Source organism: Barbus barbus (genome assembly GCF_936440315.1).
Source record: "Barbus barbus genome assembly, chromosome: 25".
NCBI classification, from domain to species: Eukaryota; Metazoa; Chordata; class Actinopteri; order Cypriniformes; family Cyprinidae; genus Barbus; species Barbus barbus.
Genome location: NC_136753.1, coordinates 1,350,498 through 1,474,021, shown reverse-complemented (window position 1 = coordinate 1,474,021; position 123,524 = coordinate 1,350,498). Strand labels below are relative to the sequence as shown.

Genomic DNA, 123,524 nt, shown 5'->3' with positions numbered 1-123,524 from the left:
ACTGTGTCTCGAGGCCATTTAGAAATCTGTCTAAAAACTTTCACCAAAAGAGGAGATAAATGTACCTTTTTTAGATGTTTAAGCCTTTATTTTGGGTAAGTGTCACTACTTACTGTAAAATGAAGAGATTAATATTCAGACTTTTGCATATTATAACCTGGAACATGGATGTGTGAAATAATTACATTAGATCCAAAACATAGTTTTAGCAACATAACGCAGATTCTCCAGAACACAGTTAGCTGACTAGCTGGATAAGATCGTATGCTACGCTAATATATTACTCCACAGACATTACTGGCTTGTACTTTTACATCCATAATATTATAAATATACAGTTTATTGCTGGTCTGTGGTTTTATACTGCTGTTATTTTGAAAGATTTCATATTATTGTAAGGTGAGCTTAAAGGGTGCACTACTATAAAAATCACAGCTTCAGTGTGACATCAATAAGAAAAAGTATCATTTCATACATATTGTTAATAATAGTTGTTCATATTAAAATATGTACAAACTTAATACATGACCTAGACTATTTATTTAAGCTCTTCTACATTGAACGTCTTTGTAAATACTTCAGAAACACACTTTAAATATTAACTGATGGTTGTCACTTTAAGTTCATCGAGTTTCTATGGATTCTGTCGACTCAGATCTGCAGACTGGCTCTGATCTTTGGTAACTAGCATCAGCTTCTCCAGCCTGTAAATCTGTGGAGAATCAGGACAGAAATCATGTATTCCAGTCTTAAGAGACTATAGAGAAGTGTACATCCATTTAATAAGAGGCTTCATAACGAGGCTAGTTTCTGTGTTCATCCCCATGAATTAAATGTGTTATTGGTTTGTTTTATCTGATTTGTGAATGTGTTACTTAGCTGAACGTGGACTAATATAGATGTTGATATGTGCTTAGATGACACTTCGGCTCCGTTCACAGTAGCTCCACAGAAACTGTTATCATTTACATGTGGAGCGTCTCAAACTCATCTCTGCATGTTGTTGTGAGTTTGGCTTTATTAACGTTCATCTGGGAACACAACATGCGCCATTTCATCAGATTTTCATCAGAAGGTAAATCATTTATAAATCTACACAAACAGGAGAATACATCACGATTCCCAAATAAAAGCTCAAACCCTCACTCTAAGTTTACACGTTTTGATGTCCACATATTCATTTAATTACATAATAAAGGGAGACGCTATTATAACATACACAAATCAATCACGGTGGAAACATTTAAAGGGAAGTGTAGAAAAGAGGAAGTGATTCTTGCAAAGTTAAGACTTGGACACACAGGGTTAAAGTCAACTTTGTATTTAATGACAAAATGCGTTTCTGATAAATATGACTTTTTATAAGAAATACAGGGTTAGATGAGAAAATATAGGCAGGCTATAATTCAAAAGGAAATGAAATAAAGAGGAAGAAAGGGAAAGCGAGAATGAAGGGAGGAAAAGGGGAAGATAGGGGAAAGTGAAAGAACAGAAATTAAGAATATATGTTATTTTTTTTATCTAAAGTATATAAAGCCCTGATGTGACACACTCCTGTACAGCAGGTGGCGGTATGCACCTGTAAATGCTGGTTTGCAATCCACCATTAAACTAAAAGAAGAAGAAGGTTCCCCCCCACAGTTTGTGTAGTTGGTTTGTTCCACCGATATACTGTAATGCATTCTAGTAAAGAAGCCCAGCACAAGAGTGTCTTTATGTTAACGAGCAGATGAACAAGAGAAACAACATGCTGTGTGAAACAACTTTCTGTAACATCATACAGAACCAGTTCAGTAACTTGCGTGGATGCGATCTGTGTGTCAGATGAAGGTTTTAGATTAACTTCAAAGTCCCAAATCCAGGGATGGAAAATTAGGAATAATTAACATTTTGTGTGATTTATGGTGTTTAAATCAGTTTTGCATTACATGTTTCCAGTAGATGAGAATCATGTCCAGAAGTGTCCAGTAGAGGCTGTATTCTCTCTCAGTGACTGCTGTTATCAGTGGAAAACGTTTCATGTATGCAATTTAATACTATAAATGAAAGCGAAGACCTACTAAAGACATATAATTATAAAGTGATCAGTATAAAAGTGTTTTGAATAGAATGGCAGTGTTTTTGTATTAAGTCTGAGTCACAGGTCTGTGTTTCACAGGGACGTGCAGAGAGTTCCTCAGCGGCAGCGGCTCAAATGTGGAAAAAGATGGGATACATTACTATTTTATATTTTTGCAAGAAGTCACTTATAGCCATCAAGCCGGCATTTATTTGATCAAATCACATTTTAATATACTTTATTAATTTACTTTGCATTTTATGCAATGTTGAATTATTAACAATGTTGAAAACCTGTGATAGTTTTTTCAGGATACTTCGATGAATAAAAAGTTAAATAAGAACTTTTACTTATTTAAAATATAACTTTTGTAACGATATACACTACCGTTCAAAAGCTTGGAGTCAGTATTTTTAATTTTTTTATTCAGCAAGGATTTGTTAAATTGATAGAAACGGTGATAGTAAAGATTGATATTGTTAGAAAACATCTCTACTTTGAATAAATGCTGTTCTTTTTAACTTTTTATTTATCAATGAACCCCAAAAAGTATCACAGGTTCCAATTTAAACATAAAATAAAAAATAAGCAGCACAACTGTTATTAATTGATAATAAATCAGTATATTAGAATGATTTCTGAAGGACCATGCATTGAAGACTGGAGCAATGATGCTGAAGAATCACATAAATAAATTATATTTTATTAAAATAGTATAAATGTATATTAAAATAGAAACACATTCTTTTAAATTGTAATATTTTCAATATTAGGCTACAGTTTTTTTCATCAAATAATGATGAGCATAAGACACTTTCATAATGCTGCATAATTATCAGAAATGGTAATATATGGCTCTAGAGCCTGTGGTTTCTGAAAACGCTCGCAACCATAGCAACGCCTCAGATTGACAGATATGGAAAAATAAACAGTTTTCTGAGTTTTGAGCGAGTCGTTACTGTTTTGTACAAATTGTCATGTTCATTAGAATTCAAATGCATTTTGTTTTATTGACCACAATATCATTGCTATTTGTTCGAGGGGCACTTTTGAATAATTTTGGAAAAGGACAGGGGCTCGAGCCCCAAAGCCCCCCCTTCTGCACGAGCCTGCTGTTTCATGTTTAATTAATCTACAATAAGACAGAATGTATTTATTGAACATCTTAATTCTGGGATCAATATACTGTATAAGGATCTTAATGAAATTAACTATAAATATTACATTTTCTCAAATGGACAAATAAAATCAGCAGTGAGTCCTAGGCTGGTTAGATAGACTAATTAAGGTATAAGTATAATAGTATTTCATGTGATGGGTTAACGAGTGCCAAGGCTTGCATTCATTAATAAAATTAAGATTGATTTACTTGTTTACTCTCAAGAATAAAAGGATTAGCATATTTACTGCTGATTTGAACACTCATAATAAACCCATGAATATCCTTTAAAACAGTAAATATGATCATTCTGGATTTCATGCTGATATTGAATTTAGCTGCAAGTCATATTACACCATCTGTGTTACAGACATACTTTCTCTTTAAACTTTTAAAGGGTTCAAATTTGTGAATAAAAGTAATTCTGTTCTGTTTTTATAGTAAAACGTACCTCATTGTGCCGTTGTGTTAACATGTGGCATGGTACTATGGTAAGATCATGTCTTTTGGACACTACTATGAGCATAATATCATGCTATTTTTATGTATCTTACAGTACTATGTACATACCGTTGTATATGAATATAGTAATCATACAGTTCTATGATACATATCAAGGTTTTGCCGTCTGATTTATTACAGTAATATCACAGAACATGAGAAAATGTAATTATAGCAGAAACAAACATTATAGAAATTGAAAAACAAATGATAAAAAATAGCAGCACAAAATGTTTTCAAAATTGTAATTATAAACATTTATTTTTATAAATCATTGATTATTTTAATACTATATTTCGTTTTAGGAGTATATTATTTATTATAATTGACAGGTGTGATGATCAGTGGGCTTGAGTTTTCACCTCCATCATTAGTGCATGGGCTAAAATATGGATAGAGTTTTTCAGTGAAAGACTGAGCAGTGAAAGAGTAGATATGAGAGCTGGACTCTGCATCATAAAAGCAGACCAGACCCTCCTCATAATCCACAAACACACCGACCCGCTGCGGCTTCACTCTCAGAGACAGAGAGATAGGAGGACCAGCGAGAGCCTTATATTCATCTCCATTCCTCAGCCACACGGTCCACTGACCATCACTGGGACTCGCTGTGATCTGTCCCTTCCTGTGAATGGATTCTCTGGCCACTCCTAAATCCCATTTAGTCTTTCCCTTCACCTGCACCTCAAAATAAAATCTCCCTGAGGAGAATCCCTCCTTTCCCAAGACACAGGCACAGTAATCAAATCTCTCTGGATTGTCTGGGAGTTTCTGTCTAATGTCTCCATGTCTCACTTGTTTTCCATCATCAGACAGAATGAGATGAGGATGAGCTGTATCAGGATCCAGAGTCACATCCACTGAGAAAACACAGAATATCAATCAAACTCACAATACACAGATTCTGTGATGATGATGTTTCTAATATTTAATCCAGCGTGATCTCATGATAATTCTTATGTATTGAGAAACAGACCCAAATCCAAGCCTTTATTCTGCGATCTTCATCTCATCCCGAGCAGCGAGTCCAGCGACCGGAAACAGAGAAGCCCGCGCTGACTGACGCGTCCGTTACGAATTCAGATGTTGCCGCTTCAAACGACAGGTTTTACGGCAGGATAATCGAACGCTCATTGGCTCTCACCTGCATTCGTCACAGATTGCGACATGCCGTGTTTCTGGTGAGGTGTGTGTTTGAATGATGCGAGCGCGCGCGCAGTGTTGCCAATTTAGCGACTTTTCAGACCCCCAGGGACGCATCATGAAGCAGAGGTGCCCTGGGCACGGACTGATTAAAGGCCCCCTCAGTTGAAATTGCGCTAATATTTTCTTAAATTCAAATTGTAATGGATTCTATCTACACTAAGTGAAAATAGCAGGATTTTCTGATATTTATACTACTTGTCGCAAAATAGTGGCAATTATCTGCACCTCAGTATTGCATTACATTATAAAACAGTATGCAATAATAACGTGTTGAGTGTACATTTTAAATAATTTTAATTCAAATTATTAAATGGAAGCCACCTTATTGGTACAATAAAGCCCTCCCGACACCTACCCTAACCCTCCCCGATACTTTATTATCAACTTTTTGGTTATTTCTTTCATTTGTATCGACAATAAATGCTTTTACGATGTGATATGAGATTTGAAAAGGGAGAAAAAAAGATTGGCAAAAGGCGGGATCGAACCCAGGTCAATCGCGTTAAAAATGTGCGTTTTGTGCTTGTAAATGTTAGGTATTAATATCTAGTATAATCATGAGAGCAGGCTGTTTAATCAGATTGTAGAGCAGTAATGAAGCTGTGAGTGTATGAATGTAAACTAGTGTAGTGCAGACAGCACACTGTACCTGCATACTGCTGCATCCACTTCAGCTCTGTAGAGACACATGACAAGAAAACATCAGCAGATCAGGTTATATATAAATAACAGAGTAAATCCTCTTGTTTCTATCTGATCAGTGTATGTATTGATGTACCAGTTTGTGTGAGTTTGTCATCTATAGTGTCCTTCAGTTGGTTCAGAGCTCTCCTCAGAGTCTCCAGACTCTCATGAGTCTTCATACTGATCTCAGGCCAGTTCCTGGTGTTTCTAGAGCTGCACAGGGATGAGTGAATCTACAGCAGGAGAGAGGAGCAATCCTTCAGCATGGGGAGTGTTATGGTGTCATATACTGCATTATCATTGATCAGAGAGATCATGTTGACTGACCTGTAGGAGGTGGAGGTGATCTTCAGTGTGTGAGAGCTGCTCCAGCTCAGTGTTTCTCATCTTTAGCTCAGTGATCTCCTGCTCCAGCTCTTCAATCAGCTCTTGCTCCTGTTTCTCTGCTGCTTTCTGCTGCTCCTCCATCATCTCCAGCAGTTCAGTGTAAAATCCCTGTTGCAAGAATCAGTGTTATTATTGCTCATACATCAGTGTTTTTAAGGGGATTTAAAATACCTCAACAGAACAAGAAACTTCATCCTGCACCAATTGCTCTGATTGATTCTCAAATCATGTGTTTAGTTGAGGAGAGTTGTTATATTACTGTACTATAAGGTGACCAGACGTGCCTCTTCCCGGGGACATGTTCTGCTCAGGATTTCTAAATTGCCTAAAATAAGCAGGTGTTGGTTTTTTGCACTAAACTGATCGATCTTTGTATGACATCAAAGTACTGTGAGAGCGATTCGAAAGCATGGAGCCGTCTGCTCTCTGTAGCTCTCGCAGTACTTTGATGTCAGACAAAACAAAGAAACCTTTTCCATCTCAAAATGTGCACCTCTGGATTGGTCAGTCCAGCAGGGTTAGGTGTAAGAGAGGGAGGTTAAAAGATCAAGATCAAGATCAAGTGTGCTTTATTGTCAATTCTTCCACATGTACGGCGCATACATACAGATAATTGAAATTGTGTTACTCTCAGACTCTTGGTGCATACAGTTAAAATTAAACACGTTCAAATACAGATAATACAGTTTAAACATATGTACATACAACTATACAGCTATACAAATGAGGACATTGTACAAAAATAAAGAAATAGATAAAGTGGCATAAGGCACAAGGCAGAATAGATAGAGTGCAAACCAGTTAAATAAAACAAAACTGTGCAGATATATGTGTAGTGCAAGAAGAGCTTGGCAGTAGGGAGAACAGTCCTTATATCAGACTATCCGAAGAGGTAGTTTGCAGTCAATGCTGGATGAGGTAGTGATCAGTCCAATGTTGCACAAGTGACAGGTGCTGGTCACAGTCTTTAAGTTGGTGAAGGGGGGGGGGGGGGGCTCAGAGTTCAGTGTTGCATGGGGTAAAAGAGGGGAGGGGGGGCAAGGACGGGAGGGAGTTCAGCTTCCTGACAGCCTGATGTATGAAGCTGTCCTTCAGTCTGCTGGTCCTCGCCTGGAGAGTCCGCAGTCTCCTCCCTGATGGCAGCAGACTGAAGAAGCTGTGTGTCGGGTGGGTGGGATCACCTGCAATGCGGAGGGCTTTGCGGGTGAGACGGGTGCTGTAAATGTCCTGGAGGGAGGAGAGAGAGACACCAACGATCTTCTCAGCTGCTCTCACTATGCGCTGAAGTGACTTGCGGCAGGATGCGTTGCAAGCGCCATACCACACAGTGATGCAGCTGGTTAGGATGCTCTCGATGGTGCCTCTGTAGTGGGAAGTCGTGGCCTAATGGTTAGAGAGTCGGACTTGTAATCCGAAGGTTGCGGGTTCGAGTCTCCGGCTGGCAGGAATTGTAGGTGGGGGGAGTGAATGTCCAGCGCTCTCTCCACCCTCAATACCACGACTGAGGTGCCCTTGAGCAAGGCACCGAACCCCCAACTGCTCCCCGGGCGCCGCAGCATAAATGGCTGCCCACTGCTCCGGGTGTGTGTTCACTGCTGTGTGTGTGTGTGTTCACTGCTGTGTGTGTGCACGTTTGTATGGGTTAAATGCAGAGCACGAATTCCGAGTATGGGTCACCGAGATGGGGGCAGGGGCTCTGGCTCTTCTCAGTTTGCAGAGGAAGTAGAGACGCTGCTGTGCTTTCTTGGCCAGTGCTACAGTGTTTTAGTCCAGGAGAGGTCCTCTGTGATGTGCACACCCAGGAACTTGGTGCTGCTCACTCTCTCCACAGTCGCACCGTTGATGGTCAGAGGGGGCATGCTGAGTGTGTCAACAACAATCTCCTTCGTCTTCTCCACATTCAGAGAGAGATTGTTGTCACTGCACCACCCGGCCAGGCGGCTCACCTCGCTGCTGTAGTTTGTCTCATCTCTGTTGCTAATGAGACCCACCACAGTCGTGTCATCCGCAAACTTAATGAACAGGTTGGAGTTGTGTGACGGTGTGCAGTCGTGGGTCAGCACAGTGAAGAGGAGGGGTCTCAGCACACATCCTTGGGGGGCCCCAGTGTTCAGTGTGATGGTGCTGGATGTGTTACTGCCAACCCGTACTGCTTGAGGTCTCCCGGTCAGGAAGTCCAACAGCCAGTTGCACAGAGAGGTGTTGAGCCCCAGCTGGACCAGTTTGTGAGTGAGCTGTTGAGGGATGATTGTGTTGAATGCTGAAATGAAGTCTATGAACAGCATCCTGACATATAAGTCTTTTTTGTCCAGATGTGTGAGGGCTGGGTGGAGGGCAGTGGCGATGGCATCATCGGTCGAGCGGTTGGACCTATATGCAAACTGGACTGGGGTCAAGGGAGGGGGGGGACAGACTTGATGTGGTGCATGACTAGCCGTTCGAAGCACTTCATGAGAATAGGAGTGAGTGCTATTGGACGGTAGTCATTGAAACAGGATGGAGATGACTTCTTCGGGACTGGAATGATGGTGGTAGCTTTGAAGCATGTGGGGACAACGGCCTGATTTAGCGAGATGTTGAAGATGTCTGTGAAGACATCAGTGAGTTCCACTGCACAGTCTCTCAGTACACGCCCAGGAATGTTGTCAGGACCCGGAGCTTTACGTGTGTTGATCCTGCTGAGGGATCTCCTCACACTGTCCGGGGACAGCGTCATCACCTGGTCGCCGGGAGGAGGTGGAGTCTTCTGTGCAGTGGTGCTGTTTTGTGCCTCAAAGCGAGCAAAGAAGGTATTCAGCTCGTTCAGCAGGGGGATGGTGCTGTCACAGGTCTGTGGTGGGGGCTTGTAGTCCGTGATGGTCTGTATCCCCTGCCACAGGCTCCGAGTGTCTCTGCTGTCGCTGAAACGATGGGCTATCCTCCTGGAGTACTGTCTCTTGGCCTCTCTGATGCCGCGGGAAAGGTTGGCCCTAGCTGTCTTCAGGCCCTCCTCATCTCCAGCTCTAAAGGCAACGTTCCGAGCCTTCAGAAGTATGTAAACCTCCCCTGTCATCCACGGCTTCTGGTTGGCCCTGACAATGATGGACTTTGTGACCGTTACATCATCAATGCACTTGGTGATGTAGGCAGTGACAGTCTCCGAGTACTCTTGGAGGTCTGTAGTGTTGTTGTGTGTTGCAGCCTGTTTAAACATATTCCAGTCAGTGGTGTCAAAACAGTCTTGAAGTGCCTCTGACGACCCTTCCGGCCACACTTGAATCTGTTTGTGTATTGGTTTGATGACTTTAACGAGCGGTCTGTATGCAGGCATTAGCATGACAGTGATGTGGTCTGAGGCTCCGAGGTGGGGGAGGGGGAGGGCCTTGTAGGCTCCTCTCTGGGTGGTGTAAACAAAGTCCAAAGTATTTTTTCCCCTTGTTGGAAAGTCTATGTGTTGATGTATTTTTGGGAACACACTCTTTAAGTCTGCGTGGTTGAAATCCCCAGCCAAGATGAGAAAAGAATCTGGATGGGTTGTCTGCTGCTCACTGGTGTGCTGGTACAGATCATTTAGTGCCTCACTCCTGTTGTTGTTGTTGGAGCTGGGAGGGATGTATACAGCAACGAGCAGTATAGCTGTATATTCTCTCGTTAGATAGAACGGCCGGCACATAATAATCTTAAACTCCACCAAGCGTGAGCAGTGTTTGCAGACCACAACAGCGTCGCGGCACCACCGCGGATCTTACCTCCCTCGACGAGAGCTCTGTCAGCTCGATAGCATGTTAGCTGGTCGAGCTGTATGGCGCAGTCCGGTACGCTGTTGTTAAGCCATGTTTCCGTAAACACAAACACACAACAGTCTCTTACAGTCCTCTGAAGTAGTCGGATGTAGTCCAGTTTATTGGTCCAGTAGTCCATTTATCTCTCTACCCAAACCCATCCCCATCCCATCCCAAACCCAAACCCATCACGGCTCAATACCTTTGAGACAGACGCTCTCCAAGATTCATTCCTTTCTCCTCTGTGCATCTGCGTTCGTCATGCACTTTCCCCCCCGGATCTTACGGTACACCTTTCGCTACGCCTGCGTCATACACTCGACCGCCTTGTTATGAACGCGGCTGCTTGAGAGACCGGAAGCTGCACATTTCAGTTTATACAGTTTCAATAATCTATATTTTTCTTAAACTAACGCATCGTTTCTCTTCAGAAGGTCTTTATTAACACCCCGCAGCCGTGTGGAGTAGTTTTGTGATGATGAATACGTTTTTTTCAGATTCAGAAACAGGGGCACTATTCACTGCAATTATACAGATTGGAACAGACAGGACAATGTGGAATATAACTCCGACTGTGTTCATCTGAAGAGGAATGGCAGACATGCCTAGGATGCCCTGAGGGTGAGTAAATCTTTGGTTAATTTTCATTTTTGGGTGAACTATCCCTTTAAATCTGTGGATATTTGGAAGAACCCGCTGAGATCTTCCAGCTCACTCCTAATGAACTCATGAAGAATCTTTATTCTCTACACGCATCTGGACTCTTGTTCAGCAACAAAGCCAGCGCAAGTAACCATTTATCAACTATTTAAATGTGTTTCTAATTTTTGACCCCTTTTATTAAGGTGATTTTGATTGGTTTTGATCGAATGGTTCACAGATTTTTAATACTGCCAGTTTTTTGTTCTCTCTCTTTTTTACTCCATTGTGTATGTTTGTGTTTTGCTTAGTTTAGTTATCATTTATTATAGTGTTTGCTGCTCACAGATCAGAGTCACTAAAACGCTGATCTTGCTACATTACTGCTAGTACTGTATACAGTAGGAAAGATATTCTTTCTTGGCCAGGAAGATGCTGCTGGTCTGTATATCAGGAGTCTTGGAGAGATGCAACTAAATGATGTATAACATATTTAACTTTAATTAAATTAACTCACTTTTCTGACTTCTGCTGAGTGTTTGATTTCTTGAATCTTCTTGATTCTGTTCTGGATCGTCTTCTGCACGTCTTTCTGTGTCTTCATCAGTTCAGTCTATAGAGAGAACAACACAGACACATTTATCATAACACAGATTTACTGTCGTCTGAGGAAACTTACAATTTTTATTTTTCACAATAAGAAATTAAAAATTTTAATCTTCATGATATAAGCTTTGTAAAAGCAGTTTAGTCAGTAACTTCTACCTTCTTCTGTTGACTCTCCTCTTCTATAGGAACAGTGTTGTGGTTCTTGTGTTCTTTAACGGTGCAGACTAAACACACACACGTCTGATCATCTCTACAGAACAGATCCAGAGGTCTCTCATGTTTCTGACATATATAGTCCTCCAGATTACTCACAGGATCCATCAGTTTGTGTTTCTTCAAACCTGCCACTCTCAAATGAGGCTCCAGATGAGTTTCACAGTAAGAGCTCTGACACACCAGACACGACTTCAGGGCTTTCAGCTTTCTTTCCTCACAGACGTCACACAGAACTTCAGTTGTTTTCTCAGGACTTTTCTTTTTACAGTGATCTACGAGCTCTCGGAGTGTGGTATTAATCTTGAGATCAGGTCTGTGCTTGAATGTTTCTTTACAGTATGGACAGCTGCAGGTCTGGCTGTTGTCCCAGCACTTATTCAGACAGGTCTTGCAGAAGTTGTGTCCACATGGAGTCGAGACTGGATCAGTGAACACCTCCAGACATATCGAGCACTGAATCTCCTCAGACAGTGAACTAATGGAGGATGACATTACTGGAAAGAGACATTAATTATTAGTGTGACCTCCTTCTGTACTGTTTATAAAGAATCACATGATGCACCTCATGAAGCTGGATGAATGTAAAGAGTGTCTAGAGACAAAGATTGGCGACTTTTAAGAAATCCATATATACAGTCAGCAGGTCATTATTGTAAGATGAACCCAAGCTGATCAGAACCTACATGTGAAGCTCATTACAGAACCACTTACCAAAATAAATAAATACATGTACAAGAATTATACTTGTTAAGCTGAAATTATTTGATCTGATTTACATTTCTTAACTGTACATATTCAATATTATAAAAGAAAAGTCAAAGTGTTTTTCTTGGTTATTAACTTACATGGAGGTAATCTCTCGATACTCCGTCTCCTGGTTTTTCTTGCTGTTTGTGAAGATTCTGCCATTATTCTTTCCCTCTTAAAGCCTTTTAAAGAAAAAATATAGTTTTCCTTTTTTAGACTCGACTAAATTGGACCATGACAGCTAAATCAAGATTTATATTAAATTGGTTAAAGTGTGAGAGTTGATAGTGATGGAAACACAATCATTCATTTGAAACAAAGCGAGTGACTCGTTAACTTACTGAACTATGACCTGCTGTTTAGATTAAAGACAGTACAAAGAACAAGTCATACATTTTCCAGCAAACATAAATATATATCTCTTTATAGAAAATTAGGCACATCTATCCACAAAATGGTCAAGAGTCATCCTCATCCTGTTTAATATTAAAGTGATTTTCAGCTGCAATGAAGCAGGTTTGAGTTCAGTTTGTCTGCAGGTCATTTACTTCCTGTTTCTTTAGTCTTTATGTAATGTGGCGAAATGACAGAAACACCAAACTTTGAATTACAACCAATCAAATTACGTACTTTTAATACAATTCTGACACAGTTTCAGTGCATTAATCAACTAAAGCAGCTGAGTATTTGACGCTTAAACCTGCTTCTGTTCAACTCATTCCAGTCTGATATAAACCCTACTAAACCAGACCCCTGCCATCAGAAACCTGTTCAGCACAATCTCTCTTATATTTCTATCACTTACCTCTGAGTAGCAGATGTGTTCACAAGGGTCTTTAAACAGATAAATATTCTGTTGTTTATAGAGTTTGATCTTTTCAGGCGTCCATATTGTTGCAGATTAAGTTTCTCTTTCTCTTTCTCCGAGTCTCTCACTGAACTACAGTGATGTCAGAGCTCCTCCTGTAGTTGTGTGTTGGTTCATGTGTGTCTGTTGGTCAGCTCATGAAGAAGATATTTAAGCAGAATTGATTATTTGGCAACATTTATGAAGAGTTTCCTCGTAAATCTAGCAAAAAATGTGTCTATTGTCAGCACTGAACCCAGCTCTGGTGGCGTTGCTGTGCATCACATGCTGAATAATACTCTTCTATATGAGTCTATGAAGAGGTTTGAGCACATGTATAAATCTTTTTCACATTATTTTATATCAGCTGTAGTTTATCTTCTGTAGTTCTTAATTTCATATTTGAATGGCAAGTGGTAGTCTGCTTAATTTGTCCTTTTACTCTCACAGAGCAAAGACATGGACACTGACAACATGCTTGTTATTGCCACAATCCTCTAGCCTGCTCTCCAGTGAGTATTGAATACATAAATCATACTATTTCACATCTACCATAAGTCAGAAGTCAAATAAAAGGTATTCTTTATTGGTGTTATGTGTGTTTTTTAGGATAATGCTTTGATGAAGGATGCCCTTGTGTTCCTGCATGAACACAGATCATTATCTGTTCTGTGTAAGATTTTACATGCTGTAGCTCATAAGAATAGAGTAATTATTAAACATTGTGGAGGGGTTGTTCTTTTATGCTGGTTTTACCCTGGCTTTACACTTTTTCTAAGCATTCTGCCAAGTCACCTGTGCCGATATACACTGAAGATCAGGAGCAGACTGATGCAATCCACTCTCACCTGACTTCAGTTCTGGACAGCACACCCACACTGACCAGATCAAATTCATCATGAATGGACTTTTTTCCAGAGGTTGGTCTCATCTGTCCATCCTGGAGGCTGAGGAGAAATTTCTGCGAGGACCTGTCATTTACATAAGGTACTGTAAGGATACTATAAAGGAAAATGTGGTCAAACATGACATCCTGCCATTATTCACAAATAACCATTTCTTTCTACAACTATCCAACTTTAGTTTTTTTTACCAGTGAGTGGAGCATTTTGACAGGAGGACTGAACAATAATTAAAGAGAGTCATCAACGGGAGTCATCCTAGTTCATGCTTTTAATAAATGTTGTTAATATATAAGATTGTTGTACACAAAAAAGTTGTCTTTTTCTTCTGAGATGGCTAGATGGCCCTTGGAATTTTAGAAAGGGGTGAATTGTGTTTGTCTTTATAAAACGCTTCGTAGGACACTGTTCTGTTGCTGTATGACAACCAATAGTGAAAACTAAAGCATAAATAAATATTACATATTTCATTGGTGCATATGATTACACTGTAAGTCTGATGGGCTGAATATGGTTAATATCTGAATGTAACTTTATATATAAATTCACAAAAACATATATATATATCACTCAATCTCCTGTATGAAAATCTGAATATATACAGTAGATCATGTACCATTACATTGAGTTCTTTTTCATATCAATGTCTTCATTCAATGAGCCACTTACGTTAAACTTTTCTTTATAATGGTTTTCTATGGGAGGAAAATGCATAATGTGAAAACTTTGAGGGTTGCTTTCATATTCTGGGCACATCTGCTTACTTGTATATCTAGTTGGAAACATTAATAAGGTGTATACTGAGTTTTGTCTTTTAATATTACCTTCTTAATTTATTAACCACGTTAATTATTTGTAAAACTCGTAAGGGTTCTTATGGTAACACTTATTTGGTTTTAATATGATTCAAATGAGAACAGATGCTCTGGAGAGACAACCATCAAAAGAGAATGGTTTTGCAGGTGATATGAGTCTCCATGTGTTCATTGTGTCTCGAGGCCATTTAGAAAGCTGTCTAAAAACTTTCACCAAAAGAGGAGACCCTTAAATGTACCTTTTTTAGATGTTTAAGCCTTTATTTTGGGTAAGTGTCACTACTTACTGTAAAATTAAGAGATTAATGTTTAGACTTTTGCATATTATAACCTGGAACATGGATGTGTGAAATAATTACATTAGATCCAAAACATAGTTTTAGCAACATAACGCAGATGCTACAGAACACAGTTAGCTGACTAGCTGGATAAGATCGTATGCTACGCTAATATATTACTCCACAGACATTACTGGCTTGTACGTTTACATCCATAATATTATAAATATACAGTTTATTGCTGGTCTGTGGTTTTATACCGCTGTTATTTTGAAAGATTTCATATTATTGTAAGGTGAGCTTAAAGGGTGCACTACTATAAAAATCACAGCTTCAGTGTGACATCAATAAGAAAAAGTATCATTTCATACATATTGTTAATAATAGTTGTTCATATTAAAATATGTACAAACTTAATACATGACCTAGACTATTTATTTAAGCTCTTCTACATTGAACGTCTTTGTAAATACTTCAGAAACACACTTTAAATATTAACTGATGGTTGTCACTTTAAGTTCATCGAGTTTCTATGGATTCTGTCGACTCAGATCTGCAGACTGGCTCTGATCTTTGGTAACTAGCATCAGCTTCTCCAGCCTGTAAATCTGTGGAGAATCAGGACAGAAATCATGTATTCCAGTCTTAAGAGACTATAGAGAAGTTTACATCCATTTAATAAGAGGCTTCATAACGAGGCTAGTTTCTGTGTTCATCCCCATGAATTAAATGTGTTATTGGTTTGTTTTATCTGATTTGTGAATGTGTTACTTAGCTGAACGTGGACTAATATAGATGTTGATATGTGCTTAGATGACACTTCGGCTCCGTTCACAGTAGCTCCACAGAAACTGTTATCATTTACATGTGGAGCGTCTCAAACTCATCTCTGCATGTTGTTGTGAGTTTGGCTTTATTAACGTTCATCTGGGAACACAACGTGCGCCATTTCATCAGATTTTCATCAGAAGGTAAATCATTTATAAATCTACACAAACAGGAGAATACATCACGATTCCCAAATAAAAGCTCAAACCCTCACTCTAAGTTTACACGTTTTGATGTCCACATATTCATTTAATTACATAATAAAGGGAGACGCTATTATAACATACACAAATCAATCACGGTGGAAACATTTAAAGGGAAGTGTAGAAAAGAGGAAGTGATTCTTGCAAAGTTAAGACTTGGACACACAGGGTTAAAGTCAACTTTGTATTTAATGACAAAATGCGTTTCTGATAAATATGACTTTTTATAAGAAACACAGGGTTAGATGAGAAAATATAGGTAGGTTATAATTCAAAAGGAAAGGAAATAAAGAGGAAGAAAAGGAAAGCGAGAATGAAGGGAGGAAAAGGGGAAGATAGGGGAAAGTGAAAGAACAGAAATTAAGAATATATGTTATTTTTTTTATCTAAAGTATATAAAGCCCTGATGTGACACACTCCTGTACAGCAGGTGGCGGTATGCACCCGTAAATGCTGGTTTGCAATTCACCATTAAACTAAAAGAAGAAGAAGAAGGTTCCCCCCAAAGTTTGTGTCGTTGGTTTGTTCCACCGATATACTGTAATGCATTCTAGTAAAGAAGCCCAGCACAAGAGTGTCTTTATGTTAACGAGCAGATGAACAAGAGAAACAACATGCTGTGTGAAACAACTTTCTGTAACATCATACAGAACCAGTTCAGTAACTTGCGTGGATGCGATCTGTGTGTCAGATGAAGGTTTTAGATTAACTTCAAAGTCCCAAATCCAGGGATGGAAAATTAGGAATAATTAACATTTTGTGTGATTTATGGTGTTTAAATCAGTTTTGCATTACATGTTTCCAGTAGATGAGAATCATGTCCAGAAGTGTCCAGTAGAGGCTGTATTCTCTCTCAGTGACTGCTGTTATCAGTGGAAAACGTTTCATGTATGCAATTTAATACTATAAATGAAAGCGAAGACCTACTAAAGACATATAATTATAAAGTGATCAGTATAAAAGTGTTTTGAATAGAATGGCAGTGTTTTTGTATTAAGTCTGAGTCACAGGTCTGTGTTTCACAGGGACGTGCAGAGAGTTCCTCAGCGGCAGCGGCTCAAATGTGGAAAAAGATGGGATACATTACTATTTTATATTTTTGCAAGAAGTCACTTATAGCCATCAAGCCTGCATTTATTTGATCAAATCACATTTTAATATACTTTATTAATTTACTTTGCATTTTATGCAATGTTGAATTATTAACAATGTTGAAAACCTGTGATAGTTTTTTCAGGATACTGCGATGAATAAAAAGTTAAATAAGAACTTTTACTTATTTAAAATATAACTTTTGTAACGATATACACTACCGTTCAAAAGCTTGGAGTCAGTATTTTTAATTTTTTTATTCAGCAAGGATTTGTTAAATTGATAGAAACGGTGATAGTAAAGATTGATATTGTTAGAAAACATCTCTACTTTGAATAAATGCTGTTCTTTTTAACTTTTTATTTATCAATGAGCCCCAAAAAGTATCACAGGTTCCAATTTAAACATAAAATAAAAAATAAGCAGCACAACTGTTATTAATTGATAATAAATCAGTATATTAGAATGATTTCTGAAGGACCATGCATTGAAGACTGGAGCAATGATGCTGAAGAATCACATAAATAAAGGATATTTTATTAAAATAGTATAAATGTATATTAAAATAGAAAAACATTCTTTTAAATTGTAATATTTTCAATATTAGGCTACAGTTTTTTTGATCAAATAATGATGAGCATAAGACACTTTCATAATGCTGCATAATTATCAGAAATGGTAATATATGGCTCTAGAGCCTGTGGTTTCTGAAAACGCTCGCAACCATAGCAACGCCTCAGATTGACAGATATGGAAAAATAAACAGTTTTCTGAGTTTTGAGCGAGTCGTTACTGTTTTGTACAAATTGTCATGTTCATTAGAATTCAAATGCATTTTGTTTTATTGACCACAATATCATTGCTATTTGTTCGAGGGGCACTTTTGAATAATTTTGGAAAAGGACAGGGGCTCGAGCCCCAAAGCCCCCCCTTCTGCACGAGCCTGCTGTTTCATGTTTAATTAATCTACAATAAGACAGAATGTATTTATTGAACATCTTAATTCTGGGATCAATATACTGTATAAGGATCTTAATGAAATTAACTATAAATATTACATTTTCTCAAATGGACAAATAAAATCAGCAGTGAGTCCTAGGCTGGTTAGATAGACTAATTAAGGTATAAGTATAATAGTATTTCATGTGATGGGTTAACGAGTGCCAAGGCTTGCATTCATTAATTAAGATTGATTTACTTGTTTACTCTCAAGAATAAAAGGATTAGCATATTTACTGCTGATTTGAACACTCATAATAAACCCATGAATATCCTTTAAAACAGTAAATATGATAATTCTGGATTTCATGCTGATATTGAATTTAGCTGCAAGTCATATTACACCATCTGTGTTACATACTTTCTCTTTAAACTTTTAAAGGGTTCAAATTTGTGAATAAAAGTAATTCTGTTCTATTTTTATAGTAAAATGTACCTCATTGTGCCGTTGTGTTAACATGTGGCATGGTACTATGGTAAGATCATGTCTTTTGGACACTACTATGAACATAATATCATGCTATTTTTATGTATCTTACAGTACTATGTACATACCGTTGTATATGAATATAGTAATCATACAGTTCTATGATACATATCAAGGTTTTGCCGTCTGATTTATTACAGTAATATCACAGAACATGAGAAAATGTAATTATAGCAGAAACATTATAGAAATAGAAAAACAAATGATAAAAAATAGCAGCACAAAATGTTTTCAAAATTGTAATTATAAACATTTATTTTTATAAATCATTAATTATTTTAATATTGTATTTCATTTTAGGAGTATATTATTTATTATAATTGACAGGTGTGATGATCAGTGGGCTTGAGTTTTCACCTCCATCATTAAGGCATGGGCTAAAATATGGATAGAGTTTTTCAGTGAAAGACTGAGCAGTGAAAGAGTAGATATGAGAGCTGGACTCTGCATCATAAAAGCAGACCAGACCCTCCTCATAATCCACAAACACACCGACCCGCTGCGGCTTCACTCTCAGAGACAGAGAGACAGAAGGACCAGCGAGAGCCTCATATTCATCTCCATTCCTCAGCCACACGGTCCACTGACCATCACTGGGACTCGCTGTGATCTTTCCCTTCCTGTGAATGGATTCTCTGGCCACTCCTAAACTCCATTCAGTCTTTCCCTTCACCTGCACCTCAAAATAAAATCTCCCTGAGGAGAATCCCTCCTTTCCCAAGACACAGCCACATGGATCAAATCTCTCTGGTTTGTCTGGGAGTTTCTGTCTAATGTCTCCAAGTCTCACTTGTTTTCCATCATCAGACAGAATGAGACGAGGATGAGCTGTATCAGGATCCAGAGTCACATCCACTGAGAAAACACAGAATATCAATCAAACTCACAATACACAGATTCTGTGATGATGATGTTTCTAATATTTAATCCAGCGTGATCTCATGATAATTCTTATGTATTGAGAAACAGACCCAAATCCAAGCCTTTATTCTGCGATCTTCATCTCATCCCGAGCAGCGAGTCCAGCGACCGGAAACAGAGAAGCCCGCGCTGACTGACGCGTCCGTTACGAATTCAGATGTTGCCGCTTCAAACGACAGGTTTTACGGCAGGATAATCGAACGCTCATTGGCTCTCGCCTGCATTCGTCACAGATTGCGACATGCCGTGTTTCTGGTGAGGTGTGTGTTTGAATGATGCGAGCGCGCGCAGTGTTGCCAATTTAGCGACTTTTCAGACCCCCAGGGACGCATCATGAAGCAGAGGTGCCCTGGGCACGGACTGATTAAAGGCCCCCTCAGTTGAAATTGCGCTAATATTTTCTTAAATTCAAATAGTAATGGATTCTATCTACACTAAGTGAAAATAGCAGGATTTTCTGATATTTATACTACTTGTCGCAAAATAGTGGCAATTATCTGCACCTCAGTATTGCATTACATTATAAAACAGTATGCAATAATAACGTATTGAGTGTACATTTTTAATAATTTTAATTCAAATTATTAAATGGAAGCCACCTTATTGGTACAATAAAGCCCTCCCGTCACCTACCCTAACCCGATACTTTATTATCAACTTTTTGGTTATTTCTTTCATTTGTATCGACAATAAATGCTTTTACGATGTGATATGAGATTTGAAAAGGGAGAAAAAAAGATTGGCAAAAGGCGGGATTGAACCCAGGTCAATCGCGTTAAAAATGTTTTGTGCTTGTAAATGTTAGGTATTAATATCTAGTATAATCATGAGAGCAGGCTGTTTAATCAGATTGTAGAGCAGTAATGAAGCTGTGAGTGTATGAATGTAAACTAGTGTAGTGCAGACAGCACACTGTACCTGCATACTGCTGCATCCACTTCAGCTCTGTAGAGACTAATGACAAGAAAACATCAGCAGATCAGGTTATATATAAATAACAGAGTAAATCCTCTTGTTTCTATCTGATCAGTGTATGTATTGATGTACCAGTTTGTGTGAGTTTGTCATCTATAGTGTCCTTCAGTTGGTTCAGAGCTCTCCTCAGAGTCTCCAGACTCTCATCAGTCTTCATACTGATCTCAGGCCAGTTCCTGGTGTTTCTAGAGCTGCACAGGGATGAGTGAATCTACAGCAGGAGAGAGGAGCAATCCTTCAGCATGGGGAGTGTTATGGTGTCATATACTGCATTATCATTGATCAGAGAGATCATGTTGACTGACCTGTAGGAGGTGGAGGTGATCTTCAGTGTGTGAGAGCTGCTCCAGCTCAGTGTTTCTCATCTTTAGCTCAGTGATCTCCTGCTCCAGCTCTTCAATCAGCTCTTGCTCCTGTTTCTCTGCTGCTTTCTGCTGCTCCTCCATCATCTCCAGCAGTTCAGTGTAAAATCCCTGTTGCAAGAATCAGTGTTATTATTGCTCATACATCGGTGTTTTTAAGGGGATTTAAAATACCTCAACAGAAGAAGAAACTTCATCCTGCACCGATTGCGCTGATTGATTCTCAAATCATGTGTTTAGTTGAGGAGAGTTGTTATATTACTGTACTATAAGGTGACCAGACGTGCCTCTTCCCGGGGACATGTTCTGCTCAGGATTTCTAAATTGCCTAAAATAAGCAGGTGTTGGTATTTTGCACTAAACTGATTGATCTTTGTATGACATCAAAGTACTGTGAGAGCGATTCGAAAGCATGGAGCCGTCTGCTCTCTGTAGCTCTCGCAGTACTTTGATGTCAAACAAAACAAAGAAACCTTTTCCATCTCAAAATGTGCACCTCTGGATTGGTCAGTCCAGCAGGGTTAGGTGTAAGAGAGGAAGGTTAAAAGATCTCTACCCAAACCCATCAGGACTCAATACCTTTGAGACAGACGCTCTCCAAGATTCATTCCTTTCTCCTCTGTGCATCTGCGTTCGTCATGCACTCTCTCTCCGGATCTTACGTTACACCTTTCGCTACGCCTGCGTCATACACTCGACCGCCTTGTTATGAACGCGGCTGCTTGAGAGACCGGAAGCTGCACATTTCAGTTTATACAGTTTCAAGAATCTATATTTTTCTTAAACTAACACATCGTTTGGGTAGTGATGGCGCAGTGGATAAGACACATGCCTTTGGTGTGAGAGACCTGGGTTCGAATCCACTGTGAGACACCAATGTGTCCCTGAGCAAGACACTTAACTCCTAGTTGCTCCAGAGGCGTGCGACCTCTGACATATTACATATAGCAATTGTAAGTCGCTTTGGATAAAAGCGTCAGCTAAATGAATAAATGTAAATGTTTCTCTTCAGAAGGTCTTTATTAACTCCCCGCCGTGTGGAGTAGTTTTGTGATGATGAATACGTTTTTTTCAGATTCAGAAACAGGGGCACTATTCACTGCAATTATACAGATTGGAACAGACAGGACAATGTGGAATATAACTCCGACTGTGTTCATCTGAAGAGGAATGGCAGACATGCCTAGGATGCCCTGAGGGTGAGTAAATCTTTGGTTAATTTTCATTTTTGGGTGAACTATCCCTTTAAATCTGTGGATATTTGGAAGAACCCGCTGAGATCTTCCAGCTCACTCCTAATGAACTCATGAAGAATCTTTATTCTCTACACGCATCTGGACTCTTGTTCAGCAACAAAGCCAGCGCAAGTAACCATTTATCAACTATTTAAATGTGTTTCTAATTTTTGACCCCTTTTATTAAGGTGATTTTGATTGGTTTTGATCGAATGGTTCACAGATTTTTAATACTGCCAGTTTTTTGTTCTCTCTCTTTTTTACTCCATTGTGTATGTATGTGTTTTGCTTAGTTTAGTTATCATTTATTATAGTGTTTGCTGCTCACAGATCAGAGTCACTAAAACGCTGATCTTGCTAGATTACTGCTAGTACTGTATACAGTAGGAAAGCTATTCTTTCTTGGCCAGGAAGATGCTGCTGGTCTCTATATCAGGAGTCTAACATATTTAACTTTAATTAAATTAACTCACTTTTCTGACTTCTGCTGAGTGTTTGATTTCTTGAATCTTCTTGATTCTGTTCTGGATCATCTGCTGCATGTCTTTCTGTGTCTTCATCAGTTCAGTCTATAGAGAGAACAACACAGACACATTTATCATAACACAGATTTACTGTCTTCTGAGGAAACTCAGGAAATTTGAATCTTCATGATATAAGCTTTGTAAAAGCAGTTTAGTCAGTAACTGCTACCTTCTTCTCTTGACTCTCCTCTTCTATAGGAACAGTGTTGTGGTTCTCGTGGTCTTTAATGGTACAAATCGAACACACACACGTCTGATCATCTCTACAGAACAGCTCCAGAGGTCTCTCGTGTTTCTGACATATATAGTCCTCCAGATTACTCACAGGATCCATCAGTTTGTGTTTCTTCAAACCTGCCACTCTCAAATGACGCTCCAGATGAGTTTCACAGTAAGAGCTCTGACACACCAGACACGACTTCAGGGCTTTCAGCTTTCTTTCCTCACAGACGTCACACAGAACTTCAGTTGTTTTCTCAGGAGTTTTCTTTTTACAGTGATCTACGAGCTCTCGGAGTGTGGTATTAATCTTGAGATCAGGTCTTTGCTTGAATGTTTCTTTACAGTATGGACAGCTGCAGGTCTGGCTGTTGTTCCAGCACTTATTCAGACAGGTCTTGCAGAAGTTGTGTCCACATGGAGTCGAGACTGGATCAGTGAACACCTCCAGACATATCGAGCACTGAAGCTCCTCAGACAGTGAACTAATGGAGGATGACATTGCTGGAAAGAGACATTAATTAGGATTAGTGTGAACTCCTTCAATACTGTTTATAAAGAATCACATGATGCACCTCATGAAGCTGGATGAATGTAAAGAGTGTCAAGAGACAAAGATTGGCGACTTTTAAGAAATTCATATATACAGTCAGCAGGTCATTATTGTAAGATGAACCCAAGCTGATCAGAACCTACATGTGAAGCTCATTACAGAACCACTTACCAAAATAAATAAATACATGTACAAGAATTATACTTGTTAAGCTGAAATTATTTGATCTGATTTACATTTCTTAACTGTACATATTCAATATTATAAAAGAAAAGTCAAAGTGTTTTTCTTGGTTATTAACTTACATGGAGGTAAACGCTCGATACTCTCTCTCCTGGTTTTTCTTGCTGTTTGTGAAGATTCTGCCATTATTCTTTCCCTCTTAAAGCCTTTTAAAGAAAAATAATAGTTTTTCTTTTTTAGACTCGACTAAATTGGACCATGACAGCTAAATCAATATTTATATTAAGTTGGTTAAAGTGTGAGAGTTGATAGTGATGGAAACACAATCATTCATTTGAAACAAAGCGAGTGACTCGTTAACTTACTGAACTATGACCTGCTGTTTAAAGTACAAAGAACAAGTCATATTTTCCAGCAAACATAAATATATATTTCTTTATAGAAAATTAGGCACATCTCTCCACAAAAGACATTATATGGTCAAGAGTCATCCTCATCCTGTTTAATGTTAAAGTGATTTTCAGCTGCAATGAAGCAGGTTTGAGTTCAGTTTGTCTGCAGGTCATTTACTTCCTGTTTCTTTAGTCTTTATGTAATGTGGCAAAATGACAAAAACACCAAACTTTGATTTACAACCAATCAAATTACGTACTTTTAATACAATAATGATAGCATTTCAGTGAATTAATCAACTAAAGCAGCTGAGTATTTGACGCTTAAACCTGCTTCTGTTCAACTCATTCCAGTCTGATATAAACCCTACTAAACCAGACCCCTGCCATCAGAAACCTGTTCAGCACAATCTCTCTTATATTTCTATCACTTACCTCTGAGTATCAGATGTGTTCACAAGGGTCTTTAAACAGATAAATATTCTGTTGTTTATAGTTTGATCTTTTCAGGCGTCCATATTGTTGCAGATTAAGTTTCACTTTCATTTTCTCCGAGTCTCTCACTGAACTACAGTGATGTCAGAGCTCCTCCTGTAGTTGTGTGTTGGTTCATGTGTGTCTGTTTGTCAGCTCACCAAGAAGATATTTAAGCAGAATTGATTATTTGGCAACATTTATGAAGAGTTTCCTCGTAAATCTAGTAAAAAATGTGTCTATTGTCAGCACTGAACCCAGCTCTGGTGGCGCTGCTGTGCATCACATGCTGAATAATACTCTTCTATACGAGTCTATGAAGAGGTTTGAGCACATGTATAAATCTTTTTCACATTATTTTATATCAGCTGTAGTTTATCTTCTGTAGTTCTTAATTTCATATTTGAATGGCAAGTGGTAGTCTGCTTAATTTGTCCTTTTACTCTCACAGAGCAAAGACATGGACACTGACAACATGCTTGTTATTGCCACAATCCTCTAGCCTGCTCTCCAGCGAGTATTGAATACATAAATCATACTATTTGACATCTACCATAAGTCAGAAGTCAAATAAAAGGTATCCTTTATTGGTGTTATGTGTGTTTTTTAGGATAATGCTTTGATGAAGGATGCCCTTGTGTTCCTGCATGAACACAGATCATTATCTGTTCTGTGTAAGATTTTACATGCTGTAGCTCATAAGAATAGAGTAATTATTAAACATTGTGGAGGGATTGTTCTTTTATGCTGGTTTTACGGAGGGTGATTTTACCCCAATATAATAAAGCAAAGATAATGCAAATGTGAAATGGATTGTCATAACACTTTTATATGCATCCCTATAGATACAGAAGCCACTCTGAAGAGAGATCCTCCTTCTAGTCTCCCTGTATAGTCATCAAAGCCTGGGTTTGGAGATGACCAGCACAGAGACATCTTTAGGTCCACAGCTAAGAGACGATTGCCATGTTCCTATGGCATATAACGCTGACAGTATGCCCTCTACCCCGGGCTGAACACTCCTGTCAATTTCCCTCAGGTGAGCTTTTCTATTTTCTTCATTAATTGCTAGAAAGCTGTTGTACTTTATTGCTGATCATTGAGTTCTAACAATAAGATCTGAATACTAATGCTGTAACATTTCAATTTCTGTTAGCTTGACATTCCTGCAATCAGAGTCTTATTGAGCAGTTTGAGACAGAGGGGTATGTGTACTGGTTTCTGAACATCTCAGTTTGTTGTTTCATCTTTGAAGTCTCTTCCTTGCCAATGGAAATAACTGACCAAACACAGCAACACAGCACAGATGAAACATGCAATAAATCATAAGGCATCAATCAATCATGCCTCGTCATTGTTTTCATAATCACCTTAGTAAAAATCCCACATGGCAATACTTACATTTCTATTCTTGATAACCAACATTAAAACTATTTAAATGAAATTTAAAAAAAATTAATTATGAATTAAGTAACCAGAGTTGTCGTATGGGGGGGGGGGGGGGGGGGGGGGGGGGGGGGGGAATATACACTGAAGATCAGGAGCAGACTGATGCAATCCACTCTCACCTGACTTCAGTTCTGGACAGCACACCCACACTGACCAGATCAAATTCATCATGAATGGACTTTTTTCCAGAGACTGGTCTCGTGTTAGCTGAGCTCTGCATTATGTCAGATTCACATTGTTTTAAATGTCAAATAGTTTATCCATAATGTGAGACCATTGCTCTAAAAACAATGTTTTTTGTGGTTATTATAGAAGAGACACTTTTTATTTTGTTGTAAGAAGCTAAACATGTGAAATGATACTTGGCTACTTGGGATGTGTGATCAATCTCAGTTCTTTCTCTGGTAGTCCATTATCTGTCCCTGGCTTTTGTGGAAAATCTGTCCATCCTGGAGGCTGAGGAGAAATTTCTGCCAGGACCTGTCGTCTACATAAGGTACTGTAAGGATTTACATTTATGCATTTAGCAGACACTTTTATCCAAAGCGACTTACATTGCATTCAAGTTACAGTTTCTACATTTAATCAGCTCTTGCTTTCCCTGGGAATCGAACCATGATCTTGGCGTTGCTAGCGCCATGCTCTACTATTTGAGCTACAGGAAAGCCTATAAGGATACTATAAAGGAAAATGTGGTCAAACATGACATCCTGCCATTATTCACAAATAACCATTTCTTTCTACAACTATCCAACTTTAGTTTTTTTACCAGTGAGTGGAGCATTTTGACAGGAGGACTGAACAATAATTAAAGAGAGTCATCAACGGGACTCATCCTAGTTCATGCTTTTAATAAATGTTGTTAATAAATAAGATTGTTGTACACAAAAAAGTTGTCTTTTTCTTCTGAGATGGCTAGATGGCCCTTGGAATTTTAGAAAGGGGTGAATTGTGTTTGTCTTTATAAAACGCTTCGTAGGACACTGTTCTGTTGCTGTATGACAACCAATAGTGAATACTAAAGCATAAATAAATATTACATATTTCATTGGTGCATATGATTACTGTAAGTCTGATGGGCTGAATATGGTTAATATCTGAATGTAACTTTATTTATAAATTCACAAAAACATATATATATATCACTCAATCTCCTGTATGAAAATCTGAATATATACAGTAGATCATGTACCATTACATTGAGTTCTTTTTCATATCAATGTCTTCATTCAATGAGCCACTTACGTTAAACTTTTCTTTATAATGGTTTTCTATGGGAAGAAAATGCATAATGTGAAACTTTGAGGGTTGCTTTCATATTCTGGGCACATCTGCTTACTTGTATATCTAGTTGGAAACATTAATAAGGTGTATACTGAGTTTTGTCTTTTAATATTACCTTCTTAATTTATTAACCACGTTAATTATTTGTATAACTCGTAAGGGTTCTTATGGTAACACTTATTTGGTTTTAATATGATTCAAGTGAGAACAGATGCTCTGGAGAGACAACAGCAAGACAATCATCAAAAGAGAAAGGTTTTGCAGGTGATGTTATTATTATTATGATTATTATTTAGTCATTTAGCGACTTACAAATGAGGACAACAGAAGCAATCAATTGTAGTTTTAAAAAAACTAAAAACAGATCCAAAACTAAAAGGTAAAACTTTACAAATACTACCTATACACATAAATTAAGTAAAAATTACAAATGCATACAACAAATCTTTAACACTTATAATTTAAATTAAAAAAAGCTAAATTAAAAATATTAAAGAACAAACGGTATAATAAATTCAGACAGTATTTAACTAAAATTAAAATAGATAACAAATACAGATCAGGACAGTATAGTTTATCAGTAATCCTAAGAAATAACACTGAGCCAAACACACAACTTACTAACACATAGTGAGAAATGCTTATAAAAACTGAAACAGAAGAGAAACAAGTGCTGGCAGGAAAGAGGAGAAATAAAAAGCGATACTTATATCGTCTGCCGGTGTCCCTGCCCGGTGGAGTCGATGGCCTTCACACGACAACTGCCCGGTAAACTACGCTTTTTTATACCCATCTAACAAAATACTAATTGAATTTAGCTGGACACACTTTCCTTATTTTCCCACAACAAATGGCCAAGCAAGCGCCGACACTGACAAGATACGCGAGACAGAACGAGCCCAAACAGATATCAGCACATCTGATGGCCACAGATAATTGCTCTCTCCTTGTCTATCCTGACTGATTGGTCTCTAGTCTTGTGTTTTTAGGGTCCTGTTTTAATGTGTTTCTGTATTTTTCATCTTTATGATATTTTGGAAGCGCAGAATTCAATAATCTTGTGGATGGACCACAGCAAGTCCTTTTGCAGTTGTCTTCATCAAAATGCTATGCAGACATAATGGAAATGACTTTCAGATTGTAGAGCTCGGACAAAGTTGTAAGTAAACTTATTTACTTTATAAGTGCACATATTTATTGGAGTCTGTAAGCTTTAAGATTGTAAGGCATCCCTTTGTTTTTACCACAGGTTCTGAGCAGGAATTCATCAAAGGACATGACTGTTGGAATTAAACCGAGCATCATCAATCTGCAGCGACGTGGTCCAGGTAATAGAAGAAGAAATCTGGGATTGTGTACTGTGTTAGACCAGTTCTCAAACTTCTTATACCTCTTCAAGTACCACCATAATGACCAACATTAAAATACAGAGCGTAGTAGGCCTAACTATTCAGCTACAGCTCTGCACGGTTCAAAAACAAGGCAGTTTTATTCCTAAAAAAAACTAAATAATTATTAAATTAAAATGTGTTACGCCTAAAAGTTACATAAAAACTGTACCATACTCAAATGTAAAAAACAAAAAAAAACTTAAAAATGAAATTGAAATGTATTGTGTTTTAACATTAATTTATATTTAATTTAGTGATTCCTCTGCGTCCCGGGAATGTGTGTTTTATTTCGGCTCCCATGGTAATCATAGACTGTATAAAAAGATGGACGACGCGTCTCCGCTTCCTTCCTCTGGGTAAACGTACCTATTAAACACACTTCCATTTTTGAGCTCAGATTATAAAAAGAAAAAATAATTATCCTACTTGATGTCTTAACCGATGGATGTGTTTGTTAGTGTATACCTCCTGTAATTTCAAGTCAATCAGATCATCACACGCTGAGATATGAGTCTCCATGTGTTCATTGTGTCTCGAGGCCATTTAGAAATCTGTCTAAAAACTTTCACCAAAAGAGGAGATAAATGTACCTTTTTTAGATGTTTAAGCCTTTATTTTGGGTAAGTGTCACTACTTACTGTAAAATGAAGAGATTAATGTTCAGACTTTTGCATATTATAACCTGGAACATGGATGTGTGAAATAATTACATTAGATCCAAAACATATTTTTAGCAACATAACGCAGATGCTCCAGAACACAGTTAGCTGACTAGCTGGATAAGATCGTATGCTACGCTAATATATTACTCCACAGACATTACTGGCTTGTACTTTTACATCCATAATATTATAAATATACAGTTTATTGCTGGTCTGTGGTTTTATACTGCTGTTATTTTGAAAGATTTCATATTATTGTAAGGTGAGCTTAAAGGGTGCACTACTATAAAAATCACAGCTTCAGTGTGACATCAATAAGAAAAAGTATCATTTCATACATATTGTTAATAATAGTTGTTCATATTAAAATATGTACAAACTTAATACATGACCTAGACTATTTATTTAAGCTCTTCTACATTGAACGTCTTTGTAAATACTTCAGAAACACACTTTAAATATTAACTGATGGTTGTCACTTTAAGTTCATCGAGTTTCTATGGATTCTGTCGACTCAGATCTACAGACTGGCTCTGATCTTTGGTAACTAGCATCAGCTTCTCCAGCCTGTAAATCTGTGGAGAATCAGGACAGAAATCATGTATTCCAGTCTTAAGAGACTATAGAGAAGTTTACATCCATTTAATAAGAGGCTTCATAACGAGGCTAGTTTCTGTGTTCATCCCCATGAATTAAATGTGTTATTGGTTTGTTTTATCTGATTTGTGAATGTGTTACTTAGCTGAACGTGGACTAATATAGATGTTGATATGTGCTTAGATGACACTTCGGCTCCGTTCACAGTAGCTCCACAGAAACTGTTATCATTTACATGTGGAGCGTCTCAAACTCATCTCTGCATGTTGTTGTGAGTTTGGCTTTATTACCGTTCATCTGGGAACACAACGTGCGCCATTTCATCAGATTTTCATCAGAAGGTAAATCATTTATAAATCTACACAAACAGGAGAATACATCACGATTCCCAAATAAAAGCTCAAACCCTCACTCTAAGTTTACACGTTTTGATGTCCACATATTCATTTAATTACATAATAAAGGGAGACGCTATTATAACATACACAAATCAATCACGGTGGAAACATTTAAAGGGAAGTGTAGAAAAGAGGAAGTGATTCTTGCAAAGTTAAGACTTGGACACACAGGGTTAAAGTCAACTTTGTATTTAATGACAAAATGCGTTTCTGATAAATATGACTTTTTATAAGAAACACAGGATTAGATGAGAAAATATAGGCAGGCTATAATTCAAAAGGAAAGGAAATAAAGAGGAAGAAAAGGAAAGCGAGAATGAAGGGAGGAAAAGGGGAAGATAGGGGAAAGTGAAAGAACAGAAATTAAGAATATATGTTATTTTTTTTATCTAAAGTACATAAAGCCCTGATGTGACACACTCCTGTACAGCAGGTGGCGGTATGCACCTGTAAAAGCTGGTTTGCAATTCACCATTAAACTAAAAGAAGAAGAAGAAGGTTCCCCCCACAGTTTGTGTCGTTGGTTTGTTCCACCGATATACTGTAATGCATTCTAGTAAAGAAGCCCAGCACAAGAGTGTCTTTATGTTAACGAGCAGATGAACAAGAGAAACAACATGCTGTGTGAAACAACTTTCTGTAACATCATACAGAACGAGTTCAGTAACTTGCGTGGATGCGATCTGTGTGTCAGATGAAGGTTTTAGATTAACTTCAAAGTCCCAAATCCAGGGATGGAAAATTAGGAATAATTAACATTTTGTGTGATTTATGGTGTTTAAATCAGTTTTGCATTACATGTTTCCAGTAGATGAGAATCATGTCCAGAAGTGTCCAGTAGAGGCTGTATTCTCTCTCAGTGACTGCTGTTATCAGTGGAAAACGTTTCATGTGTTTATATGCAATTTAATACTATAAATGAAAGCGAAGACCTACTAAAGACATATAATTATAAAGTGATGAGTATAAAAGTGTTTTGAATAGAATGGCAGTGTTTTTGTATTAAGTCTGAGTCACAGGTCTGTGTTTCACAGGGACGTGCAGAGAGTTCCTCAGCGGCAGCGGCTCAAATGTGGAAAAAGATTGGATACATTACTATTTTATATTTTTGCAAGAAGTCACTTATAGCCATCAAGCCTGCATTTATTTGATCAAATCACATTTTAATATACTTTATTAATTTACTTTGCATTTTATGCAATGTTGAATTATTAACAATGTTGAAAACCTGTGATAGTTTTTTCAGGATACTTTGATGAATAAAAAGTTAAATAAGAACTTTTACTTATTTAAAATATAACTTTTGTAACGATATACACTACCGTTCAAAAGCTTGGAGTCAGTATTTTTAATTTTTTTATTCAGCAAGGATTTGTTAAATTGATAGAAACGGTGATAGTAAAGATTGATATTGTTAGAAAACATCTCTACTTTGAATAAATGCTGCTCTTTTTAACTTTTTATTTATCAATGAACCCCAAAAAGTATCACAGGTTCCAATTTAAACATAAAATAAAAAATAAGCAGCACAACTGTTATTAATTGATAATAAATCAGTATATTAGAATGATTTCTGAAGGACCATGCATTGAAGACTGGAGCAATGATGCTGAAGAATCACATAAATAAATTATATTTTATTAAAATAGTATAAATGTATATTAAAATAGAAAAACATTCTTTTAAATTGTAATATTTTCAATATTAGGCTACAGTTTTTTTCATCAAATAATGATGAGCATAAGACACTTTCATAATGCTGCATAATTATCAGAAATGGTAATATATGGCTCTAGAGCCTGTGGTTTCTGAAAACGCTCGCAACCATAGCAACGCCTCAGATTGACAGATATGGAAAAATAAACAGTTTTCTGAGTTTTGAGCGAGTCGTTACTGTTTTGTACAAATTGTCATGTTCATTAGAATTCAAATGCATTTTGTTTTATTGACCACAATATCATTGCTATTTGTTCGAGGGGCACTTTTGAATAATTTTGGAAAAGGACAGGGGCTCGAGTCCCAAAGCCCCCCCTTCTGCACGAGCCTGCTGTTTCATGTTTAATTAATCTACAATAAGACAGAATGTATTTATTGAACATCTTAATTCTGGGATCAATATACTGTATAAGGATCTTAATGAAATTATAAATATTACATTTTCTCAAATGGACAAATAAAATCAGCAGTGAGTCCTAGGCTGGTTAGATAGACTAATTAAGGTATAAGTATAATAGTATTTCATGTGATGGGTTAACGAGTGCCAAGGCTTGCATTCATTAATAAAATTAAGATTGATTTACTTGTTTACTCTCAAGAATAAAAGGATTAGCATATTTACTGCTGATTTGAACACTCATAATAAACCCATGAATATCCTTTAAAACAGTAAATATGATCATTCTGGATTTCATGCTGATATTGAATTTAGCTGCAAGTCATATTACACCATCTGTGTTACAGACATACTTTCTCTTTAAACTTTTAAAGGGTTCAAATTTGTGAATAAAAGTAATTCTGTTCTGTTTTTATAGTAAAACGTACCTCATTGTGCCGTTGTGTTAACATGTGGCATGGTACTATGGTAAGATCATGTCTTTTGGACACTACTATGAACATAATATCATGCTATTTTTATGTATCTTACAGTACTATGTACATACCGTTGTATATGAATATAGTAATCATACAGTTCTATGATACATATCAAGGTTTTGCCGTCTGATTTATTACAGTAATATCACAGAACATGAGAAAATGTAATTATAGCAGAAACAAACATTATAGAAATTGAAAAACAAATGATAAAAAATAGCAGCACAAAATGTTTTCAAAATTGTAATTATAAACATTTATTTTTATAAATCATTGATTATTTTAATACTATATTTCGTTTTAGGAGTATATTATTTATTATAATTGACAGGTGTGATGATCAGTGGGCTTGAGTTTTCACCTCCATCATTAGTGCATGGGCTAAAATATGGATAGAGTTTTTCAGTGAAAGACTGAGCAGTGAAAGAGTAGATATGAGAGCTGGACTCTGCATCATAAAAGCAGACCAGACCCTCCTCATAATCCACAAACACACCGACCCGCTGCGGCTTCACTCTCAGAGACAGAGAGACAGAAGGACCAGCGAGAGCCTCATATTCATCTCCATTCCTCAGCCACACGGTCCACTGACCATCACTGGGACTCGCTGTGATCTGTCCCTTCCTGTGAATGGATTCTCTGGCCACTCCTAAATCCCATTTAGTCTTTCCCTTCACCTGCACCTCAAAATAAAATCTCCCTGAGGAGAATCCCTCCTTTCCCAAGACACAGGCACAGTAATCAAATCTCTCTGGATTGTCTGGGAGTTTCTGTCTAATGTCTCCATGTCTCACTTGTTTTCCATCATCAGACAGAATGAGATGAGGATGAGCTGTATCAGGATCCAGAGTCACATCCACTGAGAAAACACAGAATATCAATCAAACTCACAATACACAGATTCTGTGATGATGATGTTTCTAATATTTAATCCAGCGTGATCTCATGATAATTCTTATGTATTGAGAAACAGACCCAAATCCAAGCCTTTATTCTGCGATCTTCATCTCATCCCGAGCAGCGAGTCCAGCGACCGGAAACAGAGAAGCCCGCGCTGACTGACGCGTCCGTTACGAATTCAGATGTTGCCGCTTCAAACGACAGGTTTTACGGCAGGATAATCGAACGCTCATTGGCTCTCACCTGCATTCGTCACAGATTGCGACATGCCGTGTTTCTGGTGAGGTGTGTGTTTGAATGATGCGAGCGCGCGCGCAGTGTTGCCAATTTAGCGACTTTTCAGACCCCCAGGGACGCATCATGAAGCAGAGGTGCCCTGGGCACGGACTGATTAAAGGCCCCCTCAGTTGAAATTGCGCTAATATTTTCTTAAATTCAAATTGTAATGGATTCTATCTACACTAAGTGAAAATAGCAGGATTTTCTGATATTTATACTACTTGTCGCAAAATAGTGGCAATTATCTGCACCTCAGTATTGCATTACATTATAAAACAGTATGCAATAATAACGTGTTGAGTGTACATTTTAAATAATTTTAATTCAAATTATTAAATGGAAGCCACCTTATTGGTACAATAAAGCCCTCCCGACACCTACCCTAACCCTCCCCGATACTTTATTATCAACTTTTTGGTTATTTCTTTCATTTGTATTGACAATAAATGCTTTTACGATGTGATATGAGATTTGAAAAGGGAGAAAAAAAAGATTGGCAAAAGGCGGGATCGAACCCAGGTCAATCGCGTCAAAAATGTATGTTTTGTGCTTGTAAATGTTAGGTATTAATATCTAGTATAATCATGAGAGCAGGCTGTTTAATCAGATTGTAGAGCAGTAATGAAGCTGTGAGTGTATGAATGTAAACTAGTGTAGTGCAGACAGCACACTGTACCTGCATACTGCTGCATCCACTTCAGCTCTGTAGAGACACATGACAAGAAAACATCAGCAGATCAGGTTAAGATTAAGGTTATATATAAATAACAGAGTAAATCCTCTTGTTTCTATCTGATCAGTGTATGTATTGATGTACCAGTTTGTGTGAGTTTGTCATCTATAGTGTCCTTCAGTTGGTTCAGAGCTCTCCTCAGAGTCTCCAGACTCTCATGAGTCTTCATACTGATCTCAGGCCAGTTCCTGGTGTTTCTAGAGCTGCACAGGGATGAGTGAATCTACAGCAGGAGAGAGGAGCAATCCTTCAGCACGGGGAGTGTTATGGTGTCATATACTGCATTATCATTGATCAGAGAGATCATGTTGACTGACCTGTAGGAGGTGGAGGTGATCTTCAGTGTGTGAGAGCTGCTCCAGCTCAGTGTTTCTCATCTTTAGCTCAGTGATCTCCTGCTCCAGCTCTTCAATCAGCTCTTGCTCCTGTTTCTCTGCTGCTTTCTGCTGCTCCTCCATCATCTCCAGCAGTTCAGTGTAAAATCCCTGTTGCAAGAATCAGTGTTATTATTGCTCATACATCAGTGTTTTTAAGGGGATTTAAAATACCTCAACAGAAGAAGAAACTTCATCCTGCACCGATTGCTCTGATTGATTCTCAAATCATGTGTTTAGTTGAGGAGAGTTGTTATATTACTGTACTATAAGGTGACCAGACGTGCCTCTTCTCGGGGACATGTTCTGCTCAGGATTTCTAAATTGCCTAAAATAAGCAGGTGCTGGTTCTTTGCACTAAACTGATCGATTTTTGTATGACATCAAAGTACTGTGAGAGCGATTCGAAAGCATGGAGCCGTCTGCTCTGCTCTCTGTAGCTCTCGCAGTACTTTGATGTCAAACAAAACAAAGAAACCTTTTCCATCTCAAAATGTGCACCTCTGGATTGGTCAGTCCAGCAGGGTTATGTGTAAGAGAGGGAGGTTAAAAGATCTCTACCCAAACCCATCAGGACTCAATACCTTTGAGACAGACGCTCTCCAAGATTCATTCCTTTCTCCTCTGTGCATCTGCGTTCGTCATGCACTCTCTCCCCGGATCTTACGTTACACCTTTCGCTACGCCTGCGTCATACACTCGACCGCCTTGTTATGAACGCGGCTGCTTGAGAGACCGGAAGCTGCACATTTCAGTTTATACAGTTTCAAGAATCTATATTTTTCTTAAACTAACGCATCGTTTGGGTAGTGATGGCGCAGTGGATAAGACACATGCCTTTGGTGTGAGAGACCCGGGTTCGAATCCACTGTGAGACACCAATGTGTCCCTGAGCAAGACACTTAACTCCTAGTTGCTCCAGAGGCGTGCGACCTCTGACATATTACATATAGCAATTGTAAGTCGCTTTGGATAAAAGCGTCAGCTAAATGAATAAATGTAAATGTTTCTCTTCAGAAGGTCTTTATTAACTCCCCGCCGTGTGGAGTAGTTTTGTGATGATGAATACGTTTTTTTCAGATTCAGAAACAGGGGCACTATTCACTGCAATTATACAGATTGGAACAGACAGGACAATGTGGAATATAACTCCGACTGTGTTCATCTGAAGAGGAATGGCAGACATGCCTAGGATGCCCTGAGGGTGAGTAAATCTTTGGTTAATTTTCATTTTTGGGTGAACTATCCCTTTAAATCTGTGGATATTTGGAAGAACCCGCTGAGATCTTCCAGCTCACTCCTAATGAACTCATGAAGAATCTTTATTCTCTACACGCATCTGGACTCTTGTTCAGCAACAAAGCCAGCGCAAGTAACCATTTATCAACTATTTAAATGTGTTTCTAATTTTTGACCCCTTTTATTAAGGTGATTTTGATTGGTTTTGATCGAATGGTTCACAGATTTTTAATACTGCCAGTTTTTTGTTCTCTCTCTTTTTTACTCCATTGTGTATGTATGTGTTTTGCTTAGTTTAGTTATCATTTATTATAGTGTTTGCTGCTCACAGATCAGAGTCACTAAAACGCTGATCTTGCTAGATTACTGCTAGTACTGTATACAGTAGGAAAGCTATTCTTTCTTGGCCAGGAAGATGCTGCTGGTCTCTATATCAGGAGTCTAACATATTTAACTTTAATTAAATTAACTCACTTTTCTGACTTCTGCTGAGTGTTTGATTTCTTGAATCTTCTTGATTCTGTTCTGGATCATCTGCTGCATGTCTTTCTGTGTCTTCATCAGTTCAGTCTATAGAGAGAACAACACAGACACATTTATCATAACACTGATTTACTGTCTTCTCAGGAAACTCAGGAAATTTGAATCTTCATGATATAAGCTTTGTAAAAGCAGTTTAGTCAGTAACTGCTACCTTCTTCTCTTGACTCTCCTCTTCTATAGGAACAGTGTTGTGGTTCTCGTGGTCTTTAATGGTACAAATCGAACACACACACGTCTGATCATCTCTACAGAACAGCTCCAGAGGTCTCTCGTGTTTCTGACATATATAGTCCTCCAGATTACTCACAGGATCCATCAGTTTGTGTTTCTTCAAACCTGCCACTCTCAAATGACGCTCCAGATGAGTTTCACAGTAAGAGCTCTGACACACCAGACACGACTTCAGGGCTTTCAGCTTTCTTTCCTCACAGACGTCACACAGAACTTCAGTTGTTTTCTCAGGAGTTTTCTTTTTACAGTGATCTACGAGCTCTCGGAGTGTGGTATTAATCTTGAGATCAGGTCTTTGCTTGAATGTTTCTTTACAGTATGGACAGCTGCAGGTCTGGCTGTTGTTCCAGCACTTATTCAGACAGGTCTTGCAGAAGTTGTGTCCACATGGAGTAGAGACTGGATCAGTGAACACCTCCAGACATATCGAGCACTGAAGCTCCTCAGACAGTGAACTAATGGAGGATGACATTGCTGGAAAGAGACATTAATTAGGATTAGTGTGAACTCCTTCAATACTGTTTATAAAGAATCACATGATGCACCTCATGAAGCTGGATGAATGTAAAGAGTGTCAAGAGACAAAGATTGGCGACTTTTAAGAAATTCATATATACAGTCAGCAGGTCATTATTGTAAGATGAACCCAAGCTGATCAGAACCTACATGTGAAGCTCATTACAGAACCACTTACCAAAATAAATAAATACATGTACAAGAATTATACTTGTTAAGCTGAAATTATTTGATCTGATTTACATTTCTTAACTGTACATATTCAATATTATAAAAGAAAAGTCAAAGTGTTTTTCTTGGTTATTAACTTACATGGAGGTAATCTCTCGATACTCCCTCTCCTGGTTTTTCTTGCTGTTTGTGAAGATTCTGCCATTATTCTTTCCCTCTTAAAGCCTTTTAAAGAAAAATAATAGTTTTTCTTTTTTAGACTCGACTAAATTGGACCATGACAGCTAAATCAATATTTATATTAAGTTGGTTAAAGTGTGAGAGTTGATAGTGATGGAAACACAATCATTCATTTGAAACAAAGCGAGTGACTCGTTAACTTACTGAACTATGACCTGCTGTTTAAAGTACAAAGAACAAGTCATATTTTCCAGCAAACATAAATATATATTTCTTTATAGAAAATTAGGCACATCTCTCCACAAAAGACATTATATGGTCAAGAGTCATCCTCATCCTGTTTAATGTTAAAGTGATTTTCAGCTGCAATGAAGCAGGTTTGAGTTCAGTTTGTCTGCAGGTCATTTACTTCCTGTTTCTTTAGTCTTTATGTAATGTGGCAAAATGACAAAAACACCAAACTTTGATTTACAACCAATCAAATTACGTACTTTTAATACAATAATGATAGCATTTCAGTGAATTAATCAACTAAAGCAGCTGAGTATTTGACGCTTAAACCTGCTTCTGTTCAACTCATTCCAGTCTGATATAAACCCTACTAAACCAGACCCCTGCCATCAGAAACCTGTTCAGCACAATCTCTCTTATATTTCTATCACTTACCTCTGAGTATCAGATGTGTTCACAAGGGTCTTTAAACAGATAAATATTCTGTTGTTTATAGTTTGATCTTTTCAGGCGTCCATATTGTTGCAGATTAAGTTTCACTTTCATTTTCTCCGAGTCTCTCACTGAACTACAGTGATGTCAGAGCTCCTCCTGTAGTTGTGTGTTGGTTCATGTGTGTCTGTTTGTCAGCTCACCAAGAAGATATTTAAGCAGAATTGATTATTTGGCAACATTTATGAAGAGTTTCCTCGTAAATCTAGTAAAAAATGTGTCTATTGTCAGCACTGAACCCAGCTCTGGTGGCGCTGCTGTGCATCACATGCTGAATAATACTCTTCTATACGAGTCTATGAAGAGGTTTGAGCACATGTATAAATCTTTTTCACATTATTTTATATCAGCTGTAGTTTATCTTCTGTAGTTCTTAATTTCATATTTGAATGGCAAGTGGTAGTCTGCTTAATTTGTCCTTTTACTCTCACAGAGCAAAGACATGGACACTGACAACATGCTTGTTATTGCCACAATCCTCTAGCCTGCTCTCCAGCGAGTATTGAATACATAAATCATACTATTTGACATCTACCATAAGTCAGAAGTCAAATAAAAGGTATCCTTTATTGGTGTTATGTGTGTTTTTTAGGATAATGCTTTGATGAAGGATGCCCTTGTGTTCCTGCATGAACACAGATCATTATCTGTTCTGTGTAAGATTTTACATGCTGTAGCTCATAAGAATAGAGTAATTATTAAACATTGTGGAGGGATTGTTCTTTTATGCTGGTTTTACGGAGGGTGATTTTACCCCAATATAATAAAGCAAAGATAATGCAAATGTGAAATGGATTGTCATAACACTTTTATATGCATCCCTATAGATACAGAAGCCACTCTGAAGAGAGATCCTCCTTCTAGTCTCCCTGTATAGTCATCAAAGCCTAGGTTTGGAGATGACCAGCACAGAGACATCTTTAGGTCCACAGCTAAGAGACGATTGCCATGTTCCTATGGCATATAACGCTGACAGTATGCCCTCTACCCCGGGCTGAACACTCCTGTCAATTTCCCTCAGGTGAGCTTTTCTATTTTCTTCATTAATTGCTAGAAAGCTGTTGTACTTTATTGCTGATCATTGAGTTCTAACAATAAGATCTGAATACTAATGCTGTAACATTTCAATTTCTGTTAGCTTGACATTCCTGCAATCAGAGTCTTATCGAGCAGTTTGAGACAGAGGGGTATGTGTACTGGTTTCTGAACATCTCAGTTTGTTGTTTCATCTTTGAAGTCTCTTCCTTGCCAATGGAAATAACTGACCAAACACAGCAACACAGCACAGATGAAACATGCAATAAATCATAAGGCATCAATCAATCATGCCTCGTCATTGTTTTCATAATCACCTTAGTAAAATTCCCACATGGCAATACTTACATTTCTATTCTTGATAACCAACATTAAAACTATTTAAATGAAATTTAAAAAAAAATAATTATGAATTAAGTAACCAGAGTTGTCGTATTGGGGGGGGGGGGGGGGGGGGGGATATACACTGAAGATCAGGAGCAGACTGATGCAATCCACTCTCACCTGACTTCAGTTCTGGACAGCACACCCACACTGACCAGATCAAATTCATCATGAATGGACTTTTTTCCAGAGACTGGTCTCGTGTTAGCTGAGCTCTGCATTATGTCAGATTCACATTGTATTAAATGTCAAATAGTTTATTCATAATGTGAGACCATTGCTCTAAAAACAATGTTTTTTGTGGTTATTATAGAAGAGACACTTTTTATTTTGTTGTAAGAAGCTAAACATGTGAAATGATACTTGGCTACTTGGGATGTGTGATCAATCTCAGTTCTTTCTCTGGTAGTCCATTATCTGTCCCTGGCTTTTGTGGAAAATCTGTCCATCCTGGAGGCTGAGGAGAAATTTCTGCCAGGACCTGTCGTCTACATAAGGTACTGTAAGGATTTACATTTATGCATTTAGCAGACACTTTTATCCAAAGCGACTTACATTGCATTCAAGTTACAGTTTCTACATTTAATCAGCTCTTGCTTTCCCTGGGAATCGAACCATGATCTTGGCGTTGCTAGCACCATGCTCTACTATTTGAGCTACAGGAAAGCCTATAAGGATACTATAAAGGAAAATGTGGTCAAACATGACATCCTGCCATTATTCACAAATAACCATTTCTTTCTACAACTATCCAACTTTAGTTTTTTTTACCAGTGAGTGGAGCATTTTGACAGGAGGACTGAACAACAATTAAAGAGAGTCATCAACGGGACTCATCCTAGTTCATGCTTTTAATAAATGTTGTTAATAAATAAGATTGTTGTACACAAAAAAGTTGTCTTTTTCTTCTGAGATGGCTAGATGGCCCTTGGAATTTTAGAAAGGGGTGAATTGTGTTTGTCTTTATAAAACGCTTCGTAGGACACTGTTCTGTTGCTGTATGACAACCAATAGTGAATACTAAAGCATAAATAAATATTACATATTTCATTGGTGCATATGATTACTGTAAGTCTGATGGGCTGAATATGGTTAATATCTGAATGTAACTTTATTTATAAATTCACAAAAACATATATATATATCACTCAATCTCCTGTATGAAAATCTGAATATATACAGTAGATCATGTACCATTACATTGAGTTCTTTTTCATATCAATGTCTTCATTCAATGAGCCACTTACGTTAAACTTTTCTTTATAATGGTTTTCTATGGGAAGAAAATGCATAATGTGAAACTTTGAGGGTTGCTTTCATATTCTGGGCACATCTGCTTACTTGTATATCTAGTTGGAAACATTAATAAGGTGTATACTGAGTTTTGTCTTTTAATATTACCTTCTTAATTTATTAACCACGTTAATTATTTGTATAACTCGTAAGGGTTCTTATGGTAACACTTATTTGGTTTTAATATGATTCAAGTGAGAACAGATGCTCTGGAGAGACAACAGCAAGACAATCATCAAAAGAGAAAGGTTTTGCAGGTGATGTTATTATTATTATGATTATTATTTAGTCATTTAGCGACTTACAAATGAGGACAACAGAAGCAATCAATTGTAGTTTTAAAAAAACTAAAAACAGATCCAAAACTAAAAGGTAAAACTTTACAAATACTACCTATACACATAAATTAAGTAAAAATTACAAATGCATACAACAAATCTTTAACACTTATAATTTAAATTAAAAAAAGCTAAATTAAAAATATTAAAGAACAAACGGTATAATAAATTCAGACAGTATTTAACTAAAATTAAAATAGATAACAAATACAGATCAGGACAGTATAGTTTATCAGTAATCCTAAGAAATAACACTGAGCCAAACACACAACTTACTAACACATAGTGAGAAATGCTTATAAAAACTGAAACAGAAGAGAAACAAGTGCTGGCAGGAAAGAGGAGAAATAAAAAGCGATACTTATATCGTCTGCCGGTGTCCCTGCCCGGTGGAGTCGATGGCCTTCACACGACAACTGCCCGGTAAACTACGCTTTTTTATACCCATCTAACAAAATACTAATTGAATTTAGCTGGACACACTTTCCTTATTTTCCCACAACAAATGGCCAAGCAAGCGCCGACACTGACAAGATACGCGAGACAGAACGAGCCCAAACAGATATCAGCACATCTGATGGCCACAGATAATTGCTCTCTCCTTGTCTATCCTGACTGATTGGTCTCTAGTCTTGTGTTTTTAGGGTCCTGTTTTAATGTGTTTCTGTATTTTTCATCTTTATGATATTTTGGAAGCGCAGAATTCAATAATCTTGTGGATGGACCACAGCAAGTCCTTTTGCAGTTGTCTTCATCAAAATGCTATGCAGACATAATGGAAATGACTTTCAGATTGTAGAGCTCGGACAAAGTTGTAAGTAAACTTATTTACTTTATAAGTGCACATATTTATTGGAGTCTGTAAGCTTTAAGATTGTAAGGCATCCCTTTGTTTTTACCACAGGTTCTGAGCAGGAATTCATCAAAGGACATGACTGTTGGAATTAAACCGAGCATCATCAATCTGCAGCGACGTGGTCCAGGTAATAGAAGAAGAAATCTGGGATTGTGTACTGTGTTAGACCAGTTCTCAAACTTCTTATACCTCTTCAAGTACCACCATAATGACCAACATTAAAATACAGAGCGTAGTAGGCCTAACTATTCAGCTACAGCTCTGCACGGTTCAAAAACAAGGCAGTTTTATTCCTAAAAAAAACTAAATAATTATTAAATTAAAATGTGTTACGCCTAAAAGTTACATAAAAACTGTACCATACTCAAATGTAAAAAACAAAAAAAAACTTAAAAATGAAATTGAAATGTATTGTGTTTTAACATTAATTTATATTTAATTTAGTGATTCCTCTGCGTCCCGGGAATGTGTGTTTTATTTCGGCTCCCATGGTAATCATAGACTGTATAAAAAGATGGACGACGCGTCTCCGCTTCCTTCCTCTGGGTAAACGTACCTATTAAACACACTTCCATTTTTGAGCTCAGATTATAAAAAGAAAAAATAATTATCCTACTTGATGTCTTAACCGATGGATGTGTTTGTTAGTGTATACCTCCTGTAATTTCAAGTCAATCAGATCATCACACGCTGAGATATGAGTCTCCATGTGTTCATTGTGTCTCGAGGCCATTTAGAAATCTGTCTAAAAACTTTCACCAAAAGAGGAGATAAATGTACCTTTTTTAGATGTTTAAGCCTTTATTTTGGGTAAGTGTCACTACTTACTGTAAAATGAAGAGATTAATGTTCAGACTTTTGCATATTATAACCTGGAACATGGATGTGTGAAATAATTACATTAGATCCAAAACATATTTTTAGCAACATAACGCAGATGCTCCAGAACACAGTTAGCTGACTAGCTGGATAAGATCGTATGCTACGCTAATATATTACTCCACAGACATTACTGGCTTGTACTTTTACATCCATAATATTATAAATATACAGTTTATTGCTGGTCTGTGGTTTTATACTGCTGTTATTTTGAAAGATTTCATATTATTGTAAGGTGAGCTTAAAGGGTGCACTACTATAAAAATCACAGCTTCAGTGTGACATCAATAAGAAAAAGTATCATTTCATACATATTGTTAATAATAGTTGTTCATATTAAAATATGTACAAACTTAATACATGACCTAGACTATTTATTTAAGCTCTTCTACATTGAACGTCTTTGTAAATACTTCAGAAACACACTTTAAATATTAACTGATGGTTGTCACTTTAAGTTCATCGAGTTTCTATGGATTCTGTCGACTCAGATCTACAGACTGGCTCTGATCTTTGGTAACTAGCATCAGCTTCTCCAGCCTGTAAATCTGTGGAGAATCAGGACAGAAATCATGTATTCCAGTCTTAAGAGACTATAGAGAAGTTTACATCCATTTAATAAGAGGCTTCATAACGAGGCTAGTTTCTGTGTTCATCCCCATGAATTAAATGTGTTATTGGTTTGTTTTATCTGATTTGTGAATGTGTTACTTAGCTGAACGTGGACTAATATAGATGTTGATATGTGCTTAGATGACACTTCGGCTCCGTTCACAGTAGCTCCACAGAAACTGTTATCATTTACATGTGGAGCGTCTCAAACTCATCTCTGCATGTTGTTGTGAGTTTGGCTTTATTACCGTTCATCTGGGAACACAACGTGCGCCATTTCATCAGATTTTCATCAGAAGGTAAATCATTTATAAATCTACACAAACAGGAGAATACATCACGATTCCCAAATAAAAGCTCAAACCCTCACTCTAAGTTTACACGTTTTGATGTCCACATATTCATTTAATTACATAATAAAGGGAGACGCTATTATAACATACACAAATCAATCACGGTGGAAACATTTAAAGGGAAGTGTAGAAAAGAGGAAGTGATTCTTGCAAAGTTAAGACTTGGACACACAGGGTTAAAGTCAACTTTGTATTTAATGACAAAATGCGTTTCTGATAAATATGACTTTTTATAAGAAACACAGGATTAGATGAGAAAATATAGGCAGGCTATAATTCAAAAGGAAAGGAAATAAAGAGGAAGAAAAGGAAAGCGAGAATGAAGGGAGGAAAAGGGGAAGATAGGGGAAAGTGAAAGAACAGAAATTAAGAATATATGTTATTTTTTTTATCTAAAGTACATAAAGCCCTGATGTGACACACTCCTGTACAGCAGGTGGCGGTATGCACCTGTAAAAGCTGGTTTGCAATTCACCATTAAACTAAAAGAAGAAGAAGAAGGTTCCCCCCACAGTTTGTGTCGTTGGTTTGTTCCACCGATATACTGTAATGCATTCTAGTAAAGAAGCCCAGCACAAGAGTGTCTTTATGTTAACGAGCAGATGAACAAGAGAAACAACATGCTGTGTGAAACAACTTTCTGTAACATCATACAGAACGAGTTCAGTAACTTGCGTGGATGCGATCTGTGTGTCAGATGAAGGTTTTAGATTAACTTCAAAGTCCCAAATCCAGGGATGGAAAATTAGGAATAATTAACATTTTGTGTGATTTATGGTGTTTAAATCAGTTTTGCATTACATGTTTCCAGTAGATGAGAATCATGTCCAGAAGTGTCCAGTAGAGGCTGTATTCTCTCTCAGTGACTGCTGTTATCAGTGGAAAACGTTTCATGTGTTTATATGCAATTTAATACTATAAATGAAAGCGAAGACCTACTAAAGACATATAATTATAAAGTGATCAGTATAAAAGTGTTTTGAATAGAATGGCAGTGTTTTTGTATTAAGTCTGAGTCACAGGTCTGTGTTTCACAGGGACGTGCAGAGAGTTCCTCAGCGGCAGCGGCTCAAATGTGGAAAAAGATTGGATACATTACTATTTTATATTTTTGCAAGAAGTCACTTATAGCCATCAAGCCTGCATTTATTTGATCAAATCACATTTTAATATACTTTATTAATTTACTTTGCATTTTATGCAATGTTGAATTATTAACAATGTTGAAAACCTGTGATAGTTTTTTCAGGATACTTTGATGAATAAAAAGTTAAATAAGAACTTTTACTTATTTAAAATATAACTTTTGTAACGATATACACTACCGTTCAAAAGCTTGGAGTCAGTATTTTTAATTTTTTTATTCAGCAAGGATTTGTTAAATTGATAGAAACGGTGATAGTAAAGATTGATATTGTTAGAAAACATCTCTACTTTGAATAAATGCTGCTCTTTTTAACTTTTTATTTATCAATGAACCCCAAAAAGTATCACAGGTTCCAATTTAAACATAAAATAAAAAATAAGCAGCACAACTGTTATTAATTGATAATAAATCAGTATATTAGAATGATTTCTGAAGGACCATGCATTGAAGACTGGAGCAATGATGCTGAAGAATCACATAAATAAATTATATTTTATTAAAATAGTATAAATGTATATTAAAATAGAAAAACATTCTTTTAAATTGTAATATTTTCAATATTAGGCTACAGTTTTTTTCATCAAATAATGATGAGCATAAGACACTTTCATAATGCTGCATAATTATCAGAAATGGTAATATATGGCTCTAGAGCCTGTGGTTTCTGAAAACGCTCGCAACCATAGCAACGCCTCAGATTGACAGATATGGAAAAATAAACAGTTTTCTGAGTTTTGAGCGAGTCGTTACTGTTTTGTACAAATTGTCATGTTCATTAGAATTCAAATGCATTTTGTTTTATTGACCACAATATCATTGCTATTTGTTCGAGGGGCACTTTTGAATAATTTTGGAAAAGGACAGGGGCTCGAGTCCCAAAGCCCCCCCTTCTGCACGAGCCTGCTGTTTCATGTTTAATTAATCTACAATAAGACAGAATGTATTTATTGAACATCTTAATTCTGGGATCAATATACTGTATAAGGATCTTAATGAAATTATAAATATTACATTTTCTCAAATGGACAAATAAAATCAGCAGTGAGTCCTAGGCTGGTTAGATAGACTAATTAAGGTATAAGTATAATAGTATTTCATGTGATGGGTTAACGAGTGCCAAGGCTTGCATTCATTAATAAAATTAAGATTGATTTACTTGTTTACTCTCAAGAATAAAAGGATTAGCATATTTACTGCTGATTTGAACACTCATAATAAACCCATGAATATCCTTTAAAACAGTAAATATGATCATTCTGGATTTCATGCTGATATTGAATTTAGCTGCAAGTCATATTACACCATCTGTGTTACAGACATACTTTCTCTTTAAACTTTTAAAGGGTTCAAATTTGTGAATAAAAGTAATTCTGTTCTGTTTTTATAGTAAAACGTACCTCATTGTGCCGTTGTGTTAACATGTGGCATGGTACTATGGTAAGATCATGTCTTTTGGACACTACTATGAACATAATATCATGCTATTTTTATGTATCTTACAGTACTATGTACATACCGTTGTATATGAATATAGTAATCATACAGTTCTATGATACATATCAAGGTTTTGCCGTCTGATTTATTACAGTAATATCACAGAACATGAGAAAATGTAATTATAGCAGAAACAAACATTATAGAAATTGAAAAACAAATGATAAAAAATAGCAGCACAAAATGTTTTCAAAATTGTAATTATAAACATTTATTTTTATAAATCATTGATTATTTTAATACTATATTTCGTTTTAGGAGTATATTATTTATTATAATTGACAGGTGTGATGATCAGTGGGCTTGAGTTTTCACCTCCATCATTAGTGCATGGGCTAAAATATGGATAGAGTTTTTCAGTGAAAGACTGAGCAGTGAAAGAGTAGATATGAGAGCTGGACTCTGCATCATAAAAGCAGACCAGACCCTCCTCATAATCCACAAACACACCGACCCGCTGCGGCTTCACTCTCAGAGACAGAGAGACAGAAGGACCAGCGAGAGCCTCATATTCATCTCCATTCCTCAGCCACACGGTCCACTGACCATCACTGGGACTCGCTGTGATCTGTCCCTTCCTGTGAATGGATTCTCTGGCCACTCCTAAATCCCATTTAGTCTTTCCCTTCACCTGCACCTCAAAATAAAATCTCCCTGAGGAGAATCCCTCCTTTCCCAAGACACAGGCACAGTAATCAAATCTCTCTGGATTGTCTGGGAGTTTCTGTCTAATGTCTCCATGTCTCACTTGTTTTCCATCATCAGACAGAATGAGATGAGGATGAGCTGTATCAGGATCCAGAGTCACATCCACTGAGAAAACACAGAATATCAATCAAACTCACAATACACAGATTCTGTGATGATGATGTTTCTAATATTTAATCCAGCGTGATCTCATGATAATTCTTATGTATTGAGAAACAGACCCAAATCCAAGCCTTTATTCTGCGATCTTCATCTCATCCCGAGCAGCGAGTCCAGCGACCGGAAACAGAGAAGCCCGCGCTGACTGACGCGTCCGTTACGAATTCAGATGTTGCCGCTTCAAACGACAGGTTTTACGGCAGGATAATCGAACGCTCATTGGCTCTCACCTGCATTCGTCACAGATTGCGACATGCCGTGTTTCTGGTGAGGTGTGTGTTTGAATGATGCGAGCGCGCGCAGTGTTGCCAATTTAGCGACTTTTCAGACCCCCAGGGACGCATCATGAAGCAGAGGTGCCCTGGGCACGGACTGATTAAAGGCCCCCTCAGTTGAAATTGCGCTAATATTTTCTTAAATTCAAATTGTAATGGATTCTATCTACACTAAGTGAAAATAGCAGGATTTTCTGATATTTATACTACTTGTCGCAAAATAGTGGCAATTATCTGCACCTCAGTATTGCATTACATTATAAAACAGTATGCAATAATAACGTGTTGAGTGTACATTTTAAATAATTTTAATTCAAATTATTAAATGGAAGCCACCTTATTGGTACAATAAAGCCCTCCCGACACCTACCCTAACCCTCCCCGATACTTTATTATCAACTTTTTGGTTATTTCTTTCATTTGTATTGACAATAAATGCTTTTACGATGTGATATGAGATTTGAAAAGGGAGAAAAAAAAGATTGGCAAAAGGCGGGATCGAACCCAGGTCAATCGCGTCAAAAATGTATGTTTTGTGCTTGTAAATGTTAGGTATTAATATCTAGTATAATCATGAGAGCAGGCTGTTTAATCAGATTGTAGAGCAGTAATGAAGCTGTGAGTGTATGAATGTAAACTAGTGTAGTGCAGACAGCACACTGTACCTGCATACTGCTGCATCCACTTCAGCTCTGTAGAGACACATGACAAGAAAACATCAGCAGATCAGGTTAAGATTAAGGTTATATATAAATAACAGAGTAAATCCTCTTGTTTCTATCTGATCAGTGTATGTATTGATGTACCAGTTTGTGTGAGTTTGTCATCTATAGTGTCCTTCAGTTGGTTCAGAGCTCTCCTCAGAGTCTCCAGACTCTCATGAGTCTTCATACTGATCTCAGGCCAGTTCCTGGTGTTTCTAGAGCTGCACAGGGATGAGTGAATCTACAGCAGGAGAGAGGAGCAATCCTTCAGCACGGGGAGTGTTATGGTGTCATATACTGCATTATCATTGATCAGAGAGATCATGTTGACTGACCTGTAGGAGGTGGAGGTGATCTTCAGTGTGTGAGAGCTGCTCCAGCTCAGTGTTTCTCATCTTTAGCTCAGTGATCTCCTGCTCCAGCTCTTCAATCAGCTCTTGCTCCTGTTTCTCTGCTGCTTTCTGCTGCTCCTCCATCATCTCCAGCAGTTCAGTGTAAAATCCCTGTTGCAAGAATCAGTGTTATTATTGCTCATACATCAGTGTTTTTAAGGGGATTTAAAATACCTCAACAGAAGAAGAAACTTCATCCTGCACCGATTGCTCTGATTGATTCTCAAATCATGTGTTTAGTTGAGGAGAGTTGTTATATTACTGTACTATAAGGTGACCAGACGTGCCTCTTCTCGGGGACATGTTCTGCTCAGGATTTCTAAATTGCCTAAAATAAGCAGGTGCTGGTTCTTTGCACTAAACTGATCGATTTTTGTATGACATCAAAGTACTGTGAGAGCGATTCGAAAGCATGGAGCCGTCTGCTCTGCTCTCTGTAGCTCTCGCAGTACTTTGATGTCAAACAAAACAAAGAAACCTTTTCCATCTCAAAATGTGCACCTCTGGATTGGTCAGTCCAGCAGGGTTATGTGTAAGAGAGGGAGGTTAAAAGATCTCTACCCAAACCCATCAGGACTCAATACCTTTGAGACAGACGCTCTCCAAGATTCATTCCTTTCTCCTCTGTGCATCTGCGTTCGTCATGCACTCTCTCCCCGGATCTTACGTTACACCTTTCGCTACGCCTGCGTCATACACTCGACCGCCTTGTTATGAACGCGGCTGCTTGAGAGACCGGAAGCTGCACATTTCAGTTTATACAGTTTCAAGAATCTATATTTTTCTTAAACTAACGCATCGTTTGGGTAGTGATGGCGCAGTGGATAAGACACATGCCTTTGGTGTGAGAGACCCGGGTTCGAATCCACTGTGAGACACCAATGTGTCCCTGAGCAAGACACTTAACTCCTAGTTGCTCCAGAGGCGTGCGACCTCTGACATATTACATATAGCAATTGTAAGTCGCTTTGGATAAAAGCGTCAGCTAAATGAATAAATGTAAATGTTTCTCTTCAGAAGGTCTTTATTAACTCCCCGCCGTGTGGAGTAGTTTTGTGATGATGAATACGTTTTTTTCAGATTCAGAAACAGGGGCACTATTCACTGCAATTATACAGATTGGAACAGACAGGACAATGTGGAATATAACTCCGACTGTGTTCATCTGAAGAGGAATGGCAGACATGCCTAGGATGCCCTGAGGGTGAGTAAATCTTTGGTTAATTTTCATTTTTGGGTGAACTATCCCTTTAAATCTGTGGATATTTGGAAGAACCCGCTGAGGTCTTCCAGCTCACTCCTAATGAACTCATGAAGAATCTTTATTCTCTACACGCATCTGGACTCTTGTTCAGCAACAAAGCCAGCGCAAGTAACCATTTATCAACTATTTAAATGTGTTTCTAATTTTTGACCCCTTTTATTAAGGTGATTTTGATTGGTTTTGATCGAATGGTTCACAGATTTTTAATACTGCCAGTTTTTTGTTCTCTCTCTTTTTTACTCCATTGTGTATGTATGTGTTTTGCTTAGTTTAGTTATCATTTATTATAGTGTTTGCTGCTCACAGATCAGAGTCACTAAAACGCTGATCTTGCTAGATTACTGCTAGTACTGTATACAGTAGGAAAGCTATTCTTTCTTGGCCAGGAAGATGCTGCTGGTCTCTATATCAGGAGTCTAACATATTTAACTTTAATTAAATTAACTCACTTTTCTGACTTCTGCTGAGTGTTTGATTTCTTGAATCTTCTTGATTCTGTTCTGGATCATCTGCTGCATGTCTTTCTGTGTCTTCATCAGTTCAGTCTATAGAGAGAACAACACAGACACATTTATCATAACACTGATTTACTGTCTTCTCAGGAAACTCAGGAAATTTGAATCTTCATGATATAAGCTTTGTAAAAGCAGTTTAGTCAGTAACTGCTACCTTCTTCTCTTGACTCTCCTCTTCTATAGGAACAGTGTTGTGGTTCTCGTGGTCTTTAATGGTACAAATCGAACACACACACGTCTGATCATCTCTACAGAACAGCTCCAGAGGTCTCTCGTGTTTCTGACATATATAGTCCTCCAGATTACTCACAGGATCCATCAGTTTGTGTTTCTTCAAACCTGCCACTCTCAAATGACGCTCCAGATGAGTTTCACAGTAAGAGCTCTGACACACCAGACACGACTTCAGGGCTTTCAGCTTTCTTTCCTCACAGACGTCACACAGAACTTCAGTTGTTTTCTCAGGAGTTTTCTTTTTACAGTGATCTACGAGCTCTCGGAGTGTGGTATTAATCTTGAGATCAGGTCTTTGCTTGAATGTTTCTTTACAGTATGGACAGCTGCAGGTCTGGCTGTTGTTCCAGCACTTATTCAGACAGGTCTTGCAGAAGTTGTGTCCACATGGAGTAGAGACTGGATCAGTGAACACCTCCAGACATATCGAGCACTGAAGCTCCTCAGACAGTGAACTAATGGAGGATGACATTGCTGGAAAGAGACATTAATTAGGATTAGTGTGAACTCCTTCAATACTGTTTATAAAGAATCACATGATGCACCTCATGAAGCTGGATGAATGTAAAGAGTGTCAAGAGACAAAGATTGGCGACTTTTAAGAAATTCATATATACAGTCAGCAGGTCATTATTGTAAGATGAACCCAAGCTGATCAGAACCTACATGTGAAGCTCATTACAGAACCACTTACCAAAATAAATAAATACATGTACAAGAATTATACTTGTTAAGCTGAAATTATTTGATCTGATTTACATTTCTTAACTGTACATATTCAATATTATAAAAGAAAAGTCAAAGTGTTTTTCTTGGTTATTAACTTACATGGAGGTAATCTCTCGATACTCCCTCTCCTGGTTTTTCTTGCTGTTTGTGAAGATTCTGCCATTATTCTTTCCCTCTTAAAGCCTTTTAAAGAAAAATAATAGTTTTTCTTTTTTAGACTCGACTAAATTGGACCATGACAGCTAAATCAATATTTATATTAAGTTGGTTAAAGTGTGAGAGTTGATAGTGATGGAAACACAATCATTCATTTGAAACAAAGCGAGTGACTCGTTAACTTACTGAACTATGACCTGCTGTTTAAAGTACAAAGAACAAGTCATATTTTCCAGCAAACATAAATATATATTTCTTTATAGAAAATTAGGCACATCTCTCCACAAAAGACATTATATGGTCAAGAGTCATCCTCATCCTGTTTAATGTTAAAGTGATTTTCAGCTGCAATGAAGCAGGTTTGAGTTCAGTTTGTCTGCAGGTCATTTACTTCCTGTTTCTTTAGTCTTTATGTAATGTGGCAAAATGACAAAAACACCAAACTTTGATTTACAACCAATCAAATTACGTACTTTTAATACAATAATGATAGCATTTCAGTGAATTAATCAACTAAAGCAGCTGAGTATTTGACGCTTAAACCTGCTTCTGTTCAACTCATTCCAGTCTGATATAAACCCTACTAAACCAGACCCCTGCCATCAGAAACCTGTTCAGCACAATCTCTCTTATATTTCTATCACTTACCTCTGAGTATCAGATGTGTTCACAAGGGTCTTTAAACAGATAAATATTCTGTTGTTTATAGTTTGATCTTTTCAGGCGTCCATATTGTTGCAGATTAAGTTTCACTTTCATTTTCTCTGAGTCTCTCACTGAACTACAGTGATGTCAGAGCTCCTCCTGTAGTTGTGTGTTGGTTCATGTGTGTCTGTTTGTCAGCTCACCAAGAAGATATTTAAGCAGAATTGATTATTTGGCAACATTTATGAAGAGTTTCCTCGTAAATCTAGTAAAAAATGTGTCTATTGTCAGCACTGAACCCAGCTCTGGTGGCGTTGCTGTGCATCACATGCTGAATAATACTCTTCTATACGAGTCTATGAAGAGGTTTGAGCACATGTATAAATCTTTTTCACATTATTTTATATCAGCTGTAGTTTATCTTCTGTAGTTCTTAATTTCATATTTGAATGGCAAGTGGTAGTCTGCTTAATTTGTCCTTTTACTCTCACAGAGCAAAGACATGGACACTGACAACATGCTTGTTATTGCCACAATCCTCTAGCCTGCTCTCCAGTGAGTATTGAATACATAAATCATACTATTTGACATCTACCATAAGTCAGAAGTCAAATAAAAGGTATCCTTTATTGGTGTTATGTGTGTTTTTTAGGATAATGCTTTGATGAAGGATGCCCTTGTGTTCCTACATGAACACAGATCATTATCTGTTCTGTGTAAGATTTTACATGCTGTAGCTCATAAGAATAGAGTAATTATTAAACATTGTGGAGGGATTGTTCTTTTATGCTGGTTTTACGGAGGGTGATTTTACCCCAATATAATAAAGCAAAGATAATGCAAATGTGAAATGGATTGTCATAACACTTTTATATGCATCCCTATAGATACAGAAGCCACTCTGAAGAGAGATCCTCCTTCTAGTCTCCCTGTATAGTCATCAAAGCCTAGGTTTGGAGATGACCAGCACAGAGACATCTTTAGGTCCACAGCTAAGAGACGATTGCCATGTTCCTATGGCATATAACGCTGACAGTATGCCCTCTACCCCGGGCTGAACACTCCTGTCAATTTCCCTCAGGTGAGCTTTTCTATTTTCTTCATTAATTGCTAGAAAGCTGTTGTACTTTATTGCTGATCATTGAGTTCTAACAATAAGATCTGAATACTAATGCTGTAACATTTCAATTTCTGTTAGCTTGACATTCCTGCAATCAGAGTCTTATCGAGCAGTTTGAGACAGAGGGGTATGTGTACTGGTTTCTGAACATCTCAGTTTGTTGTTTCATCTTTGAAGTCTCTTCCTTGCCAATGGAAATAACTGACCAAACACAGCAACACAGCACAGATGAAACATGCAATAAATCATAAGGCATCAATCAATCATGCCTCGTCATTGTTTTCATAATCACCTTAGTAAAATTCCCACATGGCAATACTTACATTTCTATTCTTGATAACCAACATTAAAACTATTTAAATGAAATTTAAAAAAAAATAATTATGAATTAAGTAACCAGAGTTGTCGTATTGGGGGGGGGGGGGGGGGGGGGGGGGGATATACACTGAAGATCAGGAGCAGACTGATGCAATCCACTCTCACCTGACTTCAGTTCTGGACAGCACACCCACACTGACCAGATCAAATTCATCATGAATGGACTTTTTTCCAGAGACTGGTCTCGTGTTAGCTGAGCTCTGCATTATGTCAGATTCACATTGTATTAAATGTCAAATAGTTTATTCATAATGTGAGACCATTGCTCTAAAAACAATGTTTTTTGTGGTTATTATAGAAGAGACACTTTTTATTTTGTTGTAAGAAGCTAAACATGTGAAATGATACTTGGCTACTTGGGATGTGTGATCAATCTCAGTTCTTTCTCTGGTAGTCCATTATCTGTCCCTGGCTTTTGTGGAAAATCTGTCCATCCTGGAGGCTGAGGAGAAATTTCTGCCAGGACCTGTCGTCTACATAAGGTACTGTAAGGATTTACATTTATGCATTTAGCAGACACTTTTATCCAAAGCGACTTACATTGCATTCAAGTTACAGTTTCTACATTTAATCAGCTCTTGCTTTCCCTGGGAATCGAACCATGATCTTGGCGTTGCTAGCACCATGCTCTACTATTTGAGCTACAGGAAAGCCTATAAGGATACTATAAAGGAAAATGTGGTCAAACATGACATCCTGCCATTATTCACAAATAACCATTTCTTTCTACAACTATCCAACTTTAGTTTTTTTTACCAGTGAGTGGAGCATTTTGACAGGAGGACTGAACAACAATTAAAGAGAGTCATCAACGGGACTCATCCTAGTTCATGCTTTTAATAAATGTTGTTAATATATAAGATTGTTGTACACAAAAAGTTGTCTTTTTCTTCTGAGATGGCTAGATGGCCCTTGGAATTTTAGAAAGGGGTGAATTGTGTTTGTCTTTATAAAACGCTTCGTAGGACACTGTTCTGTTGCTGTATGACAACCAATAGTGAATACTAAAGCATAAATAAATATTACATATTTCATTGGTGCATATGATTACTGTAAGTCTGATGGGCTGAATATGGTTAATATCTGAATGTAACTTTATATATAAATTCACAAAAACATATATATATATCACTCAATCTCCTGTATGAAAATCTGAATATATACAGTAGATCATGTACCATTACATTGTCCATTTGATCCAAATATGTATATAATTAAGTTTTTAATTCACTAATTAAATGTTTAATGATTATTTATTTAAATTTTTTTCAAAAACACTAATTCATTTGTCTCCTGTAGGCTATGTATGTAGACCAACATTGAATATTTGCAGATATTTTAATCTGTAGTGCAGATCATCTGTTATCTTAATGTCATTTTTATAAATTCACACAAAAACAACAAAACTCTCAATTAGTCAATGTTTATGGACGGGACGGTTATTAGTGAAATTTGGAGCGTCGTGGTTTAATAATGTTGCTGTATATCCTCCTCGCTATTGCGATTAGAGGAAATGAAATTCAGCGTGTTGCATTCATGTTCTGTGTTCATCTGCTGACCTGTACATACATAGTAGGCCGATATATTTTTATAAACTATACCGAATTTGGCCTTTTCATATCAGTTTTTTTTATTGCGATAATAATAAATAAATATTACAGTATGTATAAAACAAACAGAAAATACAGTACGTACATAACATACTAAAATCCTTTCAATAATAAACGAGTTATGGTTTAATAGTTCTTTTTCATATCAATGTCTTCATTCAATGAGCCACTTACGTTAAACTTTTCTTTATAATGGTTTTCTATGGGAGGAAAATGCATAATGTGAAACTTTGAGGGTTGCTTTCATATTCTGGGCACATCTGCTTACTTGTATATCTAGTTGGAAACATTAATAAGGTGTATACTGAGTTTTGTCTTTTAATATTACCTTCTTAATTTATTAACCACGTTAATTATTTTTATAACTCGTAAGGGTTCTTATGGTAACACTTATTTGGTTTTAATATGATTCAAATGAAAGTGAGAACAGATGCTCTGGAGAGACAACAGCAAGACAATCATCAAAAGAGAATGGTTTTGCAGGTGATGTTATTATTATTATGATTATTATTTAGTCATTTAGCGACTTACAAATGAGGACAACAGAAGCAATCAATTGTAGTTTTAAAAAAACTAAAAACAGATCCAAAACTAAAAGGTAAAACTTTACAAATACTACCTATACACATAAATTAAGTAAAAATTACAAATGCATACAACAAATCTTTAACACTTATAATTTAAATTAAAAAAAGCTAAATTAAAAATATTAAAGAACAAACGGTATAATAAATTCAGACAGTATTTAACTAAAATTAAAATAGATAACAAATACAGATCAGGACAGTATAGTTTATCAGTAATCCTAAGAAATAACACTGAGCCAAACACACAACTTACTAACACATCGTGAGAAATGCTTATAAAAACTGAAACAGAAGAGAAACAAGTGCTGGCAGGAAAGAGGAGAAATAAAACGCGATACTTATATCGTCTGCCGGTGTCCCTGCCCGGTGGAGTCGATGGCCTTCACACGACAACTGCCCGGTAAACTACGCTTTTTTATACCCATCTAACAAAATACTAATTGAATTTAGCTGGACACACTTTCCTTATTTTCCCACAACAAATGGCCAAGCAAGCGCCGACACTGACAAGATACGCGAGACAGAACGAGCCCAAACAGATATCAGCACATCTGATGGCCACAGATAATTGCTCTCTCCTTGTCTATCCTGACTGATTGGTCTCTAGTCTTGTGTTTTTAGGGTCCTGTTTTAATGTGTTTCTGTATTTTTCATCTTTATGATATTTTGGAAGCGCAGAATTCAATAATCTTGTGGATGGACCACAGCAAGTCCTTTTGCAGTTGTCTCCATCAAAATGCTATGCAGACATAATGGAAATGACTATAAGATTGTAGAGCTCGGACAAAGTTGTAAGTAAACTTATTTACTTTATAAGTGCACATATTTATTGGAGTCTGTAAGCTTTAAGATTGTAAGGCATCCCTTTGTTTTTACCACAGGTTCTGAGCAGGAATTCATCAAAGGACATGACTGTTGGAATTAAACCGAGCATCATCAATCTGCAGCGACGTGGTCCAGGTAATAGAAGAAGAAATCTGGGATTGTGTACTGTGTTAGACCAGTTCTCAAACTTCTTATACCTCTTCAAGTACCACCATAATGACCAACATTAAAATACAGAGCGTAGTAGGCCTAACTATTCAGCTACAGCTCTGCACGGTTCAAAAACAAGGCAGTTTTATTCCTAAAAAAAACTAAATAATTATTAAATTAAAATGTGTTATGCCTAAAAGTTACATAAAAACTGTACCATACTCAAATGTAAAAAACAAAAAAAACCTCAAAAATGAAATTGAAATGTATTGTGTTTTAACATTAATTTATATTTAATTTAGTGATTCCTCTGCGTACCGGGAATGTGTGTTTTATTTCGGCTCCCATGGTAATCATAGACTGTATAAAAAGATGGACGACGCGTCTCCGCTTCCTTCCTCTGGGTAAACGTACCTATTAAACACACTTCCATTTTTGAGCTCAGATTATAAAAAGAAAAAATAATTATCCTACTTGATGTCTTAACCGATGGATGTGTTTGTTAGTGTATACCTCCTGTAATTTCAAGTCAATCAGATCATCACACGCTGAGATATGAGTCTCCATGTGTTCACTGTGTCTCGAGGCCATTTAGAAATCTGTCTAAAAACTTTCACCAAAAGAGGAGATAAATGTACCTTTTTTAGATGTTTAAGCCTTTATTTTGGGTAAGTGTCACTACTTACTGTAAAATGAAGAGATTAATGTTCAGACTTTTGTATATTATAACCTGGAACATGGATGTGTGAAATAATTACATTAGATCCAAAACATAGTTTTAGCAACATAACGCAGATTCTCCAGAACACAGTTAGCTGACTAGCTGGATAAGATCGTATGCTACGCTAATATATTACTCCACAGACATAACTGGCTTGTACTTTTACATCCATAATATTATAAATATACAGTTTATTGCTGGTCTGTGGTTTTATACTGCTGTTATTTTGAAAGATTTCATATTATTGTAAGGTGAGCTTAAAGGGTGCACTACTATAAAAATCACAGCTTCAGTGTGACATCAATAAGAAAAAGTATCATTTCATACATATTATTAATAATAGTTCATATTAAAATATGTACAAACTTAATACATGACCTAGACTATTTATTTAAGCTCTTCTACATTGAACGTCTTTGTAAATACTTCAGAAACACACTTTAAATATTAACTGATGGTTGTCACTTTAAGTTCATCGAGTTTCTATGGATTCTGTCGACTCAGATCTGCAGACTGGCTCTGATCTTTGGTAACTAGCATCAGCTTCTCCAGCCTGTAAATCTGTGGAGAATCAGGACAGAAATCATGTATTCCAGTCTTAAGAGACTATAGAGAAGTTTACATCCATTTAATAAGAGGCTTCATAACGAGGCTAGTTTCTGTGTTCATCCCCATGAATTAAATGTGTTATTGGTTTGTTTTATCTGATTTGTGAATGTGTTACTTAGCTGAACGTGGACTAATATAGATGTTGATATGTGCTTAGATGACACTTCGGCTCCGTTCACAGTAGCTCCACAGAAACTGTTATCATTTACATGTGGAGCGTCTCAAACTCATCTCTGCATGTTGTTGTGAGTTTGGCTTTATTACCGTTCATCTGGGAACACAACGTGCGCCATTTCATCAGATTTTCATCAGAAGGTAAATCATTTATAAATCTACACAAACAGGAGAATACATCACGATTCCCAAATAAAAGCTCAAACCCTCACTCTAAGTTTACACGTTTTGATGTCCACATATTCATTTAATTACATAATAAAGGGAGACGCTATTATAACATACACAAATCAATCACGGTGGAAACATTTAAAGGGAAGTGTAGAAAAGAGGAAGTGATTCTTGCAAAGTTAAGACTTGGACACACAGGGTTAAAGTCAACTTTGTATTTAATGACAAAATGTGTTTCTGATAAATATGACTTTTTATAAGAAATACAGGGTTAGATGAGAAAATATAGGTAGGTTATAATTCAAAAGGAAAGTAAATAAAGAGGAAGAAAAGGAAAGCGAGAATGAAGGGAGGAAAAGGGGAAGATAGGGGAAAGTGAAAGAACAGAAATTAAGAATATATGTTATTTTTTTTATCTAAAGTACATAAAGCCCTGATGTGACACACTCCTGTACAGCAGGTGGCGGTATGCACCTGTAAAAGCTGGTTTGCAATCCACCATTAAACTAAAAGAAGAAGAAGAAGGTTCCCCCCACAGTTTGTGTCGTTGGTTTGTTCCACCGATATACTGTAATGCATTCTAGTAAAGAAGCCCAGCACAAGAGTGTCTTTATGTTAACGAGCAGATGAACAAGAGAAACAACATGCTGTGTGAAACAACTTTCTGTAACATCATACAGAACGAGTTCAGTAACTTGCGTGGATGCGATCTGTGTGTCAGATGAAGGTTTTAGATTAACTTCAAAGTCCCAAATCCAGGGATGGAAAATTAGGAATAATTAACATTTTGTGTGATTTATGGTGTTTAAATCAGTTTTGCATTACATGTTTCCAGTAGATGAGAATCATGTCCAGAAGTGTCCAGTAGAGGCTGTATTCTCTCTCAGTGACTGCTGTTATCAGTGGAAAACGTTTCATGTGTTTATATGCAATTTAATACTATAAATGAAAGCGAAGACCTACTAAAGACATATAATTATAAAGTGATCAGTATAAAAGTGTTTTGAATAGAATGGCAGTGTTTTTGTATTAAGTCTGAGTCACAGGTCTGTGTTTCACAGGGACGTGCAGAGAGCTCCTCAGCGGCAGCGGCTCAAATGTGGAAAAAGATGGGATACATTACTATTTTATATTTTTGCAAGAAGTCACTTATAGCCATAAAGCCTGCATTTATTTGATCAAATCACATTTTAATATACTTTATTAATTTACTTTGCATTTTATGCAATGTTGAATTATTAACAATGTTGAAAACCTGTGATAGTTTTTTCAGGATACTTTGATGAATAAAAAGTTAAATAAGAACTTTTACTTATTTAAAATATAACTTTTGTAACGATATACACTACCGTTCAAAAGCTTGGAGTCAGTATTTTTAATTTTTTTATTCAGCAAGGATTTGTTAAATTGATAGAAACGGTGATAGTAACGATTGATATTGTTAGAAAACATCTCTACTTTGAATAAATGCTGTTCTTTTTAACTTTTTATTTATCAATGAACCCCAAAAAGTATCACAGGTTCCAATTTAAACATAAAATAAAAAATAAGCAGCACAACTGTTATTAATTGATAATAAATCAGTATATTAGAATGATTTCTGAAGGACCATGGATTGAAGACTGGAGCAATGATGCTGAAGAATCACATAAATAAATTATATTTTATTAAAATAGTATAAATGTATATTAAAATAGAAAAACATTCTTTTAAATTGTAATATTTTCAATATTAGGCTACAGTTTTTTTATCAAATAATGATGAGCATAAGACACTTTCATAATGCTGCATAATTATCAGAAATGGTAATATATGGCTCTAGAGCCTGTGGTTTCTGAAAACGCTCGCAACCATAGCAACGCCTCAGATTGACAGATATGGAAAAATAAACAGTTTTCTGAGTTTTGAGCGAGTCGTTACTGTTTTGTACAAATTGTCATGTTCATTAGAATTCAAATGCATTTTGTTTTATTGACCACAATATCATAGCTATTTGTTCGAGGGGCACTTTTGAATAATTTTGGAAAAGGACAGGGGCTCGAGTCCCAAAGCCCCCCCTTCTGCACGAGCCTGCTGTTTAATTAATCTACAATAAGACAGAATGTATTTATTGAACATCTTAATTCTGGGATCAATATACTGTATAAGGATCTTAATGAAATTAACTATAAATATTACATTTTCTCAAATGGACAAATAAAATCAGCAGTGAGTCCTAGGCTGGTTAGATAGACTAATTAAGGTATAAGTATAATAGTATTTCATGTGATGGGTTAACGAGTGCCAAGGCTTGCATTCATTAATAAAATTAAGATTGATTTACTTGTTTACTCTCAAGAATAAAAGGATTAGCATATTTACTGCTGATTTGAACACTCATAATAAACCCATGAATATCCTTTAAAACAGTAAATATGATCATTCTGGATTTCATGCTGATATTGAATTTAGCTGCAAGTCATATTACACCATCTGTGTTACAGACATACTTTCTCTTTAAACTTTTAAAGGGTTCAAATTTGTGAATAAAAGTAATTCTGTTCTATTTTTATAGTAAAACGTACCTCATTGTGCCGTTGTGTTAACATGTGGCATGGTACTATGGTAAGATCATGTCTTTTGGACACTACTATGAACATAATATCATGCTATTTTTATGTATCTTACAGTACTATGTACATACCGTTGTATATGAATATAGTAATCATACAGTTCTATGATACATATCAAGGTTTTGCCGTCTGATTTATTACAGTAATATCACAGAACATGAGAAAATGTAATTATAGCAGAAACATTATAGAAATAGAAAAACAAATGATAAAAAATAGCAGCACAAAATGTTTTCAAAATTGTAATTATAAACATTTATTTTTATAAATCATTGATTATTTTAATATTGTATTTCATTTCAGGAGTATATTATTTATTATAATTGACAGGTGTGATGATCAGTGGGCTTGAGTTTTCACCTCCATCATTATTGCATGGGTTAAATAATGGATAGAGTTTTTCAGTGAAAGACTGAGCAGTGAAAGAGTAGATATGAGAGCTGGACTCTGCATCATAAAAGCAGACCAGACCCTCCTCATAATCCACAAACACACCGACCCGCTGCGGCTTCACTCTCAGAGACAGAGAGACAGGAGAATCAGCACAGGCTTTATATTTATCTCCATTCCTCAGAGCCACAGTCCAGCATCCATCACTGGGTCTCAAAGAGATCGGTCCCTTCCTGTGAATGGATTCTCTGGCCACTCCTAAATCCCATTTAGTCTTTCCCTTCACCTGCACCTCAAAATAAAATCTCCCTGAGGAGAATCCCTCCTTTCCCAAGACACAGGCACATGGATCAAATCTCTCTGGATTGTCTGGGAGTTTCTGTCTAATGTCTCCATCTCTCACTTGTTTTCCATCATCAGACAGAATGAGACGAGGTTGAGCTGTATCAGGATCCAGAGTCACATCCACTGAGAAAACACAGAATATCAATCAAACTCACAATACACAGATTCTGTGATGATGATGTTTCTAATATTTAATCCAGCGTGATCTCATGATAATTCTTATGTATTGAGAAACAGACCCAAATCCAAGCCTTTATTCTGCGATCTTCATCTCATCCCGAGCAGCGAGTCCAGCGACCGGAAACAGAGAAGCCCGCGCTGACTGACGCGTCCGTTACGAATTCAAATGTTGCCGCTTCAAACGACAGGTTTTACGGCAGGACAATCGAACGCTCATTGGCTCTCGCCTGCATTCGTCACAGATTGCGACATGCCGTGTTTCTGTTGAGGTGTGTGTTTGAATGATGCGAGCGCGCGCGCAATGTTGCCAATTTAGCGACTTTTCAGACCCCCAGGGACGCATCATGAAGCAGAGGTGCCCTGGGCACGGACTGATTAAAGGCCCCCTCAGTTGAAATTGCGCTAATATTTTCTTAAATTCAAATAGTAATGGATTCTATCTACACTAAGTGAAAATAGCAGGATTTTCTGATATTTATACTACTTGTCGCAAAATAGTGGCAATTATCTGCACCTCAGTATTGCATTACATTATAAAACAGTATGCAATAATAACGTATTGAGTGTACATTTTTTATCATTTTAATTCAAATTATTAAATGGAAGCCACCTTATTGGTACAATAAAGCCCTCCCGACACCTACCCTAACCCTCCCCGATACTTTATTATCAACTTTTTGGTTATTTCTTTCATTTGTATCGACAATAAATGCTTTTACGATGTGATACGAGATTTGAAAAGGGAGAAAAAAAGATTGGCAAAAGGCGGGATCGAACCCAGGTCAATCGCGTCAAAAATGTATGTTTTGTGCTTGTAAATGTTAGGTATTAATATCTAGTATAATCATGAGAGCAGGCTGTTTAATCAGATTGTAGAGCAGTAATGAAGCTGTGAGTGTATGAATGTAAACTAGTGTAGTGCAGACAGCACACTGTACCTGCATACTGCTGCATCCACTTCAGCTCTGTAGAGACACATGACAAGAAAACATCAGCAGATCAGGTTATATATAAATAACAGAGTAAATCATCATGTTTCTATCTGATCAGTGTATGTATTGATGTACCAGTTTGTGTGAGTTTGTCATCTATAGTGTCCTTCAGTTGGTTCAGAGCTCTCCTCAGAGTCTCCAGACTCTCATCAGTCTTCATACTGATCTCAGGCCAGTTCCTGGTGTTTCTAGAGCTGCACAGGGATGAGTGAATCTACAGCAGGAGAGAGGAGCAATCCTTCAGCATGGGGAGTGTTATGGTGTCATATACTGCATTATCATTGATCAGAGAGATCATGTTGACTGACCTGTAGGAGGTGGAGGTGATCTTCAGTGTGTGAGAGCTGCTCCAGCTCAGTGTTTCTCATCTTTAGCTCAGTGATCTCCTGCTCCAGCTCTTCAATCAGCTCTTGCTCCTGTTTCTCTGCTGCTTTCTGCTGCTCCTCCATCATCTCCAGCAGTTCAGTGTAAAATCCCTGTTGCAAGAATCAGTGTTATTATTGCTCATACATCAGTGTTTTTAAGGGGATTTAAAATACCTCAACAGAAGAATAAACTTCATCCTGTACCGTTTGCTCTGATTGATTCTCAAATCATGTGTTTAGTTGAGGAGAGTTGTGATATTACTGTACTATAAGGTGACCAGACGTGCCTCTTCCCGGGGACATGTTCTGCTCAGGATTTCTAAATTGCCTAAAATAAGCAGGTGTTGGTATTTTGCACTAAACTGATCGATCTTTGTATGACATCAAAGTACTGTGAGAGCGATTCGAAAGCATGGAGCCGTCTGCTCTCTGTAGCTCTCGCAGTACTTTGATGTCAAACAAAACAAAGAAACCTTTTCCATCTCAAAATGTGCACCTCTGGATTGGTCAGTCCAGCAGGGTTAGGTGTAAGAGAGGAAGGTTAAAAGATCTCTACCCAAACCCATCAGGACTCAATACCTTTGAGACAGACGCTCTCCAAGATTCATTCCTTTCTCCTCTGTGCATCTGCGTTCGTCATGCACTCTCTCCCCGGATCTTACGGTACACCTTTCGCTACGCCTGCGTCATACACTCGACCGCCTTGTTATGAACGCGGCTGCTTGAGAGACCGGAAGCTGCACATTTTGGTTTATAAAGTTTAAAGAATCTATATTTTTCTTAAACTAATGCATTGTTTTGCTTCAGAAGGCCTTTATTAACACCCCGGAGCCGTGTGGAGTAGTTTTGTGATGATGAATACGTTTTTTTCAGATTCAGAAACAGGGGCACTATTCACTGCAATTATACAGATTGGAACAGACAGGACAATGTGGAATATAACTCCGACTGTGTTCATCTGAAGAGGAATGGCAGACATGCCTAGGATGCCCTGAGGGTGAGTAAATCTTTGGTTAATTTTCATTTTTGGGTGAACTATCCCTTTAAATCTGTGGATATTTGGAAGAACCCGCTGAGATCTTCCAGCTCACTCCTAATGAACTCATGAAGAATCTTTATTCTCTACACGCATCTGGACTCTTGTTCAGCAACAAAGCCAGCGCAAGTAACCATTTATCAACTATTTAAATGTGTTTCTAATTTTTGACCCCTTTTATTAAGGTGATTTTGATTGATTTTGATCTAGTGGTTCACAGATTTTTAATACTGCCAGTTTTTTGTTCTCTCTCTTTTTTCCTCCATTGTGTATGTTTGTGTTTTGCTTAGTTTAGTTATCATTTATTATAGTGTTTGCTGCTCACAGATCAGAGTCACTAAAACACTGATCTTGCTACATTACTGCTAGTACTGTATACAGTAGGAAAGCTGTTCTTTCTTGGCCAGGAAGATGCTGCTGGTCTGTATATCAGGAGTCTAACATATTTAACTTTAATTAAATTAACTCACTTTTCTGACTTCTGCTGAGTGTTTGATTTCTTGAATCTTCTTGATTCTGTTCTGGATCATCTGCTGCATGTCTTTCTGTGTCTTCATCAGTTCAGTCTATAGAGAGAACAACACAGACACATTTATCATAACACAGATTTACTGTCTTCTCAGGAAACTCAGGAAATTTGAATCTTCATGATATAAGCTTTGTAAAAGCAGTTTAGTCAGTAACTGCTACCTTCTTCTCTTGACTCTCCTCTTCTATAGGAACAGTGTTGTGGTTCTTGTGGTCTTTAACGGTACAGAACGAACACACACACGTCTGATCATCTCTACAGAACAGCTCCAGAGGTCTCTCGTGTTTCTGACATATATAGTCCTCCAGATTACTCACAGGATCCATCAGTTTGTGTTTCTTCAAACCTGCCACTCTCAAATGAGGCTCCAGATGAGTTTCACAGTAAGAGCTCTGACACACCAGACACGACTTCAGGGCTTTCAGCTTTCTTTCCTCACAGACGTCACACAGAACTTCAGTTGTTTTCTCAGGACTTTTCTTTTTACAGTGATCTACGAGCTCTCGGAGTGTGGTATTAATCTTGAGATCAGGTCTTTGCTTGAATGTTTCTTTACAGTATGGACAGCTGCAGGTCTGGCTGTTGTTCCAGCACTTATTCAGACAGGTCTTGCAGAAGTTGTGTCCACATGGAGTCGAGACTGGATCAGTGAACACCTCCAGACATATCGAGCACTGAAGCTCCTCAGTCAGTGAACTAATGGAGGATGACATTACTGGAAAGAGACATTAATTATTAGTGTGACCTCCTTCAATACTGTTTATAAAGAATCCCATGATGCACCTCATGAAGCTGGATGAATGTAAAGAGTGTTTAGAGACAAAGAGTGCTGACTAAAGAAACTCAAATATAAAGAGATCATGTTCAGTCAGCTGGTTATTATTGTAAAATGAACCCTAATATTAATGTGAAGCTCATTTCATGACCACTTACCTAATAAATATATTGACAAGAAATACTGAGTTAAGCTGAACTTATTTAATTATCTGCTGTACATATTAAACATTATTTGAGAGTAAAAGTCATTCATACACTCGGTGTTTTCTGGGTTATGGACTTACATGGAGGATCATGTTCAATACTCCGTCTCCTGGTTTTTCTTGCTGTTGTTGATGTTGGTGAAGATTCTGCCATCGTTCTTTATCTCTTCAAACCTTTTCAAGAACAAATATTGTATTTTACAGCAAAAGTTATTTTCTCTTTTTTAGAATTAAAATCAAATTAGATCATGACAACTCAATCAATATTTATATTAAATAAGTTAAAGCTTGTTTATAAGTGATAGTGAGAGAAACACAATCATTCATTTGAAACACAGACTCATGAACTCACTGAACAATCTGAGCTGTTTAGATTAAAGAAAGTACAAAGAATATACAGGTCCTTTTCAAAAAATTAGCATATTGTGATAAAGTTCATTATTTTCTGTAATGTACTGATAAACATTAGACTTTCATATATTTTAGATTCATTACAACACAACTGAAGTAGTTCTTTTATTGTTTTAATATTGATGATTTTGGCATACAGCTCATGAAAACCTCAAAAAATTAGCATTTCATGAAAAGGTTCTCTAAACGAGCTATTAACCTAATCATCTGAATCAACTAATTAACTCTAAACACCTGCAAAAGATTCCTGAGGCTTTTAAAAACTCCCAGCCTGGTTCATTACTCAAAACCGCAATCATGGGTAAGACTGCCGACCTGACTGCTGTCCAGAAGGCCATCATTGACACCCTCAAGCAAGAGGGTAAGACACAGAAAGAAATTTCTGAACGAATAGGCTGTTCCCAGAGTGCTGTATCAAGGCACCTCAGTGGGAAGTCTGTGGGAAGGAAAAAGTGTGGCAGAAAACGCAGCACAACGAGAAGAGGTGACCGGACCCTGAGGAAGATTGTGGAGAAGGACCGATTCCAGACCTTGGGGGACCTGCGGAAGCAGTGGACTGAGTCTGGAGTAGAAACATCCAGAGCCACCGTGTACAGGCGTGTGCAGGAAATGGGCTACAGGTGCCGCATTCCCCAGGTCAAGCCACTTTTGAACCAGAAACAGCGGCAGAAGCGCCTGACCTGGGCTACAGAGAAGCAGCACTGGACTGTTGCTCAGTGGTCCAAAGTACTTTTTTCGGATGAAAGCAAATTTTGCATGTCATTCGGAAATCAAGGTGCCAGAGTCTGGAGGAAGACTGGGGAGAGGGAAATGCCAAAATGCCTGAAGTCCAGTGTCAAGTACCCACAGTCAGTGATGGTCTGGGGTGCCATGTCAGCTGCTGGTGTTGGTCCACTGTGTTTTATCAAGGGCAGGGTCAATGCAGCTAGCTATCAGGAGATTTTGGAGCACTTCATGCTTCCATCTGCTGAAAAGCTTTATGGAGATGATTTCATTTTTCAGCATGACCTGGCACCTGCTCACAGTGCCAAAACCACTGGTAAATGGTTTACTGACCATGGTATTACGGTGCTCAATTGGCCTGCCAACTCTCCTGACCTGAACCCCATAGAGAATCTGTGGGATATTGTGAAGAGAAAGTTGAGAGACGCAAGACCCAACACTCTGGATGAGCTTAAGGCCGCTATCGAAGCATCCTGGGCCTCCATAACACCTCAGCAGTGCCACAGGCTGATTGCCTCCATGCCACGCCGCATTGAAGCAGTCATTTCTGCAAAAGGATTCCCGACCAAGTATTGAGTGCATAACTGAACATAATTATTTGAAGGTTGACTTTTTTTGTATTAAAAACTTTTCTTTTATTGGTCGGATGAAATATGCTAATTTTTTGAGATAGGAATTTTGGGTTTTCATGAGCTGTATGCCAAAATCATCAATATTAAAACAATAAAAGGCTTGAACTACTTCAGTTGTGTTGTAATGAATCTAAAATATATGAAAGTCTAATGTTTATCAGTACATTACAGAAAATAATGAACTTTATCACAATATGCTAATTTTTTTAAAAGGACCTGTATAACTTCCAAAAAATGTGTAATTGTTAATAAGGGAAGGTGTGATTTAAAGTGGCAAACACTTTAATTTCAAAGAAAAGAAAACTGAAACACGACCCCCACTTAACAAAAATCACAAGATGAAGCGTCTAGATTGGGCCAAGAAATACATGAAGAGCAAGTTTTCAAAGGTTTTATGGACAGGTGAAATGAGAGTAACTCTTGATGGACACAGAGCAGCAGCTGGAGTCAGACGTCAGTAACGTGATGCTGGTGTAATGCTGTGAGCTGCTAATAGTGTCGATGAGCTATAGTTGGACCTTTTTGGGTTGCAGACGGACTGAAAATGCATTCCCAAAGCTATTGGAAATTTCTGGAAGACACTTTCTTCAAACAGCGATACAAGAAGTAGTCAGCATACTGGATACTTTGAAAGGACAGGAAGATATCATTACATTTTTGTATTTTGTTTTCTATTTTTTCTTGTTTACTAATTGTTTCACACTGAGATAAATGAAGAAACGTCCTTTATAATCGAATTGGCTAATAATTGTGCACAAAAATATTTGAGAAAGTTGTTGTAATTCCCTGAGAGAGACAAATCTAACTTTGTTTTAAACACGTCATTTAAAAAAAAAAAAAAAAAAGTTTAGGACTTACTCATAGCATTGTACTTATTCAAGCATAAAATGAATCATTAAAACACATATTGCATAATAGTTAATGCAGCAGGTTTGTTCAGTTTTTCAGCAGGTTATTTACTTCCTGTTTCTTTAGTCTTTATGTCATGAGGCAAAATGACAGAAACACCGAACTTTGTTCAATCAAATGACACACTGTTAATACAATTCTGACACAGTTTCAGTGAATTAATCAACTAAAGCAGCTGAGTATTTGACGCTTAAACCTGCTTCTGTTCAACTCATTCCAGTCTGATATAAACCCTACTAAACCAGACCCCTGCCATCAGAAACCTGTTCAGCACAATCTCTCTTATATTTCTATCACTTACCTCTGAGTAGCAGATGTGTTCACAAGGGTCTTTAATCGACTCAATATTCTGTTGTTTATAGTTTGATCTTTTCAGGCGTCCATATTATTGCAGATTAAGTTTCACTTTCATTTTCTCCGAGTCTCTCACTGAACTACAGTGATGTCAGAGCTCCTCCTGTAGTTGTGTGTTGGTTCATGTGTATCTGTTTGTCAGCTCATCAAGAAGATATTTTAGCAGACTTATTATTTGGCAACATTTATGAAGAGTTTCCACGTAAATAAGCAAAAAAAAAATCTCTCTATTGTCAGCACTGAACCCAGCTCTGGTGGCGCTGCTGTGCATCACATGCTGAATAATACACTTCTGCATGCCCTCTGACATCTTTTACTTTGTTACAGATGCTGTTCTTGCAGAGATTTACACACAAGTACATCTGATGTGTGAGCGGCCATCAGGCACAAGTGTAATAAAGAGCAATTCAGCAAAAAAGTGAAGTTTGTGTGTTGCTGCTGTTACAATTTATTATTTTTTAATGTTTGTTTTTTCAGTTTTTTTTTTTTTTTAACATGGTTGGTGCATTTCATGTTTTGCAATACTAAAGCCATTTGAGGTTTAACTAAACACTGTTTAAACTGTTAATAATGTGTCTCTGTCTGTCATTGAAGTCATGTTATTTACTGTAATGACCTTGAAAAGTGGATTCAGCATTGGGGAAAAAGGAGCAACTTTTTACTCAAAAATAATGTGTTTCAAAGACACTCATAATTAATTTGTAACATACTTGTGATACAAAAAAGTACACTTTAATATCACTAATCAAGCATATAATTAGGCATACACTTAAAGTGTATTAAGTATACTTGAAGTTGTTCCAATTTAGCATATACAAGTACACTAAATACATTTAAAGTTATACCTTAATTACACCTAAAATATACTTAGAACAAAAATAGTTGTTCCAAAATAGCACACTTCAAGTTAACTAATCATTAACACACTTGAAGTACACTAATAATAATAATAATATATTTTAACATCTCAAAGCGCTTTACATATAAATACAAATAAGAAGTAACAAAGATACATACAAGAGTACAAAAGAAAATTACAAGAATATTCATGAATTCAATGAAAATTCACATATATGCTAACCGGAAAAAAAAGTTTTGAGAGGATTTAAAAACACTAAAAGAAAGATTCAGCCTGTCTAATTTCAGAAAGGAGAGAATTCCAGAGTTTTGGCGCCACAGAAGAAAAAGCCCGGTCACCCATAGAGCGAGTTGGAGGAATCAGAAGAGCGGAGATTATGCCTTGGGGTGTAGACAGTCAAAAGTTCAGTCAGATATTCTGGTGCTAAACCATGCAGGGCCCTGTAGGCAAGCACGAGAATTTTTAAATCTATGCGAAACCTGACCTGAAGCCAGTGCAAGGACTCCAAGATTGGAGTGATGTGCTCACTTGTCCTGTACCTTGTCAGGATTCTGGAAGCTGCATTTTGAAGATACTACAATTTGTTTAAAGTTGATTTAGAGACCCCAGTGAGCAGAGCATTACAGTACTCGATTCGAGAAAAGACAAACGTATTGATCAATCTTTCGACCACAGAGAAAGATAACATGGGGCGCAATCTTGCAATGTTTCTGAGGTGAAAAAAGAGATACTTTAACTGTGTTCTGGACATGAGGAACAAATGTCAAGTTTGAATCAAATATTACCCCCAGAATTGTTTTTATTTAGTTTGAAACTCCACAACAGAACCATTCATCTTTAAGGTTAAAGTGCCAGCTTTACGTATTTGGTGGAGTGAACCAATCAGCATATCCTCAGTCTTGTCACTGTTGAGACAAAGAAAATTTTGTGACATCCATATTTTTACCTCCGATATGCAATGTTCAAGAAAGGCAACAGCCGAATTATCACCAGATTATGAGTGAATGTAAATCTGAGTGTCATCTGCGTAAAAATGATCCTTAAGACAGAGGGATCTTAAAAATTGCCCAAGGGGAAAAATGTACATGCTAAAAAAGTAGGGGACTCAAAACTGAACCCTGGGGAACACCAAACTGCACTGAACCGATATTGGACCTGCATCCACCCAGGTACACAAACTGCCTACGGTCTGAGAAGTAAGACTTGAACCAGTTTAATGCAGTGTCAGTAACACCAAACACAGTTTCCATCCGAGAGAGTAAACGAGAATGGTCTACAGTGTCGAAAGCTGCGATGAGATCGAGTAAAATCAGGATTGACAGAGAGCCAGAGTCAGCAGCAATTAACAGATCATTGGTGACTTTAACTAATGCTGTTTCAGTGCTATGCAATTTGCGGAAGCCAGATTGAAGGGGCTCAAAAAGATTGTTTAAAGTAAGGTGAGCGTATAACTGAGAGGCCACAATTCGCTCAAGCAGTTTAGCCAAAAAGGGCAGATTGGAAATGGGATGAAAATTATCGATGTTTACCCAGTTTACGTTGGGCTTTTTTGGTACAGGTGTTACAGCAGCGATTTTGAGTGCAGCAGGCACAACACCCGTGCTCAGTGAGTCATTTATTATACTCAAGACGACCGGGCATAGTGAGGCAAAACATGATTTAAACAGACAGGTGGGTATGGGATCAACATGGAAGTGCCAGGTTTCATTTGTGAAACCCCATTACCCAGGGAGACGAGATCAAGTAAGCTCAAATTTGAGAGAAAGGTGCCAGAAAAATTAGGAATACTGAGAGCAGAATCAACAGAAGTAATGAATTTGTGAGTATTGGCAATTTTTGAACTGAAATGATCAATACATCTATTACAAAGCTGATCTGAGGCAGGTACATTAGAGGAACTGTTACCTTTGAGCAGTTTGTTAATGGTACAAAACTGTTTTTTGGACTAATTTTGATTATTGTCAATTATCTGAGAGAAAAACTGAGATCTGACAAATACAATATCTGCCTTATATTCGAGTAAGTGGTCTTTCCAAGCCTGGTGATGCACATTCAGGCCAGAGGTACACCACCTACACTCCAGCTTACGATAAGCTGCCTTCCTAGAGCGCAGCTCGACATTATACCAGAGCGCAGATCGTACACAGAACGGGATTTCATAGGTGCAAATAAGTCCAAACCAGACAAAAGAACAGTATTTAACCGAGAGACACTGACAGTTAGTCTAGCTGCAAGTATACTTAACTTTTTTTTTCACTAGGGTGTACAATCAAATATACTGTAAACACACAGGGAAACTTTTCATAATTGCTGAGTTATTTATGTAATTGAAAATGAATGACACAGAAGACATTCTGAAGACTAAAATTCGTAAAATAAGTATAAAAGTGTTTTTGAATTAAGTCCGAGTCAGTTACCAGTTTAAAGGGTTAGTTCACCCAAAAATGAGAATTAGTCCATGTTTTACTCACCCTCAAGGCATCAACGTGATACAAACTACATAAAATGACAAAAACCATCTTTGGACAAAATATTTTTGCAGTGAAATTTAATTAATCATTGAATTATTTACAGTGTTACTTTGTCTCACGTCCCATTAGATCATTTGATTACAACATCAGTTTTCCAAAAGCTCTATATTTGTCAAAGAAAGTAAAATGTTCTCATTTGCAAGTATAGTAACTCATTCTTATAAAAACGGTTAATTTTTCGCTTTATAGATTTTTTTTTTCTTCTGTCTTGACGTGAAGTCTTCATTTGAGTCTCCAGCAGTGATTCACATGTGTCTGAGGTTCACCTTTAAGGCACAAAGCATTTCATTTAGAATGATGTGCATCAATGAACTGTTCACAATAATAGCAGGAATAAGAAATAAATAAGTAAATACATCACACACTTAGAGTCTATTCCAGTTTACCCGTCGTAAATCAAACAAGTCCTGCAGCATGAAGCGAATTCTGGGAGAGGTTTTCTGCTCCTTAATAATTTTGTTCATCTGGTGAAAATATTGATCCATTCGGGGCTGAAAAGACAAAAAAATACAGCAGAATATTATGGAATGCCAAAGCTGCCATAATTAGAAATAAATGTACAAAGTAAAAAAGCAAATATATATAATTATTTATAATTTTATTTCCTTATGTATTTTTTCCATGTTTATTTATTTCCACATTTATGCATCTATGTATGTATTTATTTCTTTATGTATTGCCACATTTATTCATTTCTTTTCACATTTCTTCATCCGTAGGGTAATGAGGAGTGCGTGTTTTACAGCAGGAATAGCAATCGAGCCAGAGTAGTCGAGGGGTAAGCTTTGAGGCCACAGTGACACCTTGTGGTGCCAAAACGAAGTACAAGAAGTGTAGCCTACATGACGCACCTGTTGATAGTGTGGGATGAATGACTTAGATGGGCAATATGGCCAAAATCTTATATCACGGGTTATTATTTCCATTTCACGTGGGCGGTTGTTTTGGCTGGGAAGCGTGCATTTGTTGAAGCTCGTGAAAGCCTGCAATCGCTTTGTAATATGTGCTGTTTTTTTAGGTTTCACTTTCAACACACAACACACATTTCAAAGAGTCGGGATAGAAGGATGCATCAGTTACTGTAGAAGATTTGTCACCTCGCGCCACCTCCCGTGTGGACAGTCACCGCATCAACTGATTATAATGGGTTCTCTTGGTGTAGACACTGCTTTAGAAACGGATTAATCACACATCTTAGGCAGGGTCTAGGGGTCGACCGATTATTGGCCTGGCCGATTATCGGCACCGATATTAAGTATTTTTATGATAATCATATCGGTCATTTTCAAAACCGATTTGCCGATAAAATTTTATTTTGAAACACGCTATTTGGCTCTGATGCAGCCTGTTGGAACTCACCACTCTGTGGCCTAGAGCAGTCTCCGCAGATCTGATTCGTTGGGAGTCATGAGTCCGACCAATGAACGTGGAAGGCTAAAGGTACTCTCACACCGAAAGCACTTGCTAAGTGGAGCTGCTTCAGTGATCTGAACTGCTCTGAGAGTTACTTCATGAGCATTTGACCATTTCATTTGAGTAAAACTATTCTCATATCATAGGCTACAGCCTACGCTATTGCCTACATAGGCTACAGAAACTTAGAAAGGTCCTCATGGCAACCCGTCAAAATAAAAGTTTGGTTTAGCTACTGCTACTACAATAATTACAACTTTTGGTTAAAAGAATAAGATCACAAAATATGCTATTTCTTCCATGTTTTAATTTGATGTTTTTTCCATGTTTTGTTTGCCAAAAAATAGAGTTTAACTAATTTGTTTAAAAGATAAATTAAATTAATGTTTTATGCCTTCATTTGCACTGTACTGTAAATTAAAATTAATGGATATTACTGTCACATTGGCCAAGTTTAGGATGACAAAAACATTTCAATAGGCTATTAAACCAAGTGTGCCTAGAAAAGGCTATTAGTGTTATAGTTGAATTAAAATAGTTGCTGTCTTAACTTCTACAATGGAGCTATGAAGACAATTAAATTATTTACGCTTGTTATATACATTGTGCTTCTTTAAGTCAATCAATTTATGTGCATTAGATGATGAATTGAATAGTCACCTCTTATAGGTTATGATTTAGTCATCAGAAAATAATTAATGAAGAATTATGAGAGGTTATGGTATTACACATACATTTCTAACATGTAAATTATTGAAGCCACATACTTACATTTCCCCAAGCCCTTTAGCTGTAGTATTTAGTATTCATAGGCTTAATCATGAAGCATACAGTGGCCCCACTTTTAACTCTCTCTTTATATTACCCTTATTGTAGATGGATGCACTGAGGAAGACAAGAGTAAGAAGTGCAACCAACACAGGCTCCAGGAACGTGTTTGGGAACCCCAGATTACTTGGACTACAGAAATAAAACCTTTTATTTGCAGTGTTAACTTATGAATTAAATGAAAAACAACAAATAAATCACAGGAACAAAATATTTTACAATAAGAACAAAAAAAAAAAAGACAAAATTACAAAATGAATGCGGAGTTTGACGCATCTCCACTACATAGCTGCATACAATCGTTGGTGTTTGTTTAATATTTGCGACTGACATGTTTTAGGCTACAATGCATGGCGTGTGTGTTTCATTAGCTCCTTTCCCATGGACACCTTTTGTTTGATCTAATTCTGGATATTTCCGGTTGATGACTCCAGTGATTAATCCGTATCTAAAGCCGTGTCTTCACCAAGATGACTCATTATAATCAGTTGATGCGATGACTGTCCACACGGGAGGTAGCGCGAGGCGACAAATCTTCTACAGTAACTGATCTATCCTGACTCTTTGATACTGTGTTGTGTGTTGAAAGTGAAACCTAAAAAAAACCCCAGCGCGCATTAGAAAGCGATTGCATGCTTTCACGAGCTTCAGCAAATGCACGCGATCACAGATTGCACGCTTCCCAGCCAAAACAACCCCCCACGTGAAATGGAAATAATAACCCGTGATTAGGGGTGCAACAGATCGTAGATGATCTGTGATCATACAGAACAGTCCGCATGGTTCGGCACGCATGTGATTCGCGGATGAACTGATGAGTTTAACCACCATAGAGTGAAAGTTTATCATTTGGAGGCGTTTCGGGACTCGCGCTCTGTTTTCTGCGCTCAGCCGCTGCCGCACACACTGAAGTGCGCACACGCAGAGAGAGAGAGAGGCACGATTCAGACAACGCCTCAACAGATGGATACATACACACAAAGTTGGCAAGTATTCTGGTAAACACAGTCGGTTATGTCTTAAGTTAACGTATGTGCATAATGTATGTGCTTAATGTATGTGCATGTCCCAATGTGCATATCCACCCTATCTGCCCTAAATAGTACTGACAGTTACTAATATCACATAATTTAGGATGGATAATGCGCACATTGGGACGCAGGCATTAAGAAGTTGGGGTCAAACTTATCAAACGATTCATTTTAACGCATTCAAATGTTTAGATTAATAGCATGCGTTAACGTTAACAGCCCTAATATATTTAAATAATCTTAATTTATAGTTAAACTATAAATCCAACTGCCAAAAATGGAATAAATTTTTTTTTTTTGCCGCAGTCTCCCATTTTTATTTTCGTATCATTAACATCATTATATATTTAATCATTTACATTTTCAATTTTGTTGTATGTTTCTGTTGTTTTTATTTTTTTATAATTTTTTTCTATATACAATTTTAAAATTTATTTTCATTTATTTTTTTAAGCTATGTAATGAGTGTGTGTCACCTTGGCCTTCTCATAGTCCAGTTCTTTCCCGATGGTGGACAGCAGGCAGCAGAGACACTCCAGACTCTCCTCCTCCTGCTTCTTCTTCAGTAGTTTGACGATGATGTCGTGCATGATGGTCTCCTTCAGCATCCTCAGCTTGAACAGCTCCCCAGTGAACTTGATGTTGCCTAGTGACCGTCGCTGGGCTTTGTCTTTGGCGTCCTCGAGTTCCTCCTTCAACCTCTGCTTCTCCTCTTCCTGAAGGGGCAGAGGCAGGAAGTGAAGTCATAAATGCCTTTGTACTATGTAAATAAATAAGAATATAAATTTACACATATTTGCATACTGTCTTTTTGATATGAATCTTAATTGCAAATCATAATACGTTTAAAACAGCAGTCAAATGTGACAGTATGTCCTGCTCTTTGACGTAGCTGATTATGAAACAAAGGCTATGGATTATTTAAATACATATACTGCATGTGTGAGAATGAAGGGCATTTTCCCCCATGAATTAACATTTGAAAAAATTAAGACATTAAGCCAGCAATTAATAGTATTTTAATTTTACAGTTTACTGTAAAAAACAAAAACATTTTTTTTTATTATTATTATGTTTTTTACAATGAAATATAATATTATTTATTTTGTTTCATACTTTCATAATAATCGTTATACTGATCTCATTACAGTGTAATATTCCAACTGTAGTATTTATTTTGTTTTCTGTTTTTTTTTAGAAGAACAACAATAGTTATATTAATACTTATATTTTTATTAAATAATAACAACAATAAAAATTGTATTATTTTAATATAAAAATAAAATTATTAAATAGTCTTTTATTTTACAGGGAAATTTTTACAAAAGTAATATCTCATTTTGTTTTATTTATTATTTTTGTTTCTTATTTAATATTGCAGTGAAAGATTACATTAGTAATATTTATTGTATTATTAAGTCATAATAACAATAACAACAGTTATATTGATATATAAATCACAAAATAGTTGGCTAAATTGTGCAACCCAACAAACAAGCACAGCAAATTTGATTATTATTTTTTTTTTTTAATTGAAAAAAAAAAAAAAAAAAAAAAAAAAAAAAAAATCACAATTTTAAATCAGAAAAATGGCAAAAAGACTGTCCTGCCACAACCCCTACATATCAGTCCGCTCAGGTGTGTGTGTGTGTGTGTGTAGTTCATACCCCTGTGGCGGCATCCAGCTCCTTCTGCTTCTCAAACATTTCATCATTTTTGTCCTTCTCAAACTCTCTCCGACAACGATTCAGCAGCAGCTTCCTGAAATTCACCGTCCTACCAGGATTATCTGTGGTGGGAACTTTCAGCTGCGATGAGAGACAGACGATAAAACAAACTAGACACTGCAGGAGCTGCTTTTGCGTTCACAGTATTTGGCTCATACTCACCCCCATAAGGCAGCGGCACATGTTGGCGTAGGTGTCAGAGAAGTTGGGCTCAGAAATGGCCTTCTCAAGGATGAGCTCGACCACTCCTTTCAGACGCTCCTCTGTTTTGATGGTCAGTTCTGTCACCTGCTTCATCAGCGGCTGGAACGTCTGCGGCGTCAGTTTGTTCAACACGCTGCTCACGCATCTGAACAGCTCCTGCGTCTTCAAGAACTCGGGCTCGTCCTCGTCTGTGCGACCGCTGCACTTCACTGATGGTTTCCAGGCCTTCTCTTCTTTATTCAGCTGGGCGTCTTCAGTGAGGGAAACACTCGCAATCATCTTCCACGGCTCCTTCCCACACTGACCTTGACCTGAATGACTAGGGCCGCTGAGACCGGATGGCTAGTGAGACAGAGGAAGATATGCATTATACTTATAACTTATACTTAGGTTATATATTTATTTATATATAACCACTTTTTAAAAGTGAACTAATCCTTTAATTTGAATGCTGTCTACATCGCATACAATAGCCTACACTCCAGTAGCCTGAGCCTATGGTTAATGTAATAATTTATTAGCTAATGTAATAATTTCTATAATTATTAACACATAAGAACCCAGACCAATTTCTTGGGGAAAATTATGGGGCATATAAAACAGACTAAATATAAAAATTTTCTGCAGTTGTTTTTTAAATAACCCCTCCTTGTGAAAGACCTGTAATGTTACATTGGGTGCTAAAAAAAACAACAACAAAAAACATTTTATAATTTATTTTAGTTTTTTTTATATAGGTTTTTTTCACCCCTGTTTATTTGCTTTTCCACAACACATCAAAATGATTACTTTTCTGGGAATATAAAATAAAAACCTTTTTCAGAAGTAATATAGTTTTTGCATTTTACTTGCTTTGCCACAACATATTTCAATGGAGAGCTTTTTTAAATGGGTTATTGTTTATGTGTGTTTATGTGTGTCAGTCTGTGTCTCGTGTTTCCCCGCCTCTCGTGTCCATATTTGGCCTTCCTGTTCCTGTCCTCGTTCCATGTTCATTAGTTGATTAGTCCCTAGTCCTGCGTTTAATTGCCCTGCACCTGTTTCCGTTCTTCCCTGTTGATTTCCCAGTGTTCTTAAGCCCTGTGTCTCCCATGTCCTGTATTGTTCATCCATCCCCCAAGCGCCATGTTCTGTGTGTTTGGAAGTTCAATAAAACTCCGAATTGGATATCTCCGTGTCTCCTCGCTCCTCTCTCCCAGTGCAACGTGACAATGTGATGTGGATATGTTTATTTCTGTTATCGTCTTGTGTTTTTTAGCTTGTGATTGTGAAGCACTTTGGGCAACGTGAGTTGTATAAAACTGTGCCATATCAATAAACAAAACAATTTCTTAACCTGTTACCCTGCGCCCCTATTTTTGAGCATTTTGTAAAAAACGATATAACCAAATAAAAATGTCTGTAGCTCTTGAACCCTAAGGTCTATATTTAAAAATCTGGTGTTGTTTGAAACTAGACACTTGATCCTTTGTTACTCTAGAGTCATAATAACTCAAAATTAGTATAGCAATAGAGTAAAACAAGGTAAAATATACATGAAATTGACTCGCGATATGTTTTAATGAAGCTCACTAAGGGAAAAATGGATGAGACTTTCATGCCAAAGGCCTGAAAACACCATAAAGATAAAGCTGAACATCTGACCATGTTTTGATTCAAATTTGAGGATGATACTCCCAAAAATGTAGTTTCTGTAAGCTTTTATTTAAAAAAAATCTAGGCGTCCTTTCAAAAAAGCCATTTGGAGACCCCAAATAGACACTTTGTAAACAAATGTCCAAATGAGTCAAAACTACATAATACATATATGTATATCAATTCAGAACTGCTCTGCCCACCAAAACACACAATAAAAAACTATTTCTGAACAGCATTTGTAGTGCTGACTCATTTAGTCATTTGGTTAGTCTACAAATGGCATTTTTGAAAAAAAACGCCTAAATATTTCCTGAAATAAAATATGAAATAATAAATTTTTTATAGGTAAAGACTTACAGAAAGTACATCTTTATGGTATTTCATTTCAAGAAAAGCTTTGGAAAAGTCATTTGGATATTTTATTTCAAGAAAAGTCTAGGAATCCTTTCAAAAATGCTATTTAGAGACTCCATAAGACACTGCATACTACATATGTATATCAATTCAGAACTGCTCTACCAATGAAACCACAAAAAAACACAAAACTATTTCAGAATTTGAACATAACTAAACAGTCTTTATTCTGAACAATTCCAATAATGAAAACAGTGAACCAAAACAGATTTGATCATTTTTGAACTAGTGAAAACACAAAACATGCAAAATACATTGTTTTTACAACATTTGTATTTTTTATTTATTTTATATGGTGAATATTATGAATATTACTATTTTACTAATATAGTAATAGATTACTATTACTAATATTACTAAATAATAAAAAAAAACAACTATTTACAGTATTTACAGTGGAGGAAGACGCTCTAGCAGCCACTAAAATGGTTTTTTTTCTGACCATCTGGATTCACCAGACCTCTGAAAAGACCGGGAAGAGTGAGAGAAAAAGAGTGAGAAAGTGTGTAAGCAAAACAAATCAAACTTGCAACACTGTTTACATTTTGTACACACACACACACACACGCGCGCACGCACACACACACAATAACCGGGACATACCCACAAACAAACACACCCACCCACCCACACGAACAAAACTCATGTAATCCCCTCATATTATCCCTCTCCGTTGTCATTTTTAGAATCTAAAACAGCTAACATGAAACAAAAGCTGCAAATACATGATAAAGACACATAAACATTCAAGAGGAGGGTGGAGACACTTACGTGCTAATGCTATCCACGCTTCCCAGCGATCTCAGCGCGTATTCGGCTACTAAATTAGCCATTTTTCTCCCCACGTCCTCCAAAACACCACCAAACGCCACAGAAACACTTCTCAAGTCGAAGATCCACGATGGAGAGATTCAGATGTGAGCTTTGGACAACATCTGTTCGCTGATAGCCAGTCTGTGTAGCGCTGCGACGCCATTATGTGTACGCTTCATGCGTAACCCGAGAGCGCACGAAAACACACGGACAATACGCCGAGCTATTCTCTAAACAATCTTACGTAAACTATTCAAACTGTCAATCACTGTAAACGTCCTTGTGGTTGGCTAACACTTCCATCCATCAAAACTGTGCTGGCGAGGCATTGGCTGGGTTCAAACACCCCTATTGTGATGTGTCCGGATTGACACCTCGCTGACCCATTCACGGACGCGCTTACTGTCCCGGGTTATAACAGCTCCTGCGATTGAAGGAGAGAGACGAGGGAGGGCTATTCTTACTCGGAAGAGACGATTCTGCTGGAAATAGATGGCGTTTCAAAGCTGGAATACGAATTATAATCGATATTTATTGGAAAATGGACGCTATCGATAACTATAACTCGAATCGCTTATGTAAACAAAGGAGGATCTATCGTGTTTTCCCCTATTTTTTCGTTGTTTTGGATTAAAAAGTGGATGCATTTTGAAGAGTGGACCCTTCTCTTGAAATGTATGCTGGTGTGTCTTGGAATAGTCTGAGCTGACCAGCGCTATTGGCGATCAAACGTGAGTACTGCGGTTCGCTTTGTTCATTTTAAATGGCCGGTCTTTCAGCATTTCTGTTAACCCTTTCCTCTCTGGTGTATTGATTTCAAAAACAAGCTCACATCGTTAATCTTGAGTGTTTTAGCTTTCAAATGATATATAGTTAATGATAATTGATTGAATATTGTTCTAAAACAAAGGTAATAAAAAGTCCGACCACGCCCGACCACGCCCTTCCGGCCCGCCCGCGGGCCGATGCGGGTTAACAGGTTAATTCAAAATTAAATATTAATAATTCCATCTCTGGTAATTCCGGGTTGCTATGGTCATGCAGGTTTGTTTACGCATTAAACTCGTGGCCACGAGAACGTTCCTTCAACATAATATCGTTACCTCGAGTTAATATGTCCTGGCCACGAGAAAACTACTGTAAGTGAACCGAAGACGGTCACCGTAGATATCACCAAAATAAAACAAAGCTAAATTTAAATGAAAAACCTCATTACAAACACATCACACGTTTCTCAACGGCTCTGGTGATAAGGCACGCTCATTTAGAGGGAAGATATGATTGATCAGTTGGCCCTCTGTAATTTCACAGCTGGACCACCAATCACACAGCCGCAAACACTAGGCGGAAACGTTCAAATATGGAGAAAATGGGCGGGGTTCATTAACCCATTCACTGAATATAGGCAGATTTGAAGAGCTTATTTCCACAGAAATTGCATTTATTTTATTTAGATGATGATTGTCAAATTATGAATTGATTAAATAAAATGAGAAATTATGACTTTTTATTGAAATAATATTTAAAATTTGATCATTTTAAATCATTTATAAACAAATTGTAAATATTGTTTTTCCCCCACTGATATAGTATAAACAAACATATATATACATATAATTAATCTTCAGCAAGTCTACCATTAAAAATAAATTAACTGAAAATAATACTTCTACTGGAGTAATATTTTATTATGGCAACACACATTCCTTAATGAATCTGTGGTTTTCAATTAATCATTTAAGTTTATGAATAAAAATCAATAATAATAATAATCAACCTACTGACGATGTGACACAAATAGCGAAAAATCCCAGTGCTGTTGGACTATTGGAGAGACACAACTAGGCTAAATTATGTATAATGAATATTTAGACCAATTTAAATAATTTTAAACTCACGTTTCTGACTTCTGCTGAGTGTTTGATGTCTTGAATCTTGATTTTGTCCTGGATCACATCTTTCTGTGTTTTCATCATTTCAGTCTACAGAGAGAACAACACAGAAGACAAATCTGTTATGATAAACGAGTATAAGGAAGCAAAAAATGCAAAAAACCCCCCCAAAAAACATGAAATTAAATGTTTTATTTCACAAGATAATCCGATTCCTTATGATAAAAATTTTAAAGCTTAAAAAACGTAAAGCTCAAACGTTTTTTAGTTACTTCTACATTCTTCTCCTCACTCTCCTCTTCTATAGGAACAGTGTTGTGGTTCTTGTGGTCTTTAACAGAGCAGATCGAACACACACACGTCTGATCATCTCTACAGAACAGATCCAGAGGTCTCTCATGTTTCTGACATATATAGTCCTCCAGATTACTCACAGGATCCATCAGTTTGTGTTTCTTCAAACCTGCCACTCTCAAATGACGCTCCAGATGAGTTTCACAGTAAGAGCTCTGACACACCAGACACGACTTCAGGGCTTTCAGCTTTCTTTCCTCACAGACGTCACACAGAACTTCAGTTGTTTTCTCAGGACTTTTCTTTTTACAGTGATCTACGAGCTCTCGGAGTGTGGTATTAATCTTGAGATCAGGTCTGTTCTTGAATGTTTCTTTACAGTATGGACAGCTGCAGGTCTGGCTGTTGTCCCAGCACTTATTCAGACAGGTCTTGCAGAAGTTGTGTCCACATGGAGTCGAGACATTGGTTAAAGTGTGAGAACTGATAGTGGTGGAAACACAATAATTAATTTGAAACAGTGAGAATCACAAACTCACTGAATAATCTGAACTATGACCTGCTGTTTAAAGTACAAAAAACAAGTGATATATTTTCCAATAAACATATATGTCTCCTTACCAAAAATTAAATCTCTCCACAAAATATATTATATGATTATATATTATATTTTATATGTTATATTACAAGAATCATTCTCATATCGTTTAGTGTAAAAGTGATTTTCAGCTGCAATGTAGCAGGATTGTGTTCAGCAGGTCATTTACTTCCTGTTTCTTTTCTGTTTGTCTTTATGTCGTGTGACAAAATGACAAAAACACCAAACTTTGCTTTACAACCAAATGACAATTTTAATACAATTCTGAGAATATTTCAGTGTAGTAAACACCTAAAGCAGCTGAGTATTTGACGCTTAAACCTGCTTCTGTTCAACCCATTCCAGTCTGATATAAACCCTACTAAACCAGACCCCTGCCATCAGAAACCTGTTCAGCACAATCTCTCTTATATTTCTATCACTTACCTCTGAGAATCAGATGTGTTCACAAGGGTCTTTAATCGACTCAATATTCTGTTGTTTATAGTTTGATCTTTTCAGGCGTCCATATTGTTGCAGATTAAGTTTCTCTTTCTCTTTCTCCGAGTCTCTCACTGAACTACAGTGATGTCAGAGCTCCTCCTGTAGTTGTGTGTTGGTTCATGTGTGTCTGTTTGTCAGCTCATGAAGAAGAGATTTCAGCAGACTTACAAAGGCTTGATTCTTTAACAACATTTGTGAAGAGTTTTCAGGTAAAATGCTGATAAATTTACAGATGTTTACAGATATTATTTTCTATTCTTATGGTAACACTTATTTGGTTTTAATATGGTGCAAATGAAAGTGACTATAGGTGCACTGGAGAGACAACAGCTAGACAACTACCAAAAGAGAATGGTTTTGCAGGTGGTGACCACAGACAAATGCTCTCTCCTTGTCCTTTCTGACTGATTCATCACTAGTCTTGTGTTTCTTAGGGTCCTTTTCACTCCACGAGGCAGTACCTGCAACCCAGTCTTGTTGCACAGGCAGTCCAGCTCTCCAGGACGGTACCTATATCAGCAGCAATATCATCCTGCAGCTCAAGTCTGGTCACCCACTGAAGCTAAGCACACTGTAAAAAAAAATCTGTCAAATTCACGGTAAAATACTGGCAGCTGTGGTTGCCAGAATTCTACCGTATAAAATACAGTAGCAACGTTTTAGGTTTTACGGTTTTAATTTAAATTTACAGTTAAATACCGTAATTTCTTTAACTAAAATAATGTTAATATATCAACTTATTACAGTACTGAAATCTGTTTTGTTCCTTTGAAATACACTGATAACCACCTAATGCAGGTGATGATGAGAAAGTCTCAAGATGAGCCAAAGCCCATCACAAGCAACTTTTAAACAATAGCATTTGCAGATGGTGCAGATGCAGTGTCATTCATACAAGCACTAAACACCATCACGGTGAGACTCCTTAAAATGAAATATGCTATAAACATTAATTTAACAACATTAGATGTAGCATACAACCCTAATAAACATAACTGATAAGAAAAAACTAAGAAGAAACATAGTTATTTCAAAGAAAAAACGTCAAATTCAAACAGAATTTGAAATGGAACGCAGGGAATTCTGGGAACATCAGTTTACGGGTTTTCCCTGTACATTTTACAGGAAGTTTCCGTTAACCATGTAACAGGTTTTTACCGTAGCATTTTCACAGTTTTTTACCGTTAAATCACGATCATTTTTTACAGTGCAGGGTTGAGCTGGTCAGTACCTGGATGGGAGACCTCTTGGGAAAACTGGGTTGCTGCGGGATAAGGTGTTAGTGAGGCCAGCAGGGGGTGCTCTGTGTGGGTCCTAATGCCCCAGTATAGTGATGGGACACTATACTGTCAGCATCCTTCAGATGAGATGTTAAACTGAGGTCCTGACTCTCTGTGGTCATTAAAAATCCCAGGATGTCTTTTGAAAAGAGTAGAGGTGTGACATCGGCATCCTGGCCAAATTTGCCCATTGCCCCTGACCATCATGGCCTCCTAACAATCCCTGTATCCGCTGATTGGCTTCATCGCTGTCTTGTCTCCACCAATAAAGCTGGTGTGTGGATTCTGCATGCTGGTGGTGGATGAGGAGATCCCCCTCACAATATAAAGTGCTTTGAGTGCTTAGAGAAGCACTATATAAAAAAATGTCATGAATTATTATCCATACGTACTGCCGCAAGGAGGTCTGATGTGTCTCCCAGCACAGTCTCAAGAGATGGAGGAGAGACAGGCCGCTACACAAGAAGAGCTGGACAAGGCTGTAGAAGGGTGCATAAACTGTTAGAAACAGACTCCATGAGGGTGATGTCCAGTAGTGGGATCTGTGCTCACAGTCCAGTATGGTGCAGCTTGACTAGCATTTGCCAGTGAACACCAGAATCAGCAGGTCCACCATTGGTGCCCTGTTCTCTTCATGGATGAGAGCAGGTTCACACTGAGCATGTGACAGACATGAAAGAGTCTGGAGATGTCATGAAGAACGTTATGCTTCCTGAAATGTCTTCCAGCAATATCTTCCAGCATGATGGTCTGGGGAGGAATATCTTTGGAAGACTGCACAGATATTCATGTGCCAACAGTACCTTTACTGCTGTTAGATACAGGGATGAAATCCTCAGAGCCGCTGTCAGATCTTACGCTGGTGCAGAGGGCTATGGGTTCCTCCTGGAGCAGGACAATGACAGACTCATGTGTCCAGAGTGAACAGACAGTTTCTGGATGATGAAGGCATTGAATGATCCTCATGTTCCCCAGGCCTGAATGCAACTGAGAACCTCTGGGACGTTATGGTTGAAATATTTTAAAATTTCAGATTACACAGTGTTAATGACATATGAGTAATGATTTTCATCTTAAACATTTAGTTAATTCCCGCCGAAAATACTGTTTTAATTACAGTGGTGGCCAAAATGTTTAGAAGACTAGTATTTTCACCAGCTAAAAAATGGTTTTAAGTCAGCATCTTGGAGATGTTGCCACAGTTCTTCGGGATTTAGTCTGTCTCAATTTGTTCTGTTTATTTATGCCATTCCAGAAAGACTAGATGATGATGAGATCAGATCTCTGTGTGGGACACTGGCTGTTGTCAGACTCCTTGTGCAAACAAAACTCTCACTGATTATTACAATTAATGGCAAAAATAAATGTTTGGAAATGTAAACTGATATTTCCTACTGACACACTACAGCAAAAGATAGAAATAACCGACTTAAAACCTTTTTTTAGCTGCTGAAAACACTAATGTGCTAATCATTTTGGCCACCAGTGTAATTTGAAGTACAATAAATCACACAACAACTTTTGGGAGCATTTCTCATCATTCTTTACAGCGGTCCTGATATTCTCTGACCACCTCAGTGGATTTGGTGCTTCACACTGAAACTACAGCTGTAGACGGTTTGATAAAGATGTGCAGAGTGACACAGAAACATTAAAGTACTCATTATAAACACACATTATACATATGCAAATAATTTTGAGTGCTCTCTATATTTCAGTTTTGCGTTACATATTTACAGTAGATGCGAATCAGTCATGTCCAAAAGTGTCCAGTAGAGGCCAGCATTCTCTCTCAGTGACTGCTGTTATCAGTGTTATATGTGTCAGATGTGATTCTCTCACACCTGGGGGTCTGTAGCATGAAGCTTGTTTAGCTGGCTAGCCAAGTAAGTTTCAGTTTAGTTTGTGCCAACTCTGGGTTTTAGGTACCATGAAAGTGGTTTGGCTTTTAGCAGTGTTCATTTATGCTCCACAGCTAACCTGCTTCAGGGCAGGTAATGTTCTGGTTTAAAGATCTCAAAATTTGACCAATTAGCTTAAAGCAAAGTGATACATCTCTGGCACAAAACACTCCCTCAATTAAAGGGCACTACACAGTAAAACATTTTTAAGATAAAGTCTTCTGGCTTTATTTATTACCATGTTTCTATATTATTTATATAATTATTATACTATTAATCCATTACACGAGCCAGTTTAGTTTAATAATTGGTAAGTATTTATTTTAAATGATAATATGCAATACAAATAAGTTTTAGAATCAACAGCTTTAAACATATGAGCTTTTTTGTTTTTATACCTATAAATTAAAACATCTCAGGTTACGCATGTAACCATGGTTCCCCGCAGGGAATGAGATGCTGTGTCGAAACGCTATGGGAATTTCTCCAGCGTGACCGTGCTCTGAATCACATGCGTAATCTGTCCAATGGAAGGCCGAGACGGGTGACGTAATCGACCAGGAAGCATAAAAGCACGTGCGGTGGAACCAGCGTCAGCTTCTAGGAATGAAGCACCTGCTTGCAGGGATGCCGGAAGTATGGCCCCGAGACGCAGCGTCTCTTTCCCTTTGGGGAACCATGGTTACATGCGTAACCTGAGACGTTCTCCTTCAGGAACTCGAGCTGCATCGAAACGCTATGGGAACGAGGTGCCCACACCGCCAGACTGACAAATCCCTGCCTAGTGTGGATGGAGAACAGCTAGGGTGAGAGAAAAAGCGACCACGAGTGGCTAAGGTGGGCAGGGCCTCTGTCCCTAAGGCCAACTTCTGAGAAGTGAGTCTTGATCCCCAGGAAAGGGGAGAGCAGAGGACTCGAGGCTATGGAATAGCATCCTGATCCACCACATAGCATAAGCTCTCTGGCCAGAGACCTCAGCCTCTAGAGGAAACATGTAGTAGGGGGTGTCTACCCACTGATTGCCCACCAAGAGAGGTGTGGTAGGCCGAAACCTTCAAGGTGGAGTGGGTTAACCCTGCGGAGGAACAGGCCTGCACAAACTCCAGAACTGTACCAATCGGGCAGTTGGCTGGGTCGAGCTGGCAACCTCCGTACCATGAAGTGACACTTCACTTCAGGGAGTACAGTTTCCTCGTCCTCCGGCAAACAGAGGTCTCTAAAACTCTCTGTAGTGAGAGGAGACCTGATGACACTCGCCAAGAAAGCTGAGCTCTTAGAGCGGAGGCCTCAGCATGACGACTCTCTAGAACGAGAGGAGACCTACTATGCTCTGTACACTGACTATCCTGTGGGGAGGCTCACCTACCAGTCACACAACTGCCCCAGTGTAGATCCACTGTGGAGGAAATGTGTAACTAGGGGGCGTCTACCCACTGACTGACCACTGAGAGGGGCGCGGTAGGCCGGTAAACCGCCACATAGACCTTCAGGGTGGAGTGGGTTAACCCTGCGGAGGAACAGGCCCGCGAGAACTCCAGAACTGTACCAGTTGGGCAGCTGACTGGGTCGAGCCGATGATCTCCGCACCATGAAGTGACAGTTTCACTTCAGACGTACAATTTCCTAGTGTTGTGGAGGAAATGTGTAACTAGGGGGCGTCTACCCACTGACTGACCACTGAGAGGGGTACGGTAGGCTGATAAGTCGCCACGTAGACCTTCAGGGTGGAGTGGGTTAACCCTGCGGAGGAACAGGCCCGCAAGGTACCAATCGGGCAGATTACTGGGTTGAGCCGGTGAACTCCTCACCATGAAGTGAAAAGTCTCCACTTCAGGGCGTACAGTTTCCTGGTGCTGCAGCAAGCGGAGGTCTCAAAAAATCTCTGTAGCGAGAGGAGGCCTGACGACGCTCGCCAAAGCAGTCGAGCTCTCTGGAGCAGAAGCCTCAGCATGACGACTCTCTGGATCGAGAGGAGGCCTACTGCACTCCATACGCTGGGCATCTTGTAAGGAGGCTCACCTAGAACCTACTGCTCACATAACTGCTGACTTCAACCAGCTCTCACTATTTCTTTCACAGTACAACAAACTGGATGCTAAACAGTCAGGTTTCAGGAGAGGCCATTCAACAGAGACTGCGTTACTCTCAGTCACTGAAGCCCAGCGAATTGCAAAGGCCGATTCCAAATCATCAGTCCTCATTCTGTTGGATCTTTCTGCTGCTTTTGACACTGTCAATCATCAGATCCTCCTGTCTGAATGCAGTGGCACAACTAGTCTTCAACGAGCCCAAAAGAGCCCATGTTACACCTCTCTTCATCTCCTTGCACTGGCTACCAGTTGAAGCTTGCATCAAGTTCAAGACACTGATGCTTGCATACAGAACGACCACAGGCTCAGCACCCTCCTACTTCCACTCACTATTACGAATCTACAGATCTGTCTGTACAGGTCTGAGATCTGCTAGTGAGCGACGCCTTGTGGTACCATCACAGAGAGGCTCAAAATCACTCTCCAGAACATTCTCGTTCACCATTCCTGGCTGGTGGAATAATCTTCCCACCCCTATCTGGAACGCTGAATACCTGTCAATCTTCAAGCAACAACTGAAAACTCATCTCTTTCGGCACTACTTGACTTTATCCTAAACTCAAAAAAAAAAAAAAAAAAAATCTATCTTTCTCTCCTTCCCTTGCTAGCTTGTACTTATTTGAACAATGACTGAGACTTGGTGTTACGAGCACTTCCTCTGTCTGATTGCCTCTTCAAGATGAATCGCTTCTTGTATTCCCCAATTGTAAGTCGCTTTGGATAAAAGCGTCTGCCAAATGACTAAATGTAAATGTATTATACATATTAGAGTCACATCCACTGATAAAACACAGAATATCAATCAAAACATCACAATACAGATATTCTGTGATGATGATTTTTCTAATATTTAATCCAGTGTTTAATCAGATTGTAGAGCAGTAATGAAGCTGTGAGTGTATGAATGTAAACTAGTGTAGTGCAGACAGCACACTGTACTTGCATACCGCACTTCAGCTCTGTAGAGACTAATGACAAGAAAACATCAGCAGATCTGATTATGCACACAGTGTGTATATATCACGTTTGTGTTCAGTTTGTCTGCAGGTCATTTACTTCCTGTGTCTTTAGCTTTTATGTCTTGTGACAAAATAACAGAAACACCAAACTTTGCTTTATAACCAATTAAGTGACATACTGTTAATACAATTCTGACACAGTTTCAATGCAGTAAACACCTAAAGCAGCTGAGTATTTGAAACTTAAACTTGCGTCTGTTCAACTTATTCCAGTCTGATATAAACCCTGCTAAACCAGAACACTGCCATCAGAAACCTGTTAATCTCTCTTATATTTCTATCACTTACCTGTGAGTATCAGATGTGTTCACAAGAGACTTTAAACAACTTAATATTCTGTTTGTATAGAGTTTGATCGGTTTCAGGCGTCCATATTGCTGTTGATCAAGTTTCACTGTCTTTGAATCTCTCACTGAACTACAGTGATGTCAGAGCTCCTCCTGTATTTGTGTGTTGGTTCATGTGTGTCTGTTTGCATGTTTCTGTCAGCTCACGAAGAAGAGATTTCAGCAGACTTAATTATTTGACATAATTTGTGAAGATTTTCCACGTAAATCTAGCACAATATTGCTCTATTGCAGGGTTCCTCAAATCTTTCCCTGGAGAGCCAATCTGCTGCAGAGTTTAGCTCCAACCCTGATCAAACTCACCTACCTGTAATTTTCTAATGATCTTGAAGACTCTGATTAGCAGCTCAGGTGTGTTTGATTAGGTTTAGAGGTAAACTCTGCAGGAGTGGGCCAGATTTGAGGATGCCTGCTCTATTGTCACTGAACGCAGCTCTGTACCCTCTGGTGGCGCTGCTGTGCATTACATGCTGAATAATATGTTTTTAAGACCTTCTGAAGACTAAAATCAGTTAATTGTGATTTTGAAGAAAACAAAACTCTTTATGGATTAAGTCTGGGTCAGTTACCAGTTTCTGTAGTTTGTTTAACATCCTAATTATGGGTTCTATATATATAGGGATCTTAATTAAATGAACCCTTCTATATTAACTGAACAGATGCGATTAGCTGTGTGTCATACTGGTTAGATAATTAAAGTATTAATACAACTGCATCTCATGTTAAAGGCCAATGAGAGAGCCAAGGTTTATTAATAAAATTATATTATGTAATTAATAAAATTAAGATTAATTTAGTTGTTTAGTCCCAAAAATGCAAGGATCAGCATATTTACTGCAGTTTGTTAAGACAATCACTATTATTATTGTTCATTGTTTTTAATTGTTACATTTAGTGATTTGAACACTCAGTATTTAAGTATCAACAGCACAAACCCATGATTATAGGGTCATTCTGGATTTCATGCTGACATTAAATTTGATATGTAAGTCCTTCTGGCAAAGCAGTGGACTAAAATCACTCAGAAAACTTTAGCAACCATAATAAGCAAGGCCCTGTCAGCCAACAACACCATACCCTGCAAACATGTATATAATTATTGCATTTTTTTTATTCTTTTATAAAAATATAGAGCGGTGGTCAAAATGATTAGAACACTAGTATTTTCAGCAGCTAAAAATGGTTTTAAGTCAGTTATTTCTATATTTTGCTGCAGTGTGTCAGTAGGAAATATCAGTTTACATTTCCAAACATTCATTTTGACATTAATTGTAATAATCAGTGAGATTTCTGACAAATACTCGTAAGCCCCTGTATTTCACTATAAAGTGATACACGATCACAGAAATGAATCCGGAAAGCTCAGCATGGCACCCAAAATTGGTGAAGCCACATGATGAGAGTAAAATATCTTAAAAACAAGTTCAGAATAAAGCACAACCACAAGTAATGTAGCTGAACTAGTGATAGTAGACAGATTTTGCTGCACTGTTCCTGATGAACTGTGATGCTGGATTTGGAGTAAACTGCCGCCGTTGCAATCGAAGCGGCCGAAGAAGGTGTTTAACTTGTCGGCCAGCAACGGATCTGCTCTCACCTCCGCGGAGGATTCGTTTCAGAAGGCACAGATGGTCCTCAGTCCCTGCCACATCCGTCGAGAGTCGTTGAGCTGGAAATAAGACTCAATTCTCTCTTTGTATCGGTGTTTAGCGGCTCTTACTGCGCGTCGGATGCTTTGTACTCGCTCATATTCACGGTCAGAAGAGCCTCATTGTAAGCGGCAGTGCGTGTGTTAACCGCAGCACGGATTGTTCTGTCCACCCACGGTTTCTGGTTGGAGAAGGTCCTTATAGTTATTGTTTCTGTAGCTTGCTCGGTTAGCGTGTTTACAAAGCTCAATGCTACATCCGTGAACTCGCTGACGTCAGAAGAACTCGCCCGGAACATGTCCCAGTCGACGTCATCAAGAGCCGCCTGCAGCATAGCCTCTGAGTGGGAGGACCAGCGCGTCACTCCTCTCTGCACCGGAGGATCCTGAACGAGCCTTTGTTTATATTCCGGTGTGAGGAAAATGGCGGCATGGTCCGATTTGCCAAAAGCCGTAAAAAAAGTTTGTAGGCATTCTTAAACTGAGTGTAGCAATGATTCGGTCCTCTAGTTGGACAGGATACATGTTGATAAAAGTTCGGCATGACCTGCCTGAGGTTGGCTTTGTTAAAGTCTCCGGCGATGATAAAGGCAGCGTCAGGATGTTTGTTAATGTGGCCGCTGAGCAAATCGTGAAGCTTAGACCAAGCCAAGCCGGTGTCCGCCTGTGGTGGAATGTACACAGCAGTAACTATGATCGATGAAATCTCCCGGAGCAGATAAAATGGGCGGCAAGTAATGGAAAGATGTTCCAGATGAGGCGAGCAGGAATGTGACAGAATGGAGATATTCCTGGGATCACACCATTTCTTGTTGATCATGAAACACACTCCTCCACCCCTGGATTTACCGGCCTCTGCTGTTCTGTCCGTCCGAAAAACAGAGACGTTATCACTTGGCATTACAGCAGTATCCGGGACCGAGGACGAAATCCATGTTTCAGACAAACAAAGGATATTACAGTCCATAATGTCCCGTTGGAAACTAATCCTTGCTCTAAGATCGTCCATCTTATTCTCCAAGGATTGGACATTTGCGAGCAGAATGCTCGGGAGAGGAGGACTGTGATCCCTTTTCCTGAGTCTATCTCGAATCCCAGCGCGTTTCCCTTGCGTGTTTTCTTGATCCTTCGCCTCGGGGGGTTATTGTTTATCTCCGCGTTCCGAAGAATCTCCAGAGGCCACGCTGGATTCCTGGATAAAGTGTCCTGGAACAGGTTAGTGTAGCGGTTTCCAATGTCCAAAAGTGTTTCTTTGTTATAGGTGATCAGTGCCGACGTGAAATGTGTAAAAAGAGAAAGTAAAAGTAAGTAAAAGAGTAAATTAAAGCACAATCTGAGCGGAGCGACCCGGACGGCGTCCGAACACGGCGCCATCTTGATTTCCATTTGCAGTCCCTCCAGTTACTACTCTATCATATCAGTTATTTCAACTCATGCATGTGACATTTGATAAGTTTATGAGCTCCATATGTGTTCAGTCTGAGATGTTACAGATACACTGTATGTTAATATTGTACAGTATGTACAGTAGGTTATTCATCCAAACAATATCCCTTGTGATGAGAAGAGATTAATTCCCATTTACTTAATTTTTTATCTTATTTTTATATATTTGATATTTTAACCCTTTTATGTTCCCTTAAGTTCTATAATTACTTCACATTATTTATTTTTAAATAGGGTCTATTTCTGTACTATTCAGGTTTACAATGCACTCACTAAAAACACATTGAATTAAACATGAATTGTTCAAGGAATAGTATTTCCTTGTAAAACACAATCCAGTAAAATCATGTTTTATAGTGCAGTACTGAGTTGTGAATCATGGCAATAAAGATTTGTTGACTGATTAACAACTTGACAAGAAATGGTGAATTTTCTTCCTGTACCTTTTTTTTCACAGAAACCTTAGTAGATATAGTTGGACTGTGCATGTTTAAGAGAGAGAAGTGCGAGAGGAAAGTGATCAGAGTGTCATTGTAAGTGAGAGCATTAAAAGTGTAATAACAGTTTAAGGATATAATCCATCATGCCGGAGACAGACACTGAGATCTCTTTCTCAGGTCATCATTTTGTGTTGATTAGATGATAAATGCCCATTCATTAATATTAGTGGATGAAAGCTGGGATGATTTATTGCTGCTGGGTCTGAGATGTGAGTTTGTTGGTCACTCAAGCGTTGCAGACGAGGATTGTGTGTGTGTTTATGTCGGGTCGTGCCACATGAACAATGATGGTAAACCTGAATTCATTCTGGTGAGGAAAACAGCAAACGTTTTCACGTGTTAAATTAAGTGGAAGTAGCTCTATAAGGTAACAACTGCACTTTTAACAGTAATGGGATTGTGTTCTACTGTTTTATTGAGTTTGCTGGAACGTTATTGTCTGAATGGGTCAACAAGACAGTAAAAAACATTGTCTGTCATTTCAAAAGCAAAACTGAGCCAGATGTTTAGTGTACAGAGGAACCGGTCACAGTACAAAGTGGATAGCGACGGCTTTTTACTAACAGTCCATCAATTAAAGAAACTCAGGAGTTTGTGCACTGAACCTGGAAGAGAGAGGCTCAATTTTGGAACCACATATTAACATATTACTAATACTATTTTTACCATAATTTTACCCTGAAGAACTACACCTGATTTAACCCTTGAAAATCTGTTTTTTTTTTTTTTTTTTGTATGTTGGTTCATTGATGTTAAATAATAATTTTGACTTGAATAAAACCAGTTAATGTTGATGTTACCATGTTAGGTTATTATTTTTTCAGTGTATCATAAATAGTAAGAGCACTAAATATTTGCGGTTCTGGATTCATCCACAGTCATATTGAAACATGCTCACATGACATGCAATAGATCTCTGCAATATTTCCTCTGTTGTAGGATTATGTCCCGGGGTTGAGATTCATTTAAACTGATCAGTATATTATTTGAAATATAAATGAACCTGGAGTTCATTACGATCTATTTTAGTGTATATACAATTACAAAGTCACCAATCTACTCTAATCTGTCTGACTTTATTATATCCACTTCCTGATGATCTTTCTTTCCCCATTCAAGTTTCCTTATCTTTCTTTCCTCTTAACAAAGTTCCTCTAAGCTACCCATGCTGATGTTACTCCCACACACCACAAATAAATCAGCTCAAAATCAGTCATAAAAAGAGAAAAAGGTAGATATTTCTTGAACGTGATTTCAGTAGAGAACCGCAGCTTTTTGAAATCATGGAAATATACAAACATGATTAAAGAATGGTGTTCAGATTTCAAATTAAGTGTACAAGCAAACTGAATCTCAAAATAAATGATTCCAAACATGCTATAAGCAAACAAAGGCCATTTATTATTATTTTTCTTTCTTGTGAAAACAGTATGAAAGAAAACAGCACAAGAAAATATATTGCACAACCCATGAAACTAAACTTGAAATATTAAAAACTTAATCTTGTGTTAGCTTCAATGTTTGCAACATGAATTTAAAGGATGCCAGTGAAAATAACACGCAAAACCTTTGACATTACTAGTGATAATAGGTTTGGTGCTCTATACTGTTAAATGTTAAATTTATTAATCACAAGAAAATTAAAAAAGGTAACACTTTAGGGACCAATTATTAACTAGTTGTTTATTAACATGCTTATTATTAACATATTGGGTGTTTATTAGCACTTATAAAGCACATATTCTGCATGACCATATTATAATCCTACCCAATATCTAAACTTAACCACTACATTACTAACTATTAATATGCAGCTAATTAAGAGTTTACTGAAGCAAAAGTCATAGTTAATGGTTTGTTAATAGCGATAATTAGACCTTAAAGTGTGACCATAATAATAATAATAATAAATAAAAGCAAGTAAGTAAAGATGTGTGAGTAACACTGTAATGGTGTTTCGTTCCTGAATGATTCAGCGATTTTGAAGGAAATGAGTGACTCACTCATAAACACATTAATTTAAATTATGGACAGTGGTTCCATCCAATTAGTTCTAGTTACTTTAATTAAATAATTTCTATTTAAAGTTACTCCCTTCAACAAAGCCTTTTTGTGTGTGATTGTCTTGTAATGAGTCATAAAAGACAAGATGATCAAGTGTATTTGTTAAACAAGAGCAAAACATACAGGTAAATACAGTTGAAACCACATTAGACAATTACACAAAATAGCAGAAATATCAAACTATTATCATTTTCTAATTGGCCTTTAAAGGTAACCAATCAAACCTTATTCCAGGAACAGGAACTGGCTCCAGAAATAACTTCTGCAGTACTTCAAATGTGTACCTGAGGTCAGGAGGGTTGCTCAAGTTCAGTCCATATATCAGTCCCAGAAACATGGTTTTGTATAGGGTATACTGCTAGGGCTATCTTCCAACCCTCCAACATCTGCTGGGCTGTCTTCAATGTCCACACCTTCAAATCTTATGACATAGATTCCCGTGAGTCTTCTGGATCACCTCCTGAAGACTGGCAACGTCTGTATCCTAGAGAGGATATTTAAAAGTAAAAACACTCAAATTATTGTGTATTAACTTTACCACAGCATTTATCATCCTTGAAAATACAAAATAAAAATAAAACAATCTACTCACCATATACTCCATAATAAGACTACTAGGGTCTTCAATCGGGTATTTCAATGTCATTAGTCTAAAGATGCAAACAACAACGAAATTTAGGAGATTTGGCCTTTACTTTTTTAATTACACATTTTGATTTGAGTCAGTCATTCATCAATTTTTATTCTGTCTGATCATTTCCTTACAGGAAATGCAGGCAAGCAGTCAAGATGTAATTCTAACAAACATTTCAGTGGAAAATGAAACCATAACAGTACAGGGGCAGATCAGCACAGAAAGCCACTGTCCTGCAGAGTTCAGCAATATTCCCAATTAAAGGGATAGTTCACCCAAAAATGTATGAAATGGGCCTATCATAATTCTGTCTGCACAAATCTGTAAACACATGAAGTGCAATTTTATACAAGAACACCCATACAGTTTAACAGCAAAGACAAATTCAATGATCAAACAAATCAATGTAAGTAAAAGTAAAATGGAAAATTAAACAGTTAAAGTTACTTAAACACAATACAATAGTGTTTTGGAGGAAAATGAAATATATTTGTGTTGTTTTACCAAAAAATATCTGAGTAAAACGAACAGTGGCACAAAACCATTTTGACCTGACTCTCCTGTGCTGCTAACCTGTGTTTACTTACCTTCCAGTTACCTGCTGACTCTCCAGAGATACTCCAGCGATTGTTCTCCGTCGTTCGGACTGCTCTGCTCCCGCTATCCTGCAAGGAATTAGACTGTCAGTATTCAGCAAGACATTCCCAGGACTGTATTCAGTATCTTTCACTCACCTGCCATTGCTCTGCCCATTTATCAATAAACCTGCCTGTGTTTCACTTACCTGTTTGTGTCTGGCCCATTTGTGACAACGAGGATAGTCGATCATATTTTGCATTGTTTCATAAAACTTATATTGCAAAATATCGTGTCGATAAATATGTTTGCAGGTCTTTCTGTTGAGTGCAGCGTGTGCTGTGTGGCAAAAATAGATTCAGTGATGAAACGGTGTTTGGGACCCTATCGTAGCAATGTGACATCTACAGATACAAATATGCACTCATTTTTATACATTATATTGCCTCACTAATATATTTTAAACCAGTTGTTTTCAATCTTTGTATGTCACAGCATATCAAATATGATCATACTTGTGCAATATTTTCTTGCAGAAAACCCCAATTGGTAGCACTTTGCAATAAGGTATATTAGTTATGGTTAGTTAACCCTCTGAACTACGAATGAACAATACTTCTATAGCATTTATTATTCTTGTTCATTTCAGCATTTACTAATGCATTATTGAAATCACAATTTGTGTTTGTTAGCATTAGTTAGTGCACTGCGAATTAACCTGAACAAACAATGCATGACTGTATTTTTATTAACTAACATTAACAAAGATTAATAAACGGTGTAATAAATGTAGTGTTCATCGTTCGTTCATGTTAATTAATACATTAATGTTAACGAATGACACCTTATTATAAAGTGTTGCCACCCAATTCATACTGTAAACAAATATATATGATTTAATTTTAATTAGTATTAATTAATAAATTAATTAAATGAATTTAAATATGTGAAATATGTGTTATTTAGGAAAAAGACGTCTATTAAGTTACATATATTTTAATTAATTTATTGTATTTTTTATGACTTATTTACACAGTTTTCCTGTAAATAACAGACCCCTGCACTTGTGGCAGTCTGAAAATCTCTGTTTTAAAGTATTACATTTTTCAAAATGGGATCTTGATCCTAATCATTTCTTTACATTAAGAGTCCCTCCTGAACTCATGATGGATGACAGTGGAAATATCAACATTTGGGCTCGCATGGCTATTACGAGGAAACATGAAAGCTGCTTAACATTTGTTGTTAGCAAATTTTTCAAAAGAAACATCACTAATGGAGACGTATTATTGCATGGCGGTAGCTTTCTCTCTCGTATCGCTCCTGTAAAGAACACTGTGTGTTCAGAACAGATTGTATTGAACTGCAGGTTGAACATGACTGTTAGTAAAGGGACTTCAGTCCCAGTTTTGCAGTTCAGGCCGAATGTTTCATCATGCTCAAACGCACCTCACTGAAGGACTCTGTCCTCACCTTTATCGTTTGACAAATCTCTCCCCTCTCTCTCCGAGTAAGTGAAGTAATTTCCCCCCGCGCTGATGATAAATGATCCGCCGCTCCTCTTGATGCCCTTCCAGTCCTCACAGCCTAATTAAAGAAAACATTTCATGATTGCCTATTTTTCCTCATGCATGACAACCTATTATTCTTTCTGCTACCTGATTAGGGCCTTATTATGCCGAGATGTAGATTGATTTAACAGGGCAGAGTAATAAAGCTGTACTTGCTCTGATTTAAGTAAGGTGCAGGTTGAGTCGGTCACAGTAATTGTTATTACTGGCTGCTGATCGCAGAGGCAGACCGGCTCCAGACGAAATTGAATTAGAAAATTAGAAGGTCACTCGGTGAACAACAGGTGCCGTTTTGGGCCGAGCTCCTCTCAATGGAGCTGTCAGGAGAGAACATTCAAGCTGCGCCATTGTCCCAAATGATAAACCGTGTCCATCACATTGGCTAATACTGACATATTTCCATCAAAACAAGATTAATGTCTTCATCAGAGAGGACAGTGTGTTGATATAATCGTCGGTAAAAATGGAAAGCAAACTGGCAAATTGCTTTTTTTCTCTCTCCTCTTTCGTCTGTGCAGCACAGACTGATTGATTAAATTATTTTTTAATGAATTAAGAAGGAAACAATTTTCTTCAGCTTTTCTCTAAACTTCAGATTCTGCACATATTTTTTAAGCAATCAAGCGGCGGAGCTGAGAGACATCACTGATGAACTGTTTAAAACTCATCCAGCTGCACTGATATCAACACAAACACACACACATACATGGACACACATGCACTAAAGGACAAATACACTACAAGTGTGTCAGACAGGATATATCGTGTATGTATTTGATATATTGTACTCACCCTCAGGCCATTTATAGATGTAGATGAGTGTGTTTCTTCATCAGGTTTGTAGAAATGTGTCTCTGCATCAGTGTCTCAGCAATGGATGCTCTGCAGTGAATGGGTGCCGTCAGAATGAGAGTCCAAACAGCTGATAAAAACATCACAATAATACACACCACTCCAGTCCATCAGTTAACATCTGGAGAAGACAAAAGCTTAAACACATCCAGCATTAAGACGTTTTTAACTTCAAACCAGTGAAAAAGTCCATCTCCTGTTGTCTCTCACATCAGAATCCACTCACATATTTGTTTAGAGCTGTTCTGGACTGTTTTGACATGTAAACGGTGCTTGATCTGTGCAGATTTATCTCCTGATGCAGATGAGACACATTTTCATTGGATGAAGTGTTATTATGGGATATATATTTCAGCCAGAAGCAATGGTTTGAAGTTAAAAACATCTCATTAAATATAGTCAGGTTTTTTTGTGGATTCGTAAATGTTAGACCTCTTTGGCAGCACAAACATCAGTAAGTATTACCAATGGATCTATGACATGTTTTAAATGATCAATAATCAATAAAGCTGAAGTGTCTGAGATTTCTGGAAGTCTGCTAAACCCTTTTATAGAAATGTTTCCTTAAATGAGCACACAATCATTTTTATATTAAATTTAGTGTTGAAAAAAGTCTTGGTGTTTCATCGGATTTATCTGCTTCATCAGTGACTGATTCTCTCATAATCATTTAATTCTGATCTCTAGTGTTGACAATCTCATTTACAAGGCTCTGATAAGCCGTGAGCATGTGTGTGTGTGTGTGTGTGTGTGTAGCTTCTCTTCAGGTGAGTTTGCTGCCCTGTGTTCTACATATTACATTCTCACATCTCAGAAATGCACATGAAATAATGAGCTGACAAATAGGCTACAAATCATTGTGCTGCTCTCACTTCACTGACACTCTCGACATCGTAATGAAGCCGCAGCGGCTCTCACACACGCTTTGATTGCTTCATTTAAGAGTCTAAACGCTTGACACACAATCATTCATCTGACTTACTGCTAATCTCCTCAAAACACATCATACAGTCAACACACACACACACACACACACACACACACCCACACACACACAGAACTCAGGTGAGATATGATGTTAACTGTATAATTCCACATGAGCGAGAGACATTCACACACCAACTCATTTCTCTTCACCAACTGGCAACAAAGTAATCATTTAAAGGACAAAAGTAACAAAATGTAATTGAAATCAAACATCAACACCTTTGACATCGACAAACAAAGATATGCACTTTAAGTAATAACGTTTCTGAGAGACACTAACCATAATAATACTTACTGATGATGTTTGTGCAGCTGATTTCCCCCATGATGATGTCACTTCCTGTTGGGTGATGTCATTAAGTAACTGCTAGTTGAAGTAATAGTTCAAAATGAACATTTGCTGAAAATGTGCTCACCCTCAGGCCGTTCACGATGTTGTTTCTTCATAGGAACAGATTTGCAGAAATTCAACATTATATCACCTGCTCACCAATGGATCCTATTCCTTTATTGAATTTATTTGAAAATAAAAAAATGCATGAGATTTTAAGACTTTCTTGTCAGAGAATATATCGTAAATTAAATTAAATTTTTTGTTACTCAACTGGCAGAGTTTTTATTTGTTCAATGCATACTAAATTAGGCCTAAAATTCTGTAATGAAATTCTGTATTATTAAAATCATAAAAGAACAACAACAGTACCGTGGTGTACTGTATAGTTATGTTTTAAATAATTAATTATTCACATTTTGGAATTAATTTATATCATTTTTGTTTTTTACATGGAATTGCATGATATCCTAGTTTATGGTATAAGAATTTGGGGGAAATGTGTTTAATTACAACGAAAATAATGTCACAATACAAAAAAAAATAAAAATTCTTAATGCTCCTAAAATTGCTTTATTTATTTATTTTTTCTATAAAAAGTTACTTTTATTTAAAAGTAAGAAAATATTGGCACCGACATACATTTTATTTATTTATTTACTTACTTATTTACATTTTTGGGGTCTTTAACATATGGGGTGATTCAACCATACATGTTTTGCTGTATCAATAAAGCGCACTAAATTAAATAATGAAATATAATCTGCTGTCTATCTGTGCCTCAGGTCTTTATGTTCGTCACAAATGACACACAGAATGTTACAAAACAACAATTTCACAGCAACAGTGACATAAATGCATGATTTTCTACTTCTTCATATTAGTTGATTATTATTCCCACCCTCCCACTCTCTCTCTTTCACACACACACACACACACACACACACACACACACACACACACACACACAGTACTGTTCCTACCTCTCATATTTTTTGCTTTGATCGTTACTCTGCACTAAATGAATTCACTCTAATTACAGCAGGTTCCTCATCTCTGACTCCTGCACCTTTTGATGCAAATTATCAGAGCAAATTTGGTATTAATGAATGAGTATGTTTTTAATTCCTGCAGCTGTGAAAGCAGCTGTGAGCAGTGTGTGTTTATGGAGGGGCAGCTGGAGATTTCACTTTAGTTGTTTACCAGAATTAATTTGAACGGTTATTTCAGATGAACAGTTTCCCTCCTCTCTAGTTGACTTTTCCTCTCCAGTTTAGGCCTGAAACTAAACACTTAATGCAAACGTACAAAAACTCAGAAATCAGTGCTTGGTCGATGCAAACCTCAAAAAGAGTTTTCAGTCTGTCCCGCTGCCCTGACACTAGTTGAACTGAAATAAATGATCATCACTTTGACCGTAAAAGCCTGATGCTACAGTGAAAACCTGTTCATTGGTTAATGGTAAGTTGTGTTTTTACTGTAAATGTCACATTTTTTTTGTTTTTTACAGTAGGCTAACAAAAAAAAGCCACAAGATGAATCATCACAAATATATTTTCCGGAAGCTGTTGTAAAGACACTGCCATATACACATAATGCCATCATGGTAATAAACAACACTAAAAACTAATGCAAAAAATATTCATTTAACAACATAAGAAAACCCTGATGTCCATAACATATAATAAAAATGAAACAATAATTTGGTACTTTAACATAATTTCAGTTAATGAAATACCATATTTTCTTGTGGTAACAATCTGGCAACCACAGCTTCTGTGTTTACTGTAAATGTCTCAGATGTTTTATTTATTTAAAGTAAAATTAAAAGCTAGCAGTAAAATCTATAAAAGCTACAAAGTTGGCCAGTTTAAAATATATATTAAGGTTTTTCTGTAAATGATGAGATGACCTGCCCCCCCCCCCCCCCCAACACTATTGTACTGTAAAATTACATGAAATGTCTCTTTTGATTTATTACAGTTTTCTCATTGCATAGAGTAAGGTAACTTTTTTACATTTTTACAGCATTTTTACAGCATTTTTACAGTGATTCAAAAATGACAGAATTTTTGTGTGATCATGTCCACTCCTGTAAATTGTTAGAAGACAAATAAATGAATAACTGTGTGAAAAGTGTGTATTATTTTAAGTCCAAAGGCCAAAAGCGACAATGCATAGCTGGAGAATCAGCCTCTTCTGTTGTGTTTGTTTGGGGTCTGTGTGATTGGCAGAATGAGAGCAGTCAGTGTCCAACCCGACTGAGATTATCTCAAATCGCTCTCAGATCTGGACTTCTGTGGTAATCCGTTCTTCTGAATATTGACCTGTGAGATATGCAGACACAAGCGGCCTAATCAGATTGAGATAGGAGCCGTGTTTGGACCTGACACGGCCGTTTAATATCGCTGATGTGAGCGGGATAATCTCAAATAAAACTCTTCGGATGCTGATCGCCTGCATGTTTCTCTCTGACTCTGAGGAGTCTATGAAAATGATAGTGAGGAGATAAAAAATTTAATCTAGAAATCCCTCCTCGTCTTCAGCTGTGCGTAAAGAGCCTCGGGGAACTTGTATGAAGCAGAAACGCTCTGATTAGTTGCTGAATTCTGGCTGAACTTCTGTTAAATTACCGTGTGATGGCGAATTTGAGCTCTCAGATACTGCAGATTAAGCTTTGGGATAAGATCACATTTCTGCTCAGAACATATCTCATTTCTCTCTTCTGACTTCTCGCATGTGGTTATGAGTCAAAGTGTGCTTCAGCCTCTCACCAGCAGGAGGAGACAGAAACCAGTTTATAAATTCAAGTCATGCTTGACATTTGACCTTTTACTTAGAGCGGAGAATCACCTTAAAGGAATAGTTCACCCTATTTTTTATTATTATTTTTTTTCCCCATCATTTGTCATCATGCAAAAATGTAAGCTGTATTTCTGTGTAAACCAAAACAAGATTTCAGAAGACTTTTCATGCAATGCATTTCATATCCTAACATTTAACGATGTCTGTTAGGCTAAAAGAAACAACAAGTTAAATACAAGCAACATCAAACCCTGATTGAAGCACAATGACTCATGCACTATATTTAAAGTATACTGAAGTCATAATATGTTTTGCGGACTGAAACAAAAAAAGGTATAGAAACAATTTTCACTCAGAAATTGCAAGTACATTTAAAAAATAATTACAAAGAACATATTGAATTAATCATGAAATTTTTGTTTAATTACAATTTGTTTGTTTATTTACAATTTGGAAAATCTTTTTTACAGTGTGTGCATCATACAATGCCTTGAATTAAAATTTTGGATAAACTATTCCTTTAAGTTTGGCCTATAGATGGCGCTCTTCCTCCTTGTTCCCGAAACGTCTGGAAGTGATCCTGAGTTCAGAAAAAGACATTTACACAATCCTGAGAATCCATCTCTGCTCTAATGACACTGAATTTCGAGTCATCTCACTGTTGTTAGGTAAAAATATGGGCTCAGTTGCTCAGTAAGTGGTGTGTAACCCAATAAGAAGACAAAAGTCAGCGTGTGTGTTTGATGTGCATTAGACTTTGAGTGTCTGGACACACTCCATTCGCTCATCGGCTTCTTACAAGCAATTACAGTAAATGTTCTCCCACCGGTGGACTTGTGTCTCATGACCAATTAAATGCTGCGGTCCTGCATGCAGGACTAAAGCTTGTTAATGGGGAAAATTAGATTCTCAACTTTTCAAAGCTTTTCCAACCTTGTTTTATTGCATTTCTGAAGTGAGTAGGTCTGAATGCTGGGAGAATTTCATTAGGGTTTGCGCTTTATGTTTGACTAAATGCATCGAATAGATTTTTACATTAAACAGTGAAAGTGCTGTAAGTAATGCAATTGTAGGGATGCGAAGATAAAAGAGAGAACTGTTTTCAAGAAGGTAACTGACAACAGAAACCCTCTTATGGCAAACATGCATTTCTACCTTGAGTGAGGTGTCATCAGACCAGAGGCCTCATTTATAAAACACACATACAACCGGATTTGATCCTGAATTGCATGCATTTCATCCTACTGTACATCAAAAGTGAGGAACAAATCAAAAAGGAAGAAGCTGACTTGAAGATGTGCACATGAGCACCATTATAACTGCATTGTGACAAATTAATTAGTTAATTATAAGAAAATAGGCTATATACACAAACATGTTGTACGTTCACATTTAGGATCATTCTATGCAAATAAAATGTCATGTGACTAACCATTTTGTGGCCACAGGAAATGAAAAGAGTGATTGGCTAATGGCACTTTAGACATCTCAAACCATTCATTAGTGACTAAAAAAAGCTGTGACATCAAAGACAGACAGGGACAGACTAAAACACCACCACAAAAAAACCCTCCGAAAAAAAAGGTCACTGTAGGAGGAAAAAAACAACTGATTCTGCTTTTATTTATGTTATTTGCAAATATTTTATAACAATACTCAGTGATTTTAAATGACAGACAATGAGGCCCTCATAAGTAAACACAGATTCAGATCAGATCGAAACAGGTTGTTAAAAGAGCATTAAACAGCTTTGCATCAGTGTCTCAGCAATGGATGCTCTGCAGTGAATGGGTGCCGTCAGAATGAGTCCAAACAGCTGATAAAAACATCACAATAATCCACACCACTCCATCAGTTAACATCTGGAGAACACAAAAACTGTGTGTTTGTAAGAATGCTACATGCTACATTTCTCCAAATTGAATTGCTGACATTCTTAAATAAAATATATAAAAAAAAATCCATATTTATTTCTGTCGATGCCACTTAATAAATTAAACCAACAAAATTTCACTCTGTTTTGAAAAAAATTATATATATATACATGTTAAATACTACACAGTATTCACTAAGTAGCATTGCATTCTAAACACAGCCATACAGAGAAACCTGATTATTATTTAATTGATTTGAAAGCTTTTTTTGTCTTTTTTCCAAATGTCATTAAAGTAATATTTGAAATGTGTAATTGAATCAGACGATGATATGAGGGAGTGTATGGAGTGTAAATGCTCTGAATGTCTTTGGCTGTTTCTAATGCAGCTGTCAGATTCACTCAGCAGAGGGAGACGCAGAGTGAACGTGAGACTGTCTCTCTCTTCCAGCCTGAAACAAATGAACACGTTCTCCTTCGTAAAGTCGCCCTGACGATGATGAATGGCTCCGGAGATCAGCTCTGAAAATCTGATGGATTTCAGATCAGAGAAATGCTTAGACAAACTAATGCATGTGATTATATTTTCCAACTCAAGTCCATTGGTGGCTGTCTCATTACAACATCATTACATGTAATTGCAGAGAAAATTACACCGTTTGCACTTTTCTTTCTTTGCGTATGTGTGTGTGTGTGTGTGTTTGAGCATTTTTAGGAGGTGCTGATGGGAAGTGTGTTTGTTGAGAGATGATACAATTGAATTAGTTCCTCTGTAAGTGAGAGCGTTCAGAGGTGAGCGCTAATGTCGCACAATGTGTGTGTGTGTGTGTGTGTTTTGTTGGGTTTGCAGGCGACCACATTTTTTGCTGCTTCTGATTATACTGAATGCTAAAATGTTATTGCTCAGAGGTTGCTCTTTCAGAGCTCAATAGAGGTTTTCAATTATATTTCATTTAAATATCAACTTTCTCTTTGAATTTTCTCCTAAAATTCCTGAGGAGAAATAAAACCAACCCAAATGAGTCAGTTGTCAGCTCAGTTCATTTGATGAGAAATGACAGAGTTCATATTGAGATCTCTGAAGAGACTTAAACCCCATGTTGTGCTTCAGTTACTCTGACCTGGAGAGGATTTTCTTTCCCCCTAAATGCTAGTAAATCTTATCGCATTGGACTAAAAATGACTGACTTTGCTCAGTTTTTGTTTGTTTGGGGGTGGGGGTACACAGTAAGCACAGGTTTTGTATTTCTTTTTGGAACTGATTAATTGTGGGCCTCAGTTTTTCAGTGAATACTGCCAAGATTATCCAGAAATGTTCTTCACCTAAAAACTGAGGTGCATAAACTCAGGTTCATGAGGCCTAAGATCAATCAGTTTCAAAAATAAATACAAAACCTGTGCTAACTGAAACAAAACAAGCGGAATCCAGTGGCATGATAGTATACCATAACGAGAGATTTACAAGCCATTTTTGGTCCAGGAACACCAGATTAGCTGTTTCCAGCTCTAATGAGGATTAACAAAAAACTTTATATTTTCTTTTTTTCATTTTATTGATATTGCTATGAGAAACAGCCGACATATTTGAGGGAGAGACCATTTGTTCTGATTTTACTTTCCTATGGGACCAAGCAAAAAAATCTACACAACATTACACAAAATATACATCCAGTCCTAATCCTTATAGTTATCCTGCACTGTGATTCTTAAAACACATCCAGAAACTCAGAGATCAGATGAGCAGAACCATGTTTATGACGTGTGTGTGTGTGTGTGTGTGTGCCATTTAAAATGGCCTTGGCTGGATGTGTCACACACAAACGCACACACACACATACACACACACACACACACACACACACACACACACACACACACACGTACAGAACAAGGGAATGTATATGAGGGAATGCATGAGTATGACATTCTCAGATCTTACAAACTAAGATTATGCCCCAAAATTGATTTATTTTAATTTTGTTTTTAATGCATTTTAAATCACATTTTTATATGGAAAGGCAAAAACCCAAGATTGTATGAATCATCTTTGTATCTCATTATTTAAAGCATAATTTATTGCTAAAACTTTTTCTCTACAGAACACACACTTTGCATTGTAAAATAAGCTCATCTAAAAAATAAAATAAAAAATAATAATTAAATAAGAAATCTGATTTGACTGTTTTAGTAAAGCAGCGGAGGAATAAATATTGAGTTTTGTGACATCCACTGATCTGAATTAAGAAAGAGGCTTGATTTTTCTTTCTCTCGTGATGTCCACTAGAGGTCAGTCTTTCATTGGCCATTTGCCTTTGTTTTAGTTCATCAGCACTCTTTCTGTCTGCATCTCTTCATCTCTTGCTACTCTTCTGGCTTTTTTAAAACAATCTTAATTGGGCTTTTTTGCTCTTTTGCAGCCTGCTCTCTGCCGGACACACACACACACACACACACACACACACACACACACACACAGTGTCTCTCTCACTTGTGACAAATGTGATGTTTCGGTGTGCATGTTAATGGGCGGCACAGGCATCAAAGAGCATACATTAATATTTACGGCCGCTGTGATTTCTTGTTGTGTTTGGTCTCCTGGGGCGACGGGCACATTCTTGCACTCAACAATCTCCTGTTTTCTTCATGCTTTCAATAAATTTTGATATTCCTCACTGTTTGTCTCTCTGTAATGCGCTCGGTTCAGTTTGAGGGCCGATGTGAAGAAAATGCCATCAAAGAGAATCCTAATTGAGCCGAGTCTTTTGTTCTGCTCAAATCTTGATCGTCTCCAGACCTCTTCAAACTCCCTGAGACGTTCAGAGTGTAAACGCCATTTAACCTGCAGCGTTCACAACCGTCCACGACTGAACCACTGAGCGATTAACATCATGGTCCAGGCTGCATTTATTTGATCAAAAAAACTGTAATATTGTAAATTATTATTATAAATTAAATTTTATTTCAGCATCATTACTCCAATCTTCAGTGTCACATGATCCTTCAGAAATCATCCTAATATGCTGCTTTTTATTGATGGTCAATTTTTATTTTTGTTAAAAAAGTTTAAAAGATCAGCATTTAATTGCAATATAAATCCCCTGCATTTTTTCCAGTAATAATCACAGTTACAGTAACACAGTGTAAGTCAATGGGGCTGTATGTGTTCTGTGAGGTTAAAATGCACTTCACATGAATTAATGAGTAAAAAGCCTGATTTATTAATTATTTAAGAGTGTTGCAGTCCCTTTCTAGGATCTCTGCATGTATCATGCAAACGTTTTCTGGTTTAAGAGGCATTTCACGGTCATGAAGAAGACTGAATATAACTGCACACAGATGAGATTAGTCATTTTGTGATTTTATCACTCTAGACTTTTGTTATCATGCATGATTTTTAATTGTTACGACACTTATGAGGTGTGCATTTTAATTTAGATTATTTGCCCTGTGTGCTTCTATTGTAAATACTTGTTTTTGATATTTTGTAGTACTGGACTTGTTCTCACAGATACTGGTTCGTATTGAATCCAGAAAACATCTCCTGAACTCTTTTGTGATTCTCCAGCATCTTTATTCATCCTGTGGATCATTTTCTCTTCTGTATGTTGCTCTTGTTTTATCCACAGCTGTAATAGCGGTTTTTAACCCCGTGAGTCATGTGACCCTCGGCTGTTCGTCAGCAGTATGTGTGTTTGTGGGACTGAATCTCAGTCCAGGTATCAGAGCGACTGTCAGAGCGAATCCTCTCATCAGTCACTCACACACACACACACACACACACACACACACACACACACAGACGGAGCAGGAGCAGAAAGGTGTGTGTGCTGTCACACGAGATCAGTGCTGTCAGAATCACACACAGCAAAACAACACTCAATCAATCTGCCTGTTTTTAAGTGCTCTGTGAATTTGATATGAGTGGATGATAAATAACATGCACATGAACATTTTATTCAATATCCAAATTCTAGTCTAAAATATGAATGAATAGCAAGGTTATTATAGTTAACTAAAACTAAAATCATTAAAAAATGAAATAAAATGAACACATATAAAGTAAAATATATTTATATATTCAGCTAGCTCCAAAGGCAACATTTCTCATTTTAATTTAGTTTATTTGAATGCACTAAAATTAAACTAAAATAAAAATACACAGACAAACTTCAAAATTAAAATGACTAAGACTTTACAATAAAGTCCCATTAATTAACATTAGTTAATGTGTTAACATTAACATTGACGAGCAATGAGCAAGACATGTGTTACTGTATAAATGTTAATGTTAATAAAAATTGTTCATTGTTAGTTCATGTTAACTAATGTAGTTAAGAAATGTTAACAAATAAAACATTGCAAATTGTAACCTTTAAAGGAATGCAGAAAATATACAAATAATAACTGATTAAAAATATGAATATAATAGCATCTCAATTATACTAAAATAACACTAAAATTACAATAATAATTTTCACTATTTGAATGACCTTTTTTTCACTTCATTTACTGTCCTGCAGTGACAAATTCATTACTTTTAATTAAAATACAAATACTGCATGAGATATTTCCATCAATATGTGCTCTACTAGACTGTGTGATATTAATATATGAAGTACAGAAGCAGCTCAGACTTGTCAGTGTTTGATACGTCACATCAGCAACACCAATACAGTGTTTCTGACCCACTTACAGCAAGAACACAAGTGTGTGTGAGTGAGAGAGGCTTGAATAAATAATAAACACTATCTGATCTTTAGCGAGGCCACTGAATTAGTAAGTTAAGAGCTGGAGAGAAAGGAAGGAGAGGTTGAGTTGTTACTGACCCGACTGTCCGGCGTCACAAACACTCGCCCCTCCTCGACTCGTCCTACTGATACGACAACAAATTACCAGAAAAACTGATTACATATTCTTATCGTTGAGTGTGGAAAGAAGTCAATAAATAGTGTGAATAATTTCAGAGCCTTAAGAAATGTCTCAGTGGCCTCGCTGTAATCATTATGCTGAGATTATTTTTAAATGTTATCTGTAATTTCATGGTCTAATTCAGCTGCTGTTTGGCTCCTCAGATTCTCTGTACGGGAGCCGCGGACTCTCCAAAGAGTGAGAAATCGCAAATAACACGAGGGTTTCCCAGCATTCTCAGCGGCGGTGCGGAAAAGTGAAAATTCAAGAGGGGGAGGAGATCAAGTGAGCTACAAAAGAGCCACACTCCCACTAATCACACACACACACACACACACACACACACACACACACACACACACACACACACACTGTGCCAGCTGCTTCATCTTCTGCTGTTTTCAATTTCAAATCTATTGACGGCTATTAATGTTCTTATTATTGGTATTATTATTTTGACTTGGCATTAAAGCGCATTAGACATTGAAACACTTATAGTGGGAAGGAGATTTTTAGAAGAAAGCATTTTGTGCAGTAAAGCAGCTCAACACAGTCTCTGAAGAAACACTAACACCACTGAAACGACCCGAGACTCTCGAGCTCAGAACAAACGCTGCAGGATCTCCACAAGTCGGTCATGACTGTCCATGCATTTTCAGAGGAATTGTTTCTGCATTTCCATGACCAGAAATAATAAACAAACACCCCAATACAAAAGCAAAGTAGATTTCTTCTATTTCTCCTAGACAGTAATGCAGACAGTGTTTTGCTTTTTCACATGAAAACAAAAGTCTAGTAATCGCACATGTATCTCTTCTTAGAAAAGAAATCTCAGAAATGACTGAGATCAGTGTCCTAAACTAGTTTTGATTTAGGATTCATATTTACATCAGTTGCCCTCATATGGTAAACAGCAAAGTACAAAAACTGTATATATGGAATATGCCAGAGTTATTATAATTAACTAAAGCTGAAAAAATAAAACATCTAAATCCATGAAACACACACACACAAAAAAAAAAAGTTCAAATTTTTAGATTAACTTGATATATTAAAATAACCAAAATTAAAACTGAATAAAAAAAAAATAATAATAAAAACTATTTAAACATTAAAAAACACAAAACTACTGAAAATTACACAAGCAAACATTACTAAAACTTTAATTAAAATTAAAATGAAAACATAAAATATGAAAATAAAAACTATATCACAATGATAATAAAATGTGTGTGTGTGTGTGTGTGTGTGCGTAATATGTAATTTATTTTTATATGTGTAACATTTAAGATTTGCTAGAGCTGACTATAAAACAAAGGTGTACGCTTTACAAAAAAGTACTATTTCACACTCTCTCACACACACACACACACACACACACACACACACAATATGGCAATCTGTGATATATTATTGGTCAATGGCCAATCCAAATCATTCTTATACTATATGTTTGTATTAACATGATTAGTATTTCTCAAACAGAATGCAAAATAATTAATATGAAATGCAACAATTTAGTAAATGCAAAAACAACATTAGAAGTGTGATTAAACACCAGCTTGAGTGGACACTCCTACCGTACATAAATGAGAAGTGTAAATAAATAAATAAGCAGATTTATGGTGATGAGATCTTCTTGCTATTCTAACTACTGTATGCATGATTATAAAATCCATTATATATTTTTGCATGTAATGTAAAACATGTAGGCCTACTGTTTTATTAGTTTTAGGGAGAGTTGGGGAAATGTTTCCTGAGTAGGAGGCTCTAATGGCTTCAGAGCAAATGTATCTATTACACTTCTGAAGCTATGATCCTGTTTTATGAGACCAACTCTTCACCTTTTCTAAACTTACAGTCCATGATTTGTGTGTTGTGAGGCACCAGTATCGAGCCTGTCTCTGTGATGTTTGTGTGGTAATCTCAGTCCCTGTGCGGTCCGTCTCTCTGCGGGACTCGAAGTCGTTTTGCTCTCTGTGTGGCTCTCTGACGCTTTAAACCGCAGCTTTGTAAAGTCTTCCACTCCGCTTCCACAATCTGCATCCGCAGCTGAGCCCGCCGAACGCTCGCACTGCCCCAAGTGCCCAAACGCCTGGAACGCCGCTGCACATTGTTCCTCGTCCAGCAGGGGCCCGAGGGGCCGATGGGAGACACTTGGTATCCCGGCGTAATCTTTTTTTCATTGACTGGCCGTTTGAGTGCGGTCTCAGGCGAGTCCGGGGAAAGAATAGAGCTGGAGGCTTACAGAAGCGCTCGTAATCCGGAGGCGTCCCGGGCCAAACCTCCATGACTTCCTGCGGCTCTCGACCAAAAGATCTGCCGAGGGCCCGTCCTCTAATGGGCCTCACTGTACTAATCACAAACACGCAAGCCACATTCATCACGTCACACTGCGGCGAAACTCTAAATCTGTTTATTAGATTAGGCTTGGCTTTCAGCTTTGCTTTTTGCGTTTTATTTTTGTCAAGCCCAATATTTGGAATACAACTGTTTGCTGATGGTTGTTTCTCTGAATGATGTTTCTAAATGTGAACTGACCATTTCAAATCCACTTTAGCAGCTTACAGAGACACGTCTTCATCTCGTCAAGGTCAAACACTCAAAAACTTCTAAAAACAAACAACTTCTGAATATTAAATGTGAGCAGCATGCTTTGATTTTACAGCAACTTTTTTTTTTTAATCCACACAATTCTTTCAAGTTAACTCCACAATAATAAATATAAATTATATAATTACTCCATGATTTATGATCAATATGACCTTTAAAAACAAAAATGCTGTGCTACAGCATGCGCAATTGCTTTTGTGTAGTTACTGTAATTGCATTGTTATTAATAAAGTTGATTTTAATACATTTCTGTAAGCTAATTTTAAATGCATTCTCAGATACTTTAAATTAAGTGAACTGTTAATCAATCAATTTGCATTGTTACCAAATGCTACCAAATAAAAGAACATTTAAAGAGTGTATTAAGAGGTGTTAAAATTTATAAAATAATATATATCAATATGCAATATAATAAAATGTAAAAATAAAACAAATGTACATTATAACAATAACAACATTATAATAGTTCTTTTGACCTTTGAGAAAAATATCTAACCTTTCACAAAATATAAAGCACCCTACAGAAATGTTTTAGAAACAACTAACAGTTTTCACTCAGAAATGGCTCAATTTCAAGTCATTACAAAGAAATGGCAAGCAGCGTTGAATTAAGCGTGAAATTTTGGAGCAGATAGATAACTATATCTGTCTTTATATCAGTCTTATGTATATTCTTACATATGAAACACAACAAACTGTTCACCTATATAAAACATGAATAGTTATCTATTTGTGTTGTTTCTTTGATCTGTTTGACAGAGTCCGACCTGATTTATGAAGTGTGTAGCCGCAAGCGTTCAGCTTCCACCTTAAAGAAGAGCAGCGAGAGGAAAGCAGCAGAAAGTGTCATTAGCTCCGGCGTACAGTGGAGCCCATTTGTGTCCATTTGCATGCGGCGTCTGGTGCAGCTGAGTGTGGAGACGTGGCGCTGTAATGACCGCCTGTCACAACACTCTGAGGGAGGCCTGCACACACCGCACACCCAAATCAACCCCTGTCAGTCGCGCTGGCAACCTGTAATTCCCCACACGCTTCCTTCCTGCTCCACGCGGCTAAATGGCACTCGCGGCGGACTGAATCTGCAAAGTTGTGTTTAATAACACTGAGGAGCGAGTGATATCTGCGGCGGGGCGCTCTGATGGCGGGCCGCGCCGGGTTAAGAGGGATTTTGTCATGACTGCTGGAGCGTGCGCTAATCTATTCACTGAAACTCTCCATCTTTTCAGCTAGCGATCGTCAGGGAAACGGAAAACAATTAAGGCCCCTGGCAAATTGTTTAAATGTTTCCACGTTCGCCATTTTCCCTTTCGCTCTTTGTGGCTCGGCTATGCTTAAACTATTATTACTGCATGAATGTTAGCATTACCTTACAATGATGAAAGTTTGACTGAAGAGATCTGGAGGATACCGACACATTCGAGATGCTTCGTTAATATTTATATCTTGTTTTCCAGTGGAATGATGTAAGCATCTTTAAAACTGGATGCATTTAAGAAGCAAAATTGCATCAGGACTTTAGAAAATATATCTTGAATTAACTTTATTTTTCTTACTCCAGGTGAATACAGACCTCATTGCAAGGTTTTGAGGTAAAACATAGACTTAATTCAATATAATCCCAGAAATCTCATTGATTAAAAAGTTTTTTATATGTTATTTCAGTTAATGTAATGGAAATATTTGGTAACACTTTATTAAGGTGTCCTTGTTACATGTTACATGTACTTACTATTATAATAACAATTATTTGTGCATAATTACATGCAAGTAACCCTAAACCTAACCCTAATCCTAACCCTGACCATATAGAAACTACATGTAGTTAATTAATAATACTCAGTACTTAAGTGTAATTACAATGTAACAAGGACGCCTTAAAATAAAGTGTGACCAAATGTTTTAATAGTTTTAATTTTAGTTTTAGTTAACTATAATAGCTGTGTTCTCAAGTAACTTACAGATATTACATATTTTTAACTGAAAAATAAGACAAAATACTGAACTGCAATGCATCTCCTGACAAATACACAGACAAGAGTAAAGACTTTTGATAAACTTGCTGCATGATATCAAACAACATTTGCCAAAAGAAGTGTATTTTCCATCTCATTTGTCCGATGAGAGCACTTTCCTTCAGCGTAGCCGCACACGTGCCCCGTCAGATGTTTTCGGCTTAGATGAAAAAGTGAAATGATTTAGAAATTTCATAAAACTTTGCAGTCTTAATGGTGTGTCTAAAGGAGTGTCATCACCAGAGTTGGGAGGCTTTAAAAACAGCATAGTGGTGTTTAGTCATGCTACACCACTGCTTGGTGGAATAAAAATGGTATGTTTCAGTGAAAGTTTCAAGCTCGTTTTGAAAACTGCTAAAACAGTAGTCACTCTCCTATTGGTCATCGCAGTTATATGACGTGTCTTTCTCTCCGACTGACCTCCAGACTACAGTACAAAGAGTGTCCTGCATGCAAAAGCACTTTACACTGAACATGCCCTCGACCTCCTCTGATGAAATCTGTATGCAAATGAGAGAATATTATATTTACGTACACTGGCTACATGAATTTGCTGAAGAAATAGTCACGAGGCTCTACTTTCTTCCACCAATGCAGATGAAACACGGTTCTGAAATCATTATTTGGTGTGCTTCAAATGACCCATGAGTCAGTTATTTACAATAAAACTGGTCAAAATGACCAGAATTGTGAGCAAACCTTTAGAAAAGAATGAATGGTATGAATGCACTTTTTTACTGTTTTTTTTTTTAAATTGCACTTTTTTTTACTGTTACCGTGTTAGGATTTGTGAGATTTAAATCGGCATTAATTTCCACTTAAATCGGTAAGATTAAAATATGTTTCCAAATGAATATAGCTTTTGTTTATATCACATATCATTAAATATAATGCAGTCAGGATGCATTTCTTGGTATTTTCTCAAAACTTGGAATAAGGGACGGCTAAGAGGAATCTGTATCGCGTCCAGAATCGCCAAATTTCTCTGATTTTATCCCTATTGAAGACGCTTTCTAACATTCCGACTTACAAAGCATCGAGTAAATTCTCTGCAAACGCAGAAACACAGCGGCGCGGCAAAAGCGCCGTGTATCACTTCTGATTAATGAATTCATTTGAGCTCAACAGCATGATATCAGCAGGAGCGCACATTGATATTCACCAAAACAACAACAAAAACAGGATTCCTTTGAAATGCCCCCAAAAGACGAAACGCAGAAGTTGGCCGAACCTGAGAGAGAGAAAGAGAAGAAATTAGCAGTTGAAGAGCATTTTCACTCTAATTTGTCATCGATGCATAAATCTTGCTGACAGGCAGCAGCGGCGTAATGGCATCGCGTTGGATGGAAAAGCTGTGTAAACTTGCGCAGTTGCAGAAACGGAAAAACTATATGTTGAACATCACCTTATTTGCATAATTTAGTGAAAGCCAATGAGGCAGCACCGAGAGCGCGTGCGGCGGCCGTAAGTGTTTGGAGGGGGGGCTCTAAATGGGTCGCCTATGGGGATTTCTGCGCTCCGTAGGGGTGGGAAATGAGGAATATTTTTCAAACAGCAGGGGGAAAGGTTTTAAAAGCAGAAACACACGCAGAGATAAAGATGTTAATGCCATGGGGTGCGATGCAGGAAAACTCTCAGCGTTGAGAGAAAGAGTGAAAAATATAAACTAGGCTGCGTAATTTCAGCATTAAGAGGTCATAATCATGTTTCACTCACGATATTAAAACGGAAGCGCGCGTCCTCTCATGAGAGGACTCAAAAGATAAATAAAGAAGGAAAGATCATCAGGTAGGTTTGGCTAATGGACTGCAGGAATGTGTCGCGGGGAGCCGCTTGCATGTGTGTGTGTGTAAACACTGCATCACACACACACACCTCACAAACAAACACACACCTCACGCTGAATGCTGAAGTGTGTGTGTTTCTTTTATTGATGTTTGGACTGACTCTGCCCCGCGCTGACTCAAACGCATTTGGGATTTCATGCGCGAGAGCTTTTGTTCATGGAAGGAAGCCTTGCGCTGTGTTGTGTTGGTGCTGTGTCATAAACTCCAGCGATTCTAGAAGAAAGCCTGCCAAGACGCCAAAGAAAGTGGAAGATGTCCTGGTTGAGGCTCTTTGTAATGTAACACAACCACTGAAACTTTCATGAGAATGTAAATCCAGGGGCCATATTTTTTTGCGCAAGCCATGGAACTGTATTATGTTTAGTATTATCATTTTAAAAATTAACAATTTTAAATAATATAAAAAACATATTATTGCATTGCAAATATTATTGCACTGTAAAAATGATATGATCACATCAAAGTCATGGCATCATATGTTATTCCATTACATTAACTCATCTTATGTATTCTCATAAATCACACAAATCTGACCGATTTCAACTTCATTTTAACTCAGTTTGATATAATTTGTGTTAAAATGACTGTACAACCAGTTATAAGGCAACAACTGAACTTAAAGTAAGTTTAATTTTAATATTAATTTGCTTGTTTGTTTATTAATTAATTAATTTATATATGTTTTTTTGCGTTTTAGTGACAAACAAGTGACTGAGAGTCCGTCTCCATCTCTTATTGAAAATGCATCTGTCACATTTTGAGGATTTTGTTTGTTTTGGCTGTTAGGAAGTTCTCTGGAAAAAAATGCATGACAAAAATCTGATGCAACATTTTCCAATGATGTAACAAAATCATTGGAAGGTACTAAAATCGTGTCAGGTGTTTTCTTTAGTAGGTCAAATGATCGGTTTTACAGTTTAACAAAACCCATGTTGCAGCTGCTAAGAAGTCTGTTTTATTTACCTGCCAAAGCCAGTTTTTATTCCCAGTTGGCGAGTGCTAATATTTGACCAAAAAAAAAAAAAAAAGGAAACACAGGATGAAAGAAAGAAACCAGCCAAAGAAATGAGGCCAAATAGTTGAAGAGTGGACTGTACTGTGGTGGCATTTGGACAAAGCTGCTCTCTAAGCCTCTTCAGAGCAGCACAAAGATTAGAGCAGAATGTGTGAGAGAGACAAAGATAGAGAGAACGAGAGAGAGATACTGAGGAAGGATGAGAGGCTGGACGGCCCAGACAACACTTGGCATTCAGACGTCTTTTGAAAGCCAAACACACACATTACACCGAGGAGCAGACGCCCTTCAGTCAGACTCAACACAATGAAGGACGTGAATCAAACACCTAACTCGAGTGATGTTTAGGCATCATGTTCAGCTCGGGACATCACTTATTAAGCACAAATCACAGGAGAATGTAGGTTATAGATATTTCCCATGAAGGTTTGGGAGGAACGTCTTCATAGGAATCTGTCACAAATCACAAAACGCCCAAAGCATTCAGGTCACATTTCACTCCAAAATTAATTAGAATAGAAATTAATGCAAAGAAAGATTCAAAACTAATAAGTAAGAGATGTAAATTTGAATGCAAGGGTTCAAAAGCTTGGTCACTTTATTTTAACGTGCCGTTGTTTCAGCATTCAGAGAGAAACCATTTGTGGCCACATGGAGGCACTGCCTATTTTTGATTAATTCATTTGTATATATATATATTTATTTATATACTTGCTGTGACATTGAGGGGGTGAGAAGGCATTTTGTCAATTCTTAAGTGTCTGACAAGTTGAATAAAGTTTAGCATAGTAGGAACACAAGGACGTCAAGGAAAGAGTCAAAGCGAAACCGAGAGCGAGGGGTGATTTGAGTGACATTGCTGCTGACCTGGTGACCTCGAAGTCCCCTGGGGGTCACCGTCCCTCAAACGGAGAAAAACGCTGTAGCGAAAGGTTCCTCGGTGACGGGAGGTCATCATGTGCGGAGAGTTTGACTGCCCTTGACACTCCCTCCAGCTGTCAAACGCCAGCAGCTCGCTTCATTCAGTCCAACAGCCCTGAAACAATGCAGACGGAGCCGTTTAGAGACGGGAGAGAAGTTAGGAATTGTGTTATTTTGCACTTAGAGGAAGTGAGGACTATTTCACTTTTATGCATCCTGTTCTCAAATGAGATGATCACTGGCAAAGAGAAGGAGAAAAACAACCAGATGAAGACAGACCACAGTTTTAGAACACATATATCATGTAGTGACCAAATATCATTGTTTATTGTTTGAAAGATAAATATTAACTTAACTTATTCTAAAATATTCACTTAAATATTCTTAAAACTCAACATTTTATGAAATTCATTCACCTCGTGCTCACTGGAAAAACATGCCTCTGCCGAATATTGTATTATATTTTATTTCAAAGATATTAAAAAATACACCTAAACATACAATTGACTGCAGTTTCCATCTTAAATAAGCACTACTGGCATTAAAACTACGACAACTTGTATTCCTTTTCACACAAATTATGATTACAGGGGCAGATTGTTAATTATCAGTAAATAATATTTTCACACGGTTACTTGCATCACAAATTTCATGGCCATAAATAGTTGCACGAGCCATGAAAATGTATTAAGCAATTTTTTTTTATATTGTACTATTGTATAAGATTTTGGATCAGTAAGGCTTACTTTTAAAAGAAATGAATGCTTTTATTCAGCAAGGATGCATTAAATTGAGCAAAAGTGCCAGTAAAGACATTTATGTCATCACAAAAGATTTCAATTTCAAATAAATGCTGTTCTTTTGAACTTTCTATTCATTAAAGAATCCTGAAAAATAAAAAATATCATGGTAAATCATAATCATGAGATAAAAAAGTAGAAAATACTAGAATTTTTTTTTGTCATAATTGTCATAATTTCAACTTTTAATGTCATAATTAGGACTTCTCAGCTGACTCTTGTCTATAATTTGACTAGATTCTAAAAAGTGACAGATACATTTGGCCCAAAATATCTTGGAGTTTGATTAAACACACAGCCTTTGATGTCAACAGCAAAAGATACGGGGAATGTTTTCTCTTCCCTTGGTACAGTACTTCTTTTTGCCTATACGATTATACGGTTAATTGCAGTTTATTATTTGTATATTTAGCAGTGTTTTCCCCTGCAAGCCGCGGATGAGGAGGGCAGAACAGTGATTTTGCATCGCAGCCTCTCCATGTCAGTCTGAGAGAGAAATGACTGGAGCTGTCTGTCGTGTGATAGTTCAAGTGCCTCTCCGGCGTTTAATAAGAGAGACTCTTTCCTAAACGCATCCTGAGCGGAACAACAAGAGCGGCCGTATCTCTCACAGCAGGTATCGCCGTACCACGGCAACAAATACCTCCGTCTGACGCACATTCATGATCCCCATCTGCTCTCCCAGGTGCTGTTTAGATTCCAGACCCCCGGGGGATGAACGACAAACTTTTTATGCTCCTTTGTAACGGAGAAAAACACTCAGTGATCTCTGCCAGTACCACATGTCGCATGTAAAATACATCACCATAATGTATTGGGAGGCCGCATCGCTCTCTCGTTTCTGTTGTCGACTTCAGTGCTGAAATATTAAGCCGTTTCCACAGAGTGTCTGTGCAAGCGACGCCGCGTTTTCCTCTGGGTTTGTTTAAATAAACACCTTGATTTTCATAAAGAGAGCTGAATGATCAGGTCTCTGCAAGTCGGCAATAAATCAATGTACCTGTTTTGTTCTTTACGGCTGGAAGATGAATTGCCCGTTTGATAAAAGATGACTCCTCAAACACCGTGACAATTACCTGCCTTATTCTCATTATGAAGCGGACAGCAGACACCTCACACAGTCACGCATGACAGCGCAGAAACGCCCGTTACACATTAATCATGAGACGCTCACGACCCACCCGCCCCACACCCACCTAGAGCTGCCTGCATGTAATTCTGCTATTATCCTTTCAGATTTGTTATTTTAAACTCAAACATGTTTTCATAAAGGTTTATGAAAAACATATTTGAAATAAAGTGCATTGGAATTCACACATAAAATACGCTACTGTTCAAAAGTTTGAGGTCAGTCTGGCTGCATTTACTTGATGAAAAATACAGTAAAAACTGTAAAAATAGTATTACAATTTAAAATAACTTTTCTATGTGAATATACTGCAACATGTCAATTCAATTTAAATGTCAATTTCTCTTCAGAAATCATTTTAATATACTGATTTGCTGCTCAAGAAACATTTCTTATTATTATCAATGTTAAAAACAGTTGAGCTTCTTTTATTTTTAATTTTTTTAATTTTTACTTTTTTTCAGGATTCTTTGATGAATAGAAGGTTCAAAAGAACAGCATTTATTTAAAATATATATATTTTGTAACATTATAAATGTCTTTACTGATAGTTTTGATCAATTAAATTTGTCCTTGTTGAAGTAAAAATAAAAACCTCACTACCCCAAACTTCTGAATATGTATGAACTAATTCTCAAACAAACAAATTAATTCATTAAACCACACATTAATTGCTTAAATAAACTATTGCATTCAATTCAAAGTGATAGTGTATGAATGATTTTAGAAATAATTTACACAGAAATCTGTTTTATGAATGAGGCCCAATGTTTCTAAATCTGATGAATGTCTGCTTCAGTACCAGATTTATCATCAAACAGAGCTGCATGACTGTCCTCAAACAGGTTTCCAGTTTGCATAACACTCCCCCATCTGCCATTGGTTAATCAAACAGATAGTCCTGCCCCTAAACTCAAATCACTGGACGAGTCAGAAACTGACATGTTGGGCTGTTCAAACAAACTGATCAATAATCTCAAGAGACTCGAAAGAGTCACAGTTTTTCATTCTTCCAATGATTTAAAATGACTCTGAACATTAAACTGACCCTCCACAAACTAGACAAACATATGAACATCACACACAGCAGCTTGAAATATGTATATAAAAAACCAATTACCTACCATAAAAAAACATATGCTTATTTATAGTACTTTTAACAGTTTTTACGTATTTATTATGGTCAATTGCTGTGTTTGTGAAATATGGACTCCTCGACATGCAGTGTCTCCACACGACTGTATTATTATTTTGTTCACACACACACACACACACACACACACGCGCGCACACACACACACACACACACAAAGAAGGAAATCTCAATAGCGTCTGTATGAACTAAAGTAACTTCCACTAAACTCAAAATGACTTTAAGCGACAAAATGGCATGAACATTATTACATTTATTTTTTTATCAAGTTTAAAGTGCATCTTTTTCCTCATTTTCCGTAACTGTCACAAGAGACAGTAAGAGACAGAGAGGAGGAGATGGGCAGATGGATGTATGGATGGTGCAGATGTAATCACACGTGATTGAGATCAGCGCTTTCGAGTTAAGAGAGTCCGAGAGTGATCTGCTTATTCCATTTCTGATCTACGCTACAGACATAAGGAAAAATCATATTTGGCTCCCAAGCAACGTAATAAGCAGCACTTAAGATGGACAACATATTTATTTATTATCATGAATGTGTCCATGGCAGACTGAGTCAATCTGCCAGGCTTCCGTCTGATAAACTACACAGGAATCACCACAGGCACCAAAGCCTTTTCACTTTACAAGAGCTTTTTATGATCTTCATCTTAAATGGATAAATGGAGAAAAAGATGGACCAAAAAGCTAGAGAAATAATAACAATCATTGTTTCCAGTCTGATAGATAGCAGCTAAGTTCCCGAGGCTTTCCAGTAAAAGCGACTGGAAAAAAAAGAAGAGAAACTGTGGACTGAGAAACAGCAAGGCTTTGAATCACCTTATTTCTGTCATTCTCTATGGTTTGTTTCTGTGGTGATGTAATGACGTTATGTTGTGTTTTGGTGGCAATGTGATGCATGTTGGTTTTTAATAGTATAAAAGTGTGATGGTGAGATGCTATGATTGTGTTTAATGGTATAATGATCTGTGTCCCTGCAG

The 123,524-nt window shown here is 37.4% G+C and overlaps 5 protein-coding genes across 12 annotated transcripts; all 5 read right to left on the bottom strand.

Annotated features, from left to right (window-relative positions):
• Positions 1-3,831: 3,831 nt before the first annotated feature.
• On the bottom strand, positions 3,832-69,490 carry LOC306845446 (E3 ubiquitin-protein ligase TRIM39-like). 2 transcript variants are annotated; one of them, XM_079378259.1, is made up of 8 exons: positions 69,442-69,490; positions 12,067-12,150; positions 11,162-11,715; positions 10,914-11,009; positions 5,937-6,104; positions 5,704-5,842; positions 5,575-5,601; positions 3,832-4,579 (listed from the first exon to the last, which is right to left on the bottom strand). In XM_079378259.1, exons 2-8 carry the CDS (start codon positions 12,128-12,130, stop codon positions 4,032-4,034), a joined length of 1,596 nt encoding a protein of 531 aa, XP_079234385.1. In that variant the 5' UTR covers positions 12,131-12,150; positions 69,442-69,490; the 3' UTR covers positions 3,832-4,031. The 2 variants fall into 2 exon arrangements, with proteins under 2 accessions (XP_079234385.1, XP_079234384.1); XM_079378258.1 differs by lacking the exon at positions 69,442-69,490 and adding an exon at positions 12,774-12,905.
• Positions 18,532-24,355, bottom strand: LOC306845445 (E3 ubiquitin-protein ligase TRIM39-like). 3 transcript variants are annotated; one of them, XM_079378256.1, is made up of 8 exons: positions 24,219-24,355; positions 23,514-23,597; positions 22,606-23,159; positions 22,386-22,481; positions 20,621-20,788; positions 20,388-20,526; positions 20,259-20,285; positions 18,532-19,274 (listed from the first exon to the last, which is right to left on the bottom strand). In XM_079378256.1, the coding sequence occupies exons 2-8, from the start codon at positions 23,575-23,577 to the stop codon at positions 18,727-18,729; spliced, it is 1,596 nt and encodes a 531-aa protein (XP_079234382.1). In that variant the 5' UTR covers positions 23,578-23,597; positions 24,219-24,355; the 3' UTR covers positions 18,532-18,726. The 3 variants fall into 3 exon arrangements, with proteins under 3 accessions (XP_079234382.1, XP_079234381.1, XP_079234383.1); XM_079378255.1 differs by having other exon boundaries at positions 18,538-19,274; positions 20,259-20,294; XM_079378257.1 differs by lacking the exon at positions 23,514-23,597 and having other exon boundaries at positions 18,538-19,274; positions 20,259-20,294; positions 24,219-24,301.
• On the bottom strand, positions 32,744-69,521 carry LOC306844765 (uncharacterized protein). Its single transcript, XM_079377145.1, has 17 exons — positions 69,442-69,521; positions 66,547-66,639; positions 51,082-51,635; positions 50,862-50,957; positions 49,092-49,259; positions 48,859-48,997; positions 48,718-48,744; positions 47,185-47,723; positions 40,059-40,153; positions 38,463-38,479; positions 37,758-37,841; positions 36,850-37,403; positions 36,630-36,725; positions 34,860-35,027; positions 34,627-34,765; positions 34,486-34,512; positions 32,744-33,489 (listed from the first exon to the last, which is right to left on the bottom strand). Exons 2-17 carry the CDS (start codon positions 66,617-66,619, stop codon positions 32,942-32,944), a joined length of 3,324 nt encoding a protein of 1,107 aa, XP_079233271.1. The 5' UTR covers positions 66,620-66,639; positions 69,442-69,521; the 3' UTR covers positions 32,744-32,941.
• Positions 61,828-63,635, bottom strand: LOC306845448 (E3 ubiquitin-protein ligase TRIM39-like). Its single transcript, XM_079378265.1, has 2 exons — positions 63,502-63,635; positions 61,828-62,506 (listed from the first exon to the last, which is right to left on the bottom strand). Exons 1-2 carry the CDS (start codon positions 63,515-63,517, stop codon positions 61,959-61,961), a joined length of 564 nt encoding a protein of 187 aa, XP_079234391.1. The 5' UTR covers positions 63,518-63,635; the 3' UTR covers positions 61,828-61,958.
• Positions 69,522-72,656: 3,135 nt separating the features above from the next.
• On the bottom strand, positions 72,657-84,271 carry LOC306845447 (eukaryotic translation initiation factor 4 gamma 1-like). Of its 5 annotated transcripts, none has more exons than XM_079378260.1 (8): positions 84,163-84,271; positions 83,123-83,621; positions 82,851-82,934; positions 78,046-78,429; positions 77,824-77,964; positions 76,633-76,872; positions 73,250-73,375; positions 72,891-73,150 (listed from the first exon to the last, which is right to left on the bottom strand). In XM_079378260.1, the coding sequence occupies exons 2-7, from the start codon at positions 83,285-83,287 to the stop codon at positions 73,250-73,252; spliced, it is 1,140 nt and encodes a 379-aa protein (XP_079234386.1). In that variant the 5' UTR covers positions 83,288-83,621; positions 84,163-84,271; the 3' UTR covers positions 72,891-73,150. The 5 variants fall into 5 exon arrangements, with proteins under 5 accessions (XP_079234389.1, XP_079234386.1, XP_079234387.1 ...); XM_079378261.1 differs by having other exon boundaries at positions 83,123-83,307; XM_079378262.1 differs by having other exon boundaries at positions 72,892-73,150; positions 73,271-73,375; positions 84,163-84,258.
• Positions 84,272-123,524: the final 39,253 nt, after the last annotated feature.

Bases quoted from the DNA above. Each gene is read 5' to 3' on its own strand.
- LOC306845445 (XM_079378255.1), bottom strand. From the start codon at position 23,577: ATGGCAGAATCTTCACAAACAGCAAGAAAAACCAGGAGAGAGAGTATC. The intron at 20,527-20,620 runs GTCAGTCAACAT...CTCCTGCTGTAG, and splicing joins ATCACCTCCACCTCCTACAG to ATTCACTCATCCCTGTGCAG. The intron at 19,275-20,258 runs GTACAGTGTGCT...GTGTTTTCTCAG, and splicing joins GTGGATGCAGCAGTATGCAG to TGGATGTGACTCTGGATCCT.
- LOC306845446 (XM_079378259.1), bottom strand. From the start codon at position 12,130: ATGGCAGAATCTTCACAAACAGCAAGAAAAACCAGGAGACGGAGTATC. The intron at 5,843-5,936 runs GTCAGTCAACAT...CTCCTGCTGTAG, and splicing joins ATCACCTCCACCTCCTACAG to ATTCACTCATCCCTGTGCAG. The intron at 4,580-5,574 runs GTACAGTGTGCT...GTGTTTTCTCAG, and splicing joins GTGGATGCAGCAGTATGCAG to TGGATGTGACTCTGGATCCT.
- LOC306844765 (XM_079377145.1), bottom strand. From the start codon at position 66,619: ATGGCAGAATCTTCACCAACATCAACAACAGCAAGAAAAACCAGGAGA. The intron at 36,726-36,849 runs GTAGCAGTTACT...TTCTCTCTATAG, and splicing joins AGGAGAGTCAAGAGAAGAAG to ACTGAACTGATGAAGACACA. The intron at 34,766-34,859 runs GTCAGTCAACAT...CTCCTGCTGTAG, and splicing joins ATCACCTCCACCTCCTACAG to ATTCACTCATCCCTGTGCAG.
- LOC306845447 (XM_079378260.1), bottom strand. From the start codon at position 83,287: ATGGATCCTGTGAGTAATCTGGAGGACTATATATGTCAGAAACATGAG. The intron at 76,873-77,823 runs GTATGAACTACA...CTGCCCCTTCAG, and splicing joins AGCTGGATGCCGCCACAGGG to GAAGAGGAGAAGCAGAGGTT. The intron at 73,376-76,632 runs GTGACACACACT...TTGTCTTTTCAG, and splicing joins TGGACTATGAGAAGGCCAAG to CCCCGAATGGATCAATATTT.